Consider the following 144,179-nt stretch of genomic DNA (forward strand, 5'->3'; position numbering starts at 1 on the left):
TCTTGCGTTTTTAGACCGTGTGATCTAGCTCTTTAGAGGTTTCGTCGAGAAACCATTTCCTTGGGTTACTTGTCTGTTCAAGGTACATCCACGACCGTCTTATTGATTTGCTTGAGGCTTTTTCGTTGCTTTTTTTCTTGCTGGTTGATTTTTAGTGTCGATTATTGAACCGATTTTTGATATTGGTTTGATCTCTTCACTACCAAACATATATCACAATTGTTTGGATCGATCAGTTCACACTTTCTTATTTGTCTCTTTAAATTCAAAACAAAAAAATTAAGGGATTGCATTCATTTGATATACGAAAGTGAAAGTATATGTGCATTTCAAATTTTCATGTTTGAGAAATTGAAAAGCGAACTCTAAATCTTTCATTAGTAGTATCGATGCATCATGAGATTAGTGTATTGATGCATTGTGTTTCTTAGTGTTTGCATTCACTTGTGTTTTCTTGGGAATGAACTTTCTACCCTCCTTTAAGTAGGTGTTCATCGAAATGAAATATGCTTTACTCATTCTAGTTGCATCCTAGGGTTTTTGATATACATACGGTAGGGCCTAAAAACTAAAACCTAATTCAAGATCAACTCTAAAATTAATTGAATGAACTTAACAACGCATTGGAACTTAACGCACATTATTTAGAGGTCTAGGCTAGAGACGTGCTCTGGCGTCGTTAAACCTAGTCACTATTGCTTTCGCTTAAGGTTGGGTGATTCCTCCTTCTGTGACTCAATAGCTGCTAGTATAGACTTGTGCTCCCCATACCGTTGAGTATATATCGAGAGACCCCACTAGGTTATCATCCTACATCCATAGGAAGCTGTGTCTACCGCCTTACAAACCATAACGCACCGAACATAGCATTTGGGAAGATTGACTACCGTACGGAAAGTCCTTGGTCATTTCTCTTTCATTTGATCACCAAGGTGTATATGCAGTTTTACGGTTTGTCTGGTTAACCTTTTGCCTAGTTCTCCAGAGTAGTCACTTTCGTTCCTTTTCGACTCCTTAAAAGAAAAGGTCCATCTGAGCACTTGTCCTTTCAGGCTCATTAAACCTCGAAAGAGATAGAGTCACCTTTTCGTCCTTTTCTCGACTCTTGAAACATGAAAAGGTCAAGTTTTGTTCCTGTGTCATAAAATTTACTGCCCACAAAATATTCCTGGTAACAGTTCGAGTTCTTGATTATAGTGCAAGTTTTTTTTCAGGCTCGTTCCTGATGGAAACCTTCCTCAAGTCTACCGGCAAAGTTTTTCCCCCAGATGGAACTCCTGGTCCATTTCCTCCATTTGGAAATGCTGGTGCTCCATATATGGCAACATTGTCTTTGCCTTGGTTAGCCATCGGTTTTCCCGTGTGGTTGTTTTCAACCTCTGTGGTCCAGAGCATCATGATCCCTATTCCTCTGTCTCCTTTGTTTGAATCATGACATGATGATTCCAATGTTGAGCCTGCGCCTTCTTCCCCTATTTCTTTGTCTTCATCTCCTACTTCGCCTGGTGAAAGTTCCACATCTAGTAGCCAGGAGACTAAGAAGAAGAAGAGGAGGAAGAAGAAGAAGAAGAAGAAGAAGAAGAATTCCGATAAGCGCGAGGCCTCCCGTGCAACTATTTCCTTGAGTACATCTTGGGTCGGAGCACCTTCTGCTCCTCCGCGGAAGGTTAAGTTTCCTTGTAAATTGTGTAAGGGTGACCATCTTCTTCATGATTGTCCTAGCATTCCTAGGATCTTAGAAGTATGGTCTCATGATCTAGCTCATGCCTCATCATCCTCTGAAGCTCATATCAATGTTCAATCCTCAATTGGCAGTGGTAAGAAGAAAGGTAAGATTCGATTCCCCTATAGGCTATGTGAAGGCACCCATCCCCTTCACCTTTGTTCGCTCATGGATAAAGCTTCCGCTATTTTGGAAAGTCTTACAACTTCTTCGTCTCCACTTCCTATTGGTTATCAAAGGCTCTCTTTAGACCCTCTCCTAGTTGACAAAGAGATTATAGATTCTTCTCTTGTCCACCCTTCTCTTCCCGAACCTGGCTGTGCTCAGCCTATTCCTAAACAACCATTGGTTGGAAAGAGTGTCGACTTGAGTTCACTGCCAGTGGTCCACTCTGTTCCCAAAGAACATCATGATTATATTGCTCATGTTCTTCTCATCTCGTCAAATTCTCCTGAGTCCGAGAATGACCCTCCTATCCCAGCTGATTCAAAGAGTCCTTCTTCGGTTCCTGTAGAGCATGGGGGAAATCATATGATACCCCCACCAAGTAGTTTGGTCATTTCTTTTGACTGGAGTCACTTGACTGCTTTCCACCTTCCATCCTATGTGCCTTTCCAGATTACAGTACATGCCTATGATAAGGCAGTACCTGGCACTATCTTGGATGAGGGTGCGTCGGTTAGCCTCATGCCTTTCACTACTTGGCAAGCTTTGGGCTCCCCACAGCTTGTGCCAGTCACGCAGAATCTGTTGGCATTTGGAGGAACCAGTCAACCTTTAGGGATCCTTCCAAAGTTCCTTGTTACTTTGGGAGGCAAAACCATCTATATCGATGTGATGGTTGTCCAAGGTGCTTTAGATTTCAGTCTTCTCCTTAGCCGGGACTATATTTAAGCCATTGGGGCTCTTGTTTCTTCACTTTTCTGTGTGGGTTTTTTTCCGCATGATGGAAGAATGGTGACTATTGATCAATTGTCATTCTTTAGTCCCCCGGTGCCTCCTGTACAACCGTCGTCCCCTATCGGTTCTTGCTCGCAAGCAATACCATCCTAGCCACAGGAGAATTATGTGGCTACCCATTTCGTCTCCACATCTGCTGATGATTATGCAGATGGTCTCGTACATCATGTACTAGGGACATTGGAACCTGATCTGTCATTGGTGTCTAATGACATGTGTTCCTCCCAGAGCATGATTCTTCCATCTAGTGAAGATCTCTTGGGAGCCATGTTTGCGTATGACCCATGAACAGGATCTGAGGAGAGTTCTTTTCTTGTGTCGATCTTGTTAAAAAATGAAACAAGGAGGCCCAAGGTGTTACAGGGAAAAGTGTCTATATAGAACTGCTCTATCCCACTAAGGTGTGACAGCTGCCTTAGAAACAAATAGAGAAAAGCTACTTTCGTTTTTCCTTTATGAATTATAGATAGAGAGGAATAGAAAGACCAACCTCTATCTTACGCTAATCTCCTGATTTGATCCCTCTCTTCTTTGATAGTCTTCAGCTACCTGCTCCCTTGCATGCCTAGCTTCACAAAGTACCTGTAAGATCACATAAGCATAACACTATACAAAGACATGGATCTATAATCATAAACAATCTAGGATCAGATGTAAATTGACCATACAAATGTAGCAAGCATCAATGACACAAAAGCATGGAGGAAAACTTGAATAGCTTTTATTGATAAACAAGAAAAGAGACAAGAGGAGTTACAACCAGTTGTTCTGACCCAGCCTCAACCTCCTAGCAAAGAAGCCCCTCTTCACCTCAAACAAAGCTTAGATCACCCAACAATATGATGTTTGTCTCAAGAAACCAACAACAATTCCTTACAATATGCAAAATTCCAGCCTCTGGATCTCTGGGATTAGGGATCCATATATAGATATCTGTAAGGGGGATGAGTCAGCTTGTGATTTGATTAGTGTCCTCCCTCTGATAGTTCTTGCTTCCACTTGGAGATTGATGGTCTCTTACTCATCCTTGGTCGAATTCAGTGAGGCAAGTGTCACAGGAGAAGATTCTGGAAGCTTCCACTGCCTCTCCACCTCGCGAAATGACACTGCCATTTGTCATTTCTCACCCATCGCACCCCACAGAAGGTATTTTTGAAATGCAACGCACCCACACAGTGTATTTAGGTGAGATGCAACGCACTTAGCCAGTGGAGCAGCTGAAATGATCCTGTTTTGACCAATTCTGAGCAGTTTTTCATGGAGAACTTCTGGGAGAAGCTGTAATATGTTGACCTTGTTCCTTTAGGGGTTAGAACAACACTTTTAGGGACTTAGGAGCCCTTGGTTTATGTACATTTCATGCTTGGGGTTGTAGGGCCCAAAAATGTCTATAACAGTTGCCTCCTAAAGCATGAGGTCGTTAATCTTTTGGTGTCAGGTGAAATGCTTTATTATGAGGATCCGAAGTTCTTTTAATGCTGGGAGGAGACCTGTAATAAGGTACAATACAATACATTATCTTCATAATATTTTCATGATCTAGTTGAGGCGGGCATTCCCATGCTCAGCTTTATAAATTCATTTTCATGTACATAGGACAGACAATCGTCTGAGTGTAGACTGATGATTCTGATAGAGCCATCATCCTTTTGATTGGATGATTATCTGTGCAGCAATGATGTACATTTGATATCTTTATTTTCCCTGAATATATATCGTAGCCCGGATGGATGAAACTAGATCCGGGGTATTCAATCTCGTTCGATCTTCACTCGGAGTACAAGTCGATCCATGTGAGAAATGTTCTGAAGTCGAACATGGAAAGACATCGCTTGATTACCAGTCAATGATGTAAAATGTTAACAAGCGTGAGAGGAATCACCGATAATGATAATGACCCTCAAGGTACTGTAGTACAATTCACGTGGTGTGAATAAAGGACTTGGCGTCGAACATCACGCAAAATCTTTCGGTCGAAGGCCATTGATGTAAACCTGTCGCTGGAAGTGAGAAACTTGCCATTGAGGCATGCAAGCTTCAAAGTACTGAATGGGGTTTTCCTAGATCAACTTCTTGGATAATGAGCTGATGTCGACAAGAAGTGATCCGTCATAGGAGGGCCTTAATGAATCCCACATCAATGACACGGAATGGAGCAAATGATTTTAATGCAGGTGAAAACGATCTGGTGATATAAGGTTCAGGGTGGCGGTCATGAAGGAATGGAGTATAAATGTATGGTAGTGGGTGAGACACAGGTGAATTCTCTGAATGACTTCTCTTGAACATATCGACGACACTGATGTGATGGATTGGTAGCATTAACCCCAAATGTGGATGGTATGATGGGACCATGGTGATGTGACCGGTGAATGAAACAACCCAACCCGACTCGGACACGGAGTGGAAGTGTCATGTTCAAGAGCGACTTGCTACCAACAAAGTTTCTTCAAGTTTTCTTCCCAATTTTCCCCAGTCATTGCTGACCAGTACCTCTTTATTTTTGTCAAGCTTGAGGAGGATAACATATGCTTGTTCTATAATTTGCCCTTCGGGCAAACCCATCGCTATGTTTTAATGAGCTTAGCGATAGTGAAACTTGTTCTCATCTATAGAAAAGTTTGTCGCTATTAAACTTTTAACGAGTTTAACGACAAAGATAACTCGGTCCTTTTCAATTTTAGAGAGTCTGAAAAGGAATGTAAAGGTAACTCCAAAATTCCTTTTTCGTCATCTAATCCCTTAAGTCCGAAAAAGTATAAAACAATACAGAAGGGATGAATTTTCGATACTTTTAACGAGCTGAACAAAACAAGCGCTCGATCATTTTGTGTAATAATCCCTCAGGTCCAAAAAGATTAAAATCTAGAGGAGGGATAGCACTTCCTGTCCCTTTAACGAGCTAGAGAGGCCAATGGCTCGGCAATCTTTTCATATTTTATGAGTCAGTTGAAAAGAGCTTAAAGGAGACTCGTCTTTTAAGGAACGAGTGATAAAATGGGTAGCAGCTGATTCCAGGTAAGGTTTGGAATTTTCCAATCACGACAGTGTCACAAGGATGGCTAGTGAGATCACTCTTCGCAGCTGTTCCTCAAAATGGGTAAACAATCAAATGGGGGTGAATGATCGGCCAATGAAAAAGTGGAGGTGATGGTGCAAACACGACCAAGGCTTTAATGGCTGAAGTACTACATTCACGATGGTTATTTACCGGGGGAATAGTTCATTTTTTAATGAGCTTAAACGCGGGGGGAAACATTTGCTCATGGCTTATGTTTATTTTTTAACGAGCTTGAACTATGTGCTAAAACTGCTCGATGCGGGTTTATTTTTTAACGAGCTTGAACCTTGTGGTAACACTGCTCGATTAATCCAGTCGTGTGATAAGAATGTCTCATATAAAATGGAAATTTTTAGATTTTTGCCCCACATCCTTTCTTTATGCAAGTTAGGAAACGACCAATCCAAAAAACAGATAAATGATCACTCTTTGCTTGCACTCCAAAAGGTTTGCATTCCCCCAGGCATAAAACAGAGTTTCAAGGTTACCCCTTCTTTAGTCCATTAAAACATTTGTTTTACCGAGAGAGGCCTACCTCTTACAGGTTACCCAAAGATCGTTTTATTCACAGCGCAAACAAAACACTTCTTCGGCGATGTCTACCGAAATAGACAAAGGTGAGTGAAGGAGGCTGCTCCACTCACATAACTTTGACAAGAGAATCTTGTTCTAGAATAACCCCCTCTTCCAATCACGGACGGGAGTACAGACTAGTCATATTCTCTTGCGGAAACCTACCCTATACCCGAAGTTTTCTTACCGAAGCAGACCATGGTGCATGCCCCCTGGGTTTCAGTCATGTCCCCCCGAATCACTCGTGCTCATCGGGTGGAAGGACTGGAGATTGAGACATTTCTTGCGTGAAAAGACCATTCAGGGATGGTATATGACTATTTGCTCTGTATGATCCAGGAAATGAAAGCTAGTCTACGAGCTTGACCACTCTTCCTTCATGCGGAAAACACATTACTCTAAAGAGTGAGGAGACAATTGCTCCCATGCAATAAATATAATCTTGTCCAAGGAGTAGATTGTAATCTAGGGGTACTTGGACTACCATTACATTCATGTGAACAGTTTTCCCTCTCAATGTTATGGGCACATCGGGAAGGATCCCTAATGGTCGACTGGTTCCTTTATCAAAACCTGTTAGATTTCTCATCTCATGCAAAAGCGATGGTGAACCAAGCGCTTTCCAAGCAGTTGAGGAAAGGATACTCATAGAAGCCCCCTCATCTATGATGGTACCAGCCATAACCATTCTATATATTTGAATAATAATTCGGAATGGTACACTAGCTGGTAAACGGGGTCTGCCTAGTTGATTCCAGTCAAAGGAGACAACTAGGTTGCTTGGAGGTGGGACCGAATAGACGGCCGGGTACGACTATGAAGAACTTCCTTCCTGCGGTAAAGGAACAGGTAAATTGCCCCCATGTTCGTTGGAGTCTGTGCTTATGAAAAGAATTTGGACGGTGTCATCCTTGTTCTCTTTAGTGACTGTATCATCTGAAGATGGAACCTCTTAAGGCAAGACTGGGTCAACTGTCGCCTCGACCTTTTGACTTTCGTCTGGTATGGGTTTAGATGGTTTATCTTCAATGATAGATGCTTCGGCCGACCACCTGAGCGGGCCAGCCAGATTTTCAACTAGTGACGGACTCGGCAAGAGTTTTTTATATCCAGGAGGAAGTCGTAACGGTGAAACCGAACGATTGTCCAAAACTCTTTTAGCTTCATCTAAGAAGGGACAACGGTGGATGGCATGATCGCCTTCGCACAGTTTACAAGGAAATCTATATTTTCCTTTTTGTCCTGGAGCTTCACTTTCACTAGTTGACGGTGCGTTTTCATCATGACCCTCAGAGGTTGACGACACCAGGTTGTGCAAACGAGGAGACCAGTCCCTTAAGATCCTAGGGATGCAAGGACAATCTCTGTGATAGTGGTCTCCTTTGCAAATGACACATGGCGATTTAGGCCTGGTCGGTGCAGTGTGTGGATTTTCACTAGACGACACTCGTTTGCCCCCATTCGCTTTTGGCTCCTTCTTATTCTTCTCTTTCTTCTTCTTTTCCTTCTTCTCCTTAGGTACTTGACTTTTGGCTTTACCAGCCCCATCAAGCGAAGAGGAAGGAGGAGAGGAAGAATTAGAGGAAGTAGAAGGTTGGTGGGTAACTATGGACTCGTCTAGTTGCTGATTCGATTATTCAGGAATTGCAGTGTTCTGAACGACAGAGGTTGAGAAGAGCCATACAGGCAAACCAATTGTCAGTCCTAGAAGCGACAATGTGGCCATATGGGGTGCACCAACATCTCCCCAAGAGGAGAAGGGACTAGGATTTCCTCCAAGGGGAATTCCTTGGTTGGTGGATTCCATTTTCTCAACCCAAGATCAACGTAGGAAAGGGTAATGAATATTCCATTTAAAATAAATTTTAGACGCTTTGACACAACTTGTTTTTTCAATTTTTAAGAGTCGAGAAAAAACAAAAGATGACTCTAGTCTCCTTCGATTTTTAATGAGCCTGAAGTGAAAAGTGCTCAGATGGACCTTTTCCATTAAGGAGTCTGAAAAGGAACGAAAGGGACTGCTCTGGAAATCTAGGTAGAGGGATTACCAAACCAATCGCAAAACTGTAGAATACTTTTTACGGTATGGCAGTCAATCTTCCCGAATGTTGTGTTCAGTGCATTGCGATCGATAGGGCGGCAGACACGGCTTCCTATGGATAAAGGATTAAGCCTATTGGGGTCTCCCAAAATATACTCGACGGTACGTGGGAGCACAAGTCCGTACTGGCACTTATTGTCTCAAAGTGGAGGAATCACCCAACCATCAGTGAGGACAACAGTTACCAGGCTTTACGATGCCAGAATACGTCTCTAGCCTAGACTTATAAATGTTGTGCGTTAAGTTCCAAAGCGTTGTTAGATTCATTGAATTTATTTTAAGTTGATCTTGTTTATGAAGTTTTCCTTTTAGGTTCACCACGAGATGTAGATGTAATTCCTAAAATGCAATCTAAGATGATAAACAAACTTTTTATCTTCTTTGTGCAATGAAAATCCTAGCTACTAGGGAAAAGAAAGACAGAATCTTTTCACAAAGAGCAAAGAGCACACTCTAAATGCACTTTCCTAAATCAAGCCAATCGGATTGTCTATATGCAAATGCACATGCATGTATTTGTTTTCGACTTTCTTAGTATATGAATGCTAAAAATAAAGTTGATGTACAAATCTGAATTTCTTTTCAAGCGACAAATATCAACAAGTTTCTTTTCGAAATCAAAAATGGAGACGATCACAACACCTTACGATTTTGAAACGAACACTTGTTCTTGACACTAGAAAATTACAAATTCAGACCAAAAGAAATAGTAACAGGATAATCGACCATCAACAACAATGAGACTCTTTCCTACGATAGAAATCGACACTTGCGACAGTTTCAAATCAAAGGACGACAGTACGATTATGCTACTTTTGCAAAGGAGAACTGTAAATGACTCAACAAACACACAAAAACATCTGCAGTTATTTTCTACAAAGGAGGTGGAATAACAGCAAGGAAAAGGGGTTTAAAACAGACATATACTGATCACAGGCAGCAAAATTCAGGAATAGAACTGGAAAGAATGAATCACAGAAGCCACAACTGCACAGAGCTAGTTTGATCAGCGCACCTGTAACATAGAGAATCTGAAATGCAGCGCAACTTGTCCACTCGAGAAGTGCACTGAAGTTCAGAATCTCTGAATAGTACCTGCGCTGGGCCAAAAATGAGACTCTTTTCGGGTTCCGGGTCGCAGTTTGCAGTTGAGTTCTTGGGTTTTGGCCAAGCAAAAAGCAATCAGTAATGCAACAATCAGGGGTAGATCTAAGGAGGATCTAAGAGCTATCACAAGGGCAATCAGATAGTTTGTGAATCAGTTGTTTAAATCATAAACAGATCCAGTGGATGGATTGAAGTAGCAGTTATCTACTTTGCATTTGTTATGGAAAATGCAGTTCGAATGCTACTTGTAAGTTTATGAAATAGACAACAAAGAATGATAAACAAACAAACTAATTATCTCCCCAGCGGAGTTGCCATTTTGTTACAGGGAAAAGTGTCTATATAGAACTTCTCTATCCCACTAAGGTGTGACAGCTGCCTTAGAAACAAACAGAGAAAAAGCTACTTTCGTTTTTCCTTTATGAATTATAGATAGAGAGGAACAGAAAGACCAACCTCTGTCTTGCGCTAATCTCCTGATTTGGTCCCTCTCTTCTTTGATAATCTTCAACTACCTGCTCCCTTGCACGCCTAGCTTCACAAAGTACCTGTAAGATCACAGAAGCATAACACTATACAAAGACATGGATCTATAATCATAAACAATCTAGGATCATATGTAAATTGACCATACAAATGTAGCAAGCATCAATGACACAAAAGCATGGAGGAAAACTTGAATAGCTTTTATTGATAAACAAGAAAAGAGCCAAGAGGAGTTACAACCAGTTGTTCTAACCCAGCATCAACCTCCCAGCAAAGAAGCCCCTCTTCACCTCAAACAAAGCTTAGATCACCCAACAATCTGATGTTTGTCTCAAGAAACCAACAACAATTCCTTACAATATGCAAAATTCCAGCCTCTGGATCTCTGGGATGAGGGATCCATATATAGATATCTGTAAGGGGGATGAGTCAGCTTGTGATTTGATTAGTGTCCTCCCTCTGATAGTTCTTGCTTCCACTTGGAGATTGATGGTCTCTTACTCATCCTTGGTCGAATTCAGTGAGGCAAGTGTCACAGGAGAAGATTCTGGAAGCTTCCACTGCCTCTCCACCTCGTTGAATGACACTTCCATTTGTCATTTCTCGCCCATTGCACCCCACAGAAGGGATTTTTGAAATGCAACGCACCCACACAGTGTATTTAGGTGAGATGCAACGCACTTAGCCAGTGGAGCAGCTGAAATGATCCTGTTTTGACCAATTCTGAGCAGTTTTTCATGGAGAACTTCTGGGAGAAGCTGTAATCTGTTGACCTTGTTCCTTTAGGGGTTAGAACAACACTTTTAGGGACTTAGGAGCCCTTGGTTTATGGACATTTCATGCTTGGGGTTGTAGGGCCCAAAAATCTCTATAACACAAGGATAGTTCTTTTCTTGCGCGAACCTCGTTAAAAAATGAAGCAAGGGCCCGAGGATATTTTGATCTTGTGTCAACCTCATTAAAAAATGAAACAAGGATCATGGAGCACAGTTCCTTGTCTTGTGTTAAGCTCGTTAAAAATTGACACAAGGAGTCTTGAGGAAAGTTCTTGATCTTATGTCAACCTCGTTAAAAAATGAAACAAGGGTTATGAGAATAGTTCTTTTACCGTGTCAACCTCATTAAAAAATGAAACCACTCCCTTTGACAATCAGGTCTTTGATTAAGATCTCATAAAATCCGAGTCGGGTCTTTCCAAGATCTCGAAAGTGAACCTTCATTCCATCCACCTCATTGAATGCAATGAAGCTTGGGGTGCATGTACCTCGATTTATGTCATTATGCTAGGGGCATTCAAACTTATAACAAGAATAGTTTTTCGTTTCAAGCTTGTGTAAAGATGAAACCAAATCCAGGCAGAGTTCTCCATGGTTCAAGCTTGTGTAAAAATGAACCCATACCCGATTTACATCTCGTGATTGTCATTTTTATCCACTAAATTTTGCTAGATGAGCCTTGGTTGTTTCATTCCATCATCGCCATCTCTTTGCCTGATCATATGCTTTCACTTGGTTGCTTTTCCTTTCCTAAGGTACCGCAGCGATGAGTGGTTTTGTTAGCCAGCCTCTTGACCATTACATGTTTTGAGCAGTTCCACCATTGCCGGAACCAATTGCTACCCTTTATACCACCCGTTCCTCTAGGACAAGTCAACTTTAAGCTCTTTTATGACTCGTAAAATATGAAAATATTGCCAAGTGTTTTTTCCCTTTTTGACTCGTTAAAGAGAATAAAAATGGCGGTCTACTTTCAGCTCTTTTCTAACCATATAAATGCAAAAAGATGGTTGGGATTTTGTTGTTTCAAGTTTGATTTTGGTTATGAAACGTCGTGTCTCCGATCGCTTTTTTACTTTTTTGGATTGGGAAAACTAATTATGAAAAGTACTCCTTGGTCGTAATAGGTCAAGCGGTTCTCTTGGGTATTGTTTTCTACTTTTTCGGGCTCGAGAGACACAAATTTATGAAAAAGGACCCCCTTGGAGTTTTCTTTCTTGGTTCTTTTTCAAACTCTCTAAACATGAAAAAGACTCCGAGTTTTACCTATGTCAGACTCATTAAACCCTAACGACATTGGACTCATCACCATGATGAGACTCGAGCCTCTCCTCCCTAGGGTTTCTTAAACTATTACTAGGTTGGATTCCTCCGAAGGTCAAACTTATATCACAAGCATATGCTATCCCCTTCAAGCTTGTTTTTCAAAAATAATTGGGACTCAACAGCAATGGTGGGGGAAAATTGGGAAGTCGTCATTGGTTACCTATGGCAACTAGTCACTCTTGAACATCAACACTTTTGCTTCTCGTCGGGTTGGGATATCCTCACATCATCATTGACCTTCCGGGGTTTTGAGTTGCCATTTTGCCTCATTCCATCTGATCCATGTTGTCTCCATCAGACCTCTAATCCCTTGGTACTAAAATGCTACCACATTCTGGAGTCATGTCACCGATATGTTCAAGAGTATAATCCTTCTGCAGTTCACACCCTTACCTCCTCCTCTGATGCTCTGTTTCACCATCTACCATTTGTTCCTTATCTCACATCGTTGATGGGGGAAACATTACTCTCCTGTGATAGATTGTCTCCTTTCGAAACCAGCTCATTATCCAAGAGGTTGATCTAGAGATCCCTTTCGGTACCTTGGATATTGCATGCCTTAATGGCAAGTTCTTCAAACCTGACGACGGACTTTCATTATCGGTCTTCGATTGGGTGATTCCATGAGTTTTCTACTTTAGCTCATTCTTCACACTTAGTGGATTGTACTGGCAGTACCTTGAGAGCCATTGGCATTATTGATGGTTTCTCTCGTGCTTGTTAAGGGTTTTCATTATTGACCGGTAATCAAGAGACTTTCTATCATGCTTGACTTCAGCACATCCGTTCACATGCTAGAATTTGTACTAAGATCGGTTAGGGTTTCAAGACCCCGGACTAAGATTACATTTATTCGGGCTGTGTGGATTGGTTCATGATTACATACATGACTCTTTGATTGGATGGCTGTGACCATACCTGAGTCTTCATGGATGTCTGCGACCATACATTTATCATTATATATGGTCTTATCAACTGGGTGGCTTCATCCATACCATAGACCAAGTTTTATATGCCTTTCGGATGGCTACATCCATGCCTAGACTACATGTATTTCACTATCAGAGATATCAGTTGTACTTGCGCCTGCAGGTTCTTCAAGGCGGTGTTCCATTACAGTCATGGTTTCGTAAAGCATTTCACCCCTCCCACTCTCTCAGGCTTCATGCTTTTGGGGGCATCTGTTACACAGTAATTTGTCACTGTCCTCATCTCAGTCTCTCTGTTGTGTGATGTATCAAATAAACATGTTCATATCTTCCCACTCATGTAAGAAGATTAAGCAAATTCTCTCTGATGCTGAAAGTTGACCCTTATTCCCTAAGTTTATGCCTCGTCACGAGTAAGCCATTAATATACGTGATGATCCCTTGTCATGAACAGTCTCATCGCGACACTGTCGCAGGTGTACACATGTTTCCCACGATGGTAGGATTTTAGGGATTGGCACAGGGCCTCCAACTATTTTTTGCAACGATTGGTCTGAATGCATTTCCTCCTTGCGATGCCATCGTTGAGACTTAGTTCATGACTTGCGACGATCCAGAATTGGCAAATTTGTTTAAACAGTCGGCCTTCTGGGTGTTTCTAGAGCTAGTTGTTGGGTCAATTTGGGTCACTTTTCCTCCTCTGGGATGGTGGTTCCGCCTCTTATGCAACCTCCCTTGAGGATAAGCTCCCTCTCCCTCATTTCATGGAGACTCCTTCTCCTATAAAATCACTCACCATTGCTATGATCTGCTAGTTCTTTAGTTGGGTAGTGCTGGTTAGTTCTTTTGAGTTTGCTTTGAAACTAAATAGATAGCTTTGGTGTGAGTGTGACAAGTGTGGGATTCCTAATAGTTTTATAAGAGGTTGTGGAGTGCCTTAACCTTGCATTAGAGCTTGTGAGTGAGAGAGAGATATCATCTATTTGGGAGACCCATTCTTGAGAGTGAATGCTTGAAGAAACATACTGGCTGGACCCTCCGAGAAGGCTTGCGACGTCAAGACTTGGTTGTAAGCTTTGCTCTTGATTCATTTTAATACAATCAATGATGATTTCCTATATCTTGTGTAAAATTTACTTGATAGCTTATGATTTCTTGACTTTATAAGTAAATAGATCATTGTTGTTCTCAGTTACATGCTCTATTGTTTTCTTGTGGTGTTTCAGGTTGATTGCTCATTGAGGAGAAAGAAACGAAAGCTAGAGCAGCGCAACGAAACTTCATCAACCACCGGTTTGAGGTAGGCCTCCAACCATGACTATTTAAGGGAATCGATTGTTGTTTTGTCTTTGGTGTGACTAGACCCACTCTAGGGGTAGAGGGGTTGCCTCTGTCTATAGAGGGAACACTTTCCTTTATCACAATCACTGTGTCGCCAAATGTTGTAGCAGCTATAACCACCCTCCAAAAATTTTCCTTAGCTTCGTTTTGGAGCCTCCCTACCAACCTTTCACAACGACATGTCTTACTTCGTCAAGTAGATAAGTTCCAGTGATTTTCTTGCAGAAAGACATCCCATCGATCAAACCTTGATGCATTCCCCTCACAGGTTGTTCATCCGGACTTGGTCCAACAGTAGGCTGAGTAGCTCCTTCAAGAATTTGCACAAATCTGGAGGGAAACTAGCCTTCCCTCCAGAAATTGCACAATCCTAACTAGCAGCCTGCTGGGCCCCATAATTGTGTAATTCTGTTGAGCAAGCTTCACCCAGAAAATTTCTCAATCCTTCCCAGCTGGGTTGTTCAGCCTAGAATTTGTGCAAATCTGGACAACAGTCAGCTGCTCTACCCAGAAATTGCGCAAATCTTCTGAGTAACCATCCCAGCTCCCAGCCAGAAATGTGCATTTCCTCCCAGCAGTTGAGTAGTCTCTTGCATGTGTAGCTGAGTTGACTGGTTCCCTCCGAGAATGAGAAAAACAGACTTGCATGCATGAGCTGCTTCTCCCAAGGTGACATGCAAAGGCATCCCTTTTTTGAGGGATCTATTTTTGGCAGTTGGAGGTTGCATGCAAGGATCATTTCAGAAACCTCCCACCAAGTGTCGCTTTCCCTATATTTGTGGCATGCGCATCACAACCTCAATTTTATCAAAACTCATCAACCGGATGCTACAAATCTCATTCCTCACATCAATCTTGTAGCTCTGACATCCCACATCGCATCTAGGAGCTATCGGCACATTTAGCTCAACTATTTTGGGGTAAGCCCACTTTCCATGTATTGTGTTGAATTTCTAGTGCTTTTTGTGTTTCACTTTGTGTCAACACTATCTTCTTGATTTCACCAAGCATTTGATGTCTTTTTGATACATACTAGCTTTGTACTAGCACCATTTCATTTTTCATTGTTATCTCACTGTTGTCGAATGCATGAAACTGTTTTGCATGAATCGTCGCCGATTCGGTGACTCGCTTCACCAACATGCATGTTAATCTATTTACTAAATCTTTCATTCAATGTTTGCATCCATTGTTAATCACTTCTGCTTTCACTTAGTGTCGTCATGCATTCATTGTCATATTTGCTTTCAGTTGCCCGTCAGCGAGTCTGGCCAACCTTGGCTTGGACTCTGCCTTCACTGAGATAGCATTGCGCAATCTGGGGAAGGAAGGTTTTGTCTTCCTCTCTAGAAATGCACATTTCTTCCCAGGCGCTGTCCTCCATGACTATTTTGCGCATTTCTGAGGGATAGTGACTATTGGCCCAGAAAATTGCACAATGCAGTCACTAAGCCTGAACCATTGCCAGTTGAGATTGTGCATTGCACAATTCTAGCAGTCAACAGCCAGACTAGACTGCGGATTGTGTAGTTCCAACAGTCAGTTAGCCTTCTAGCAGCCCAAACTGTGCCTTGTGCAGTCTTGGCAGTCAATCTCCCAACATCCTGGCAGAAATTGAGCAACCTTCATGATTAGTCACACCGGTATGTTGCAAGTCAGTTCTCAAATTCATTTTGGTTTTTGACTGACATATTGCTTGCCATGAGTGTTTCCATGTCTCTAGGTATAGCAAGTGTTCATTTTCCTCTCAGCAATATAGGTACAATGGTTTCAGGAGAGCAGAGTTGAAGACACCATTTACAGCACACTTGGGGATGCAATCGATCAAGTGTCTATGAGCTTGCCTACTCACAAAGATATCAAGTTGTTCATAGGAAAGGACATCAAGATGTGATGGTCGTAGCATCACAACAAGTAGCATCATGAACGACAACACAAGGAAGCATACTAGATGCAACGAACACAAGAGGAAGGTTGTTGACAACACAGAGGTGGAAAAAAGTTGCAAGCTCAAGCAAATCCACTGATGATGAAAGAAAATTTAGAGACTCAGGCTATGAGGCGATGACGTGAAATGAAGATCATGCAAAGATAGAGAATGGAACAAAGAAGGAGTTGAATGTGCTGAAGCAGCAACTCAACGAAGAACATGAGCTGCACAGACAATAGAATGAGTTGCAATAGGAATAGGAACAACAGGGGGTGCAACATGCACTCACAGATGAAACTGTGCCCATACAAGTTATAAATCCATCCCAGCATGATCTGGCACATAGCGGACATGGTGAGAAGTGTTGTTGATCGCATGCAAGGGATTCAACAACATGCATGTCATTGTGCACACACATGTGATCCAACCCATTCAGCACACTCACCAAGGTGAAGATAAGAATAAATTCTGACTCAAACTGAGCATGTAGTTGACAGTTGATGCACATGACCACCAGTACACACTGGAAGATCAGCATGGACACTTTGCATCAGTGTGTTGTCAGCTTGGTTGCACCAAGAATACCATGTGCATGCTAGCAGATGGGTTGGATGAAGGAGCCACACCAATGCACCTTGATGTAACAGAGGCAATAGTTCGCTTTAGCAATATGTCACCATGGGGTGCATGCACACCATCATAGACAACCAAGCTTGGCATTAGCTCACCGACTTCACCATCATAAGCATGTCAAAGAGTTGGTCTCACCACAACGGACCGAGTGTCAGTGATATCTTGCATGGCTTGCTCAAGCCATTTTGTCTTACATGAGCATATGTGCATTGTAATGTAACGTCTTGTCAAGTCAAAGTTCAAGTGTCGATAGTTGGATGTAACAGTAATAGAGTAGATGAAGAGTCATGAGGGTAGATGAAGTATAAGAAATGGGAATGTCAAGGGTCACCCCACCCTTTGCTATAATTAGAACCTCATAACTCATTTTAAAGGCTTTTGGTCAGCCAAGCTTTAATAGGAGTATCTTAGAGAAATCTTGGGCAGTATTGTAACGAGCCTTGGCTTCTCCACTGCACAAAGCTAGTACATCTCTTTGGAGGAGTAGGAGGTTGTGGTTGTAACGTTCCACTATTGGAACTAGTGGTTGGACATGGATGTATTGTATGATTGGAACTTACACTTAATATAACAAAGATAGCATGTTTCATGCATATGTTGTATTGTATTCTATGCTATCTAGTTTACTCTAAATGATATATGTATTTGTTTGCTTACGCATGCATGTATGGGCTATTCTGTATAAGTATGTATGAATCTTTTTGAAATGTGATGTTGGTTTAACCATCACTTTGGACTGCTCCCTAACTTGCTTTCCAGCTTGTGATGCATCTTCACTCATGTGTTCCCTTCCAAGCTGTGTACTATTATAGGTTTCCAAGGGGTGCACTCACCTCACCCTCAGTGTGTTAGAACCTCTCATGCACCTTCCTTGGCTTGCTGCAGCTGTCACACCCTTGCTACCAATAGATACATCTTACTTGCCTCTATGTGAAATCGCGGTCAAGGCATTACCGACAACCCACTGCTCGGACTCCTACACCAAATGGTCTGAGGTCTAATTGGTACTTCTTACTGGGGAGATCCCCTTACATGTTGGTGGGTCCAGCGCTGTCAACAAGATTGTAGACATCAATTGACTAGGAAAAAATCAACAACCTAAGAAATAACAACATGACACGACATATGTGCCCTTTCAAGCTAAATATTTTGAATCATCATGGTATGAAGACAATGTCTCTTTTATTTTAAACATAAGATTCCGTGATGAAATAGGTAAGTCATATAGAAGGTTCCTTATGCTAAATGACATCAAAGATAGCATACCATATTTAAAATAACCACGTGGATTATTACTAACATGCATTACCAAAAAAAGAAAAAGAGAGGGAGAAAAAAATATTATTAATATCATGCTTAACTGAATGTATGGTGGGAATTACATTACCAAGGAAAAAACTCATAAAATATTAAGGTTTGGTTATTTCTAGCCCACCTTGTTTTTTGGAGTTATTATAATGGTAAAGATTTGCATCAAGTGTCATTGGTTTTTTGGGAAACAAAAGGTTATAAATCTAATGTTGAGAACAACTAGAGTGGATGCTCTATTTCAAGAATAGGGATTAGACTTCACTAAGGATATTCAACCCCACTCTATTAGGTAGCACTAATGAATTTTAACTACTACCAACTACTTCACCAAGTGGTTGGAATCTATTCCTACTAGACCTACTAGTGCCTCAATGATAATCAAATTTATGGAAGAGAATATTTTTTTCTAGGTTTAACTTCCCCTTGAAGATCATTGTTGATAGTTCACACGCTTTCATAGCATTGGAATTCATAGCTTTCTTCTAAAAACACACCATTATATTGGAGCATTCAAATAACTACTACCATTAAGGGAGAAAGTTTGTTTGATTCTCCCAACAAAAATATTATGAATACCATTAGAAAATAAGGAAGCTTGGGACTATCATTTAAAGTATGTTGTGTGTGTTAATATGAGTAGCATGAAGAGATCCAAAAGGACTTATCCCTTCCAATCTGTTTATGGAGTGGACACAATGCTAGCCTTTAATTGGAAATCCTAGTGGCAAAGTTACTATATGATATGGTAAAATATCTTAGTGACTTACAAAGGAGGATATTTTAGCTAATTGAAGTGTAAGAGTAGAGGGAGTTGGTGTATGACAAGACCAAACAATATCAATAAAATATGAAGTATACGTTTGAGAAGAAGGTGAAAGATACAATATTTAGAGAAGAGATTTTTTTTTGTGAGATAAGAAAGAGATATATCTAAGAAGGCATGGAAAATTCAACCACATGTCGTTAGGCCTCTATGTTATTTACTCAACTACAAATATCAATTTCTTTCAAGGATTTCAGCCTTCGTGGAGGACTTCTACATGTTCTTGATAATGGGCAAATAAATAATTTTATCAATTAAGATGAGGTCATGTAGTGACCAATGTAAATAGTATATTATTTCCATTTCCCATTTACGTTGGTTTTCCCTAATTTTGCTTCAGAAACATGTTTGTTATCTTTAAAAAATGTGAGTAATGACTCCAATGTCTAATGGATAAGACACGGTTTGTATATAAGAAGCAATGTATGTTTTTCTATTAGAGATGTTTAGGTTCTAATTTACCTCACATGTTAGATGGAGTTGATTTTTTAGCTCAAAGAGGCACCCTTATTCACTTACACAATGCCAACAAGTCTATCATCCTTCTTAATGATCCACTATTTTTAAAACTAGTGAGGGGTCCAATGATAGAGTATTTATGAACTCTAGGACATCCTTATCTTATCTTAATTTTTTCCTAAGGCCCATTAAAATTTTCACTTTAATCTAAAGCCTCAGTCAAAATTATTATTAAAATTCATAATCTTCCTAAGTCTGTATTTTTTTCGTATTCACCTTTGCCCCACATTTTCCTTTTTTTCTTCTCCTCCACTTCATCATTATTATTGATTTACATAATGTAAAGTACAAATATTTGTGATCCTTCTCCTTTTATTTTAACTTTTCCATGCCCTTTTCCCCATTTCTCTTTGTCTTCTTCCTTTCCTTTTCCTTTCATTCACCATTCCCTTCTTTCCACACTTTCCTTTATGTCAAGGTGAAAGGAAAACACAGGTGGAGGTTTTGATTAATTCATCCTCAATTTTAGTGAACCATACACACTTCAAAAACATCTGCTTTTATTCTCCATCTCCTTGCCTATTAATCCAAACACTCCTTTCCCATCACCACCTAACTTCACTTCATTTTCCCCACGTTTTTTACCTTGACCTCCTCCTTCCATCACCTCCATTCCATTTGAGGAAAAAGGTAGAGTAATTTTATCCTTCCATTCATGTTTTATCCTCCTCCTTCCCAAACCTCCATCCTTCAATCATCTTCATTTACCTTAATTTTGGGTGGAATGTAAAGGGTGGAGTTATTTGAAATCAATTTACATTCAAAACTCCTCATTCAAATATCTCCACATTATACGTTGGAATTAGATAGGTTAGTAAAGTAGAAGAAGTGAGATAGATAAATGCCACATGGGATGGAAAATGAAAAACACATAGTGACTAGGAAAGCAATTGAGGTATTCATATAAGACATGATTGAGATAGATATATGCCACTTGGAATGACAAATGAAAAACACATGGTGACAAATGACAAACATCACCACTTTCTATGTTGGACTTAGATAGCTTCCTGAAATAGAAGACATAAGATAGATATATGCCACATGGGATGACAAATGAAAAACACATCGTTGTGAATGACAAACAAATGGTGGCTAGGAAATAAATTGACCTATGACATAGTGCCACATGTTCCACCTTCTACGTTGAACTTGTTGAAAATAATACTGAGAGGGGGGGGTGAATCAATATTAGTCAAGTCAATAGTATTTTTCTTTTCATACCTAAGTTTATATACGCTACTTCCATGTGGGCAACCCGCATGTACACGCAACTGTGTTTAAGGAAACGAGCATATATTCAGCAAAATAATGATTCAGTTAATTCATCATATGTTGATCTTTAGTCTGTGCATCAATACTTTATTAGGCAGTAAATAGTAACCATATGTAGTTAATAATAGAGAGAACCATCACACATAAGCAACACACATGAACACCAAGATTTAAGGTGGAAACCCAATGTGGGTGAAAACCACGTACTGTTGTCATCTCTGTCTTCTTTTAATAATAAGAAAATTTGTTTACAACATTGTACTAGTGCAGACTCATACTAGTATGTAGGCTTCTACCTGCAGAAGGCTACAACCTTTTCTCATTCTCCAGCTTCTACTGGAAGGGAGCTATAACCCCCTAGCTCTTGCACTAGCCGATATGTTTTCTAGCACGTAGGTGCCGACCTATAGAAGGCTACAACCTTCTCTCTTCCTCCTGGTACCATGTTTCATAAATTTTCATACTGGATACTTCTGTAACACAACATCATAATCTGAAGGCCACGTTTCATCCAATTTTCATACTAGACCCATCAACAACATTGAAGCTCAAAATCAATCACCACTGCAATCACTGAAACTAAATCATTACTTTCTGAATCAACCAAACTCAATCAATCACTGACACCCCATGAATCTCTGACACAACTGAATCAATACTTACTGAAACTCTATCACAACTGAATCAAATACTTACTGAACCTTTATCACAATTGAATCAACCATTCATTCAAACTTAATAAAATTCAATCAATCAGCTGGAACAGACAGATCACTGTAACCAGTACATAGATCTGAACTCGAGACAGTGTATCATCATTTAGAATCAGTTGTAACCTTAAAACCATGCATCAAAATGTATACGCAACTTGGAAGTGCCAAACCAGTGTGTATACACAGCTTCCCTGAAGCAAACCAGTGTATAGATCTGCAAACACTTTGCTACACTTCCAGACTTCAGACATAATCATACATAGAGGATAAAACATGTGTTAGTGATCAGATCTACCCCAATCCATTATCAGATCACATAATGATAAGTCATTATGATCCAGATCCATTATATTTCATCCATCAAAACTAAAGCTAATCACAATCAACTAATCTGAATATGCAGAATACTATCACCAGAACATAAATCAAAAACCCAGAACTCTGCATCAACAACTAGAACCAACTGTAACTTCAAACATCATAGTTCATAAGGTATACACTACTTTGATGTGTCAAACCTGAGTGTATACGCGCTTTTACCAAATTCAACCAGCGTATACATTTGTAAATATTCATTCATAATTTTGTAGCTATTCCAGACTTTAGTTATACCGAGATCATAATATTTATAGAACAACACATGCATCAGTATACAGTTCTAGAATAAACATGATCAAACCATATAAAGATAATTCATTCCAGGCCTTAAGATCGTGATCCGTCGTTATATCTTGTCCTCCATCAACCGCTAAGGTTCATCCTTAGTTCAGATCAAGCAGAGCATCATAAACCACTATACTAGATCTCACACTTCATTAGATATTCAATGCTTGTGTATTTTGGCCTAATGATCTTCTCCTCCTTTTATAGTTTTAGGCCTTCTCAATACCATGGACCAAAACCACTTAAGACCAATACCTTGGATCAAATACCTAGGGTCAATACCTCAGATCAAATACCATGGACCAAATACTTCAGACCAAAACTTAGTTTTCCAAGGTATACGTGCTTTCCTTTTTGTGAAAGTACATGTGTACATTATACGCTCTTTTTATTCTGTTAACCTACATGTATACACGGCTTGGTTAATGGTGAACCTACGTATACCTCTTTTTCTTCATTCTGTGAAGACTAATCTGTCATTATTTGATGTTTACCCGGTATATTGTGATCTTTCATCTGAGTGAGTTTCCTTCTGAACTGATTCCTTGAAGCTACCCTGTATTTCATCACATCTGTAAACACTAATATCATGCATTCTATCACATTTGATATCTCTTCTGTAGATTCATCTAGTTACCATATACAAGAGAGTTGTTCTGCTACAAGTGGGTTGCCATCAAGTACAATACATACATCATAATGCCAACAGAACTTGGATGCATTTTGATAGAGTTTGTAACAACCTCTGGGGTAAATGCGCATATAAACAACATAATAGGAACAAAAATACAATAAACAGATCATCCATCAAAATCCATATATACATCAGTACTTTTTCAAATGAAAATCAAGGGAATGATTTTTTTCATTAATAAATGCAATGAACCAACTAGAGATGGGACTACCACGTTCCACCTGACCATAGATTGGTTGAGCCAAGTCTCTCTTCAGCCAAACACCCCATGCCATATTCCAAGCATGAATGTGGGATCTCATAGAACACATCAATCAAAACTCATCCAGGGCTTCCAGACTGTTTGCCCAACCAAGGCTTCCAGAACTAGGAACTCAACCCAAGCTAAGGAAACATGAGAACCAACAAAAACAAAGAAATGAAGTTAAACCCACAATCACCATGGCTATCCAAGAAATGGCAAGGCTAGGCAATCCACTATCGATCTAGGCAATCCTCCATGCCAATGATAGATCACAACCAATAAACCACATGCATGTGCCATGCATGCCAAAACTAGTGAATAAATCATACATGCAACTCGATACCTGCAAGCAAATCTAATGTAGTTGTTGATGTTGATGCCTTCTTGCTCTTTCATGTTCTTCCTTTTCCTTCTTGCTCCAAGAATCCAAGTATGCCACACCCTCCAAGAGTGTTCCAAGAAAACTCTAAGTCTCCAAGAGTATGAGAGAGAGAGAGAGAGAGAGAGAGAGAGAGAGAATAATGAGAGAGCTCCAAAGCTAAACTAACCAAGTCTTTCCCACTGATCCTCATAAGAATTTTTATTAATGAGGCCTCTATTTTCTTCATTTTCCATTATTTTCCTTCAATTTCCTCCTCACATGCAACCTGTGACCTTTCACCTACTTTTTCTCCTAATTTTCATTATTTTCCTTCATTTTCCTCCTCACATGCAACCTGTGACCTTTCACCTACTTTTTCTCCTAATTTCCATTATTTTCATAAATAAATGTGCCAAAATACCTTTTTTCCTCTTTAATGCCTTATCCATTTCCTTTGCTAATTTCCTTAGCCATAAACAACCAAATGAACACCCCCTAGGATGTCCTGTCCACCATTCATCTTGGAATACATGTCCCAGTCATCTGTGGTTATTGTTTTTAACATTTATTACACGGCATTTTCACCAGGGATGTTATAGAATCCCCCCCCCCCTTGGGGGATACCATCCTCAGTGTTCAATCACACATATACCTCAACAACCTACTGAGAGAAGACGTACTACTCATGGAGCTTTATAATCTAGCTCGATACAGTATTTACAATGAAAGATCTGCTCAAGACATAACATCATAATGACATGACAACATACCGCATAGTGGAGATTTATAACACAGCTCATTACGATAATTACAATGATCATTCTACTTAAGAAAACTCATATGACATCATAACATCATGATAACATAACCACATGATAGCATAATAGCATTACACCCATACCGCATAGTGGAGCCTTATAACACAGCTCATTACGGTATTTACATCCATACACAAGTGTACATATAACAACATCATCAAAATATATATACCAAAGCATATGCCAATTCATATACCAAACATATATCAATCATAAACTAATCATCATATAGCATCTATCAAAACATCATAAGGCATATATCAAAACATCATATAGCATGTATCAACCAACATAAAGCATATATCAACCATCATAAAGTATATATCAATCACCATAAATCATATGCTAAACCAACATAAATCAAATACTAAACCATCATAAAGTAACTACCAAACCACCATAAGCAACCACCAAACCACCATATCAAGCTACTAATTATTGTAGTTGATTTCAAATACCCATCGAGCATGTTCATGATTCCTGTACTATGCACATAACTTCCATCAGTTTTAAAATAAATTAAAATAAATTCACATCATACCTCATTGGTAGCTTGTCAATAAGGTACATTTGCAATCATGTTCGCTTCCTGTCACAATAAGTCAAACTAGCATATTTGACCAAATCAACATGTATAAAAATATCACATTAGGTTAGCTCAAAACATAACCATCAAAATCATAATGAAATATGACCATCATAAATCAAAATAATAGATCACATGTAATCATCATAGACCATAATCATAAATCACATGCATACTAAAACCAAAATACAATACCAATACTTATCCTTTCATCAATCGTTATCTTCTACCTTTGTCTTTATTCACTACGCACTCTGGATTAGTTGCTACACCCGAAAAACGCCTAGTGCCTTCTCCTCAACCATGTGCATAGACACATAGTGTGCATCACACACATACAACCACATATGACATGCAACTCCATGCAACACATGCATCTACACCTGACATACAACACATACACCTACACCTAGTGTACAACACAGTGCATCATCTATACCCGATGTGAAATACCACCTAATACATGTAACTACATAGAGCACAACACAACGAGTACGCACGCCATAATACCATGACTACATGATGCACATACATAATACCACATGCCCATAACACAACATCGATGACATGCACACAATACCACATGTACACCAGTACCATATGTACAACATGTACATAGTACCACCGGTACACTGCACCACCTGCACAACGTGTGCACAACATCACATGTACATGGCACCACCTGCTCAATGTGTACACAACGCCACATGTACACTACACCACTATACAATGCATACACAATACCACATGTACATAGTACCACATGCATGACATGTACGCGACACCACATGTACACAATGCCATATGTATGACATGTACATAGCACCACATGCACATAATGCCACTTGTACAATGTGTACACAACACCACACACACATGGAACCACTTGTACAATCATGCACACCACACCACTTGTACATAGCATTGCATATCCAACACGTACATATCATCATCTGCACACAACACTACATATCCAACATGTGCATAGCACCATATGCACACAACACCACATATCCATCATGCACACAGTACAATATGTACACAATACCACATATTCAACATGTACATAGCACCATTTATACCCAGTATTGAATATGTATCATTCATGCAACACTATATGTACCATCTTGTACATAACATTGCATAAATAACATGTACACATGCTATGTATACACAACACGACAAGTTCACACATCATAGATGCAACATGTAGAACATATCAAACATATGAATAATAGTAGTACCACACATCCAAAACCATATTGTCCTTACCAAGAAACCTTGCTTCCGGTATCTCATCCATGCTTATCCTAGCATGTTGCAGACCACACTACTTTCACTTTGTTGATGTATCCTTAAACTTTACCTGTTATAACATAGATATAGGCATAATACAAGCATACAATATCAAATCATATCCACATGATACTAACCTCGTATATTTGTCGTGACTATTCTTCCCAATTGATTTGTTGTAAGACCATGAACCTCTTCATGTTTTTCTCCTTCATAAGCAATCATTCCTCCACAATAATTATCCCTAACAACCCTGTTAGATAGTAACATATATACATGGATACATACATACATATATAAACGTTAGCATAAAACAATCATGATCATGTCAGACAACGACATACATACATACATGTATACATATATATAAACTTCAACATAATCATGATCATAAAATAATTACCAGATAACATAAGGTCTAGGTTAAGAGAACTTCCTTATTTATGCACAAGCATTGAGAGAAATAGTTCCCAACATATCCAAAGCATATGACACCGCTGATCCATTTACTTTACCTTTTCTGGTTACATTTCTTTTGTTCGCGCTGCTACTGTCCATTTAGCACAATGGACCCAACCAGTCCAACCATTTGTCATAATCTTACCTCTGTTGCGCTTACTCATGCACAAAGCTTCATCTGGGTCTTATATCATCGATTGGGTTCCACACATCTCTCCCAATTTCCATCAACTTTCCTCTTTCCCAACCAATTCCCCAGACTCAAAACATAAAAGGAAAGAACAAAAATAACAACAATAAGAAAATCATGAAAACCAATAACAAAACGACTCCGCAAACAAAGTGGTATGGCCATACTCTAGACATAAACAAAGCCACAAATCAAGTTCAAAAATTAATAAAAGACCAAAAGCACAAGACTAACAACAAACACCATGACTCGATCCCCATGGTTCCCGAGGAAAGCTCAACCTGAGCCTTCTTCAAGATTTCATGGCAAACCCCTCGTGCCATGCAACTCCCTGCATCATGCTCACACATGTCAACCACATGTTCCAAATATCAATACAATCATATTTGTCAATTTGAAATCAACTTTTACAAACAATCATGTCATAATCCATAGTCATTAGACATAATGCTACAACTATCAACTACATTCAAGTACATATCAACTATCTCAACACATACATGTTAGTACAATCATCTTAAAACAAATCATTTGAACACATACTCATATTAATAAATTCATCAATCATTCAACCACTTGCAAACATACCATGTTAAATAAATCAATTAGATGACAAAATAGGCACCAAACACTCAAATACCAAATAGACGACGTAATCAACTATGAAACACCAAGTATAATACATAAGCAAACTCATACCTTAGTGTACCTCAGGGGAGGCTATCTTGTTTGCATAATCAATCTAGTTAGAGAGATATAACTTCACAAAATGTCAACATAATCATGATATCCATAATAGTAACTAATTAAAAAGTTCATATTACAAGCTCATAAGCATATGTCGTTCATGCATAATAATCACATATGTATGATCAGTCTAAATTAGCATGACACCACATCACAATTATGTCATCCCATGCCTCAGTATTGCAACCATAACCATCTGTATAGGTCAAACTAGGTTAACACAATACATATAACATCAAGATCTTCAATGCAATGAATATAACCATCACACATATGACCAATCCAAATTATAACATTAATATCTCAATAAAATGAACCTAATCATCAAGTTAATAGCATATAATAACAATAATCTATATATCATGCTCATCAACAACATATAACCTAATCATCAAGTTATCTAATATAAAGCAACAAGAGAAATGCATACAACTACAAGTTACTATCATTCTTGACTATCTTACTCATGTGCATATAACTACACTAATCAACTAACATCTATCATGAATGTAACCATAACATCAAAAGGCATGTACATAACCTAATGTATATAATCCTAATGCATATAACAATCCTTAACCTACATACCTTCATGTCGACCATATAATACATGTATGACAATCTGCTCTTACCCCAAAGTTCAATGTTGCAACCTCATTATGATGATCTGCATCTCCTGCTCTATCTCGGCCAACACATTAGCATCATAACAACCAATATAATCATGGTGACCTAAGTTGCATACAATGACTTCACAAGGCATGTTTGACCTACTATACATGCATAATCATAACCAAGACCATACATGCATAACAAAAACCATTACTCCATTATGCACATTGCCACATGCAGCCAACAATATGCATAAGAAATGCCAGATCAAATACACCTATGCATAAATGCATGTAGTCAAACATAAGCGATCAATTCTTATAATCAACCTACAAGACTGATACATGTAATCAAAATATTCAATAATGTAACCTAACATACAAGGATGTAAGTAGGTATCATGAAATCAACATGTAAGCGACATATAATTTATACACAATCAGTCACATGTTCTAAAAATGAAGACATCGTTCTATTAATTTGACATCAGCATTCACCAATACTAACAACCTATAAGCATACCCCCTTACTATCCATGGTCCACACTAAGGTAGAAGGAGGAAGCTACTATAATGGTCCAATCTCCAATGTCCAATTATGGAAATGGGATCTCCAAATCTCTATTAAATTTAACCATACTTGAAAAGAAATTGATTTTTATTTCTCATACATTTGTATGAGACTAAGTCAAAAATATTGCACTTATTCCACTTGTAACATCATAACTAAAAACATGCCACATTTCCATTTCCTTACATGCAACTTTTCAAATTCCTTGCATGCAACCTTTCAAATTCCCTACATGCAACTCTTCAAATTCTTTGCATGAAAATAGGAATTGATCAGCTACATCCATATTATCATACTATAATACTATCCCATCTAAAAAATAAATGAAAAATAACATTTCTTCAAACAATTACCACACTTTTACATTTTCTTCAAACAACTATTATACTATTACATTTGCATGTAAGCATTTATTCAAACACTTTACATGCAAACTAATATAGAAAACTATTTGCATACAAGTAAGAATATATCAACTACAGAAATACTATTACACATCAATACTATCCCCAACCACAAACAACATACTCATTGGGGCATTTTATCAAACAGTTTGTATGCAATTAATCATTGAACCATTTAAGCATTTCATCAAACACTTTGCATGCAAACTAATATAGCGAATGATTCAATGCATATATCCTAAAATGTAGTAGTACAAGTTATGGAAACTGAACCATATGATTAGTGGTATTATCCCTCACTATGGTTCAAGTTTCAGCTTCTAATATTTCATAGATGAAAAGTTATAACAAAAATACCAACACAATCATATTTGGTGCACAATTCTAGGAGTATCCAGAAAGCTCGATTTACACTAGTCATATATCCTAAAATATAGCAAATAAATGTCTGAAATTTTTACCACAATATAAGGGGGATTTCCTCTCATTGTGGAAAAGCTTTTAGCTCCTGAGAGTTCCCCGAATAAAAGTTATAACAAAAATGTCAGCTTGACCTATTTGAGACCTGATTTTAGCAACATTCAGAAGGCTCGACTCCCTCTGCTCATATATCCTAAACTATTGTGACCCAATATCTGAAATTCATACCACATAATCATTGGTATTTCCCCTCAATGTAGACGATTTTTCAGCTTCTGAAAGCTTACATAAGAAAAGTTATTGCAGAAATGCCAACGTGACCTGTTTAAAGTTGCATTCAGGAAGGCCATCTTCCTTAGATCATAATTCCTAAAGTATTGTGAACCAATATCTGAAATTTTTACCACATTATCACTGGGATTTACCTTCAGTATGGAAAAATTTTAGACTTCTAATATTCCACAGAAGAAAAGTTATAACAGATATGAAAGAAAGGTCTAAAATTTAACCTGTGTTCTTCATTTTACCTATGATAGAGCCCATCTAGTCCAAGTGTTTGAACTATGCTCTGATACCTCTCTGTAACAACCTCCGGGTTAAATGTGCATACAAACAACATAATAGGAATAGAAATACAATAAACAGGTCAGCCATCAAAATCCATATATACATCAGTACTTTTGCACATGAAAATCAAGGGAATGAATTTTTTTGTTAATAAATGCAATGAACCAACTGGAGATGGGACTACCATGTTCCACCCAACCATAGATTGGCTGAGCCAAGTCTCTCTTTAGCCAATCACCCCCATGCCATATTCCAAGCATTTTATGAAACCAGCTCACAAAAAGATAAAAAAGATAGATCAATGCCTTAGAATTTATCCTCTTCGAGGGGGCAACCTCCTTTACATTACACAAATGAACAATTCTTGGATGATACAAATGACATGACCTCCTTTCTATATATAGGAGTCTAAGTGGGCATAATATAATCAAAGCCGACATAACAATAATAATGTAAGGGCACAATAATAATAATATTGGGCTTCTATGGGGCACAATAATAATAATATGGGGACTACATGGGCACAACAATATAATAAGGGGGTTGTACTAATAACAATAAGGGGTTACACTAGTAGTATAGGGACCTAACATTCCCCTCTCCTTCAAAAAGTGTTGTCCTCAACGCTTGAGTAGTTCTTGATGCTTTTGTATAAAATTCTTGTCCTCCCATGTGGAATATTCAGCGGGTAAGTTCTTCCACTTGATGAGATACTCTGAAATTGATCGATTTCGTAGTTGTAGGGCTCTTATTTCTGTGACTGCTCCAGGCTCCAATATGATTTTTCCTTCCTCGTCATGTTCTGGAAATATTGTTTGAACTGAGATCTTCTGCAACTTTTGAATGAGTTTCCACACTTCTTCGTCCTTCTTCCATTCATATCTTGCTTCGTTTATCCAATCTAGTTGGATAATAGAAATGGCGCACAACAACGCTTCCACATCCTCATCCTTTCTTCAGAGTGCATCTTCCACAACATTTTGCTTCCCTTTTTTGTAGATGATTTCAAAGTCATAACCCAAAATCTTTGTGACCCATTTTTGTTGCTCTTTAGAAGATAATATTTTTTCTAAAAAGTATTTAAGACTATCATGATTCATTTTACCTTGAGGTGTCTTCCCATTAGGTAGGGTCACCATTTCTTAAGTGCATGTATGTTTTGGAGAATTTGGAATCTACGGATAAATATTAATTCCCTAGATAAGTAGCTATATCTAGAACAACAGTTTAATGCACTTTAGCCTTTTCCTATAAGCAATAGATAAGACAAAGAAGATGAGAAGACCTACTTGTAGTTCTGCTTTCCTCTTGTCTCCTTTGTATCGATCCTATCGCTCCTTCCCATACTTAACAGGCTTGAGAAATACCTATAAACATCAACAGAAGACAAAGAACCGATCAAAGAAAAAGATCTATTGATTACAAGTAAATGGAATCAGATACATTCACATGTATAAGCATCATATAACAAGATAAGAATATGGGAACAAGGTTCAAATACTTTGTTGAATAGAAGAAGTAATTACAACCATCAAGTCTGATTCGAAGTCATTCCTCCAGCTTGGATCCTATCCACATCACATCAAAATCATGACAAACTTGTAGCATAATAATAATTGTCTCAAAGTCAATTCTCATAGCAACATTATCTCCTTAAAATTCAACATAGTCTAGCCCCCTGATCACTTAGATGAGTGTTCAATTTATAGGAGGATGAAGGAGGTTATGTCATAAATGGAGGTATTGAATGGCCTTCCATACTTAGAATTAGCTCCATGGAGGAAGGGATGAAAAGATAGGATGCATCTTAACTCATTCCTCATCAATTTTCGAACTCATAGGAGTTGATAAGTGAGGGAAACTTCTAGATGACTCCAAGAGATAAGAATATTCCCTAAACCCTATGTGAATTTCACTCAATCTCACCCAATGCAGGTGAAAGAGGGCCTAAGTGCTTTGTAGAGAACCGTAGCATGGATTCAATTGCTCTGCAGTGCACCCTTACATGAGCCTACCTGTGTTGGTCCCTTTAGAGGTCATTTCAGGATGTCTTCAAGTCATGAAACTATCTGGGAAGGAGGAATTCAAAAGGGTGACTTGTTTAGGGCGTGTAGCAACTGAAATTAGGGTTTGATGAGCCCTAAAACACTAACTTGGATGATGGGAGTGATGTGCCCAAACGGATCTATAAAAACTTCCCCCTAAAGCATAAAGTCGAAAAAATGTTAATGTCGAATGAAATGCTTTACTATGTGATGAGGAAGTTTCAAAGTGGAAGGTGACCTGCATCAATTACAATACATATATCATGATATTTTGACTTTTTTTCATGAATTAATGAGGGAAGGCATACCCACGCTCAACATATAAACTTTCATTACATTTACAGAGACAGTCGTCTATAGATATAGACCCATGATCATAATGACCATCAATGTAAAGCCATTGTACATATGATTTAGTACTCCTGAAATCGCAGCCCAGATGGATGAAACTATATTTGGGGTCTTCTATCTTGTTCAATCGTTCGCTCAAGTACGAGTCTAACCATGTGAATATGTGATCTGAAGTCGAACATGGGAAGACACTGTCTAATTACTAGCCAATGATGTAAGCTATTAACAGACGCGAGAGAAATTACCAATAATGATAATGATCCTCAAGGTACTGCAGTACATTCTGCATGGTGTTAATGGATGATTTGATGTCAAACACCATACACTTTTGGTCGAAGGCCAGTGATGTCAACCTATCGTCAGAAGCGAGAAACTTTCCATTGATGTATGCAAGCCTCATGGTACTGAAAGGGTGTTTCTAAGTCAACTTCTTGGATAATGTGTTGATGTCGATAAGAAGCGACTCATTGTAGGAGGGTCTTAATGTATCCCACATCAACAACACGAAATGAGTGTAATGATTTTGGAGACATAATTTGACTAACGACACAAGGTTCAAGAATGGCTGTCATGAAAATGAAGGTTTATGGTATTGCAAAAGATGAATTTTAACTGGATGACTTCTCTTGAACATGTTGGTGACACTGAAATGAATTGGTAGCATTGACCTAAAACAAAGTGATGGATGGTATGATAGACCAACAATATGATAACCATCAAACTGATAACCCAACCCAAGTAGGCACAATGATGAAGTGAAAGTGTCATGTTCAAGAGCGACCTGCTACCATAAAGTGGTTTCCCCTTTTTCCCATTTTCTCCAATCATTGCTGACCAGTACCTCTTTATTTTTATCAAGCTTGAGGAGGACAACATATGCTTGTTGTATAATTCCACCCTTCGGGTGAATCCATCACTATGTGATGTTTTAACAAGTCTAGCAAAGGTGAAACTCAGTCTTGTCTAGATGGACAAGTTTGTCACTATTTGATGTTTTAACGAGTTTAACGACAAAGATAACTCGGTCCTTTTCATGTTTAGAGAGTTTGAAAAGGGAAAAAAAGAAAACTCCATAAGTTCTTTTTCGTAGATTTGTCTCTCAAGCCCGAAAAATCATAAAACAATATGAGAGAGAACCTATTGACCATGTTTGGTCAACATATTCCTTTTTCGTAGTTAATCTATCTCAGCCCGAAAAAGGGTTAAACTTATACTGAGTAGATGTCATTTCCAATCTGTTAACGAGCTGAAAAGGACAAGCGCTCGGAAATATTTTCATGTTTAGAGAGTCTGAAAAGAGCTTAAAGAGGACTCCAAGGGGGTTCTTTTTTCGTTATTTAACAGAGCTTGAAAAAGAGATAAAAGTATGCTCTATGGTCAAAGGTACAATTTACAATTGAGCACGTAAAATTCTATAAGTCAGCTGCAAAACCTACTGAAAACACCACCAAATGGATTAAAAATACCTGTTTCATAGGTAAAAATAGGCAAATACTAATGTTTACTCGATTAATGAACATGAAATAAACATAAAACAAGTTTTTACCATGAAATTTTTACCATTTGATACTTACCATTCAGTTTTGTGCTCTGGGATAGTTTTTTACCTCGAACTTCATTAGCTGATTATCAGAGATTTTGTCGACCATTTATTGTGCCGTCTGGACCAGGTAGGAGATCTACCCCTCCTCTTTCTATTTAGGTGATGCTTTTACTATTTCATGAAAGTTTTAGGGTTTTTTTGGGCCTCTGGGGTTTGATTTTTTCGCCCTGAGATCAGCGTAGGGTTTCACATTGAAAACTGCACTAAAGAGCACCCTAATAGAAAGCTACCTACTCTTCAATGCACTATCTCTGTGCCTGGACTGCACTAGGCAATTTTCCCAAACTATATTTAGTTGTTTGTTGTTGGGTGCTAAAAGGTGTCTTTTAAAACTCCTAATTGCCTCACATTAATTATTAACCTGGGTAAGTCTTTTTATTCCAAAAGTGTACACAATATGTGAAAGCTATAAATCGAGAGAGTAATGCTTTAAAATAAGTTATTAAATTCAATACAAGAGTAAACGGATGCAATCATAAATCTCAAGCATGTAACTTTAAGGGGAGTAATTCATCTAAGCATCACGACTCAATCTCAAACAAAACCATAATTCAATCTTAATCAACCAATTCGTATGATAATCAACCGAGAGCACCATAGCATTAACTGAGCTCTTTTAGTTGGACTTAAACTACTAGATAGAAGGAAAGCATTTAATCTAATTAATAACACTCTATCCTTTAATTAACCAGAAATGATTCTTTAACTGATGACTAATTCAATCCACGACATGAATAAATAAAACCAATTAGAATTGCACATTAATGAAATGAATACCAGAAATCCGAATTAACGAAAGTAAATCAACTGCAAAGATGTAAAGCAAAATAAACTCGCAGGAAATCCAAAGATACAAAATAGAATAAACTCGCAGGAAATGGAAAAGTATAAAATAGAGAACAACGGTAAGATCCACCAGTGACCGAGCCCTAGCCACCAGCAGATACTGCTTAGCTACTTCAAAATATCCAAATGAACAGCAACGCAAGTTATGTATTAATCATCAGAGTCACTTGTCATTACAATGCGATCTTGTTCTTCAGAATCACACTTCTGTAAATTAAAATTACAATCCAAGTAAAAGACGAGAAATTTCTCTCCCCATATTATCCTTCATACTCCCCTCCTCTCTTTGATCTATGTTTTCATTTAAATACATAGAGAGAAAAGAGAAGTTACAACAGAGATGATTACAAAATTATCTCCATTACAAAATTGGATTGTTCCAAACAAATTGATCAACAAGATCATATCTAAAATATCTCTCCATCAACATTCATCAAGAACAGGTCAAATTTGGTATTGCAACTAAAATAATTTGGAAAACAGTCGCAACAGCAAATCTAAGAAAATAATCTCCCGAGAACCTTTCATTTCTCTTAATGCAAACCAATTTTTAAAAACTGCTCATTATGAAACTAATTCAGTCCATTTTGGACAAAACCCATGTTTCAGATTTTCCAGATTCTTCTTCATTTGCCCAAAACGTTTAATGCAAAATTGTCACTTCTTATTACAACGAGTTTCTGAGTTGGAATATTTAATAATGAGTTGGAGATCAAATTTGCAATCTGGAAAATATTTTGGACACTAAAATGGTGAATGATGTTTCAACAAATTCATTAAACCATCATTGGTAAAATCATGCATAATAATCATTAATTTATTAAAAATAAAGGAGAAGAAATAATATTTATCCATAAGAGCATAAATAATTATAAAATGGAATTATATGATAAAGTATGATAAATGACGTGATAAAGAATGGTATAAATGGATGAAATATGCATTAAAGAGTGATAATAATAATGACAAACTAGTGGTCTAACATACCCCCAAACTAAAGATATTGCATGTCCTTATGCAACCCAAAGCCTCTGTATTAACCAAGCAATAATACAAAAATTGTTCATCCCAACTCATGAAATGGATGGAACAAATGACTTCTTCCTCAAATAATGAATATTCAATTTTAGCAATGTTGATGAAGGCGTAACAATTTTTACTTATGAAGTTGCAGCAAAATATGATATAAGTAACAACAAACTTCATTAACCATTTTCTCATAAACTACAAACCAGATTTTGCCGAAATTTTGCAAGTAGATTTCTACTATATTAATACTTCTCTAATCCAAAAATCAAATCTTTTTGATGCGGGGATCATGAGATATAAGCAAAATGGTTGTAGGTGATAGTGCATGATATCTGAAATTTGACAAACTAATTTAACTTGAAATTTTCTGGGTTTGTGTATTTTAATGGTACCTCTTTGCCATCCAAAAATCACAAGAATTCAGTTCATAGTTTTAAAGATATACGCGAATCAATTTCTGCACTGTATAAAAATGAAATTGTATGCCTTAAATGAGAAAGAAAGTAAAAAACATTCATCATGTGTAGCAATTCCTCCCCCAAACGAGAGAGTTAGCATGCCCTCATGCAATGCTAGAAAACAAGTTGAGGTGGTTGCTACAATCTGTTGAAATCTATGTTTGTTGTAAAACAACATGGAATAAAGGAGGTGTTGAGAATGAATAACAATATCAATGGATGATAAATAATATTAATGGCATGGTCATAATAAATAAATAAATAAAAGAAACACTCCCCCAAATTGAAAGATTCTATCTCTGAAGAATGAGAAGTGATAAAGATGTGGAATGAATGATAATAAATAATGCTCAATGGATTTTGCATGAATTTCTCCTAAATTCGTAATAAATTAGAAAAGTATGTTATTTTACTTCAAGTTTTACCTCCGAAAAAAAATGTGGAATGACATGTATGGACCGGCATTTGTTGAAATTGATATAAGCTAAGTTGATGTTGAAAGTGATGCAAAAGGTGGAATCCAGGCAACCACATCATAACTGAACAATTGTTCGCATTCACGAGTTTCTCGAGCCTCTTTTGTTAGTTGCAATAGTGTGGCCTTGCTACGAATAGAGTTTCCCCCCATACTTGTTGTTCTCCTGTAAACAAGTCACTATTTTGCATGCAAATTTCTTGAATCGACAGTGTTAGTTTTGAACAGCAACATATAAGCTGTATGCAAAAATTTCAATCAATAAAAACTTTTGTATAAATGCAATACTAATATTTTGTCAAATCAACAAGTTATGGCAAAGTGCAGTAATTATATCACATGTTATCCCATAATGCATACCTTCCCCCTCTAATTGGAAAAGGGCATTCATGACCATAAAGCATAGGAAAAGTGTTGTTCTGATGGCAAGGCAAGGGAATGAACAGTACGATAGTGAATGAAGCAGAGTACACATATCAATGATAGGATGACAAGAGGTATGGTTATAATGAGAGCAGAGTGTGTGAAGATAGTTATGAATAAGAGATAGGATGCTTTGGATTGATGATAAGTTATGTGAAAAAAAAGGACAGCAAGATGCCAAAAAGATGATTTGCTGATGGTATTCGAACCGAGAATGATGCGATTAATCAGAAAACAATTTCTTATGCGAAAAGGTTCAAAACAGGGTAAAACTAAGGAAATAACTTCTCTAATAAAAAGAGAGAATAAGAAGAGAGTATTATATTAATAATTGATGATAAGATATAAATTCAATACCATAAGCAAAACCTCTGCTGCCAGCAGGCGTCCATAGTCTCGCCAGGGTTGCTTTTTAACCCATATGAGTTAGGATCCTCAATTTATAAATGGAGAGTTCTAGTGTTGTTCTATAAAAGAGATATGTGTGCTGGCGTGGCAACTAGATAATCACACTGCCATTCACTGGGATGTAGCAAAAATAATCAGGTCAGCTCGTGATGAGACCTCCTGTTCCAAAGATATTTTGGTTATCCAATAGATCATAACTTTGGTGTGGTGGCCATAGTGGGAATGTCACTTCGTTACATCCTTATGAACATGGTAGGTTGGCTCTTAATGAGACCCCCTATACTCTATCTGTAGGAAAAATTTTGTTGTTATTATACATTTTTATGATAAATAGAGGGAGGCTCAGTACTCCTTAAGAGTAGGGATGGTGGAAGAAGTTGAACATGTCAATAGAAACAAAATATACCCATAATCTCATTTATTATAGACAGAGAAGATTATAACCAGGAAGGGTGGAACCAACATAGTATTAAGATGATCAATCAACATCATGTACAACAAAAAACGATACAGTAAAGTAGTATATAAATAACTATCCATTTTATTAAAAATAATCTCTCATCCAGAAGTTGTCCTGTTAAAGATCATAACGTTAAGTGTATTCACCTGCCTCAATAGACTTCCATAATTTTTGTCCTCATAAAAGTATTGTACTTCATGCCATGAAAGGGAATCAGAAAAATGGGGCTGAGATGAGCTAGGAATAATCCCACAAGTGGAAGGAAGTGTTATTTACAAAACACAAAACTTCAGAAGAGGCAAAAATGTTGTTTCAAAGATGGAACAGCAACTGTTCAAAAGTGGGAACAATAAGATACGCTAAGAAAAAAGGTGTTATTCAAAAGTTTGAACAGTAAACAACAAAAAGTGTTGTTCCAAAGTTGGAACAGTAAACACACAAAAAGTATTGTTCCAAAGTTGGAATAGCAAAAACACAAAAAAGTGTTGTTCTCAAAAGGGAACAACAAAAACATAGAAAAGTGTTGTTCCCAAGAGGGAACAACAAAAACACACAAAAGTGTTGTTCTCAAAAGAGAATAGCAAAAACGCAAAAAAGTGTTGTTCCGAAAAGGGAACAGCAAAAATGCAGAAAAGTGTTGTTCCCAAAAGGGAACAGCAAAAACACACAAAAGCGATGTTCCCAAAAGAGAACAACAAAAACACAGAAAATTGTTGTTCCCAAAAGGGAACAGCAAAAACGCAGAAAAGTGATGTTCCCAAAAGGGAACAACAATAACACAAAAAGTGTTGTTCCGAAGTGGGAATAGCAAAAACAAAGAGTGTTGTTCCGAAGTGGGAACAACAAAAACGAAAAGCGTTGTTCCGAAATAGGAACAAAAAAAACAAAAAATGTTGTTCTAAAATGGGAACAACAAAAATAAAAAGTGTTGTTCCGAAGTGGGAACAATAAAAACAAAAAGTGTTGTTCCGAAGTGGGAACAACAAAAAACGAAAATTGCTCTTCTGAAGTGGGAACAACAAAAACAAAAAGTGTTGTTCCTAAGTGGGAACAACAAAAACCAAGAGTGTTGTTCTAAAGTGGGAACAACAAAAATGAAAAGTGTTGTTTCGAAGTGGGAACAACAAAAACGAAAAGTGTTGTTCTGAAGTGGGAACAACAAAACCAAAAGTGTTGTTCCGAAGTGGAAACAGAAAAAATGAAAAGTGTTGTTCTGAAGTGGGAACAGTAAAAACCAAAAGCGATGTTCCGAAATGGGAACAACAAAAACCAAGAGTTTTTTTCCGAAGTGGGAACAACAAAAATAAAAAGTGTTATTCCGAAGTGGGAATAGCAAAAACGAAAATTTTTGTTCCGAAGTGGGAACAACAAAAACAAAAAGTGATGTTCCAATGTGGGAACAACAAAAACCAAGAGTGTTGTTCCGAAGTGGGAACAACAAAAACCAAAACTGTTGTTCCGAAGTGGGAACAACAAAAATGAAAAGTGTGTTGTTCCGAAGTGGGATTAGCAAAAACGAAAAAGTGTTGTTCCGAAGTGGGAACAACAAAAACCAAAAGTGTTGTTCTGAAGTGGAAACAAAAAAAACAAAAAAACGCAAAAAATCAAATCAGCAATCATATTTACAATTTTTACAAAAAAATTTAATTTTTTACAATAATAAAGCTGCCGAAGGATTTCCTTCTGCAACTAAAACTTGCACGGTGGGGTCATCATTGTTTAACCGCCAATGGAGCGGAAACTACAATTTGAAGGAAGCAACACCTAAAACACAAAACTTAAGATAAATAAGAAAAGAAACAACACTTTATTTAAAAAAAATAGTATATAAATAAATAAATTAAGTTACAACAACTATGATGTTATTTCCTAAGGGAATATCAATCTGTCAAGGGAAAAAAACGATTTCTTAGAAAAATGTTTTGGCAGCAGTGACATGAATATTCAAATGGAAATCAATTCTTCATTTCTTCTGTTATGAATCTGTTAGGTAATGAATTGGATGCGATGTCCTTGTTTCATTAAAATTCTTTCAAGAATCACTCGTTCATAAATTAACCTTCTTTATTCTTTTAGGACTTGCAAAAAATGAGTGTCTACCTGTAATAAAAAATCAAATCATTGAGAAAGAGAGGTGTCCGGGCTCCCATAATCCAAGAATTATGCAAAAAAATAACAAGTAGTTACTCTGTAAAACAAATCCACAGATAAAATAACAAAGTAAAATTAATTTATTACCTACGGGAGAGCAGTGACCAATCATGCTAACCTGCAATGTTTTAATCATAAGTTCTTTGTTTTTCGTCTAATTTGAGTGATTACAGCACCAAATGAAAGTGAATTAAGAGGGATATCTCTAATAGAAGCATGTTTTAAAAATTTCATGATATAATATGTCAATTTTACTTAGAACGACCTGCATAACATAGTCATTTTCGATTTCCCATCTTAGACCAACAAAGGATATTTTAAGCACATCTTTTTCGTTTGATGACAGATTGAGCTGATTCAAATTGGAAATGAAAGCGGATTCATTTATTTATCTCCAATAGAAACATGTTTTGAAGAGAAGAAGAATTGATGGGTCATATACTTTAATGAACAGCTGGAAAAATAGAGTTTTAAGAGTGCTGATTTAGGATAGAGAGTCAGTATTTAGGTCATAACTTTCTCATGTGATATCGAAACCAAGTGATTCAAATTTCCTTGTAAACTAAATTCATAGGGTAATATACCGTAGAAATATGTTTTCAAAATATAATCATTTAGGCCTCCAAAAACTGACTGTCCCAACTTTGTTCCTGAGCTGCCTGCTAGACACCCTGTCAATGTTTTGGTTATAACTTTTTTGTTTCAAATCCAAATTGAGTGATTAAAATTGGGTTGGAAAGTAGACATCAAGGGATACTTAGAATAGAAACAGGTTTTAAAAATATTCCCTTTTGGTCCCTCAAAACATGACTGTCCCGACTGTGTTTTAAGAAATTTCGTTAAGCCCACAAGCCAAAAAATAATGATATTCAAGCATTTTTTCAAATCGGTGATAAAAATGAATATGAGTGTTTGTAGAAATTTTAATTCCATTATAATTCATATATATACACAAATTAATTAAAACATTTATCACCGATGTTGATTTCCACAGCGTGTTGCAACAAAAACAACTATTTTTACATAAAAACAAAATGTATTTATTTATGTCCTTATTTATTTTATTTTTTATTTACATTAGCCTACTCTGATTTTAAAAATGAATATGATTACATATAAGAGTACTTCCAGTGGAGCCATTTTCGAAATAAGGATTCAAGTATGCACATACCCAAATTTGAAAAATGCATGTTAATAAATATTAGGGTATGAGAAGCCAACTTCCCTTGAAAAGATGGTATCAAAAATTGTTGAAATATGGAGTGAGGCTGCAAACAAATGATGGAGTGAAACCAATCTTCAATATATCCCTTAATTTCTTGATTTCCCATAACCATCATATCATGAAGTTCTTGAGTTTTTAAAACGGCTTGTTGATGCAAGGTAGAAGAAACTTCATTTTCTTCCATAACTTCTACAATTTTTGGAATTGAAACATTCTGAATCTCATTGTAAGTTTTCTTCAATGACACATGTGAGATAAAATGGGTGGGAAGGGTAGGTAAGTTTTGCAGTTCAACACTGTAAGCATGTTGCACTTGTTTATTATGGTGAGCGTGTGGAATGAGTTGAGCAGGAAATTGTGTAGGGAATGGAGCATTTTGATGATGTAGTTGACTGGGTTGAGTGGATGATTTTGATAGGCAAGCAAGATGTTATGGAAGAGCTGGAAAAGAATATGGATGATGTGTTTGTGCTACAAGATGCGAGAGAGTATTCATATAATCATAAGATGAACCATTCCAAACTTGTAGACAAGATTGGTGGGGGTTATATTGAGATTGACATGGCTGCCCTAACACATGAGTATTCCATAACGGATTATGCAAGTAATAACATGGAGAGGAAGTGTTTTGAAACATACATGTACGCCATAATTTCCATGGTTGTGAAATTGTTGGAGCTTCCCCATCTCTTTGATATGCTACTTCCATCCTAGATAAGGAAGAGTGAGTATCTATGGGATGCTCCTTTCGGTAATGAGAGAAAAACAATTCTTCAATTTCTTCATTTTTCTGAACCTGCAAAACATCCAATTTTGAATTTAGAGAGCTAATAAAATCAATTTTTAAATGTTCAAATAAATCATTGATTTCAACTCTTATGTCTCTTGTTCTTGTAGTAGATTTGGAAAAGAAAGAAGAAAATTCTCTAGAATTCTTACCAGCCTTAGAGATTCCTCTTGAATACGTTATGCACAATTCATAAACATCATCATATGATAACAGAAAAACATCAAATTTTCCCATTAGATTTAAGAGTTCTAAAAATTCATCTTTGATTCCTTTAAGAATGAGTGTTTTTAAAATCTGTTTTTTCAAATGCTTATGCTTTTATTTTTGAAGGTTGTAATGAAATCTCTCTACATAGTCCTCCAAGATTTCATCTTCCCCTTATATCATATTTAAAATATCTTCATCGGCCTTGCAATAGTCTTGGAACTACTTCAAGAATACATTCTTCATGTCCTCCCATGTTTGGATGCAGTGCCCACGAAGGCTCATGAACCATCGGAGTGCTACTCCTTTTAGAGTAAGAGGAAACACTTTCAACCTTTGATCATTAATACAATAATCGTATCCTCTACAAAGTACTTCAAACTCAAATAAAAATTTATCTGGGTCTTCATTTGCTAAACCATGAAAATTTGGTAGAGAAGATGGGGGAATTGTGTGCATTTGTGTCACTCCTCCTAAATCTTTGATAGGGAATTCAAAAGTAGAAATGTGAGCCATTTCTTACCATAATAGAAGATGTTATTCATGTGTTTCTTTGAGGCTCCTCCTTCAAATGTTCCTGTCAATTGGATAGTGAAATGGGTGGTGCTTACATCACCATTTAAGTGAAATCATGAGATTTGTTTTTCAAAATTTCTACCTTTTCTTTTTTTTTTTTTAGTCATTCACACAGATATTCAAACATTTATTTCTACTTTAATTCCTACGCAATTTGTTGAAAAGCGGGCAGAGGAACAAGCAATTTACTTGCTCGTTACACAAGTTCTTACCTTCCATTTTTAATACCCAATTCTTTCACAGCAGACAAACATCAAACACCTACTTCAACTTCTATGCAATTGTGTTGAAAAGCGGGCGGAGGAGTAAGCACTTTACTTGCTCATTACGTAGGTTCTTACCTTCCATTTTTAATACCCAATTCTTTCCCAACAACAAATATCAAACATACATCACTCTCTGTAAAATGGCAACACTCTCCTCGGCAACAGCGCCAAAATGTTGGGCCCTAAAAGATGTCTTGTAAAACTCCTAATTGCCTCACATTAATTATCAACTTGGGTAAGTCTTTTTATTCCAAGAGTGTACACAATATGTGCAAGCTATAAATCTAGAGAGTAATGCTTTAAAATAAGTTATTAAATTCAATACAAGAATAAATGGATGCAATCATAAATCACAAGCCTATAACTTTAAGGGAATTAATTCATCTAAGCATCACGACTCAATCTCAAACAAAACCATAATTCAATCTTAATCAACCAATTCGAATGATAATCAACTGAGAGCACCGTAGCATTAATTGAGCTCTTCCAGCTAGACTTAAACTACTAGATAAAAGGAAAGCATTTAATATAATTAATAACACTCTATCCTTTAATTAACCATAAATGATTATTTAATTGATGATTAATTCAATCCACGACATGAATAAATAAAAGCAAATAGAATTGCGCATTAATGAAATGAATACCAGAAATCCCAATTAACAAAAGTAAATCATCTGCAAAGTTGTAAAGAAGAATAAACTCACAGGAACTGCAAAGATACAATGAGACTCCAGGGCCTTTTTTGTTGGGTCCCTATAATACTAGTGATTACCCCATTACTATGGTAGTTATACCCCTTATTTATATTGTTGTGCCCCTATTACCCCCATATTGTTATTTCTGTGCCCCATAGAATCCCTCTATTATTATTTTTGTGGCTTTATATTATTATTGTTAGGTCGGCTGGATTATATTGTGACTCCTTAGACTCCTATATATAGAAAGGAGGTTTTGTCATTTGTATCATCCAAGAATTGTTCATTTATGTAATGTAAAGGAGGTTGCCCCCTCGAAGAGGCTGAATTCTAAGGCGTTGATCTTTCTTTTCTATCTTTTCTTGAGCTGGTTTCATAACATTTGGTATCAGAGCTTTGGATTCTAGGGTTTCGCTGCTCCAAACAGGTCATCGTGGCATTTTCGCCATAACTTTTTTTTTGTGACATTTAAGAAGTCGCAAAAAAAACCCATTTGAGAAAAAATCGCGCTGAACCTTGGGTCCAAATTTCAGAGCTTTTCGCGCGAAATTTGCGGAGATATGATCTGAGGAAGTTGGTCTTTTTGCAGACTCCTGAATTACATTCAAAATAGGTGACCTAGGGAAAATCGTCATAACTTTCTCTCTGGGGATCGGATTGAAGTTTTGTCAGAAGGTACAGAAAGAGGACGGACTATAGTTTCTTGTGGGTGTTTTTCATATCCAAAGGTCAAAACAGTGACTCGCGGCACGTCGTACAAGTTAGCTCTACTGAACTAGTCTATAATCAAGTCACTGTGGGAGATTTCGCATAACTCTTCCTTGGAGAATCCAATTTGGGTCAGACTTGTGGAATTGGAAAGAGGACACAGAGAGCTACTACAGGTCACAAGTTCAGAACTAGATGATTGGAAAGTACAGAGATACATCAGAGGCAATATCGAGATCCTACAAAGTGAAAAAAGGTGTGTAGATTTTTTAAATTTTTGCTTAAGCTTGGTTTGAAAATTTATTTTGAAGGAATTCAAAGGGCATAGTAGAGCATTATTATCGGTAACTGATGCTCTGAGGAAAGAAAATGCAAACACCTAGTAAGGAACCTGAATGCTCTAGCATGACTCATGAAGAAGAGGAAGAAATGTTACATGATATATCAAAATTACAAGAACAAGTGCAACAAATGTCACGCTCACAAAAGTTAACAGATGCTAAGATAAATGGCGTGGAAGCTAAGATGAATGGCGTGGAAGCTAAGATAAATGGCGTGGAAGCTAAGATGGACAATTTGAAGATAGATTTGAACACAAATTTGAAGACAGGCATGGCAGATTTGAAGACAGATTTGACTAATTTTCTACAAGAAATACTTACTAATGGTGAAAAGGTAGTAAAGGAAACTCATGATGAGAACAAAAGAAATGTTAATCATGATTCCATAGATGCTAATGTTGGATCGAAGAATCACCACATTCCAAAAATCGATATGAGGAAGTTTGATGGCAAGGATCCCGCCACATGGATATTACAGATGGAGCAATTCTTTGATCTCAATAATGTGCAAAACACATAAAAGGTACGTATGGCAACTTTATATTTGGAACCAAATCAGTTTGTATGGTATCAATGGCTTTGTTCTCGTAAACAATTTATCACTTGGGCAATTTTTACGGAAGAATTGATAGCACATTATGAGGATACAAAAAGCAACACTTTTTTTAGCCAATTGATAAGTCTCAAACAAAAGGGTTCAATAATGGAGCACATTGAGGAGTTCCAAAAATTGAACATAAGGGTAAAAGATATTCCAGAGGAGCATAGGATTGATGTGTTCATAGGGTCTTTAAAGGATAATATCCAACATGATGTGCGCCTTTGGGAACCTGATTCATTAGAGAAGGCATTCAGGTTAGCAAGAAAAATGGAAAGAAAAATTATGGCAACTAGGAAGCATACCATTCACAACTATAAAGACGGAAGTGTTGTTGCCCATAGTCTTCCACAACCTACAAGGTTGACACCACAACAATTGGAAGAAAAAAGAGCAAAAGGGCTTTGTTACAATTGTGATAGCAAATACACAAAAGGTCATAAGTGTGCTGAGAAGAAATTATTCTACATAGATTGTGAAGAGGAAGAAGAAAAGGAGCAAGAAAGGTCAAAAGAAGAGGATATATTCCAGGAACAAAGCCTAGATGAAGAAAAAATAAATCCGACCATATCTTGTAATGCATTGGCGGGAATTACCACTCCTCAAACCATCAAGATAGAAGGACAAATCAAGAAGAAAAAGGTAATAGTGTTGATTGATTCAGGAAGCACCCACAATTTTATTCATTGTAGGGTAGCAAAAGAATTGAATTGCTTCCTATATCCAGCACCAGAGTGTCAAGTGATGATTGCAAATGGAGGAACAATAAATTGTTCTGGAAAGTGCCATAATATCAAGCTATCCATGGGAGAATATGTATTGACTAGCCCAATGCTTTCCATTCCAATGGGAGGTGCTGATGTTGTACTAGGAGTCCAATGGCTACAATCCTTGGGTACAATAGCTTTTAATTTTCAAGAACTTTTCATGAAATTTTTTGTGGAAGGAAAGGAAGTTGAATTAAGGGGTATTGCAGGGAAACCAGGAAAGATAATCAGCTCTAATGGCATGACAAAGCTTCTAAAAAAGGAGCAAAGAGGTGTAATTGCACAATTATGTTCGCTAGATGTTTCCACATTGGAATCATCTATTTCTCCAGATCTCCAAAAAGTCCTGGACAATCATTCCAAGGTATTTGAGACTCCAAAAGGTCTCCCACCTATGCGTGATCATGATCATGCTATTCATCTGATTCCAGGAAGTGTTCCTCCAAACATCAGGCCGTACAGATATCCATATGTCCAAAAAAGTGAAATTGAACGTATGGTTGCAGAAATGCTAGAGGCTGGTATAATTCAACCGAGTCAAAGTTCTTTCTCAGCTCCAGTAGTATTGGTGCACAAGAAGGATGGATCATGGCGCATGTGTCCAGATTATAGGGAGCTCAACAAGCTCACTATTAAAGATAAGTTCCCCATTCCTGTCATTGATGAATTACTGGATGAATTGCATGGATCAATTTACTTCACCAAGTTGGATCTTCGTTCGGGATATCATCAAATCAGAATGAAGATTGAAGACATTCTGAAAACGGCATTTAGAACTCATGAGGGTCATTATGAATTTTTGGTCATGCCTTTTGGCCTTACCAATGCACCTTCAACATTTCAAGGTTTGATGAATTCAATTTTCAAACCATTCCTTAGAAAATTTGTGTTAGTATTTTTTGATGATATACTAATCTACAGCAAGTCTTGGAAGGATCATGTTGAACATGTTGACAAGGTGCTACAACTATTGGAGGAGAAACAATTATATGCAAAAAGATCCAAATGTTTCTTTGGAGTCCAGGAGGTGGAATATTTGGGTCATATTGTATCTCATGAAGGAGTTAAGGTAGACCCTAGCAAAATTAAAGCCATTAAGGAATGGAAAATCCCCACATCCATAAAGCATCTGCGAGGATTTCTTGGGTTGACAGGGTATTATCGCAAGTTTGTTAAGAATTATGGGAGAATAGCAGCACCTCTAACAACATTATTGAAGAAAGATTCATTTTCATGGACTCCGGAAGCAACAAAGGCCTTTAAACATCTTAAAGAGGCAATGTGCCAAGCACCGGTCTTAGCTACACCGGACTTCACAAAAACCTTTATTGTGGAATGTGATGCTTCAGGAAATGGAATTGGTGTTGTTCTAATGCAAGATGAAAGACCCATTGCTTTTGAAAGTCGTCCAATCAAGGGAAAGTTTTTAAGCAAAGCTATTTATGAGAAGGAAATGTTGGCAATACTCCATGCACTTAAGAAATGGCGACCCTACCTAATGGGAAGACACTTCAAGGTAAAAACGGATCATGATAGCCTTAAATACTTTTTAGAACAAAGATTATCCTCTGAAGAGCAACAAAAGTGGGTCACAAAGATGTTGGGTTATGACTTTGAAATCATCTACAAAAAAGGGAAGCAAAATGTGGTGGCAGATGCACTCTCAAGAAAGGATGAGGATATGGAAGCATTGTTGTGTGCCATTTCTATTATCCAACCAGATTGGATAAATGAAGCAAAGGAGGAATGGAAGAATGACGAAGAAGTGTGGGCACTTATTCGAAAGCTACAACAAGATTCCAGTACTTCTGATACATTTAGCTGGAAAAATGATTCGTTATGGTACAAAGATCGCTTATACCTCTGTAAGAATTCCCAGCTAAAACAAAAGATTCTTATGGAATTGCACACTTCTCCCTTAGGAGGGCACTCAGGATTTTTAAAAACTTACCACAGGGTTAAGAAGGAATTTTTTTGGGATGGCCTTAAATCAGATATTCAAAAGTTTGTGGCAGAATGTTTGGTTTGCCAACAAAATAAAGTTGAAACAATTAAGACACCGGGTCTATTACAACCTTTATCCATTCCAAGCCAACGTTGGGAGGAGGTTTCAATGGATTTTATCACAGGTTTACCCAAGTCTGAGGGAAAGAGTGTCATCATGGTGGTAGTTGACAGACTTACCAAGTATGCACACTTTTGTGCATTATCACATCCATTTAAAGCCAGTACAGTTTCTACTGCATTTATGGAAACAGTTCAAAAGCTACATGGAAACCCAAAGATTATTGTAAGTGACAGAGATCCCATTTTCACTGGAAATTTTTGGACAGAATTATTTTCTTGTCTTGGTACTCAGTTAGCTCATAGCTCATCTTATCATCCTCAATCTGATGGGCAAACTGAGATAGTAAACAAATGTTTGGAAGGATATCTTCGTTGCTTTGTATCTGATAAACAGACACAATGGGTCAAATGGTTGCCTCTGGCTGAATGGTGGTATAACACTTCCTTCCATACAGCAACAAAAATGACCCCATTTATGGCACTTTATGGGTATCAACCACCATCAATCACATCATATTTAAGAGAAAATTCTAAGGTTCAGGCAGTGGAACATCACATCGAACATCAACAACAAGTCCTCCAACTCTTAAAGGATAACCTCGTGTTGGCACAAAATAGAATGAAACAACAGGCAGATCAACATCGCAGTGAAAGAAGTTTTGATGTAGGTGATTGGGTATTCCTACGGCTACAACCATATAAGCAAATGTCCCTAAAGCAAGCTAAGAAGGATAATAAATTATCACCAAAGTATTATGGTCCGTACAAGGTGTTGGAAAAGATTGGTACTATGGCATACAAATTGGAGCTTCCTGCAGCTTCTCGATTGCACCCAGTTTTCCATGTTTCATGTTTAAAGAAGGTTATAGGCGACAAGCTCCCAGTTCAAACAATATTGCCAGAACTTGACGAGGAAGGAAAAATTATATTGGAACCGGAAGCAGTCACAGAAACAAGAACTCGACAGCTACGAAATCGATCAATTTCAGAGTATCTTATCAAGTGGAAGAACTTATCCGCTGAAGATTCCACATGGGAGGATGAGAATTTTATGCAGAAGTATCCAGAACTGCTCAAGTGTTGAGGACAACACTTTTTTGAAGGAGAGGGGCATGTTGGGTCCCTATAATACTAGTGATTACCCCATTACTATTGTAGTTATACCCCTTATTTATATTGTTGTGCCCCTATTACCCCCATATTGTTATTTCTGTGCCCCATAGAATCCCTCTATTGTTATTTTTGTGGCTTTATATTATTATTGTTAGGTCGGCTGGATTATATTGTGACTCCTTAGACTCCTATATATAGAAAGGAGGTTTTTTCATTTGTATCATCCAAGAATTGTTCATTTATGTAATGTAAAGGAGGTTGCCCCCTCGAAGAGGCTGAATTCTAAGGCATTGATCTTTCTTTTCTATATTTTCTTGAGTTGGTTTCATAACATTTTTATTATTGAACAATAAGAAAAAATCCTAAACAACCAAAACGCTGACCCAATGAGATGTAGCACCAAGAGTTTATGGGCCCCGTTGGGGTTAGTTGGGCAGCCAACTTCCTGGGGTCGTAACTTGGTCATATTATCTCCATTTGATGCGCATGATATCTCGTTGAAAGATATCTTTGAAAAATAAAACTAAATACATGATTTTAACAAAATCTCTTGGAGGAATATTGCCAAAAAAATGTCGTTTAGGGCCTCAAAACGAAGTTCAGGACCCGAAAAACAGCAAAAAATAGTAAATTGTGCTACAATTAAGGAAACTGAAAAACTGAAAGAAACAATGGTGGGGGTCCACGTGGAATAGGCAAGTGACCACCAATATCAACCTGGACCATTTTATAACCTAGGGAGTAGATCATTATGCTTGCCTTGTTGATATTTGAGGTTGTGTTGGTTATCTCAAAGAAGTAGTGAATCTTATTAACACAATTCCATTTAAACCTAATGATGTCATGTGGGGGGTATTGCTTAGTGCTTGTAGACTCTATTATGGGCTATTTTGTCACATATGGTCAATAGGCTAGCAAACCAAATCAATCCACAATCGTGAACATGGTGTCATCATCCCTACACAAAGCCCTAAGCATGACCTTTCCAGAAACTATAAGTTTCTTAGATTAATTACTCAAAATCAATTCTTTTAAGCCCCAATGCACCATGCCCCTTTAAAAACCTTCATTTAGTGCTAGTTTCTCCTTTCTACACCAGCATTGGTCAGCACTAGTTGCTCCTTGCTAAGGGTGCACTGATTCTAGAAATTAGGAAAAATTTTAAAAAAATCTGAAGCTTCCCCTTCCATAAGTTTTCAGGGGTTGTTTTCACCATTTACCCTGGTTAAGAAGCTCGAGTCTTATCTAATCCTACCTTAGATACTTCACCTCTTATCCCTTGAGCTCATCCTCCTATCATAAGTCGATCTCAAACTCAATATGGTAAATCCTAAACTACCATCCCTCTCCCATAAATTTATTGTCATCCACAACATCAGGGTTGGCTTTTGGATACTGATCATGCCCTCATGCTACTGCCTTGAATCTAAGAGAGTCATCATCTTCATGCATTAGGGTGACATTGAGGTGTGCTTTGTGACAAAGAAGGAAAAGTCAACTCAGTGATATCTCTACAAGATTAGCTACTATTCTTGGTTGTAAACTCTCTCCTATTTCTATTAATACAAAGAGTATCATGTTTTTTATATGTGTTATGTTATATTTACATTCATGTATTTCAATGCCTCGCTGATTCATTGAATAGAGTAATTGAATCATGCTATGTAGATGTTGTCAATCCTTGTCTTATTTTTGTTGTATGTGCAGGTTCTAATTATAGCATTTGGAGCTACAATTAGAGCTTACAAGCAAGGCGGAAAGTAAAACTTGCAATAGATTCCAAGTAAGCCTATTTCCCATTATTCAATTTCTCTAAGGGAAACTCTATATTCTTTGTTTTATTTTGTTCTAAACCAGTCCACTAGGTGTAGGGAAGATACTTTTCTCTACAATCATAAATTCTACATAATAAATTGGCGGCTCCACTAAGGATCATTTCTTTCCCTTAGTGGTTTCCTTGACCTTAGCCCTTGTTTCACCTTTTCAACCAACCTTCATTACCTCACTTGGACCTTGATTGACCTTAGGATAACAATTCTCTGAGCTTGATTTGATTTTTTGTGTCGTAATTTGGTCGGATTTGCATAAGCACTCCCCCTAGTCTAGAGACAGAACACCCCAGCGCACCTTCTCCTTTGCACCTGCACTGTAGAGCACTAGTGCCCTTTCTTCACCTGCGTTGATCCCTATAAGATGAAAAAAATACCTCTTGTGCTTTTCTCTCTGTTTTGCTTTGTTCCAGCTAGTTTTCCTTTTGTTTCTAAGTGTGTCTTGGTCTCTAAAAAGCCTTCACTTTGTTTTCTTTTGGTTTTAATAGCCTTTGATAAGAATTTTCTTTGATTTTACTTTGTTCTTGTCAATTAGGTCATTAACAAACTTTTGTTTGATCATTGATTGCTTGAAAGAATTGATATTACAATCATCATTCTGTATAGTTTCCTTTATCAGTGATTTAGTACGTATCTTAGTTTTCATTTCGTTTAGAAATTAAGTGGGTTGAAAAGAAAAGTCTCATCATTTTGCTTTCTGCATTGCATTTAAGGTTTTGTGCGTGAAATAGGAAATTAGAACAATTGCATTAAGGGAATTGATTTAACAAATTTTGTTTGTTGCATCTTGTATGTTGCATTACTCTTTATTATATTCCCTCCCATACATAGATTTTGATTGAAAAGAAAATTTTCATTTTGTCATGCTAGATTGCATCTTTAGGATATTGAGGTGAAATCCATAGTGAGCCTTGAAAATTGAAACATGGTTCAAGTTAAATTTAAAATTTATTGAATCAATATTAAGGAACATTTGAAACATTAATGCAAACATCTATAGGTCTACGTTAAATACGTGTTCTGATGTCTATAAACATAGGAGTTGTCATTTTTTCTAGTGTTGCATTACAGGGGTGAAATCTCGTTCCATATATGTAAGAGTATCGGACCATTCTCCACATAGCCTCAAGTATATCAGATGGTGATCCATGCATGAAAAGTATATGGGAACGTTCTCATTATACAATTATTCATTAGACTGCACTAACACAGATTGCACTTCCATGTATCGTCGAGTATATTTTGGAAGTCCACAGCAAGTTTCTATCCTCACCTTAGGTAACTAAGTCAGTCACCTTGTATACTGTGATACATTGAACACAACATTCAGGGAGATTTCTTTCCCATATGTAAATCCTTGGTTCTCCAAGGTGGTATTGCAATTCATAGTTGCCTTGTAAACCCTTTTGCCTAGATTACCCTTATTTATTTATTTTTTGTTGTTAATTTTTAAAATGTATTAAACCAACGTGGAAGAAAAACCCCCTCAACCTCGTTGTTTGTGTAGGATGAAAATATTGCCTCCTCTTCCACTTGAGGAAACTCCTGGACATTGTCAGAAGAATAAAAAGATGCAGAATACCAAATCTAGTACCTTGGGAGCTACTTCTTTTGATCCTCCACCTGAAATAGATCCACCAAATCATCCCTTCCTGAGAGTACTGAACTCAAGATTACTTCATTTGCTGGTAAATCTGACACAGTCAAAATAGAAGCACCTAAGATTTCATTACCCGAGGTTATTGAACCTGACTACATTGAATCAGAAACAACACACCTTGAGGTTATACAACCTCATGCACCTCAGTTATCTACACCTGTTACTTCAGGACCTTCTTCTTCTCTTCCTTAGACCCAAACTCAACCATAACCTATATATCTTGGACCTAACGATGAACCACTTCCACTTGATCTTGTTAGTATCAAAGACATTCATCAAGAAGAGCCTCAACCCTCCTCTCTTTTCCATTTGAGAGGGACTCATATTTACCAGGCCCATCCTTTCTCTTCTCTTCCTACTCCATCACAAGCTCTTTTGTTTGTTTCATTTCCTTTCCACTCAACCTTGAGTTTCCCTAGAAAATCCTTTTTGGGATAGTTAACCATGACTAAATCTGCTATGGTTTCTCAGCTTGTACCTATTACTATGACTGAGACAATCCATGTTGTAAATTTATCCATGTTTGTAACATCTCCAGAGACACATTTGTATGGTGGCCCATCCGTCCCACCTGGTTACCACCCATTATCTGGTACCTTTTCTGATGCATCATCCATTTCATGGACTTTTCCCATGTCATCCTCTTCTAGAATCATGTCTGGCACTTCTTTGATGAGTGCTACACACTCTGTGCTTTCTCCTCCATCTACACCTACAATTGAGCAGCAGCCTGGTCCTTATGTTAGTGGGTGGGGATACCTACAATAGCCTAGTCCACTTCATGTTGGGAACCCTCATCTTGTGGGGAAGTTGCCTCCATATTCCCCTCCTCTTTCAGCAGGGGGAAAAATTATCATCGAAATGTTTCCATCCCCTCATCAAATATCACAAGTTAGTGCTCAGCCTCATTCGAATCCTCCACATTCAAGAATGGCTATCCATGTTTGAAAACTTATGTTTCCCATACAACCTGGTTTGGTTGTGGCTCCATCTCTAATCTCTCAACTTGTTCCATTTGCATCTCAAATTCCTACTCATAAGCCTATACCCCAACCTATTCAAGCTCGATTTAATGTAAACCAACCTTTAGAGGTTGTATCTTTAACTCAACCTATTCTATTGGTATCTAGCACTTCCCAAGCCCCATTTACCCAGCCTCTTCAAGGTTATATTACAACCTTCATCGCTTGGTCAGGTTATTCCACAAATTCAAGTGGGTCAAAATGTATATGGGATGGCACAGGCAAAACCTAACCAACCATATGTTGGGATGATGAAAAATCCCACAGGGCAACAATATCAACCGTATCAAAGTATACGTCAAATGCTTTACCAAGTTCAGCAAATCCAAACTCTGCCATTCCAACCTTTACAAGGTTATCTTAGAGCTGGGAAACAAGATTATGTGCATCTCAGTTATCAGAATCCTCCCTATCCCGGAGCGCAGATACATGTTGCTCAAGCCATCCCATCAAATTGAGGGTATCCTCCACCGGAATTCAATAGACATATGCCATTTGTAGCAACTCTTGAAAGTCCAAATCTAACCCAACTTACCAATGATCACATTTCCCATTCTCCTTGGTAATCATTATTCCCACAAAATTTCTCAGTGATATCCCTAAATTCAATGGAAATCCTAAAGAAGACCCATCTACACACATTATGACTTATCATTTGTGGTGTTCTTCAAAGTCTCTCAATGATGACTCTATCTAATTATGTCTTTTCCAATGCACACTTATCAGTATGGCAGCAAAATGGTATATTTAATTACCACGAGCTTCATTTCAATAATTTCAGCACCTTAGCTACCACATTCTTAACGTATTTCCAGTTATCCATTTGATATGAGAATGAAACTGAACTTTTAACCAATATCAAACAATATGATTCCACTCACATCTCTAATTACATTCATGAGTGGTGATGTGTTTGTCGTTTGGTTAAAAAATTTGTTCTTATTCAACTCTTAGCCGAATGGTTTATTAAGTCTCGGTTACCATCCATAACAGAAGACGTTGCTAACAACAGAGTTGTGGCCAAAGAGCAGGTAATTGTTCCTGCCCAATATCTTCATCTTATTTATACCAAATCTGACACACTCTATGATAAAATACCAAATGCTCTGCGACCTTCCAATATTGCTTCTCAACCTCTCGATAAAGAATCACATGTCACTGATGGCGTTATAGGTTCTATTAGCCAACAGTCAGTGAGTAAACCATATGGATTGACTCTTGTTGCAGCTACTCAAAACCCTCCTTCCACTACTCCTACGACTTCTACTTTTGAGATCAATGTCGCTCAATCCACCAAAGGCAAATATCGGCAACTAGGAAGTAAGAAGAAAGGAAAAGGTAAAAATAAGAAAGATAATCCTCTGCAGGATAAACAAAATAATCAGTTTTCTAAAGAAAATCGGAAACCTCGTTATCCATGCTTAATTTGTAATGAGGATCATTTCACTTGTGACTATCCACATTGAGCGGAAGTAAATCAATTCCTTAAATCATCCATTGCACCCGCTGCGTTGACATATATGTGTCTCTTCCCACATGAGTTACAAAACTACTATATGATATTATTATTGATTGAGGTGTTGTTATAATTATAACAATGATGTTATTCATTTTAGTTCTAGCCAAATGTGCTTAGCTTAGATGACCAAACATATATCGTTTTGTGTGTGCTAGTGCTTCTCATTAATCTTTATTTTTAGCTTTGGGCATACTTCATGTTTCTCTCTGCATTATGAGAATGCAAAAATCACAGTATCTACTACTTTAATAGATAAAGAAATATTAATATTGGCATAGTCAACTATAACAACGTCAATGTTGCTAGTTGTTGTTCTCACACTAAAGGGTTAACAATCGCTCTAATTTTTCTCTTTTAAAAAATGCTAAAATTCACCTTTTCATTCATGTTATTTCATTATTTTTTCTATTTCCTCCTTCAACGGTGGACTGTGATGGTACATATATACTAGTATTTGCACATTAGGGCGCAAAGGAATGTCGATGATGTTAAACGGAGGGCGGAAGGCGACAATGTTAAACGGAGGGGGAGGGTGATGTTGTTAAATGGAGGGTTGACTTTTAAAAATTCCAAGTGGAAAATATCTACAGTTTCGGCCTATGAATATCTATAGTGTCAGCTCATAGAACCTCACAATAAAAAATGCCTTCGGTGTAATTAATGTGAGAAGTTACTCTCAATTTCCATTTTTACAATTATTTCTGGGTAATTTTGCATTTATTTGTATTTCTTACCCGTGGTATCTTTATGATCAATGACTACAATGTGTAATTATCATCTCTTTACAACTCATTGAATTTTAATGAAATTTCATTATTTTGTCTATAAGTTGTTCATTTATGGTTTTGAGTATCATGGTCACACAAATTAACTATAGAACTTAGTGAATGATGACTTAATATGTTTCATATTATTGTTTAAATCAATTTATTATTGTTTAAAAAATCAATAGCGCTTAATGTCATCATTATTGACTACAATGACATCGACATTATTAATAATACTCTTTCCATAATAAGATTGTCATAGATTGCTAAACAATCTATTGAATATATTGGAATGTATTTAATATGACAAATGATGGTTCTAGTGTGCTTCATGTTTACTAATTAAACCATATGGTTTAAATGTTAATGTTATTGATTTTAATGATGTCAATGTTATTACCTATGTATGTTCCCTATGATACTTGTGTTAAATGAAATAAGTTAGGAAGTTTATTTACTATTTTGTAGCATGATATATTAGAAAAATTATTTATTAAGTAATTCTTGGCATGTTTCATTACTAATTCATAATATGGTAGGTTAACAAGTTTCTTTCTTAAGTAATTCCCAACATAATATGTAAGTAAGTTAGATCATTTTGTTGCAAACTTAGCCTCTTTTGGTCATTGTAAGCAAGCAAGATTGACTTGATCATTTCGATGCAAGGTTGATTTGATGATTTGCTAGCCCTAAGAGTTAGCTCAATCAGTTAGTGCCATTGTGGTCAAGATGTTATGGATATTTTAATGTGCTACACAAGTCCACAATTATATTATTAGGGTTATGCATGCCATAACTCTATGCCACTCGCTTTACACTAGATACCATCCTTAGAAAGAAGGGAAGTTCCTAAGAATTTCCCAATGAGTTATTTCCAAGGAAAAATATTGATTCAATCATCTGTCACAAACTTCTTCTCTCTAAGCTCTAGAAGATTTTACTTTTCAAAATTCTTACTAATATTTTTTAGAATTTATCATATTCATTATTCATGTAATCCCACCAAGGATAAATGTAATTATTGAATAATTAATGTCATTATTGAATAGTTATTTTTACATTAGGATAATTAATGTAATCTAAACATTCATTAGATGATAACATTCCTATTTTGAACATCTATTTTCATACTTTTAGTTACCTTGTCATGTTATTGTTATATCATTGTAGACAACATATGAGATGAACTATAAATTTACAACATTGATCAAAAGGCTTTATATATTTTATTTACAAACATAAAAGTATATAAAGTAATGGAAAATGTACTTTGTAGAGGGAATGTATGTCGACATTACCATTGGTTAGGTCCAGGGGAGATAATATGGTCTCCCAAATGTCTTTTGCAATTTGTTTTAGGGCACGTTGTTTAATTAGGTGCAAGAAAATCATGATCCATACACTACAAGGAAAATACCTTCTAGCAGGGGCTTTTGCAGAAGCCCCTATAAAAATAGCCCAAAACTTTGTTTGTAGCAGAGGTCACTATTGGAGGTGGGCAAGCGAATGGTATAGCATATGTTTCTTAGATGGCGCATTTACAATAAATGAACTCACCAGTGCTTTACTATCCATACAACCACCGATTCTGCATAGAACATGGTGCACTTTGGAAAATTTATTTTTATAAAATAAAAAAACACGTTGCGCCAAAAAACAGAACACACCAGTGCTTGAATAATCGATAACATCATAAAAAGTTTAGCTTTTAAAATTATCGGTGCTATATACACCATCAACACCAGTTCCATTCATGTAGTAAAATGACTTGGTGCATCCCAAGAAGGAGCACCTCATATTTTTTAAATTTAAAAAAAAATGTGTTGTTATTCTCCAAAGACGCACTCGTGCGGTAAATGTACTAAAATTCCCTGCAATGTCTTCTAAAGAGAACCAAAACTAAAGAGTGGTGTTATAATCAAACAAAGCACCGGTGTAGTACCTATATTAGAATGCCATGGGGTGTCTTACCAAAAGCACCGCTATAAACTTTTTTGATTTTAAAAAAATGCGGCTTTTGGATATCTTCCGCACCAGTGTGGTTATCGTAACGCATCGGATGAGGGTTTAATTAAAAAAAAAACCCAGCCATAAATTTAATATTTACTACCTATAGAAATGGAGAGCTTTAAAGCATCGATGCCACTCTTTCTTCATGCAAGCGCCCTGAAGTCAGTGCTTCTCTTTCTCACCATCCTTTCGTACCATGCTCACTATCTAACTTTCCATTTTTTTCAAACTACGGTAAAAAAACATTATCCATTACGTGCCAACAATGCCTCCCCAATGACCAAATATCTAGGTAATGTCTATGTTTCTCTCTAATTTAACTTTTTAGTGGATTAAAATTGCAAATTAGCTTAAAATTTCCATTATTTTTGAAAAAAAAATTTCTATGTGATGCGCTCGATATGTTCGACTCGCACTAATATTGATGCACCCTGTAAATTTATACGGTGCACAACAGTTCAGTGTGTGAACATAATGCACTGTTATTGTTGCAGTGTGTTTTGTAAATGAAAACGCACCAGAAAATATATAAATTGTGCATCGGGGAGTTACGCATGTTGCATTTATATTTATCAAATGCGCTGCAAAAATAATACTTAAAAATATAGCTATAACTTGATGCGTTTGATAACCTAAACATTTTGTACCAGTGTGAAAAGGTTATATGTGTGCACTGGTGAATTTGTGTGACACATCATGATGAAAATTTAAATTTGTGAACCAACAAAGATTCGCCATACGTATGTGCGCGTTGTTACTGATGTGGTTCTGTTTGAAGCACATCAAAGTTGGTGCATGACTCTTTTTTGGGTGCATCGATGTTTTTTTTTAATTGAAAGTTATGTTTCCATATTTATAAATACATTTTTCATTTAATAAAAAAAATTGTATTTTATGTATGAGGTTGATGTATTTTATATATCAATCATGTAGCAAAGATGTCAACAAAGGGAGTTGCAATAGGTGCAGGAGAAAATGGTGTCCACCCATACAATATGGTCTGAATTTGGGAGGCCAAAGAGAGGGAGAGGGATTTATACCCTCACCTTATTACTACAGTGACCCGCACGCTCTTAAGGAATGCAGACCTCCTCAAGTACTATGAGGAGGCTACATTACTGAAGGCGCACTCTGTCTTATTGGTGCATTTGACCTACAGATGGAGTGGCTAGGAGCAGGCTTTCTGTGTCAATCCTAGGGCATGGTATAGGCCCTATGAGTAGGACATATACTTTATCACTGACCTATCTAGGAGAAGGGAGGATTCTCCCCATTTCTCTTATGTGCTCCATAGGGTTGCAACTAAGACTCATCTTTCCTACACTCAGAGATATGTAGGGCCTCATGCAGTACATCCAGTAGATTTTCAGGTGCATGGTGGAAAACTATGTATTTCTTCTTTTGCTGCATAGAAGGTTAGGTGCCTCTCGTTATTAGTCACCACCATTACACACTCTAGTAGTGATGGGCAATGCATTAGTTTACCTCCTTTTTATTATGTCGATTCTTTGATTCAAGTGCCACATTTTATCAGATGGTCTACCATTCTTTTAAGGCATGTTTGTATGGAATTAAATAGATGTCATGCAATGGGACATGGGAGGGTGACCTTCCCTTTCTCTTCAGAGTTTTTTTGTTTATTTTATGAGATGTTTCCATAGACAAACCATACATTTGATCGTTGCCCTCCTAGGCCAATCACTGAGGTTCGGATGCACATGTGGGGGTAGATGATGCCCAAGAGGAGCCTATCGGAGTATCTGGTCAGGATTTCCGCCGAAGCATTGGTGTTACTAGTCAGTGAGGATGACCATGTGTTTGTCATGTTGGTGTTTCCGTATGCGGGGATTGATTGGAGACAGTGTCCCAACATCTTCTTCACACCATTCGAGCCTCCAAATAATAGAGGTAATATTAGTGCTTTCTTTAGATTAAACTAGTTTCATTTTATTTTTTTAATTAATTAGAATAAAATTTATTCTAGCACATTCTTTAACTTGTTTTATTAAATTGTTTAATGAAATTGTCTAATTATTGATGTGTACTATATATTTTGTAGACATCAACACATTTGATGGGGACATACCTCCTCCCCCACTGGATGGAGGAGATGAGGAGATGGTTGAGGCCCAAGAGGGTGAGTCACATCCTTAGGGGGGCATGGGCATCTAGGGCCATAGGGATGGTCCCTGATTTTGGATGGACTACAGTGACAGATTGGCCAGATTTTTGGTTAAAGAGGGAGTCTGCCCTGCGAGGGCTCGAGAAATCAGGGTAGATCCTAGGTTCATGGATCTGTACAGGGACTGTCCACGTGAGATGATGTCTCTTATGCATCATATCAATGAAGCTAGTAGGCTATTGGCATCGATGAGGATTGCAGGGCATGAAATGAAAGATACATCAGATGAGGGTGGTGATGATGATGATGAGGGTGTTGATCCTGATCATTATGATGAGAGTCATGATCATGATCATGATGATGAGGGTGGTGATCATTATGCTTCTAGTAGTACCACCCCATTGAATCATGGCTGCTAGGGTGTCGATGATCCTTCTAGTAGTACACCTCCTCGTCAGTTTCCTAATGATGAGATGCCAGAGCTAGAGGATGTGCCTTATGTTTCTCCTAACAGAGCATACCAGCCACCTCCTCCTCCACCATAGAGTTCGATGTTAGACCTTGTTGAGGCAGTAGTTGACTATTCATTGTGTTATGTTGCAGACCAACCACCTCCTCCTCTACCTCAACTAAGTTCAACAGGCATTGAGGTAGTATTTGACCATCCATCAAATTCTATTGCAAACCAGGTTGACACTGCTATGTCTATTGTATTAGATATTTAATTGCAGTTATTTGATTTGTGTGTGTGTGTGTGTGATGCACTTTTTTTCATGTTTATGTACTTTATTTATATATTGTTGTTGATGTGTATATTGTTAGTCATGTTAGATATGTTCATTTAATGTGTTTGCAGATAGATGTGTATGTGATAACAATTATTTGACATGATATTTATATTAATTTGAGGATGTGTGTGGTGATGATGCTAGATTACAATGTTTGTGTTTTGTTAGATGTAATCATGATGATGATGCCCTGTTAAATTATTAGATTTGTGTGCTATCTAATGACGTTTATATGTGTTAGAGGTGTATATAATTAGATGATGATAGTGAATTCGAATGTGTACCTTAGATGGTGTTTATGTTTGTTAGATGGTTATCATCATGGTGTTTTTTTTTATGAAATAATATTTATTATATTTTATGTATTGGTGAACTTATATCAAAATTTTGTATATGAAATTGCATGCAAAATATTTACTTTAAAAAATATGCAAAGATATTTTTATATATTACAAATTTTAGTATGGTTGAAACTATCATTGTAAAATTATGATAAATATTTTCTATTGCTTAGATAGTTCATTGATATTCAATCTAATTTAATTAATAAAATATTTCAATTCTCACAAGAAAAAAATAATTAAATGTAAAATAATTTAGTTAGTTCTCAATAAAATGAAAATGCTTAACTCATTCAATTTTTAATATAAAATATTAATAATAATAAATTATTCAAAAATACAATTTAACTAATTCAATATTGGTATAAAGTTCAATCTATTGTTAAATATAAAAAACTTAAGTTAGAAGTTTTTATAATTAATTTAGAATTAATATAACTTAAAAAAATTATTTTTATAACATTTAATTTATTACTAGAGTTATGGGATTTCAAGCAATTTAAATTTATATTTATAGCCACTCTTACCAATTTAGATTATAAATTTCTCTCTCTAAAGATGAGGATCAAAAAACGTAGAATAATGCTTGTGAAGTTACTTGTAGTTGGGGATTTTCTCTATTGAAAGTTCTCCCTTAAAGAGGAAAGTAAAATTTTTTCTAGTAATAAAGATATAACATTTTGGTGTTATTTTGGTTCTTTATTTTCTATTGTACTAGTTTAAATTTAACTCTTTTTAATAATAGATATGAGTTAAATAACAAAAAAATGATACTATATTAGATTTAAACTTTTGACAAAAAATATATTTGATTATTTCTTAATGAACAACTCAAAAAATATTTTCTTTTCCACATATTTATCACGAGATAGTCACTCAGAATTCATGTTTCCATATATCTCCTAGATAATATTATATCATGTTCAGAATGATAAAGACATGTCTACTTTAAATAATTTACTTATAAATACATAAAAATAGATATTTATTTTACATGATCTAAATAAGAAAGAAAAATGCATCACCAAGTCTATTTGAAAGTCAAACAAATGCATCTTAATCACCATTATATTATTTATCATTTAATTCTTAGCCATAAAATATTTATTAATTCAACTTCTATTTATAATTACCATTGAAAAGAAAAGTAAAAATTGTTTCATTATCCAAGAAGAAAAAATTAAATCCTTTCATGCATCCATGTAAGCCTATTTGTTCCTCTTATGGTCCATAAAAAGATGTAATAAAAAAAATTATACATGCATAAGACCTCCTTTGAGTTTACATAATGTTGCAAGAACTGTAATTTAAATATAGTAAACATGACTTTGCCTCTCATGTCAAGAATTTAATCTTACATATTAATACACAATTTTTTCATTGTTAGAGTCCTCATAGATTTATAACTACATGATGATTTATGTTGATTTTAAACTAAACAAGAAGAAAAAACATGTGAATTGATTAATAAACCAATACGTATCTAAATCGAGACTAAATCTTCAATGTTATTTCTAAATTCACAATTTTCTTCTTATTTCCTATTTGAGAAGGATTGTGACCTTGAATCCTTATTATCATAGCTATTGTACACAATTGGAAATACTTAGTTTTAAGTGTAAAAATGTTTCAACAACAGAAAAACATGTAAAAACATTTGTGAATCTTACCAATTATATTATAACATGCCAACAAGATGAATAAAAAAATAATATAGTTAACGAAATAAAGAAAATAAAAACATACAACAATAGTATAAATGATGAAATAACACAAGTACATATCACTCTCCATTGTCATCACCCTGATTATCTTCCTCGCTTGGCATGATAACATTTTTGTTCTCAAAACTATTTTTTGATCTAGGGTCATGTCTTAATACAAACCACCAATCTCTATCCAACACATTTGGGTAAAAAACACCTAGTTGCAGTGTTTCGGGGAAACAAAAGGCTCCCTAGCTTCATGCCACATCTTTCTAGAGTTAATAGATATCAGCCCACTTTCGTAATCTTCCTTTACATTGTTCTAATCAAAGGTGTCCCACCACTTTCACTTAAAAACAAAACATTGGAATGAAGAGAAGTCTGCTTGAATGATCTCTTATATCTTTCCAATGTAACCTAACATCCCCGCATTAGGTTTTGATCGCAGTGGCTAGCACAACTAGATTGGTCGAACTCGACTTCCACTCCATAGTCTTGTATCATGCATCCATCATCATCATCCTCTGTGTGAAAATAATGTCCATATGCCCACATATATGGGAACAAATGCACCTATAAAAAAGTGAAAAATATCACGGTTTCATGTGTATAATAACCTGAACATAATTAAGAATATAAAATGTGTATAAATGTTACAATTCAAAGGTGCGGTATGAAGTTAAAATTGTACAGAAAGATATTATAATTACTAGTTGTTGCACCCAATCCCTATGTTTAGTGCATCCTCTTTAGCACATGGGTAATGACCAGATGCATCGTATTTCTCTCTTACTTGATCAGCAACCCAACTGTTAGGGCATGTCATTGACATATTTTCTTTTAAATGATTAGGATAATGCACACCATTCAACCGTTTGAATTCTTTCTTGTCACTATCCCATTTCCTCCTCTTTTGTTCATACAATGCAACCCACAGTTGTGTTTCTTCCATATTTAAAGAATGAATTTGTTGATGGCTTCAATTTCTCTAATCACTGATGAAATCAAACCAATGTGTGTGTGTGTGTGTGTGTGTGTGTGTGTGTAGAGTACGCATGAGATCAAAATATTCATTAATATGAAATTCAGTGTGAATAGTTATTGTGTAGTAATTTTACAAATGATAATCCTGCACTTACTCTTTATCATGTGCTTCTTTCCATTCGTTTCAAGGAGTTCCCCTTTTATTTTTTCTTCATCCCTTTCGCCATCCCAAATCTCTGCACCTAGTGCTTTCTTGATCTGCTTGATGTACTCATTGGCATAATAGAAAGACTCATATGATATATATCCCTTTTCCATAGACCCCTCGGGTTTTTCCCTTTGTTAAACAAAACATTTCAATTTATTCATGTACCTCTCTAAGAAGAACATACAATGACAAGAAACCACCCCAACTAATTCAACCTCATCTACTAGGTGAATTAGAAAATGAACCTGCAAGTCCATGAAACTTTTCAGCATTTCCTTCTCAAACATACAAATAATCTCAAATATCTCTTGACATCATCGTGGAATGCTAGCCATGTGAATCTCCTTTGATGTGATACAATGTACAAATGCAAATAATTTAGATATGGCATGTCATAGGTCTTAGGGGAAGTCATGGTTCACACACCCATGCACAAGCAGAGGATAATGACACTACAGAGTAAATAGTACATTATATAAAAATTAATGATAAAATATCCCATCACATAAAATAAAATAAAATCATGTTGTTGACATACGTACTTTTAGAAGGTTCAAATGGTCATGCAATTTCAAACTCAACAAATGGTCTTCCACAGTGAAGCAGCACCGTAGTGAAGACCCATATAAAGAAGGCACCCTCACAATCATTATAGCTTCCTTTGCCAAATAAATATAATCTTTCTTTAAAATCCATGGGACATCACCTTCTTTGAAAGTCCAAGAGGGACCAACCTCTCCTCTAGTTTCTTGTCTTGGCCAATGTTTCATTTTAGCTTTTGAAGAAACAAGATCTCTCCTAGAGGGACCAGTGTGCCCTCTAGTTTCTTGTCTTGGCCAATTTTTCTTTTTAGCTTTTGAAGAAAAAATATATCTCCTAACAGCCAATGTGTCACTTTATTTCAATTATATGTGCCTCCATAATAAGATGAAACATTTTTAAATATATGCATGGGATCTAGTGAGTGGGAAATCATAAGATGCTCCCAATATGAGATCTCATAAAAGATAAAGCTCATTTTCATCCCAATGGGAAATTTCTCAGTATAGGTGTTGAAGAGTTATGGATCATCGAGCAGAGGCTCCCCATTTGAATTGAACATTTCTGCAAAGTCCTTCTCCTTCTCTCTGAGTCTCATATGCTCTAATCCATTCAGTTGGTATCATTATTGCAGGCCTTTGGGTTCTCTTTAGTTTACCATTGAAAGTGGATGATGTTCTTCTGAAAGGGTGTTCTTCTGGGAGGAATGCCCTGGAGCAGTCATACACTGGCTTTCGTAGGTCTAGGTAGTCGGACCACCTAGCCTTCAGAGAAGGTCCACAACATTTACATCCATGATACCCTTTAGTTACAAGACCTGCGAAATTATTGTATACAGGACAACATGTTAACGACCATCAAGATCAGAACAATTGTAGTGAATTAAATTAATATGTGAAACAATATTATTACATATATAAGAAAATCAATAAAAATGTAATTTACCATAGCAAACTCCTAAGTTTGGAAAATCATGTATGGTTTAAGCACATATGTCATACAATGTAAAACTCCTCTCTATTACAATGGGTCTTAATACATCATACATATGTATCCCTTCCCATAATTCCTTCAATTCATCTATTAATGGTTGTAAGTAGACATCCATGTTCTTCACTTGTCTTCCACCAAGGACTATGAGAGCCAACATAAGATGTTCATTCTTCATGGACAACCATGGGGGATATTGTTATTGATCACTACTATAGGCCAAATAGAATAGTTGGTGTTTTGGAGGGAATATGGGTTGACGTCATCCATGGCTATGCTGAGTTGTATACTTTGTACTTCATCCTTGAATTTATTTGGCATGTATCCTCTATATGCGTCATGGCTATTGAATCTGTTGGGATTCACATAACTCCTGACTCACTTTTGTGTGAGGCATGCCATCCCTGTAACATAGCTAATTCTTTGCAACAAAAGAGTATTTGAATCCTTGGGATTATAGGCATTTGCATCAATATCTTATGAGGAAGACCATATGATTTACCCCTTTTTTTAATTACAGTACCTCTCATGCCCCACATTTCAACCATATATCTTTGTTTGCGTATTCTCCTCTATATAAAATACAATCATTCGGACATGCATGATATGATATGTGCTCAACACCCAACATTTTCAACAACTGCTTTACCTCTTCGTAGCTACCCATCAATTCATTATCACTAAAAATAACCTTATTGTTGAATAGCGTGTAGTTGGTGGGGAATATAATTGTACAATGTCAATATTTAACATTCGTAAAATCGATTATTTGTAATGTTGATTGTGTGACAATATTTCTCAAAATATAAGGACTTGATCGATCATGTAGGTGAATTACATCAATATTTTTTAGAAACATACATTCGACATGCCAAAATTTTCTTTCAAGTTGTACATCAACATCATTGTCCCTAGCTGTGTATACTTTTACTTGTTTTCGGGTCTAAAGAGAGGGGTGGTGGAAGCAGATTTCAGACTTTCGAATAAGATATTAGTGATATGAGCATCGTCCCCTAGATCATTGTTCTAGAATGCATAGAACAACATTTCCTCTGTTAGACACCTAATTTGCTAAGGGTTGGTGTGGAATCTAAACAGTCAATGGAGTCTAAGGGACCACTTAGGATATGGAAACCAAGGATCACTAGAATGCATTATAAATGTATATCATTTGTGAATAAATGGATCTCACGTTCTATCTTATTTGTTGTGTATCATTTTGTTGGCTTAAGGAGTCCTGACCCAGGTTCAAAGTTAGTTGCGCCAAACAAATCCCTACACTACTAGCCCTTTCGGCATCGATCCATGTAGTGTGGACTGATGTCTCACCCAAAGCAGTATGGGGGGATGTTGGAACCAAGTTTCCACATCCAGTGATAAATGTGGTGTCTTTCTATGACGTAGATATGCCTTCACGCAAATTTCTAAGCCCTTAAGGCTTAGCGCTGTAACTCCCCTCAATCGGCCTCTAGACCTCTGCGAAGGTCTACGACTGGCTTTTTCAGACCCTGTATACGCAAGTTAGCTACTTATGTGCACCATAGATTACCCTTAGATCAACATTTACTCAGAGCTGCCTAAGTGTTTGATAAATTTAACAGAAAGTGTTATGATCTTTGCATAATCACTTAACATTAATTGTGTTTAGATAATAAGACAGATCCAGTAAATTCGTGCATCAATACATCATTATTTTATAAAGACATCATTTCATCACAGCGTATATCGCAATCATACATAACAAAAGTAAAGAGATAAAACATAGGAATTTCTGCAACAGTCTTCTTTATTGATCTTCAGTATGGGTTTATAGACTCAATACTTCCTTGCACACTCAGTTGCAGGCGTCTGCACACTCAGTTGCGGACACTACTCTAGGCCTTTGCGCACTCAGCTGCAGAACCTTTCCTCTTACTTCCCTACTGTTGTAGGGAAAAGTATCCGACTCGGATGACCCTATCCCACTCTAAGGGTGATAGTTCCTTAGCAACAACTGTAAAACAAACTACTTAAGGTTTACTTCTTTATGAAAGCAAAAGAGAATGGAGAAATGCACTAACCGTTGCCTTGCGCTTAATGTCGAATCCAAACTCTTCTCTTTGGCCGCTTGCTCCTAGCTCCTTGTTCTTTTGCTTGCCCAGCTACAATGAGATCCTGCAAAATAACAAAGAAGGAAACTACAAGAGGCATGCAATCATAACTGGTTCATGGATTAGTGTAAACCAAACATGCAATCATCACAATATATTATTGAAACAAGAGCACATAGAAGAACCTCAATAGCTTTTATTAATGAAGAAGTAAAGGTTCTGAGAGTATTACAACCATTGAAGGCTCCAACCCAGCAACACCTCCCAGCAGAAAGAATTTCTCCTCTTCACCTCTCTCAAACAATCACCCAATAGCTCAATAGTGAAACCAACAACATATCATTACTTTGCACAAAATTCCAGCCCCCTGAGCTCATAGGAGAGAGCTCAATATATAGATGAATTGAGAAAGGATGAGTCAGCTTGCAACTGATGTGTAGCTGCCTTGTGTCCTTTCTCTCTTCAGTTAATCTTTAGTTGATCTTCAATTCTTGAGTCCACTTGGAGAACTTTGCTTCCACTTGGAGAAACAGAGCCTTTGACTCATCACAAGGTGAAATCCCTGATCCAAGTGTCATTTTTGGAAGATTCCAGAGCAATGACTCAGTGTGCCACATGTCCAAACTCGCTCAACGCAGGTGGCCTTTGTTCTACCTGCTTTGCAACGCAGGTACACCATGGAGGAGTTGTGTTTCAGCGCAGAAGCCTAGTGGAGCACCTGCTTTGATTTCAGGATTGCTTGTTTTTGAGTATTTTCAGGTGGAGAACTGATCTCAGAGCTGTTGGTTTGCTGACCTTGTTCCTCTAGGGGTAGGAACATCATGTTTAGGGAACTTTGGATCCCTTGGATTATTGACAACTCATACCTGTTGCTGTAAGGCACAAAATTGTCTATAACAGATGCCCCCTAAAGTATGAGGTCGTTTATCGGGTGAAATGCTTTATTGAGAGGATCCAAAGTTCATTCGATCTGCTGAGAAGTGTCCTGTAATAAGATACAATACAATACATTATTTTTCATACATTTTCATGATCTAACTGAGGCGGGCATTCCCATGCTCAGCTTTATAAATACATTTTGGTACATAGAACAGACGATCGTCTGATTGTAGACTGATAATTCTCTGCTGAAATTATCATCCTTTGAGAAGGATGATCATCTGCTGCAATGATGTACATATCAAATGTCTTTATATCCTAAATATATATCGCAGCCCGGATGGATGAAACTAGATCCGGGGTCTTCAATCTCTTCCGATCTTCACTCGATGTACAAGTCGATCCACGTGAGAATTTCTTGACGTCGAACATGGAAAGACATCGCTTGATTACCGGTCAATGATTTAAACCGTTAACAAGCGCGAGAGGAATCACCGATAAGGATGATGACCCTCAAGGTACGGCAGTACAATTCACATGGTGGGAATAAAGGACTTGGCGTCGACCACCATGCAAAATCTTCTGGTCAAAGGTCATTGATGTATACCTGTCGCCGGAAGTGAGAAACTTGCCATTGAGGCATGCAAGCTTCAAAGTACTGGAGGGGGTGTTCCTAGATCAACTCCTTGGATAATGAGCTGATGTCGACAAGGAGCGATCCGTCAAAGGAGGGCCTTAATGAATCCCACATCAGTGACACGGAACGGAGCTAGTGATTGTGATGAGGTGAAAACAAACTGTGATGTATGATTCAGGGTGGCGGTCATGAAGTGGACGAAGGATAATGTATGGCAGTGGATGGGACACGGTTGACTCTTTGCAGAACCACATCTCTTGAACATATAACGACACTGATGTGATGGATTGGTAGCATTACCCCAATTGTGGATGGTGTGGCGAGGACCATGGTTATGAGACCGGTGAATGAAACAACCCAACCCGCTGTGATACGGAGGACAAAGTGTCATGTTCAAGAGCGACTTGCTACCATTAATGCTGTGAGGTTCTCCCAATTTTTCCCCAGTCATTGCTGACCAGTACCTCTTTATTTTTGTCAAGCTTGAGGAGGATAACATATGCTTGTTCTATAACCTGCCCTTCGGGCAAGGCCATCGCTATGTTTTAACGAGCCTAGCGATAGGGAAACTCGTTCTCGTCTAAAGACAAGTTTGTCGCTATTTAATGAATTTAACGAGTCTAATGACAAGGATAACTCGGTCCTTTTCATTTTTAGAGAGTCTGAAAAGGTACGTAAAGTCAACTCCAAAATTCCTTTTTCGTCATCTAATCCCTTCAGTCCGGAAAAGTATAAAACAATACAGAAGGGATGAATTTTCGATTGCTTTAACGAGCCGAACAAAACAAGCGCTCGATCTTTTTGTGCAACAATCCCTCGGGTCCAAAAAGATTAAAATCTAGAGGAGGGATAGCTTTCCGGTCGCTTTAACGAGCTGGAAGGCCAAAACTCGGCAAACTTTTCATATTTTACGAGTCAGTGAAAAGAGCTTAAAGACGACTCGTCTTTCGAGGAACGAGTGATGAACAGGGCAGCAGCAGATTCCAGGTACAGGTTGGAATATTCCAATCACGGCAGTGTCACAAGGATGGCTTAGTGAAATCACTCTTCGCAGTTGTTCCTCGAAACGGGTAAACAAACATATGGAGATGAACGATTGGCCAAATGAACGGATGGAGGTGAGACTGCAAGAACACGACCAAGGGCTTTAATATGGCTGTCAAAGGTTACATTTACCAAGGTTATTTACCGGTTCATTTTTTCTGGGTGAGCTTGAACTCTAGGGGAAGATTGCTCACAACTTATGTTTATTTTTTAACGAGCATGAACTATGTGCTAAAACTGCTCGGTTCTTGCGTTTATTTTTTAACGAGCATGAACTGTGTGCTAAAACTGCTCGAATATATGGTTTACTTTTGATTTTTACCATAACTAGCTTCTCTTTTTCACTGATAGCACTGCATTTTCAAATTGCTGCAACAAACTAGTTAGAAATGAGTAATATTTACTTGAAAATGAGATTAACACATTAATATTTACCTTGAACTACGTAAAAAGCAAATAAAAAGGGTTTTTACCTCTCACTTTACCATTTCATTTGCATTTTGCTTGTTGGAGCTTTGGAGGAGCCTCTTTCCCCTTGATTTTCACCAGCTGATTCCGGGAGATTCTGCGGACGATTTTCGGCGCCGTTTGGACCAGGTAGGAGCTAAACCTTAGCTCTTCATTTTCATGGTTTCATTTTCCTGTTTTATGCCTGTTTTGTTGTTCTATTGAGCCTCTGGGGTTTTGCCAGGGCGCCCTCTGATCAGCGCAGGTTCCCCATTCGAAAACTGCGTTGGGATTCAAGCTGTTTGAAGGCAGCTTGTCCCCCAACGCAGATAGTACACTGGGCACCTGCGTTGGGGCATAAAAACAACACTTTTTCACAGATTTTGATGAAATTTTTGCCAGTTTTTCATCAATTTCAGGAGCTGACTCATTCTCTTGTTTGTTTTGCAGGGATTCTTGATCAAGATGGCCCTCACATGGCGAGAATGAGAACATGAAGAAGAAGATATGATTGCCCTTCATGATCCTGTTACGGTGGGCGCGCTACGAGACTGTGGTATGCTGAAGTTTTTCCGTATCTCAAGCATGAGAGCACAGATTTCACTACTGCAGTATATGCTTGATGCTTGGGATCCTGTTAACCAAGTATTCCAGATCAGGAACAAACCTATTCCATTGACCGTGACAGACATTTACTTCTTGACTGGTTTGTCAAGGCGGGGTGCTCCCATTTCTTTATCTGGTACAGTTCGGGGGAATGATTCCGTGAGAGACTATGTCCGCCAGTATTGCAGGGAGGGGTCCCAGCCGAGCAGAGACGGCAAGGTAGTCATCCGTGATGTTACCAGCAGGCCTCTCAGGTCTATTCTGTATACTCTTGGTAGGATGGCCAGTAGCGCATCTTTACATGTTGCCAACAGGTCTCATATGCAGCACGCCTTGGAGTGTCTCCAACCGAAAATTTTCAACTGGAGTGATGCAGTGCTTACTCAGATGAAAAATCAACTGAACAAGGTGAAGGACGGGAAGCTGAAGAACTTTGGTTTTGGTTCGATTCTGACTGCCTTTGCCTTGGAGAAGATCCCTTTGATGCAACCTCAGTATATTGATCTCGGAGTGCCTTCTCCTACCGAGCCACGTATGTAGCGATGGGTCGATCACATGTCCAGACATGCAGGTCAATCCCAGATTTCTTTCAATGTTGCTTTCTTCAGGTGGTTCGATCGCCAGGAGATGGCTTTTTCCGAGTATCCATATGTTGGTATGGATTTTCGGGGTGATCCGGATATGGTACTGCCAGACGGTGCTCAGTGGGATGCTACTGGTAAGAACTTCAACCATATTACTGTTCATTGTTTTCATTTATAATGTTCTTGTGCTTTATTCTATCAAGACTTTAATTTGAACTCATGTGTGCTTGCAGATGTTGGTCCTGTTCGTCCTGCGGTTCGTCTGAGACCACCTGTTGCTGCTCCGGCAGAGGAACCTGCTCGGAGAGTTATTATCCGTGATCTTAGCGATACTGAGACCCTTACAGCTGTGCAGGGGCAGGTTGAGAACCTTACCCGTGGTCTTCCGGATGTACAGATTGACGAGTTACCTTTACCGATGCAGCAGCATACTATTGGTGTACCTAGACGATGGACCCGTCTTCTGCGCATGATAGCACAGACCGTGGCTTACTATCAGGAGCATCACTAGGCTAGGGTGCCCCCTAGCACTTTTGGAGTTTTTAGGTCATATGACCAATTTTGTCTCGGTTACAGAACATTATGTATGAACTTTATGAACAGCTTACATATATTTTGATTTTCGATTTTCATTCTGGTTGATTTGGATGATTCATATGTACACTTTTTATGATGTGTCCTTTTTATAAATGTTGCAAATGTCTATTTAACACATAGTTTGCCAATGAGTCGGTTAATGTGTTTAGATTTCTTGAAATATGTTGATATTGAATTGAATCAAATCGTCTTTCCAAGATCTTTACTCTTAGGAACATGCGATAAATAGCTGGATTGCGAACAGAATATATACCATTGAGTTGCCGTATTACGAGCTGTGAGTCTAGCCTGACAATTAGTCGGCATATGCCACGTCTGATGGCATCAGAGAGTAGTTCTATCAACGCGCTATACTCAGCGATGTTATTCGTTGATTGCCCAATACATACACCTCTGAAACTTACTAACTCGCCGCTTGGATCAAAAATGGCCCAGGCTGCGGAGGAGAGGTTCCGCGAACTACGACTCGCTCCGTCGGCATATCCAACACATGTCTCCATAAGGTTTGACATCTGCAACGGAAAAAAGGGAATCACTCAACCAGAACAAGAACTTTGGCGAAAACAAAATACAACAAAAGCATGCAGGTTACTATTTAAGCATAGTAACGCTTGAGGTACAGCCCGTTCCGGGGCTGCGCCAGTGGAATTCCGTCGTAATCTATTAACTCGTAGGCTCCTTTTGCTAACACTCTTTTAACAATATAGGGGCCCATCCATAAGGGATTGAATTTACCTGCTCCTAATTTATCGGATTCTTGGTCATAAAGCAAGACCAAATCACCTTCTGAGAAGACACGGGGTTTGACATTTTTGTCGAACTGAGCCTTGACTCGTTTCTTATGGGCTTCGTTAGCCAAAGCGGCATCATGACGGGTTTCATCCAAGTGGATTAATTCCAAGAAACGAGCCTCTTCTTCTGAAGTTCCGGGGAGGAGATCAATTGCGAGTTTAAGCGACGAAATTTCACACTGGATCGGTAAGACTGCTTCTAGACCGTACACCAATTGGAAAGGTGTGAATCTGGTTGCATTTCTTACCGAGGTTTGGTAGGCCCACAAGGCTGCATACAGGATTAGGTGCCATCTTCTTTTATGAACTCCGATCATCCTCTGCAACATACGCTTCAGGACCTTGTTGATTGCTTCAACTTGTCCGTTGGCTTGTGGATAATACGGAGTAGAGCTGTCGTGAGATAGCCCTAGTTTGGCAGCTAATTCGACCATCATGTGATTGCGGAAATGCGATCCATGATCTGTAACTATAGCCTGGGGTACGCTGAACCTGGCGACTACATGATTGAAAAAGAATAGGGCAGCTGTTTCACTAGTATTGTCCAATGTAGGCATCGCCTCGACCCATTTGGTAAAATAGTCAACTGCGACTATAATATACCCATGCCCCCCAGTCGAGGTGGGGTTACATTGCATGAAGTCGATGCCCCATTTGGTAAAAGGCCCAACTGCAACTATTGGTTGCAGTGGTGCGGGTGGTCCTCTGGTTTTGCTATCAAAGATTTTGGCAGGAATGACAACTTCGGACTGCGATTATGCAATCTTTGAACATGGTTGGCCAAAAATATCCTGCTCTTAATATCCTTTGAGCTGTAGCGAAACTGGATTGATGCCCTCCACACGCGCCTGAATGACACTCATTCAGGGCTTTTTCGGCTTCTTCATGGGTGAGACACCTCCTCAGAACTGTATCGATACCACGACGGTAAAGGGTATCACCGACGATCACGTAGTCTTTTGCTTGGTATCGTATACGTTTCTGTTCGGAGTGTGAGGTGTCTGGCCGAAACTTTTGGGTTTGGAGATAGATAATTATATCTCCATACCATTCATCGCTCGCAGATATCAAAAATAAAGTCTCGTCCACGATTGATTCCTTGGAAGTTTCATCGTTGGACGATGATGGGAGATCGCATAATAATTCTGCAAATACCAGAGCTTTCTTTGACTTGGATTTCACAAATTCCAGATCAAACTCTTGAAGGATCGCTATCCATTTGGAATACTTGCCCCCCAGTAACTGTCGCGACAGTATATAAGTCATGGGGTTGCAATCTGACAGAATGGTAGTTTTCCTAAAGAGGATATAATGTCGAAATCTCTGTACCGCTTGAACAGCAGCAAGCGCTAGCTTTTCAACGTAAGAATATTTACTTTCTGTATCATTTAAGTTTTTACTTAAATAATATACAGGATGTTCAACTCCATCGATTTCTTGAACTAAAACCATCGCAATGGTTGTATCCGCTGCAGCTAGATACAGGTTGAAATCCCTAAGATAATCTGGGGCGTACATTAATGATGCTTTTACTAGAGACTCTTTCAAAGCGTCAAAGGAAGCTTGCACAACCTGGTCCCAGTGGAAGGGTACGTCTTTTTTCAAAAGACGTGTGTAACCTTTAGCAAGTTCTGCGTAATTAGGAATGAACCTCCTCAGAAAGTTTGCTTTCCCTTGGAGTTTCTGAATCTGAAGCAAATTAGAAGGTGGAGGCAAGTTGATGATTTCCTGAACCTTACAGGGGTCGAGACGAATCCCATCTTTGGAGACTACAAAGCCAAGTAAACGACCAGAACCGACGCAAAATACACATTTGTGTGGATTGAGTCTTATCTTGTAGTGTCGGCAACGTAGAAATATCGCTCTTAGATGCTGCGGATGATCAGTCCGCTTTCGCGAATGAGCCGGAAGATCGTCGAGATATGGTTGAACAATGCTCTTGATGTCATGGAAGGCATAATTCATAGCCCTCTGAAATGTCGCCCCTGCATTCTTTAAACCAAAGGGTAACTTTCGATAAGCAAATGTGCCCCACGGACATATAAAAGCAGTCTTTGACTGGTCCTGTGGGCGGATATTAATTTGATTGTACCCGGAGAATCCATCCATAAAGGAAAAGATTTCACATCCGGCGCATTCATCAATTATCTGGTCGATGAAGGGCGTAGGGTAGTTGTCCTTTGGACAAGCTTGATTTACATCCCTATAATCGACGCACACTCGTATTGTTCCTTGTTTTTTCATAACAGGTACAATATTCGATACCCAATCAGTTAGCGGAACCGGGTAGATGAATCCAGCATGGAGAAGTTTCTCAACTTCTGCCTTGATGGCAGCGGCTTTCTTAGGGTGAACCTGTCGAAGCCGTTGCCTTACTGGTTTGACATCAGGATACATTTTAATTTCATGTTCAATGATACTCGAGTCGATGCCTGGCATTTCATCATATGACCAAGCAAAGACATCTCTAAATTCGCGAAAAAGAGCGTTATATATTTCCAGTTCTGAAGGGGAACAACCTTTGCCAACATGAATATTCTCTACAACACCTGTTTTGGTCGAGATATTTATGGCCATAGTCTCTTCAATATTGGATAAGTTTCACTCGGAATCCATCGTGTTTACAGTATTTGTTAGGAATTCAAAGACTGAAGGGTGGTAAAGATCTTTTTGAGTATCTTCTTCGTATTCCGGAAGAAGGGAACGATGGTGGTGGTCATTCCATGGTGCCCCCTCAATCATCATTGATTGTAAGATTCCTTTGTCAGTCCCATGTACTTTTGACCAAGGATCTAATGGGGTACCATATTCTCTAGATCTATCTACCCAAACGCTCGATGAGCGCTGATTGGGGTTCGCCTCCCAGGCCTGAAACATTGATTGCTACAATATTTCAATGGGGCTTGGTGGCAAAACCATTGCATGATCCATAGCGACCTTGCCTTCTGTTTCCTTCAAGGTGGATACCATATTGCATGTTGCTACAAATGGTACATTTCCTATGCAAATAGGAGGTGGTAGCGCGAATGTTCCCATCATAGTGGGATCTTTCAACAGACCTACTCCAATATCTTGAATCGACCGGTCGCTGCCATGGATCATGGGAACGCTTCCTGTAACTTGTGAACCATTAGGGAGGAAGTTTTGTTGATCGACGACCGTAATCCCTCCTTCAAAGGGGAATGCGATCTTCCTAAAATAAGTCGACACAACAGCTTGCATGGCATAAATCCATGGTCTTCCCAGTAGGATGTTATAGTCAAGATTGCCATCAATGACTTCAACATCTATTTCTACTGTTTTTCCCCCTAGTTCAACTTTCAGGTTACTAAGGATACCGTAAGGGGTATATATCCTTCCGTCGAATGCTTTTAATGTTGTCGATGATCGCGACAATGTTGGAGATCCTAAAGTTTTCCAGCAACTCATCGACATAATACATGTTGATGCCCCCTCATCAATAATCGTTCTATGAACTGTTTTGTTGAGGGCTTTCACTTGGACGAGGAAAGCTAGTTGAGCTGGTAACTGAGGATCATACCCTTTGTGATCAAAGGACACTAGATTGGAATCTTTAGGATCCACCCCACCAATTGCTGATAACAATGCCTGCCTTTGGGATGGGCAATGCTGTAGTACCTCAAGAGTCGACATAGCAGATGGCGATTGTGCCAAATCTTCCACTATGTTATAATGCTGTGCTGCTCTGGCACGAGGATTAAAGGTCGACTTGTGCACTACTCCCTTTGGCGGTTTTATCGTTAATTCATGCGTGATGGGGGGTACAACTTCTGCCGAGGTTGTTGTCGAACTGCTAGGTTGATCTTTACCTTTATCGTTCGACACCTGTGGATTCCCGTAATCTTTGTTTCTTGTCGAAATCAAAGCATCATTTTGCTGTTTTGAAACTGACAACATAAGCACTTGAGATGGGGAAGCGTTTCCACTATCAACCAGATTTTGACCTGGGTTAGGAAATGGATCACTTGACACGGTTGAGGTATGAGGACTCTTAAAGAACCTCTTTAGCTCAGCTTTGAATGGGCAATTCCTAGTGTTGTGATCTTTGTCATCGCATATTTGACATGGACTCGGTTTCCTATTTCCAGGAGGGTTCGAAGAATTTTTCTTAGGGGATGACTTACCTTGTTTATTCTTCTTCCCTTTGTTTTGTTTCTTCTTGCTTCCTGGTTGATTGGTTTCTTTTCCCTTATCTGTCGATATGGCATTTACTTCCGAAGCAAGAACTTCTTCATGCGCATTTTGGTTCGAATCCTTACGGGCCTTCTTTTGATGGGTCCTTTTCGAATTCGTGTTTGCCGTGCCAATCACGCCATCGCCGGCATGAGAGTCACTATTTGATTTAGGAGGAGGAGGGATTGAAAACTCTGGTCTAAGGGCGTCTGGTATTTTGTCATAGAGCGTGCCGGACTGAGTATATACTAAGTCCAAATATTGTGCACGAGCAATAACCTGCTCTTCTGTTACGACTCCCCCCTTCGCCACATCTTCCGTTATGGCTGGAAGTAATGACTTTATAAACCACTCAGCTAAAAGCTGATCAGGAACGTATGTTTTAACCATTCTTCGTCGACATCGCCACTCATGTATATGATCTGATATATGAGTTGCGGTTGTCTGTTTGAAGTTAGTCAATATTTCTGTTCCCGTTTCATACCTTATTGGTAATTGAAAGTGGGTTAAGAATGTCGTGGCAAGGGAGCTAAAATTGTCGAACGAAGCTCTTGGCAATTCTATATACCATTTTGCTGCTGGACCTGTCAATGTCCTCTGAAAGAGGCGAAGCCTTATCGAATCATCATTTAGAGTGTTCGATGAACACCACAGATGAAATGTCATCACATGATTTGACGGGTCTTCACCTGGATTTCCATTGAATTTAGGAATGTCGGATGGAAGTTTGTGTGGGATCACTGGCCACCATGGGGCGTAAGCAATTGGATCATTGGTTAACCGATGTAAATCAGGCAACTCTAAAGTCGCCACGAATGGTAACTGTTGATTCAAGTTAGGTGAAGCGTAACCAGGGTACGATGGAATCGCCTGAACAGTTGGTCTTTGCATACCAGCATAATGGAGTTGATGTTGGTATGACTGATACGGTTGATGGACTTGACCACTATAAAGTGGTTGATTTTGACCATTTTGGATATATGGTTGTCCAATATTCGCAAAGATTTGCTGTTCAGAACCTTGGTACACTTGCTGGAATTGTGGCTGTTGGTATTGCACTATCCATGGTTGCGATACCATGGGTTGTTGTGCTACACTAACCATTGGACCAAGATGTGGGGTACTTGTACCCGATTGTACTTGTGTTGCCCCACCAGTAGGCGATTGTGGTTGGGTCGCAGGGTCAAGGGGCTGTTGCATGAGAACCTGAGAAATCTGAGGTTGACATACAACAGGCATCGTTTGAACTTGCGACACGGTTACAATAGCCGGTGTAGTTGGGATGTTCGTCACAGGTACACACTATTGCATAGAATATACAACTCTTGGTGGCTGGGATAGCATAGGTACCCAACTACTCATTGCAATTCCACCATAACTTGAGTAAGGTTGAGAACTCCCGTATGGGTACCCTCCCGGAGGGGGTAATGAAAAGGCATACTGCCCCCCATACGGTGGTAATCCAGAACTCAAGGCAATTGATTGTCCTGGAGGACTGGATGGCCTAAATTGATTCCCAAAAGGGTCAATTTGATGAGTCTCACCATAAGAGTTACCAGACATTACTCCGGAACAGACAGGAACAGACCATACTGTCGAGATAGTCCCTTGGTGGACTCCTTCTAGCGATTGAGAGCTAGTTGGGACAGATGGTATGCCGGCGAACATTGTTGGATTTGCAGCAGGTAATTCTGTTGTCGCCGTGTCATTTGACACAGTCCTCGATGTCGATGGTTGTTCAGACATTTTGAGTCTATCCAATTGATTGCCTAGTGATTCTACAGGAACTTCCACTGGTGATGGACAAACTTCTGTTGTAGCAGGAAATAGAGTGACCTCTACTCCAAAATGAATTGGAGTGGATACTTGCGGTTCCTCTATAATTTCCTCTATCGCAATCAGACCAGGTGGAAGAGGAAGACCGTCAGGTCCGTAAAAGATTTCCGGTGCCGAAGAAGGGGTTGTATCAACAGCGACAGATGTTTGAGGAACAAAACTCTCTGGACCAGTTACAGGTGGAACTGGTTCAGTTATACAAGTATTTGCCCCCAGACTAGGATCAGTATTACTGTCCTTCTGTGGCGGTTGAACTTCTTCTATAGAGGCAGGATTTCCGGAAATGTTTGGAGTAACCAGAATCTCAGATGTTGTCGGAACACTTGTTCTAACTTTTAAAGGAGATTTTGAACTGGTTCGACGAGCTCGCTTTGTCCGGATTGTTTTCGATTCCGGAGACAAAGATGGTTGACTCGCAAGCCTCCGAGAACGACGGATATTCAATTGACTTTCTTCCACGATTGCGGATTACTCGATCAACTAAAATATAAAGGGGGAAATTTGTGTTTCCGATTTGAATGAATTTTATTAGACGCTTTTAAACATAACTTTGCTTTTTCATGTTTTAAGAGTCGAGAAAAAGCTAAAGATGACTCTAGTCTCCTTCGATGTATTAACGAGCCCGAAGTGACAAATGCTCGGTTGGACCTTTTCAGTTATAGAGTTTGAAAAAGGCCAAAAGAAACTGCTCTGGAGATCTAGGCAGAGGGTGTGCCAAACCTTTCGCGAAACCACAGAATACGTTTTACGATACGGGTGGTCGATCTTCGTGAATGCTGTGTTCACTGCATCGCGATCAGTAGGGCGGTCGACACGGCTTCCTAAGGATAAAGGATAAATGCCTATAGGGGTCTCCCAATATATACGCGACGGTACGTGGGAGCACAAGTCCGTATTAGTGCCACCGACTCTCAGGAGGAATCACCCACCTTCGTAGAGATCGACAGTCACTATGTTTAACGACGCCGGAACACGTCGCTACCTAGACCTCTATGTGTTTGCGTTATGTTTCAAATGCGTTGTTAGGTTCATTCAGTATATTTTAAGTTGATCTTTTTAAAGTTTGCCTTTCGAGGTTCACCACGAGATGTATATGAACAATTCCTAAATGCAGCCTAAGATGAGAAGCAAGCTTTTTCAAATCTTTTTGACTGATGAAAATCTTAACTACTGAGGGAGAAGAAAGGAAAATCTTTTCACACAGTTCATACAGCACAAACTAATGCACTTTCTCCTAAATCATCATGCAGACTTTTTCAAATGCAAAATGCACAATGCATGTATTTTCTTTTCCCTTTCTTAATGTGGATGGGTTACAAAAAGAAAGTTGTTATATAACTTTGATTTCGATTTAAAGCGAAAGTAAACAAGCTTGTCCAAAATCAAAAGACACCTTAAGATTTACTTGCTTAATCACTGGAAATGCATGAAATCAAACCATAATGACGAAAGTAAATGACTAATCAACTATGGACAGCAAACAAGCTAACTCTTTAGACCAGCAAAATGCCTAACACAGGTTCAGATCTAAGAGGCCAAAAGCAAGACTAGTTTACTCTTCGTTATGGGAAATTGTAAATGAGTAAGAAATACAAAGAACAAGTACAATTTCGTTATATAACAGAGGCAGAATGATGGCAAGTAATATTGGTTTCAGAACAGGTGCAAGACTGGTAACTGGCAGCCAAATCTATAGTGAAAACAGGCAAGAAAAAAGGAGGAAACCCCAACTGCACTAGGCAAAATTGGGCCAACGCAAGTGCTGCACAGCCAGTCTGGCTCTCAGCGCAGGTAGCCCCTTCGAGACCTGCGTTGCAAAGCAGGTAGCCTGTGTACTACCTGCTTTGGAAAACGAAAGTTGCGTTTTCACAGTTTCCGGGTCACAATTTTCTCAAAAATACACAGTTTTTGCTCAAATCAGAAGCAATCAGTCAAGCACACTCAAAGGGATGATTAGGAAGGTGAAAAGCTATCACTAAGAGCTTACAAGGATCCTTGTAGATCAGCTCTTCAAATCATGAACTTGCTCAGAAATGAGCTAGAGTAGCTGCCCTCTACTTCGCTTTTGATATAGTCAAAAGCTTTTCGATTTGGTACTCTTTTGTTCAGGAAATGAATAGCAAAATACTACAAACACAATCAAATGGATACGATCCCCAGCGGAGTCGCCAGTTTGTTGTAGGGAAAAGTATCCGACTCGGATGACCCTATCCCACTCTAAGGGTGATAGTTCCTTAGCAACAACTGTAAAACAAACTACTTAAGGTTTACTTCTTTATGAAAGCAAAAGAGAATGGAGAAATGCACTAACCGTTGCCTTGCGCTTAATGTCGAATCCAAACTCTTCTCTTTGGCCGCTTGCTCCTAGCTCCTTGTTCTTTTGCTTGCCCAGCTACAATGAGATCCTGCAAAATAACAAAGAAGGAAACTACAAGAGGCATGCAATCATAACTGGTTCATGGATTAGTGTAAACCAAACATGCAATCATCACAATATATTATTGAAACAAGAGCACATAGAAGAACCTCAATAGCTTTTATTAATGAAGAAGTAAAGGTTCTGAGAGTATTACAACCATTGAAGGCTCCAACCCAGCAACACCTCCCAGCAGAAAGAATTTCTCCTCTTCACCTCTCTCAAACAATCACCCAATAGCTCAATAGTGAAACCAACAGCATATCATTACTTTGCACAAAATTCCAGCCCCCTGAGCTCATAGGAGAGAGCTCAATATATAGATGAATTGAGAAAGGATGAGTCAGCTTGCAACTGATGTGTAGCTGCCTTGTGTCCTTTCTCTCTTCAGTTAATCTTTAGTTGATCTTCAGTTCTTGAGTCCACTTGGAGAACTTTGCTTCCACTTGGAGAAACAGAGCCTTTGACTCATCACAAGGCGAAATCCCTGATCCAAGTGTCATTTTTGGAAGATTCCAGAGCAATGACTCAGTGTGCCACATGTCCAAACTCGCTCAACGCAGGTGGCCTTTGTTCTACCTGCTTTGCAACGCAGGTACACCATGGAGGAGTTGTGTTTCAGCGCAGAAGCCTAGTGGAGCACCTGCTTTGATTTCAGGATTGCTTTTTTTTGAGTATTTTCAGGTGGAGAACTGATCTGAGAGCTGTTGGTTTGCTGACCTTGTTCCTCTAGGGGTAGGAACATCATGTTTAGGGAACTTTGGATCCCTTGGATTATTGACAACTCATACCTGTTGCTGTAAGGCACAAAATTGTCTAGAACACCTACGCTAACTCCCTAGACTATTTCTGGCATACCCATAGACAAAAGACTCTATCTCTATCTATTTTTTCTTAGACTCTCTAAGACACACCTATTTATATAATCCCATGGTCTGCGAACCATGGGTAGATCTTCAAAACTGACTCAAGTTTACATGAATGAGGGTAAAATCCATTTTTGAATCTTAACTAACTTCGCGCTCCACGTCCACAATTTGAGGAGACTTTACATATTTTTACATCAAAACTTGAGCTTTTGCCTCAAAACTAACCCAGCAGACCCCATCCCAACAAGCCTTCAACACAAAGGTCATGACTCACCCTCGAGTCACTCGGCTGGCACGGTGATCTTGCTACGAAGAACCCCCAGCTCCACCTACAAAACTTCTACTTTAGCCATGCTCCGTGTGGTTTCTTTCTTCACCTGCTCGACCAACTGCTCTGTAGATGGTCCTTCGCTGACTTGCTTGATCTTCTGCTGTGTGAGATGCAAGTTCATCAACTTTCACTGGATGTTGGCTAAGACTTGGTAGGCTTCATCCAACCAAGGACCCAACCATGTCTTAAGCACTACCTCCTTTTTCTACATTGCTTCCACTTGTGCAAGGAACTGCTTTTCCTCCTGCAACTTGGCGAGGCACTGCACTGTAGCAATGGAGCACGTCATCGCCCTTACTTCATCGTACTTCTACTAGAGCTCGTAGATCTCTGTACTTAATATTTGCAAGGTGGGATCTTCCTGCAGGGTCGTCATCACTTGCATGGCTTATTCAAACAAAGTTTTACAGTCAGCAACCACAAAATCCACAACAGTTATCCCTTCCTTGATGGCAGTGCCGTGCTGTTCCCTGACTTTGGGCGGAGTCGCTGGTTGGGACTTAGGCTCCAGTTCCTTGATTTTCATGTTGAGTTCAAATTTAACTCTTGCAAGCTCTGCCTTTGCCTCACGGATGCTCATAGCTAGCTTTCAGATCTTGGCCTCGAGTGATGCCTCCTTAGGTATGTGCAACTCCAACACTATCCTACATGCCTTTGCAACCGTGACTGCTAGCTAGGCGCTCTACGCCTGGATTGTATCCCTCTCCTTTAGGGCCTCCATTTTCTTGCAAACATTTGTTCATTGTTCACCCTATACTCACTGATTAAATTGATAGCATGCTTCTCCCGCACTCTCAATTCCGCTATCACACGTGTCTGCAGCGCATGAAGATATTCATTGGGGAGCGCTACAATGTTGAGGTCAATGTTCTTTAAGGTGCTAATGATCATATTATCATCAACCGACTCTATACTTAGGGACCCTTATAGCAGTGAGACTTTCTTGAGATCCATTGTCCAGACTAGCTCTGTAGCTTGACTTGTCCCTGGTGTCAGGCTTGTCTATGTGGCACTGAATTGTCCTAAACCCACCTGAATTCTGTTGGTCTAGATCTACAGTTCGCGCAGATCCTTCTGAATATTTCCTAAGAACTGCAAGTGTTGTTGCTCAAACTACTGCAATAGTTCGACTGTAGTGTCACTCTCTTCGTCCACTATCTTGTCGAGATCGCCCTCCGTTAGCGTAATGGGATCCAGTGGTGGCTTAGTCGCCTTTGTCTTCTTCTGCGACCCCTCCTTCTGCTGGTCTCTATACCTATTTACCCAAAATGGAGTGGTTTGTCCCTCATCGCCTCCACTGCCCTGTGCTGACTGCTCTTCCTCTTTGGTCTCAGGTGAAAGAGATTTACTGCTTTGCTCAGAGTCGTGCTACTCCTGTTCAGCCTGCTATTTTGCAGCGTGCTCCTTTTCCAATCGAGCCTTCTCCTCGGCTTCCTTCCTTCGTTGTGTGGCCAACTTCTATGCCACCTGCTTCGCTGCATCCTTCTTATTTTTCTCTGTTGAACTCTTTACGCTTTTGCTTGTACTGCAGCTAAGTCAGACGGAGAGTGCCAGTCTGCTGGCCAGTGCTTAATTACTTCCTGAATCACATCATCTGTGGCGAGATATGGCAGATCAAACCACTTCTTCTACGGATCCTTCCGCACTCGGATATAAATGCAGTGGAAGTTTGCCTTGAATTCCACATACTCTAACAATTTTTCATACATAGTTGGGGACAACCGTGGGTGCTGGTTGATAGCCATGTGGATTCTTGCTTCCATAAAATCCCAGAAAATCTTCGTTTCTGTGACCCTCGCGAGGTCCTTTGTGGCCCAAAGGGAGGAAAATTGTGTAGCCTCTGACAAACCTGCCTCCAATGGAGGAAACTAACTATCCTCTAGCAGCTCTCAAGAAAATAGCACAATAGAGAGAAGAAACCACACATAGGGGAAGGTATTTCTCTCATCTTGAGCCTCGTGACAATTCGCAAGAAACTAGCTACATAAATAGCACGACCAGTTAAACTACAAACCCTCCATGCATTGTGCAGCTAACGAGATCACGGGCGTCAAAACCTCATCCACGCGACACTTCCTCATCACCTTTCCAGCTAGTATCTGGGTGGAAATTTTCACCCGCGCGACTTCTTGAGAAGCTTAAATTTCTTCTTCATCTTCTCTACCAAGTCTTGCTCGCTTGTCTTTCCACCAAACTCCTTGGCCAGATTCAAGCCTTCATGTGGTAGGAGCATGATCCTGTGGATGAGCATGTCCATGATGGGGATAGGCGCGCCAAGCCATAAGCACCCATCGTGCACCAGAGTTAGTAGCTATCATATACAGGTGGTATTTATGTTAGAGCAGTGGTAGTGGGGCACCCACAATAGGTTCAATAACCTAGACTGCTCGACTCCACAGATCCACTGAACTGTCTCCAACGCAGTGACACCAGAGTCTTTGTAATATACCCGCTTCATGTAATTCTCTGTCATGAGGTGGGGGAACCTCTCATGGTCAGCCAAGTCCCAATCCTCCATCTTTAAGAGGGGAACCCGCGCTAGGCGTGGACCTTCGAAGGTTATCTTTTCTAGCAACAGGGGCATGTGGATGACGAATTTTTCTGAGTCTGGGTCCTTGGTGACCTTCGCCTTCCCTTTACATGGAGGGATATACTCTGGCAACTTGGAGATGGGCTCCATGCCCTCAACATCTATATCTTTAGTACTCTCTTCAGCCTCCAAGTCTACAACCTTCTCAAGTTGCTTTTCCTTCTTTTGTGTCTGGGTAGCAGAATGCTTTCTAGGCGACTCATGCACTGGCACCGACCTTTTCTTCTTGTCTTTCTTTGGCTTGTGGGTCTCACGCACTAGTGTAGGCTTCAGCCTAGGTGACCTCGGCACCGTAGGCACAGGATTCGAAGCCTCCATGCTCACAACTTCTGGAGCCGCTCCTTCGGAGGCAATAGTTCCTCCAGTGCTTGTAGTCTCACCTGGTCCAGACATAGTGATGTAAATGAATTGTCGGGTTTCCTCGGGTAGATTATCAAACACAAAGCTTGCGACCAAATCTTCAAAAAACTTACGATTCATAAGCGACGGACATCACAGCTCAAAAACTCTAAGGGTGCAAAGTGTTCTCTTTCGGACTGGTATGTGTAATTTATAGGAGAATTTGAATTCAAATCTGACCGTTCCCCCCAAAATCTATTCATAAATGCTGATTTGGCGGCAGATCTCCAAAGATTTCAACCTTAAATTCCACCCACCTACTCCTCTTAACTATCTCCTAGTTGTCAAATCATGAACAGTGACTCTAACAATCATTTTTTGGATGTTTTGTGCAGTATCTCCCTCCATAGCAGAACTCCCTTTGTGTGGATTCTGGTACTGTGACATCATCCTGTTTCATGCAGCCCCCCTATTGCATAGTCCCCAAAACCGGGCAATGTATTTTATAGTCCCACACTCCCTTACAGCTGCCTGGAGCATTAAGTCTGTTCGACTACCATATAATCATTGAGTTGGATCTCCTGCATACGGCTTCAATTGGCTCCCATTCACCCTTCCCAGGAAAGGTTCTCCATTCAGCTTTGCGAGCTGAACCGTGCCCCCATCTGTGATTTCTTTGATGACATATGGCCCCAACCAGTGCATCTGAAACTTTCCTAGAAACTTATCGAACTTACTATCATATAATAATACCAAATCATTTACCTTGAATGTGTGCAACTTGATGTGTCGATTGTGCCATGCTTTTTCACATTCCTTCTATACTTGTTGATGAAATCCAACTAAGAATCTATCCTCTTCGAGATCCATCAACTGCACAAGCCATTCTTCCAAGGCTCCACAGTCCACCATCCCTGTGAAAGCTGCTATGCATAGACTAGGCATGATATATTCCATAGGCATCATAGCTTCTATGCCATAGACCAACTGGAAAGGTGTCTGACCTATTAGTTTTTTGCAAGTAGTCTTGTACGCCCATAATACTACCGGTACGCGCACGTCCCAATCATTCTGCTGCACGTTGCAAATATTTGTCAGTGCATTCTCCAATATTTTATTGAAGGCCTCAACTGTTCCATTAGCCTGAGGATGATATGGTGTACTCTTATGATGGTAAACCTGGAACTCTTCGGTCAGCGTGCTAATCGTTTCATTGAGAAAGTGCATAACACAATCACTCATCAACACTCTCAGAAAACCAAACCTAGTTACCACGTACTCAAATAATAATTTATCTACTGTAGCCCCTATATAATCCTTCACAAGCTGTGCCTCTGCCCATCTAGTCAGATACTCTGTTGCGGTGATGATATAGCATGCACTTGTTTTCTTGCCTAGGGGATGAATCGGTCCTACAAAATCGATTGCCCATTTCTTAAATGGCTACAATGACACCTGAGGATTCAAAGGAAGCTCATCCCTTCGCGATGGTCTTCTTGTTCTTTGACATGCACCACACACCCTACAATATGCTTTGGTATCCTTATGTAATGTAGGCCACCACAAACCCACACACAAAATCTTCTGCATTGTTTCTTTTCCTGCATAGTGTCCTCCTACATCTCCCCCATGAGCTTCAGTCGGGATGCTATTTTGTTCAAAATCGAGCACATACTGTCAGAGTATCTTATCCGATCCCATCTTATATAAATGTCCTACAATTACCAAGAATCTGTCGCGCATACTACTAATTCTTTCTTCTGCTGGCTGGTGTACCCTTCTGGAGCCGTCCATGTAGTTAAAAAGTGGATAATATCTACAAAATGATTATGTGCTACGTGCACCGTGAAGAGCTTCACATCGGGCAGCCCTTCCTCCAAGTTAGTAGGCTCCTCCCCCATTTCAATTCGCGACAAATGGTCAGGTCCTGCATTCAACCTTCCTAGCTTCACAATTACCTCAAAGTCATATTCTTGAAACAATAGCGGCCATCTACATATCTTCCCCCCCAACACAGGCTTATTGACTAGGTAGTTCAAGGCGAACTGGTCTGTGTACATCTTGAAGTGTCCACCCAACAGATAGTGTCTGAATTTTTGGAGCGCATATACCATAGCCAATCCCTCGCGCTCTATTGTTGAGTAGTTCTTCTCAGCCTTTGATAATTTCCTGCTCACAAAAGCTATAGGGTGATCCATCTCTCCTTCACTAGCCTATGTCAGCACTGCTCCCAACGCAATACACGAGGCATCAATGTGCACATGGAATTCCTTCTTCCAATCTGGGAAGACCAAGATTGGCGCGATGACCATCTTTTCTTTCAATACATCCAGACTACGCTGACATTCTTCATCCCAACAGAATGTAGTTCCCTTCTTCAGTGGCTTCTCCATAGGCACAGTAATCTAAGCATAAGCCTTAATGAACTTTCGATAATACCTAGTATGGTCCAGCATTGCACGCAGTTGTTTAACACTCCTTGGGGCCTCCAAATTGACTATTACCACGATCTTGGCAGGATCTACCATTAGTCCTTGCTTGCACACCACATGACCCAACAAAATTCCAAAGCAGACATAGAATAAGCATTTCTTCAAGTTCAATGTGATTTGATATCTTTGGCACGTATCCAACATTAAGCGTAAACTGACTACATGGAACTTTACTAACTCAAACATTGTCCAATCATCAAAATATACCTCTAAGAATTTTTGAATAAACTCTTTGAATGCCATGATGACTACGCGAGAGAATATCATCAATGCATTCCTAATTCTGAATGGCATCACTGTGTACTGAAAACATTCCATCGTGAAGGTTTTTTTACTCCTGTCTTCTGGTGCGATCTTAATCTAATGGTATCCAGAGAACCCATCAGTGAATGAATATGCCTCTTGTCCTCCAACATCATCCAATACCTCATCAATAAATAGTGTCAAGAAAGGGTCATGGACGCAGACATCGTTAAGCTTTCTTAGATCTACGCAAATCCTTATCTCTCCCTTCTACTTCTTTCCCTGAACTACCATTGGGCTCACCCAATCAGATTCCTCCACTAGTTCAATAATTCCTGCCTCAAGCATCTCGTCCAATTCCAAGCAAACCTTTTCCTTGTATTTGGGATTAAGGCGATATAGCCTTTCCTTGATGGGCTTCATGTCCAGTTTCAAAGTTATTTTCATCACACCCAAATCGCATATGATGCCTTTCAAGTCCAAAAATTTTGTACGAAAAAGATCTTGTTTCTCGCAGAGTAACTCAACAACTTTATCCACTGTGGCATCATCCCAGTAATATCTAATCTTCGTAGATTTTGGCTCTGCTTCAGTACCAATTTTTACTTGCCTGGTCTTCAATGGTGCAGTGATATCTGAGTTCTCTATCTGCGGACCTTCGACCTCACGGTGGCCTTCCATTTCTGGGATATTGATATTCCTTGGATCCTCATCCTCCCCTTCAGCAGTCACATTATAGCATTCCAGCGCATGGTGCAGTTGTGGGCTCCAATCTGGTTGAATCAATTCCAAGGGATCCTATAGAATTATGAAGATCATTGCCTTAACCTCCTGCAGTGCCTCATTAATGCTTTCGAATCCATCTTCAAAACTGAAGGTCATCACAAATCCTTCCCTTAAGATATCCCACTCCGCGGTGCCGTGGCAAAGCTCTATTTCCAGGTACCAATTCATAGGGATTATATCCAAAGTGTGATAGAATAAGTGCACCCACTCTGGCTGCGACTCTGTTCCGTAGACTTTAGTCCACTTTTCTAAATGATCATGCATATCATTCCTCCCATCATATTTCTCAGTTAACCGAACTTTAGGACAACCAAATCACATCCTAATCATCCTCCTGTAATCACGCCATTCATAAAAGTTGTCCTTGTGCATACCCCACCATCGAGTGGGCGTAGCGCGTAGTGCCAAATCCAGTGCCGGAGAACAATGATCCTCCGGGACTTCTCTTTCAAAAGCATCCAAAAACTTATCTACATCGGTTAGGCCATCATAATAAGGTAAATTTCTTACCTCTGATGACACACAATGCAGTGATTTAGTCATCATATTGCAGCAAAATGTAGATACTTCATGTAGCCTATTATGCCAATGATCCAATTCTTCATCTGAGTTTGAGGCACAGGAGCTTTCACAGTCCCATGCAATCCGTCCATCAACTGTTGGATTAACCCAATCTTGGTCTTGCACCATAATTTTGTAGATTTGATCCAAATCATCAACACTTTCCTCATAGTTGCGGATTGGTTTAGTATATTGCGGTCCTTTTGCAGGGTCCAATGGTACTACAATGCAGAGTGATTTCCTTTCGAATGACATTGTCCACTTCTTCAAATTGATTACCCCATTCATATCAATATCCTAGTCAATTCCAAGGAGCGTCGGGTATGGATTGCTGTCATCAATGATTTCTATTACTTCAAAATTAGCAGTGCACTCGCACCTTCTATATCTACGGTCACTCCATGCAATCGTCCCATAGGGATAATCTTCTACTGGTTCCCCATCCTCAACTGATCGGAGACCACTGCAGTGCAGGCCTCCCCATTCTCTCCCTTGTCTATTTAGGAAAAACGATTGCATCAGATCCCAGATCCAAAATAACCTGGTCCATCTCATAGTCTCCTATTCGCACGGTGAGCCTCAACTCACGCCATGTCCTTGTCTTATGTTTGCCAATATTTCTAACTATGGGGTGTCCTTCTAGAGCATCTTCCTTACCAGCACACTTGTTTATCAATTCTTGTAGCCGTTTCACAGCCTTGCTATCATGCAACAGTTTCATACAAGTCTCCAAGAAGGTAGTAAGCATAGAGGGGTTAACCTTTGTAGGCAAGTTGGTTTCCGACTATTTTCCCTGTCTTCCTGAGGTAGATGCCTTAGTGAAGCTTTTCTTCACCTCCATAAACATTTCCTTCACACACTCCAGATCAAACCCAACCTCCATTTCTAGGGCCTTGCAGACCCACCCGCTTTCTTCATGTTGTTTTCCTTTATCATCACCAGTCATTATTCCTCTTCACAGTGCGATATTCACATTTGGATCTTCCTCGCAGGGCTCGGACCTCATCATTTGTAAGTTTTGGGTAGGATGTTGAGGTTGCGCCTTCTTCTACTACATATTAGATATCAACATAGGGCATTCTTCTATTGTGTGGTCAAACTGAGTGCAGTATTGACATGATGGGCATGTCTAATCATATAGTCCCATGCGTAGTTCCCTGGAATTCTACAATTATAACAAATGACCTGTCCATGGCCTCTACCAGGTCCTCCTCCTCCTCGGCCTCAGCCTTGCCCCTGATATCCTCTGTGCGCCCCCCTAGCGCCTTGATTCGGAGGCCGAGTTTCTGCGTGCATTCGATTCGTAGGAATCCTCTCCATCATTACTCCATGGATACAACAGTAGCGCTCATCGTGGCCCATTGATTTGTAGAAATCACAAAACAATTGTTGTGGTGTATGCACAAATTTTTGCAGAAAATGATAGCTATCTCTTACATTTTTTCCAGCCACCTAACAAATAACGCACCATAGCGCGGGCCCTATACTTGGTCCTACTAAATCTTCCTGCCTCAGGGGCAACAGCCCCCCCTTATGATATAATTCATGAAGATAGGGCAATGATCCTTATCATTCCCTTGACTCTTACACTTGAAGCGCCAGACTTCTTCGCAGACCTCTATCCTGGCCTCCTTTTCTTTTTTCAAGCTCTGTAATTCCAAACAAAGGTTTTTCAACTACGAGTGAATTTGTTAGAATCCCAAAGATGCGCCCTGAACAGGTGTTTCATGCAATCTCATCATGATTTCCAGAGCTTCTACCTGAGTTCCTATCTTTTACTATGATAAAGCAATCCTTAGGTGGGGCAAGAGCGAGGCTATAAACCATTCGTAGTGCTAACTATCTTTGAGATGCATATTAGCTTCGTGGATACCGCACTTCAGTCTTTGATCTAGCTCCCAGGGCATTTCACTGGGCCTCATCATGATTTCCTTAAATCCAATTACCGATTACAAGTTAGAATTATGCTTACCAAATTCTTTTTCAAAGCAGTCTAAGTGTCTGCTAATGGCGCCAACAGATTATCAGTGCAGTACTTAACGTACCATGTCAACACGCGATCCTGCAGAGTGGTAACCAACTGTGCCTTCTTTGTATTATCATCCATAATCTGTTGTGTTGTCCACCAAAACTGATCCAAATCCTCACTTCCTAAGCCCTTGAAAACTAGAAACTTCATGTTATTTGACATGTCGAACAATGGTGGTGGTGGTGGTGGAGTGGGTGAAGGTGTAGATTGTGGAGGTGAAGGTGGAGGTGGTGTGGATGGATGATGTATCTGTGGAAAACCCTACCTTATCAGCTGGACAACGCTTCACAACGAGGCTTGCACCGCTCCTTCATCGTCAGTTGAAGGAGGTAATAACCAACGGGCTATATTCAGGACCTGCTTTTTCTTGGTTTCTAAAGCTTCGTCCACTTCATGTAGATCCAAACATCAAGGAAATGACATAACATCTTTTTCACACAAGAGCATCTTAATCCAGGTATTCAAATACCTCAAATACTTACCTCGCGGTCCCTTGAAGAAGCATTGCTCTGCTTCGTTGTAACTGACTAAGGTGTCAACCGCGAACTCTATAACAAATCCTCATATAGCCTAATCAAGCCAATGGTCAAAAGTTCACGTGATATTATCTTCAAAGGCTTCCAACCTCTGCACTAGCTCCGAAGTCCACACTATTGGATTGTCAAGCCTCCACCTTTTCCTTGGTCATCTACCAATTTAGCTATCCACTCATATAGTTCGATCAAGAAGGTAGAAAATAAAATTTCATGTATTTCTGTGTACAAATATATATCCAACCACTGTTCTTTTATGAGGCGTGGATTCCTGTTTTTTTTGCTGTAAATTCGTGGATCTTTCTATCCAACCACTTCTCAATTTCCTTCTTGTTCGGATTTCAGTGATGCGACATCACACATCTCTTTATGCAGATACCGGTCCCAGCAACTAAATCATTTGCTGGCTTAGGGGGTCCTGACCTAGGTTTAGAGTTAGTTGCAATAAACAAATCCCTACACTATTGTCCCTTTCAGCATCGATCCACATAGCGCGGACTAAAGTCTCACCCGAAGCAGTATGGGGGGATTCTGGAACCACGTTTCTGCATCCAGAGATTAGTCTGATGTCATTCTATGACCTAGATCTGCCTTCGTGCAGATTTCTAAGCCCTTAAGGCTTAGCGCTGTAACTCCCCTCAATCAGCCTCTAGACCTCCGCGAAGGTCTATGACTGGCTTTTGAAAACCGTGTAGAGGAAAATTAGCTACTTACGCACACCATAGATTACCCTTAGATCAACATTTACTCAGATCTACCTAAGTGTTTGATAACTTTAACAGAAAGTGTTATGATCTTCACGTAATCACTTAACATTAATTGTGTTCAAATAATAAGATGGATGTAGTAAATTCGTGCATCAATACATCATTTCATCACAGCATATATCGCAATCATACATAACAAAAGTAAAGAGATAAAACATAGTAATTTCTGCAACAATCTTCTTTATTGATCTTTAGTATGGGTTTAAAGACTCAATACTTCCCTGCACACTCAGCTGTAGGGGTTCATGCACTCAGCTACAGACACTAATCTAGGCCTCTGCGCACTTAGTTGCAAAGCCTTTCCTCTTAATTCCTTGTGCTAACTCCCTAGACTCCTTCTGTCGTACCCATAGACAAAAAACTCTATCTCTATCTATCTTTTCTTAGATTCTCTAAGACACAATTATTTATACAATCCCATGGTCTGCAGACCATGGGTAGATCTTCAAAAACTGACTCAAGTTTACATGAATGAGGGTAAAAACTCTTTTTGACTCTTAACTAACTTCGTGCTCCACGTCCACAATTTGTGGAGACTTTACATCTTTTTACATCAAAACTTGGGCTTTTTCCCCAAAAATGACCCAGGGGACCCCATCCCAACACATTTCTTTTGTGTTTAACATGGTATTAGAGCTATAGGTGTATTCCTACCTTTCCCAAATTTGAGCCACTTGTTTTGTGGCCTCTCTATGCATGTCATTTCTGCCATTAGTTCCGCATTTCATGAATGTCTTCTCAGCTAAATTATAGCCATGATATATGCCATGCAAATCCTATCTACTGCCATTTTCTCTGCTCCTACAAACTAATGTAAGTTATGAACTCTTTCTCCATTATTCATTCAAACGTTACCTCTACATTTTATTTGTGGCTTAATTAAAATTCTGTGCTCCTAGTGTATATTCTGCGACTTTATTTGAAGTCTCGAGAAATGTGTTGCAACAATTCTTGTGACATTCATTGAAGCAAAACATTAAATCTCTGGGTGTGTCACTGGAATATATTAATCATTGATCGTGTAATTTAATTGCGTTGGAATGGAGCTTTCGATGAGAAAGGGAGCGTCATTGACTGGAAATGGAGTATTGAGTCTTTGAAGAAAAATATTGAATTTTATTTCAAATATCTACATTGAATAGCTAGAATTTGGTAACAAATATCTCTAGGTGCGTTGGGTATATGTATTCATCTTTGTGCATTGAATTTGTGATGGATATGGATTACAGTTGATGTTGTGAGTCTTGCTGGTTTGAAACCTGTATTAATGCTATGAGGTGGTTTTTTTTATGTTGAATGTTATTGACTGTTTTTGTTGTTAGTAATTACGGTGGTGCTACAATAGGTTATCACACATTATTATATGATTTTATTCCCGCATCCAAATCTCTCCATGAGAGACTAGCTGCATGGGATGATTTAGTGATTTCGTTTCTTTCTTCATCTAAGGTAGCTTTAGCTGGTGCAGAGTCCACTAAAAATATGCAAGCTTAGGTTGGTTGTTCATCATATGTATCAGCTGATAATCTTTCTCTAGCTCCAGAACACTGAGCTATAGTTGTAGTAGTTGTTTATGATTAGCAGCCGGATCAACAATGGAATACCAAAGAGTCACTATTTCTTAACCAAAGAAATTCCCGAGTTATATGCTCAAATTGGAGCTAGGATTGAATCGACTCCCTTGATTCACAATCTAGTTCTATTGGGTGGCACATAAGTTCTTGTGTATCTTATATGGGAAATGTCAATGTCCCATGCTACGTTGGATGCATAGTTAAATAGTTGAATGAAAACTATTTGTTATATGGTGTGAATACCTATGTTAAATGGTCAAACCTTCTCTTTTAATCTATGTGCATTGGGTGATGAGTATTGTATCTATGCTGGTTTGGCATAAGCACTGGTTGGAGTGGACATGCGTGCATTAAATCTTCATATGTGTGTTTAAAACAATCTTTAACTTCAAAGTTTACAAAGACAACGAAATTCTCAATTTATTACTGCTATTACGAGACAAAATATGGTCTTTGAATGGTGAAATGGAATTTAAATGGAATTGAAATTCTGAATTGAAAATGGCATGAACTTGATTGAATGAAGTCAACCTCTCCCACCAAAGGCACTAGATAGAGAAACAATTTAAAATGGCATTGGAAACAAGTGAACACACAAGGTAGTGAGGAGAACTTACATGTATGGCTCGGTCATCGAGGAATCTTGAATGTAAATTCTTAGTTTCATGGTATGAAGAGTTCACTTTTTCTATGGAAAAGGCCATGGCAATCAACACCATTTTTTGAAGGGAATTAGCATGTTAGGTGTGAGGCAATGCAAAATACCTCTAAAATACCAAAGGAAGTACTTTATTCATACAACAATTGGTACTAGTGAAAAATCATCTAATATTACTTACTAGTAATTTTGTTTTTTCTCGAAAAATAAAATTCCCTCTATTCTCCTTACAAGTCAAGTCACTTATCAAGTATGTGGCAAGGGCATATGTATTATCATTAGAGGTCTAGAATGTATAGATTCTTTTCTTCTTGATTTGTTGAGAACCCAGGTTGGTATTTATTTTCCCCTCACTATTTTCCAATTTCTAAAGGGAAAAGTTGCAAGAAACCCTTAAGGTATTTAAATGGCTCCAATTAGTGGAATAATAGACAATCTAATACACTCTACTATGGATAATATAGTCAAAATCAATAAGGATTTCTCATTGATATTTGGAGTTGTTTACAAGATGCATATGAAAAGATTGAATTTTTACAACTTAAATCTCAATTCCAACAAGAAGAGCTACAACAAAATAGACATCATTTTGAACCTATTTTTTTCAGAACATTGAGACAGACTCACATCAACAACAAGAAATTGTATATTTTGTACCCATTTCAGGAGAAAATGTGCAAAAAAAAAGCATAAATTCAGCATGTACTTCCTAAGTCCATCATTAGACCTTAGGAAGAGCTTGTCAGCAACAAGCACAGAACAAGTCTTGTATATGATAAGGAGGTGTCCTTTCATACTCTAGATTATTCAAATCCCATCAAGTTTTAAAGTGTTGGGTTTCTTTATGGCAGTTCTTCACCTGTTTCTACTCCTCCTCCACATTCACAACATATTTTCAAATGCCAACACTATAATCGAGTTGACCATGTGAAGGATCGTTGTTTTTATCTTCACCCATGCAAGCATTGTGGTCAGCACACTCATTCTTCAAACAGATGCTTCAAAAACAAGCCTCATACAAGAACAAATATTCACCTTGGATGGATCACTTCTTGGCAATGGGCTTCAATAGCCAAGAAGATATTTCAGTCATATGTCAGAATTTCTTCTAGAGTATTGAAAAGTCTTGCAGTTGAGTTATCTTTGTCTTCTCACCTTGTATATGATAGGGGGAAGTGATGGTCATATACAATTTTCAAAGATGCATCAAGCGAGCTTGAGCCACAGCTTGAACATGTTGCCTGAGCCTACAACCAAAGTCAACGATACCCAGATTCAAAGTTGTAGCTAGAGATAGAGAAACCCCTAAGCATTTCTTTGGTTGGAGGCCTTCCTTAAAGCACCATAGGTTGTAGACCTCCCTTCTTCTAGTTTGTAGGTCTCACTCTCCAAATAATTAAGGAGAACTTCCTCTAGTAGAAGACTTTAGCTTCTTGGCAGATTTGGAAGAGTTTTGGGAATCACACTAAGTGTTCCTTTGGTTGGTGTCCTTCCTCAAACCATCGCATGTTGTAGTCCTCCCTTTTCACAGGTTGAAGGTCTCCCTCTTCAAATCATTAATGGGCACTTCCTCTAGCCTAAGACTTGAACTTCTTGCTAGATTTGGAAGAGTTATGGGGACTGTATCAAGCATTCCAGTGTTGGTGGTCATCCTTAAACCACTTCCAATAGAGACCTTGAGTTCTCCCACCTTATTTCATCATTTCAGAGAGCACATTCAGCTTATTATTGTCATGCATAGTTGTATTTTTGTATTAGATCTCTCTTTCTGGACTCGTATATATCCCTTTGAGTTAAGGGGGGAATGTTGGACACCTAATCCACTGAGGGTTGGTGTGGAATGTGAATAGTCAATGGAGTCCAAGAGACCGCTAGGGATATGGAAACCAAGGATCATTATAGTGTATTATAAATGTATATCATTTGTGAATAAATGGATCTCGGGTTTTATCTTATCTGTTGTGTATAATTTCCTTTGTGTTTAATAGCCTCCATGTCAGTCGTATCTTGTAAGTAATCATTAATACCAGCCTCTATTTGATTGCCTCCATTGCCAACTTGTGATGATGAACTACTATTGTTGTAGCCATTCTTAATTGGTGAATATGGACATAGTGGGAATTGAATAGGTGGTTGATTCAACCATTATTTGTATGCTTCCTCTCTGAGTCTTACTTTTAATGCATCATTCTCTCAAGTTGACGTTGCAATGGGGTGCACTGGAAGAAGGTATGTGGGTCGCTCATCTTCACTAGAATTCTAATTTCAAAATATATTGAATGTCATTAGTACAATTTCAATGATATTAGTAAGTACACCAATGTAATTGGTTTTTTGAAATTACATTATACCAAACAATTATTACCATCGTTGATCCAAGATTGCAATTGGGAGATATCATGTTCCAATTGGTAGGGTGAAGATGTTGTCCGTTTTCATCTACCAATTGTTTGTGATATGCTGCTCCTAATAAGAGCTTCTGACCGTTTTTGAAATGGAAGAATATTTTCTACATTTGAAATCAATTCTAAATCAGGATCCTCCAAATTTGGATACATTTTTATTCAAATTAACATTGATTAAAAAAAAATTAGATAATCGAAATATAAATAAATTTTGAACTTACTAGATATGGAAATGGAAAACTCCATAAAGGAATTTGATCACCAATATGGAATGAACTAGAATTTGATGAATTGGCCATTTGATATTATTGAGATTCTTTCCCTGCATTTAAGAAAAAACGGAAATAAAATTTTGTGTGCATATCTAAAATTAATATCAAAAACCATATAACCACAATCTAAATTTCAATATAGTTTTCAAACCATTTTTCAATAATAAGGCGTTTTTAAGTGAAAAAGTATACCATGAACTATTGTAATTCATGTGGATGCATCCTAAAGGATCATTGAAGATTAATATGTCATTTTATGTGAAAATAAAAATTCGAGATAGATTTTAAGAATGACTGGTGTTCTTATCAAAACAAAATGCATTGATTCTTTTAAATAACACGAGCACCAGTGCATTCAAATAATACCTACATCAGTTCCCTGCATTCCGAAAAAAAATGTTATCATATCAGTGCTCTTGTACAAAAATGCACCAATGTATTTCAAAGAAAAATAGCACTGGTATGCACCTGTTTCCGTATTTTAGAAAATAAAAATGAATTCAAGCATCTCAATGCTTTATACCAATTACAATATTGATGCTTTTTAAATACAAACTGTATTGTTCCATTAAAAAAATTAATCACGCTTTTCAGGATTTCAAAAATAAAAAACAATAGTATCATGTCGTTGTGTTGAAAGAGTTTGGTGCCCTGACAATGTTGGTGCACTTTTATTATAAATGCATCAGAGTGCTTGACTATCGAATGCACCAATGTTTAGATAAATTTAAAAAAAGCGCAAATTTTTCTTTTTCTTTTTTAAAATTAAAAACCGTGCAGCAATTGATTTTTAGAAATCTAATTTCATAAAGTTTTTTAAATAGTAAAAACTTATTCACTATTTCATTATTTTTCCCAAAATTTCAAGGAAGTGTTTTGCAAGGGAGACATTCCAGGAGCATTGTGCAACAACATAATACTTTGGAGCAGTAGAACTATTCAAAAGATCAGAAGTTGAAAGGTATGGTGATTCACTCAAAACCTTGCATAGTAAAAATTTAAATTTTAATGTTTATTTTACTAATAATAAATTTTACAATTTCTGTTAGGTTTTAATTAAAGAGAGATCACTTGCAAGAGAGACATATTGGGAGAACTGTGGAGTAGAAAAATATTTTGGAACTGCAAAAGGATTGGATTTTGAAAGGTATGGTGATTCACTAAAATCTATGGATAGCAAAAAAATTTAATTTTACTATTAAACATTTTTACAATTTCTATTAGATTTAATCACAATTCAGGAAAAAAAATTAAAAACCTGTATAATAAAAAATGTACTACTGATTTTACAAGTAAGCAAAATTATTATCTCATTTCCTACTTAAATTTAATTAAAATTCAGAAAAATAAGAAAAAAATTCAATATTTACCTTAAACCCTTCCTTCTTCCTACAAAATTTCACCTCAGGGTTTAACTTCCTCTACCATGTCACAATTAAGGTTTTTGAATTTAAGTATTTTAGATTTAATGGGTTTGTGTACTTACTATGTATAAGGCATTTGACATGTAAAGTAGGGGAATCACTTAATGAATTAGATCCAAACCATATCGGCCCTAACCATTTTTTAAATGGATATATGTTTCGTGGTGCACCCTGTGTAATATGATGCATTGGTATGCCCTGTGTAATACAACACACCAGAATATTATAGCATTGCCAGCTTTATCTAGTTTGTTCATTGTTTCTCCCAGTGTAATATAAAGCATCGGCGTGCCTCTCCCAAGTAGCATCGTTAAATCATTTCAGTGCATTTAGCATTACAAATCGCACCGCAATAATTTAAAATTATTTAAAAATAATAATTTTCCTTGATGGTGTTGAACAATTAAATGCCCACTGCATTTAATAGGATAAATACACCAATGTGTTTATTAATATAAATGCACCAGTTACCAGAGCTCTTTTTGGCTTAAAAATATTTTATTTATTTATAAAATATATTTATTGGCTTTTGTATTGAATGATACAGGTTATATATTGATAAAAAATGTCTGAGAAGGTGTCAAGTAACAAAAATACTAATCAACACAATGATAACACATTGAAAAAAGCAGAGAAGACAAGTTTTTTGTAAATTCTTTACAAAATTAATATGTTTGAATTATATGTAAGTTAACTAATATGTATTGGTTAGTGCATTTCATGGAGAGCCACAAAATGAAGAAGGTCAATAAGATTATTTCTAATCTAAGTGCAAAAGAGCATAAAATCCTGATAGAAAAATTACAGAAGGATGAATCAGGTGAATGAAAAAATACTATTCAATATGAGGTTTTTTTTTTAATTTTCATTAATAATATACTTAAAAATATTAGATAACATGTTTCAAGCAATCTATTAATTCATATATGTTTAATGTAACCTACAGGGAACAACGAATAAGTAAAAGATCAATGTCGTTCTAAGAAAAGAAAAATTATAAAACATGCAAATGGTGATGAATTGGTCCTTAGCTCATTTGGAATGGTGCTAGAGGTTAATGAAAGGGAGAATTTTTTTTACAAAACTATGAGGGATCTAGTGGAACGAATGTATAAATGTACTTTCTACTTACAATGCAAAAATCAATCCAATGATTTTAAGAACCATATTATATCTAAATTACAAGAAGCATTTCCAGAGCAATGGTCAATTACACATGTCAAAGTTGCAATAGGAAAAACATGCAACAATAAAAATGAATTATTCAAAAGGTAATATTTCTAATTAAAATGATTTTCTAGAATTATATGTATATATTACTACAAACCATTCATTTATTAATATCAATTTTGTTATATTTAGTTTTCAAATATCAATATAAAAATAGTTTATTATTTTTTTTCAGGAAGATTATGAAAATCTCAAATGATCAACGAGCTGATATGTGAAACATGCTAGCAGGAATGTCCAAAAACATGTACAAGGATATGGTCAAAGAAATGGACATAATTGCATCACAAGAAGAGCCATTATCAGCAACAACGTACTTCAAATGTATGTAATCATGATTGAATTTGTAGATATAAAAAAATAATTTAGCATTAAATATTATTTTTCAAGTATTTTCTTGCAAAAAAGAAAACAAAATGGAACTCATTCAACACATAAAACAGGACGACAAGGAAGAAAAAGGGTTGATTTTAAATTTTGTGAGTAATTCTTAATATTTCCTTATAACAGCTCAAGGTTTCATTTTTGTATATTTTAAGTTGTTTTACAACAACCATCCTTGAATATCTTCAAATAGGTGCTAACATATAAAGAAGAGCCATCAGAAGAATTGATTGAGATTGGGTTAAATATGGGTTGTGAGTATATTTTGGCATATCAAAAATCAATTCTGGAATTCATAAGCATTTATGTTGTTTTGCTTCTCTGAGTTTATAATTAATAGAACAAAAAAATCATTTATATTAAATCTATGATTTATATTGAGGTTTAAAACATGCAGGAAACAAAGTATGGAACTACACCAGCAGAAGACTTTTTCAACAAGGCATAGGACTTGGTTTTGAAACCATGTTCACAATTTATGAGTCACTTCTTACTATGGTACATTTATATTCGATTTACATTGATATATATTATTTATTTCAATTTTCAATATTGTTACCAATGTGGATACACTAATTACACCTTATTTTTATGTTTGCAGATGGAACAAAATCTAGAAGATAAAAACAATTGATGCAATCAAAAAAACATTCCTCCAAATAACCCAAGTCATGGAAGTAGCTTGAGCACTTATAGCAATTCCAGCAAAGAATCATGATTTATTTTGATATTAATCCAACATGTTGTATTTTTTGAAATAATTGTCTATGAAAATTAGTCATTTTATTTAATGTAATGGATATAGTGTCTCAATTGAAAGACAAGGGGTTACTAATAACAATCTCATTTTGTATGACAAAGAGCTTTTTATTGATATATAATAAAATATATTTTAATTTATTTTATTTTGCTATCCAATGTCGCTGTGAAATGTTACACCACTCATTAAATATATGGATGATTAAATATTATAATGAATAGATGTGAAATATGATAATATAACAAATTAATCCAAACATCATATACAAATGCATTAATCAAATTTTAATTTATATGAATATTCTTATAAGATATATGTCAATTTTCTATTGAAAAATGGATTTAAAACATTACAATAATTGCACTGTCACAAGACGATGTTTCTAAAAAAGAGAAAATGTCATACAAAAAACGGGTGCGTCCATAACATAAAAATGCACCAATGTGTTATGTTATATAAAAGCATTATGATGACATATTTTTGCATGGCAGGTGCCTTTTCGGAAAGTGATAGTACCGGGGTGTTTATTTCTTCAAGCATCGATATTGTTTGTAATTAACGCTCCGGTGCATTGTAATTCTTAACACACAAGTGCTTTCATAGAAATAACACTCTAGTCCTGCAAAATATTGCTTCCAACCCCGGTGCATTATTAAAAGTAAGAACATCGATCCTTTTATATGCCTAACACACCAATGTGTTTATACAAATAATATGCATCAGTGCTTTTGAGTTTAAACAAAAGCACCAAGACTGCAATTATTTTTTGCATGGCCCCGTGTTGTTCCTTAAAAGAACACCACAGGGTGTTTTTTGATAGATAGACACTAGGACAGTATACATTTCAGGCTCTGGTGCTCTTTGCATTCAACGCATCGATGCTTTTGGTTATATATGTTGTTTGGTGCTTTTAGTTATGTAGTGCATTAGTGCTATTTGTTCCATGAAGTGAATCGCAAAAAAAACATCCACTAAAACCTCTGCCTGCATGTTTTTTCAGTTGTGATGAAGTTCCATTATGATGTCCACTAAAACATATGCTAGCACAAACAGATGTTTTAGCGGATGTTTTTCTGACAATTTTTCCAATTTTATAACACTAAAAACATCCATTATAACCTCCACTAGAAAGTATTTTCCTTTTAGCGATAATTATCTTATAGTATATAAACATTAGTTAATCTTACTAACACTTAGAATTTAAACTATAAAATGTTAGACAAGATTTTATTAAAATATACAAATTTCTATTTTAGAAAATTTTGGTTATTTTCAGAGGAAAATAATTGTATCCCACAAAAGTTATGCAAATAAGTTCAGATAAAAATGAAAAATGGTAAATCAATTTTTTCGAAAAGAACATGTTGTATAGTTGCAAAACATACAAAAGGCAAAGGAAATCTAGTGTGTACTATAACAAATCCTATTTACAAGCTAGGAATCCTCCATTGTTAAATGAGGTATGAGCAAGAAGTGAGTGAGCATATGTATTTTTATTTTCTAATTAGATAAGGCTGCTAATACTTCCCTTAGTTTTTCGCATTATTGGGGTTTCCATGTAAATCTAGTGTGTTATTGACAAATTTTATCATTTACTTTGTTTTATTTTAATTTTATTTTGTTATCTATTATTTTAATTTTTAACAACTAGTATCATAGTTGTAGATTCCTGTTGTTATTGGTGTAAGCTAGGTCTATTAAGTAGTATGGAGAAGTTGAATAGTGTTGATATCATGTTATGTAAATCATAGATGGGGATATATTGATTTTAAGGGATCAACATTTATTGATTGAGGGAGTGGAAAAGAAACCCTAATCGATGACAAATGAATGCTAGAAATTATTGGATAGGAAGGCTATTACAACAATCTGGCAATACTTAGCAAAGAATGTCTACTTCTATGTGGTTAGTGAGAAGACAATGGAATGACTATGGAAAACATTGCATGACTTGTATGAGAAAACATAATTTCCAAAAATGTTTATTGCTAAAGAAGTCATATAATATCAAGTTGAAGGGGGGTAATTTAGTTGCACAACATTTAAATGAATTTAATATAATTACCAGTTAACTTGCCTCTACCAGAAGTTTTTTGGAAGATGAAATTGGAGCCATTCTACTCATGTGTTCAATTCTAGACAACTAGGAGAATTTGATAGTAGTTATGAGCACTTCAACACTTGCAGGGACCCTAACATTTGATGACATTAGCGCTAGTTTAATGAATGAGGTTTTTTTGTGAAAATAAACTATAGAAACCCATGGAACAGAAGCCCTAGACTTAGTTGGTTGTGGAAGGAAAAATGAATGTAATAGACAAGGGTGTTCGAGATCAATACGTAGATTGAAATCAAGAACATGTATACTTACTTATTTTCATTGTGGAAAACAAAGAAACAAGAAAATATACTATTGGTCATAATATAAAGAATAAAAGAAACAAAAATTGACAAGCATAAATAAAAAAATCAAGAAGCACAAATGAAGGTCAGACTACTATTTTAGTTTTAGAAGGTGATGTTTTATTTATTGTTTCAGCATAAGAGGCATGCTTATATACTTATAGTAGTAGCATTGATTGGGTACTTGGCTTTGTAGCATATCACCATGTAACCATATGAAGAAACAATTTTCATGCATATGAAGTTGGTGATTACGATAGAGTACATTTGGGAAAAAATCACTTATGTAATATTATTAGAGTGGGAGATGTCTGAATCTACACAAAGTATGGACATGACATCTTGCTAAAATAGGTTAGATATATCCTAGAGATGTGTATGAGCTTAATCTTTGTAACATGATTAGATGATGATGGATACTCCACAACATTTGGTAAAGGTGTTTGGAAAATTAATAAAGTGTCATTGGTCATTGTTAAAGGATTCAAGATAGGAAACTTGTACACGTTGCAGGAAATGGAAAAAATATTATATGTGGTTATTGTTGAAAATGAAGGAAACTTAATAGATTTATAGCATAAGCGCTTAGGTCATAGGAGTTAAAATGACCTAAAAATCCTTGTTGGAAACAATCTGCTTCCAAGATTGAAATCCTTTGAATTTGACCTTTGTGAGCATTATATATATGGTAGGAAATGAAGAGTTTCATTTATGAGAGATGGCCATGAAAGGAAAAAAATATATATCTATTCTATATTTATGTAGGAATGAAATGAAATATAGAATTAAATAAAACACGAAGCTATAATGAAAAATAAACTTCAATTCATTAATAACAAAATACTCAAATAGTTTACATGCAGGATGGAAATAAACTAGCTCATTCGATAGTAGCTTATCTCTGAGAAGAAATGTGATGGCTACATGCCTTCTAAACTATGCTACAATGAGGCTTGGAGGCCCTTTTATTATTGAGAAGCAATGGGAAAACCCCAAACATCCAAAATCCTAATCCTAGGAGATGAAGTGCCAAAATTTTGTAAGCCCCATTGGGATTAGTTGTATAGCCAACTTCCTAGGGTCGTAATTCGGCTATACGATCTCCATTTGGCATGTACGATACCTCGTTAGAAAGATATGTCCAATGACAAAAAGAAAATGGGAAATCTCTTGCCAATGGGTTACAAGATTAGCGCATTTAAAAAAAACATCGTTTAGGGCCTCAAAATGGCTCCATAAGTTTAGGACCCAAAAAACTGCCAAAAATAGTAAATTGTGATACAATTAAGGAAAATGAAAGAAACAATGTTGGGGGTCCAAGTGGAATAGGAAGGTGGCCACCAATACCCACCTAGATTCAATGGTTTCCTTTGCATTGAATGCCTCCATGAGATGGGGATACTTCCACTGAATTTGGTCCCTAGTGAGCCACTTGTCTTAGTGCGGAAGTTGGCCAACTTTAATAACCTGGTATAGTTGGATCCTCTGTTGGCAAGCGTTCTTTATCTGTGTGTCCATGATTTAATCAGTTGTGGCCTATTCCATGCAATATTGGCTGAGATTTTTTGGTTTCGGCTGCTCAACAATATCTAATGTGTCAAACAATGGTGGAAAGTATGGCCGAAGGTGGTCCACATTGAACAAATGGGTGCAGGCCAAGGAATGGGGGAATGTTGAGCTCTAAAGTGTTATCTCTGATATCCTGGTGATGGTGTAAGGCATGTATCGGAGTGGTAGAACTTTCTAATGGGTTGTTAGGGAATTATTTCTACACATGCAACAAAACTTTTTGCCCACCTGAAACTTATGTGGCACCTAATGTTGATCATGTTGTTGTTTGTACTTGGAATTGGCTTTATCCAAGATGTCATGAACATGTTGGTAGATGTGATGGATGCATTCAATAAACTTGATTACTTTATTAGGCTCAGACTATACATAAGTATAATCTTCTTGTTTAGTCGCATGAGGCATGGCAACATCAATTGGACACTATGGTTGAAATCCCATACCCACTTGAAAAGGATTGCAACCAATCAAACTGTGGAGAGATCTATTATAGTTTTTATGCACATATGGAAGTATCTCATCCTAGGTTCATGGATGCTTGAAGTTTTACTTGCGTAGTATGTGCACTATCATCCTGCTGACAACCTCTATCTAGCCATCGGCCTGGGGATGGAATGTAGTCGACTTGTTGATCTTGGTGTCCGTAATGACTATAGGATTGACTAGAATGTTCTCAGTAACCTACTATCCTGATCTTATATAATGGTTTGCAGGATCCCAAAATGTACCCACACTCGTTTGAAGAAGAGTTTGCAGTGTCCTTTGTTGTGATACTCCTCTTGCAAGCTGCCAATATAGCCATCTTACAAAATCTATCCATAACCACAAATACACATTCATTATCATGATTGGTGGAAGGGAGGCCAGATAGATAGTCCATGAAGATGGATTCCTAGGGTTGGTTGGGAATAAGAAGAGGAGTGTACAAGCCATGCCTCTTTATGGTTGGCTTGGCGATGACATAAGCAGTGCATGGTCTGATATATTTTCCAGCAACCTATCAAAGTTTTGGCCAATAAAAATACTTCTATATTAATGCCACATTTTTCTCCATACCAAAGTAACATGCAACTCAACTATAGTGTGCCTCCAAAATCAACTTGGCACACTTTCTTGAAGGAACACAAAGGTGGCCCAAGTAGCATAATAATGTGTTCTCGAGGTGGAATTCTGGTACTTGCTTTCCATCCACCAGCGTATGGTATGTGGTGGAAAAATATGGATCATTTTTGTATAGTTGTGGTCGTTTAGAGTTCTTGTGGACATAAGAGTTGAGAACAGTGGTCAGTGCTACAACCGAGGGCCGACTAAGGCAATCTACAACATGATTGGTGCTTGCATTTTTCTATTTAATTCTCAAATGGAATCGTTTCAAGTATGTGGACCACTTCTAATAGTGATTGTTTTGCAACTTCCCTTATGTATGTATAAACTGAAGGGGTTGATGATCTGTATGGATGATCATCTCCTTCTCCAAAATGTAATGTTAACATTGTCAGCAAGATTTCACAATGGAATACATATTTTTATCATAGGTGGGGTATTTCTTAATTGTATCAAAAAGTGTCTCACTATGACAAGCCATCAGATGCCCTTGCTGGGTGAGAACTGCACCAATAGCATAGTTGGAGGTGTTTGTGTCAATTTCAAATGGTTGTTATAGGTCTAGAAATGTGAGTACTGGTGTAGAGAAAAGGAAGTGCTTCAAATCAACGAATGCCTTCTATTGGGACTCGTACAAGGAAAAATTTTCTTTCGCTCTAGCCTTGGTAACTTGACTCAAAGACCAAGTGATATGAGAAAATCCCAACATGAAACTCTAATAAAAATTGGCAAGGCCCAAAAGGTTGCGAAGCACTATTAGAGTGATCGGATTTAGCCAATCTCAAATGACTTAGATCTTAGCCAGATCCACATGCACACCTTTCTCTTTAATTTTGTAACCCAAATGTTAGACCTACCTCATGCTAAAGGTGTATTTCTCTAAGTTGGCTCAAACTTTGTGTTGTCGCAAGGTTTGAAGGACTTATCGAATGTGTTGCAAGTCTACTTCCCAACTCTTGTTGAATATGAGGATGTAATATAGATATACAACTATGAACAAGTTGGTAAAGGATTACAAGATGTCATCCATTTCCCTCATATAATTTTCAGGAGAATTTTTCTACTCGAAAGGCATGACCAACCACTCAAAAATTCCCTCCTTGGATTTGAAGGTGGTCTTCCATACATTTGTGGGTTCTATTAGAACTTGGTGATAGTCAGACTTTAAATCAATCTTGTTGAAGTACTTGGCCCCCTTGAGCTAGTTAGGAAGGTCATAAATCCATGGGATTGGATACCTATTCCTGACAATGATTTTGTTTAGTGCCTGATAATCAATGCAGAGTCTTTAAGTGCCATCCTTCTTCTGTACAAGTATAATCGGGCTACCACAAGGTGAGGAACTTGGTCATATGTGCCCTTTTTGTAGCATCTCCTAGATCTGCCACTTGATTTCTTTATTTTCGTAAATAGAGCGATGGAATATCGACCCATTGGGTAGAGGTGTTATGAAATTCATATTGATCAAATGCTTGACTTGACAATGCAAAAAGTACCCTTGTGGGTGAGGAGAAGATGTCTCTGTATTCTTCCATGGCCTTATCCACTTGACTTTGCTACGTGGAGGAACCCTTCCCAGGGGCTATGGATGTGGCCACGATCTTCACCCTATTTTCAGAACGAATTAGAAAGAAAACATATTTCCTAGTCTAGGAGATGATCTTATTGCATTTCTTAGCAGAGATCAAAGAGATGGTGGTAGGCAGGGATACCTTCGGTATCATGTATCATTTATTTCCAAAAGTAATCATAACAGTGTGAGGCCTAACTCATAAAAAGCATGACGCTTCCACAAGTATGGTTTTCATAATAACACATCACAGACTTTAAGAGGTGCAACATCACACAATACCTCATCTATGAAGTATTTGATGATGCAGGGTAGGCAAAAATGCTTGCTAACACAAAGATCCAATCCTTAGTGGAGCCATCTAATGGGGTATCATTGTAGGTGTGATATGTTTGATAGTCCTAATCACTTAATGACCTCTATTGATATGAGTTTATTTTGGCTCCCTTAACCCACATCTGTGAGTGGAAGAGACACTCCCCTTCCTCTAGATCTTTGGGTTCAATCTTCTCGACCTTGGTGGTGGAAATGATGGCACTAGGCTCTGCATTGATAATATTCTTCCCCTTGTCATTCCCCTTATTAGGTTTTGACTCAGAGACAGAACATGCATCTTACTCTGAAGTCTTTAGCTCAGTCATGAGTGACTACTCGGCACGATACTCACTTGTGTTGTGAGTGGTGCTCTTGTGGAACTCACACCACTATCTTGTGTCCTTCTTCATCTTCGGGATGTTATTCTTTGCTTGAGGATTCGATGGGTTGTCTTGGGCCACCCTGCCTTGGATTTCTCCTTTGATTTGCAGTTTGCGGGTGCATTTTCCCTATTTCAGATTCACAGATCCAAAGTCTCACTTCTTCTATTTAATTTTTTTCTCAATATTAATAGGATATCAGTATCCAGTGCCAAGTGAGGAGATGTCCAGGAAATCCATCTCATCCTAAATGTATTTTTGTAGACAATCGCGGTACTTGAGTACCATATTCCACTCAAAATCCTTGACACCCAACTTTTTGTGAAGGGTATTAAAAAAATTTGTGCACTCTAGCACGTCTTATTCCCTTACCTATTGCAGTGTGGTTCATTTTATCTACCTATCTTCATAGCTCTCGGAAGGGTAATATTGTTCCTTGACGACATCTCAGAAATAATTCCAAGTGGGTGCGACTAAAAACAGTGAAGATTCCTCCTTGTCCCTCAGCTCACAATAGGTTTCCCATGTGTCCTTAGTGTGGTGGGTGGCTTTGAGGAGGGAAAAAGTAATATTTCCCCTATTGGAAAAATCATGAGCCAAAAAAAATCCTTCCAACAGATTTAACCATTTATCTATAACATATGCATCTATTTGGCCTTAAAATATAGGAATGTCAAAATTAACGTGTACCTTAATATGGGTGGTGCCTTCAAGGTGGCTATTGAATGAAGATGCTTTGCACACTAATACCCACCAAAGGATCTGGGAAAATTTATCCATCATCTCATTCCTTTTTTGGTCAAGGGATTCTCCGAAAAATATTTTTAAAGGGTCTCCTTCTCCCTCGTCTTTCTTTTCTTCCTCCATGGGAGGTCATTAGGTTCAACAAGGTCAGTATTGCAATGGTTCAGCCATTTCAAGTCCTAACTCTTTGTACCATGACCTTGTTGGGGACATGCATCGAAAAACAGAAAAAGAGTATACTACTCTGATACCATTGATCTAGATTTATGTAGGAATGAAATGAAAAACAGACAAACAAAAACACAGAACTACAGTGAAAATTGAACTTTGTAGAAATATGGTGATAAAATTGGAAATGCTCAAGAAATTTAATCTAAATCAAGAGACACAGTTCTACTCTACTTCTCTGTGGAAATTAACTCAAAATTTATGACAACATTAGAAAACATGCATCAATCACATACACAACTACATAGATTTGTCTAGGGGAACCAACTAGTAAAAACCCCTTAATCATGCTTCCATTAATGAGATGAATATAGAATGTATTACAATTGCTTGCTCTCTCTAATCTCAACCTACAAATGAATAACTATTCTCTCTACTCAATGAAAAGCTCTGACCCAGGCTTAGTCAATTTATGCCTTCACTTGAGCTCTTATTTCCTTGTGCAAATCCTAAGGAAATTGGCCCATATTCTTTAGTAATTTCCTCCAAAATGATTGCGCAATCCCCAAGTATTGATCATTGATTGCATGCAACACGTGTACACTCAACACTAGTTTACAATTGATGTTACACTATCTTGGAATCTCCACCACAACTAAGAAATTAGAATTCCTTGCATGCATGTGCTATTTTTGGTTGATTGATCAGTTAACTCAATGATATCTAAGTTAAACTATTGTCCCACTTCACAACTGACCTCCAACTGTTCTATTAACTATTAGAATTATTTTAACTGAGTACAACTAGAAATAACTAAACTGGATTGCTATAAATTAGGAATCACGCATGCATAACTAAACTCCAAGCCCTCTAAATTGAATTTATTGAGCTGACTGAGTGACAAGAGCCATGTCACCTTAGTTAATTGCCTCCAAGTTGTCTGTTGATGTGGAAATTTTGAATTTTCTCAATTTGGCCAAGGCTAAGCCAAATTGATCCTTTCTTGCTACACTTATCAACACTCCCTCTTAGCAAGAAATGGATTATCAACCACCCCTATCCTGTACATATGGAATTCAAACTTCCATCTTGACAAATCCTTTGTCAAGATGTCAGCATCATGTTCCTTTGTTGGAATGTACTGTAGCAACATTATCCTCCTCTGCACACAATCTCGTAAATGATGATATTAGATATCTATATGCTTGGATTGATAATGGAATAATGAATTCTCATATATCTTATTGAAACTGATTATCACAATAGATCACAGTTGGATCTATCTCCTAACCAAACAATCCCACAAGTATCTTTCTCATCCAAATCGCCTTACATGTTGCTTGACTTGTAGCCATGTATTAAGCTTCTACTGAGCTGAGCGCCACACAGCTCTACTTCCTATTGTACCAAGAAATGGTCTCAAACTCAGCACTTAAAATTCCACCTGATGTACTCTTTCGGTCGGATGGACTCCCTACCCAATTTGCATCTGTGAATCCATGCAACTTCACTCACTTTGTTCGTTTATACCATAATCCATAATGGATAGTGCCTTTGAGCTACCAAGGAAAATTTTAAGGATGGAAGTTTATCTTAAAGTTTAGAAACCTTGGCGAATCTTACTAGTCCCTAATATGCAAATTGTAAAATGTTTGGCAATATTTTTGTAAAAATATTTATATTTCTAATGATTTTATATTATTCTATATAATTTTTTGGCAATTTTTAAGGTAAAATAATTTTATACTATAAAATGTGGGTGAATTATTTTTAGAAAAAATGGAAATTGGCTAATCGTTTTTTTGGAAAAAAACATGGAAGCTAAGCCCACCTGTAAATATTAGCCCCTAAAATTTTCTCTGTGAGGTACTGTAAAACATGCTTTTCTTCCTTCCAATACAATTTGTTCAACCTACTCATAGCTTGGCTCAATTTGTTGACTTCATAGCACATATATGGTCATGTGTTCACAAGATACATCCGTGAACCCACTAGCTGTCGGTAAATGGTAGAATCAACCTCTTCACCTGAAGTGGCATTCTCCTCCATCCAGTTGGATGTTAGGGGTGTCTCCATGGGATTACAACTCTCCATGTGAAATATTTGTGGTATCTTAGTGGTATAATTTCCTTGACACACAAACAATTCCCCATAACTTGCCATACTTCCAGCCCGAGGAAGTAGTACATGAAACCCATGTCTTTCATCTCAAATTCCCTTGCAAGGTCCTCCTTGCAAGAGTTGATTGGTTTCTCATCACCTATCAATATTAAATCATTAACATATAAAACAATGATAAGAAATTTACCTTCTACCAAAATATGATAGAGGTTCGCATCTGCTTCACTTTTGGTGAAGCCCAATCCAGTGAGATAACTATCAATCCGAGTGTACCAAGCTCGGGGTGCCTATTTGAGACTGTACCATGCTTGTCTAATTATGCACACATGAGACCCCCGAATAAATGTCTCAAAACCTTTTGGTCTATTTATGTACACTTCCACCTTAATAATACCATTAAGAAATGTTATTTCTACATCCATCTAGTGGATCTTCCCTGCAATCTGCGCAACTAGTGCAAGAATTGATCTAATGAATGAATACCTTTCTATGGGAGAAATTTTTTCCTCATAGTTAACTCCCTCAACTTGAGATAATACTTTGGCCACAAATGTGGCCTTATACTTCTCTATGCTTCTGTTTGCTGCATGCTTAACCTTGAATATCCTTCTCGAACCCACAACTAATTTATCTTTTGGTCTTGGGACCACTTCCCAAACGTTTTTCTTCATGATGGATTCATATTCTTACAACATTGCATCAACCCAAACTAGTTTCTCAACTAATTCCTCAAAAGAGGATGGCTCACCTCTCAATTGACCTCCTTTACCTACACAAATTTGAAGGAGCTCCCACATTCTCCCTCCCTCCCTGTACTTGTATTTCATCTTCCCTGGTTCATTTTCTACCTTCTCTAGATACCTTCTCTAGATGGTTCTACATGAGTAGATGTCTCCACTCTGCATCCTCTCTACTCCTCCATGTGTGTGTGCTCCACAACTTCCTGAGGCTCCTCCTTTGGAGCTAAAATATCCCCTTTTAGTGGGATTTGAAGCTCCATCTCAAAAGAACATCGCATTTTTTCTCCTCATCAAAATTTACATCCCTTCACGCAGCTATCATTCTGAGGGAAGGTAAGTACACCTGGTAATTGTGTGGAGTTTCAGTGTAACCCACAAAAACTACCAACTTTGTTGTCGGCTCAAGTTTCTTCCTCGAATCTTTTGAGACATAGTAGTAACTAGAGGCTCCAAAAATTATAAATGAGACACATTCGGCTTTCTCCACAAGAAAGCCTCCTCCAGTGTAATCATACCAAGAATCTGATGAGGACTCTGGTTCTACAAGTATACCATTGTGTTACATGCCTCTGCCCACAAATGCAGTGGTAGGACTTGGTCATGCAGCATAGCTTTCGCAGCTCCAAAATGCTCTGGTTCTTTCTCTCAACTACACCATTCTATTGTGGGTAGTGGGGAGTTTTCAGTTCTCTTTGAATTCCTTATTTGGAACAAAATTCCTTGAAGTCATTTGAAACATACTCACCTCCATTGTCACTCTAAAATCCTTCAACTTCTTGTTAGCCTTTTTCTCAACTAGTTCCCTTAATTCTACAAATTTTGAGAATGTCTCATCCTTCTCTGCATGAAGAAGATCCAACACTTTCTTGAGAAATCATAAATAAAAATAACATAATACTTATGTATGGTAGTGGAGGTTGTCAAGAAAGGTCCACAAACATCAGAGTGGACTCTCTCCAAGATTACATTTGCCTTGTTGTCTCGATCGTGGAATGTGGATTTTACATACTTCCCTAAGGTACAACCCTTGCATACATTCTTCTACTCAAATGATCCTTTAGGGAGGCTAGTGGTAAATTGTTGCATAATTTTTAAGGCACCATAATGCAAATGGCCCAATCTCTTGTGCCAGATTTCACCGACATCGCAACTCTGCACTTCCTCTGCCTTACTGCTTAATCCAACGTAATCTTCCATATCAAGTTTATATAGCTTCTTCACTTGAACCTCAATCTTCTTAACCTGCCCAGTAGTTATGTGTCTTAAAAAAGCTTTCTCTTTACTGAAGATCACACCATAGCCACATTCTTCCAAAACCGCTATAGAGATGAAATTCTTCTTCAGGCCTGGTACAAACATGACATCTTTAAGGCAAAGAGGGGATCTTGACTCCCTCTTAAAGGTTACTATACCAATCTCAGTAACATTTTACCTTTCTTCACCCTCAAGCTCAATATGCATCTTGAGGTTTTTATCCTCCGAGTCATTGAAAAACTCTCTACAAGCTGTCATATGGAATGAGGCACCTAATTCCAAGTACCACACACTCCCCATCACAGTGTTGGACATGCATGCGATCAGGGTGAAGTCTAAATCAAACTGTGAAGCAAATGCTTCACTTGTTGGTCCTCCTTATTTCTTCTTTCTAGAATTTATGTGTGCACACTTTGTAGCATACTGCCTGAATTCATGACAACTGAAGCATTTTAATTTGGACAAGTCTTTCTTCTTGACCCCTTTGTTGGATTCAGGTTTGGTTTGAGATTTCTTCCCTTTTCCATTCTTTTACTTTCCAACCATTGCAACAACAAAAAATATTTTCTCCCTTGTATGAACCTCCATCCTTGATATTTCTCCTGATTTCTTCTTGTACCAAATCAGACCATAAGTGTTCCCAATTCAGTAACTTCTCCCTCCCATTCATTGAGTCCTTATAGCTATGCGAGCTTTTGGGAAGGCCTAAAAGGGTTAGACCCACCAGGTCATCTTCTGCAACATTCACACTAACCCCTCCAAGCTCATCCTGAACTTGTGTAAATATGGTGAGATACTACAGAATAGTATCATTCTTCTGCATTTTTTTGTTTCAATTTTTGTCTTTGAGGGCCAGTTTTCTATGGTCACTTCTATTCTCAAATATCTCAGTTAGTTCCTTCCACATTTTGAAATGAGTTTCTTTTCCATGTATATTTGAGACAATGTGGTCTCTCACTCCCTCCAATATTATTCTCCTTGCCTTAACTACATATTTCTTCCATTGGGCTAGGTTATGGGCATCAACTGATCCTGGTTTTGAAATGTCTACATTGACATATTCTAACAATCCATTTTCATCAAGCACTGCCTCCATGTGATCCTTCCAGACAATGAAAATTGAGTCCATTGAAGGCCATTCTCCCAACTCTGAGGAACAACTTTGAAATTATTATTCTAATTTGAATCCTTCTCTAATATCATGTAGAAATATGGTGATATAATTGCAACTACTCAAGAAATTAATTCACAATTTAGGACAACATTCGCAAACATGTATCTATCACATACACAAGTACACAGATTTATCTAGGGGAAACTAACAAGTAAAAACCCCTTAATCCTTCTTGCATTAATTAGATTAATAGAGAATGTATTACAATTGCTTTCTCACTATGATCTCAACCTGCAAGTTAATAAATGTTCTCTCTACTGAATGAAAAGCTCTAACCCAAACTTAGTCAATTTCTGCACCCACATGAGCTCCTATTTCCTTGAGAAAATTCTAAGGAAATTGGCCCCTATTCTATAAGAATTCCCTCCAAAATAATTATGCAATTCCCAAGGATTGATCTTTGATTTCATGCAACACTTGTACACTCAACACTAGATTAAAATTGACGTTACATTGCCTTGGAATATCCACCACAACTAAGAAATTTGAATTCCTTGCATGATATCATTCAGTTAATTGGATGATATATGAGTTAGACTGTTGTCCCACTTCACAATTGACCTCCAACTAGTTCTATTAACTGTTAGAACTAGTTTAAATGAGTACAATTGGAAATAACTGAACTCGATTGCTATAAATTAGAAGTTCACACATGAATAATTGAAATCCAATCCCTCTAACTCAAATGTACAGAGATAACTAAGTGACAAGAGCCATGTCACCTCAGTTAACTACCTCCAAGTTTTCTGCTAATGTGGAAATTTTGATTTTTTTCAATTTGACCAAGCCTAAGCCAAATTGAGCCTTTTTTGCTACATTTCTCAACAGCTTCAATTCATTAATAACAAAATACTAAAACAAATTACATGCAGAATGGAAATAAACTTGCTTGGGTGATGGTAGCTTATCTCTAAGAAGAGATGTGATGGCTACATGCATTCTAAATTGTGTTACAATGAAGCTCGGAGGCCCTTTTATTATTGAGAAGCAATGGGAGAATCATAAACATCCAAAAGCCTAACCCTAGGAGATGAAGTGGAAAAATTTTGTAGGCCCCATTAGGAATAGTTGGAACACCAACTTCTCAGGGTCATAATTCGGTCATATGATCTTCATTTTTGTGCACAATACCTAGTTAGAAATTTCTATCTGAGGAGAACAAATCTCCCAAGAAATCCCTTACTAATGAGCTACAAGCTCAATTCGTTTAAAAAAAAAGCATCGTTTAGGGCCTCAAAATGGGTCTGGAATTTTACGACCTGGAAAACAAGAAAAAATAGTAAATTGTGCTATAATTAAGGAAACTTAAAGAAATAGTGTTTGGTGTCCAGGTGGAATAGGTGGGTGGCTGCCAATATCCACCTAGATCACTATTAGAGTTGATACGCTCTCATGTGTCTGAGCTAGTCAATATTAAGCCCTTAGGAGGATCCTCATATTTTTTTGCATTCATAAATGATACATATAGGAAGTTTTGGGCCTATCCCATGAAAATAAAAGGTGTTGTGTTTGAGATATTTCAAAAATTTCATGTTGTTGTTGAAAGAGACTAACAAAATACTCAAGTGTTTGAGGACAAATAATGGTAAAGAGTATTGTTCTAAGCCCTATATAAGCCCCATGTTAACCCTAGAACCCCTTATTAAACCCTAGATATTGAGTGCTTACATTTCTATCGTTATATAAGCTAGAACCTATCATAGTTCCATTTCATTATAATTGTACCCTTTGTCTCCTATATACATACACTAGAGAGACCTAGTCTTAGGATCGTCAAATCATATCTTATACATTGTACTAATTGTAAAAGGTGGTTTCCCCCTTCAAATAAGATTATAATCATTGGTTACTTATCATTTTTAAGTGCAAGGTTCATAACAATTGGTATAAGAGCTCATGATCATAGGGTTTTGTTACTTCAAATTGGTCATCTTGGAATTTTTCTGTAACCTTTACTATGGGATATTTAGATGATAAAACTTGAACCATTTTTAAAGGAGATATAGGGTAACATCTAGTTCAAATTTCAGATCCTATGGCACTAAAGTTTTGGAGATATGATCTAAGTTAGGGTTCCTCCTAAAATAAGTTTCAAACAATTTAGTTTGGAATTTTCACTATAATTATTTTTATGAGAGGTTTCAGACTATGAAACGTTGACCATATTGAGGATAAATCTAATATAATGTCTAGTTAAAATTTTAGTTCTTGGTTTGTTATATTTTTGGAGATATACTCTAAGGAAGTTGGCTTCCTGAATTCTCCTGAAATATGTTTTAAACATGTTAATTTGAAGTTTAAGCTATAATTGTTTTTGGAGGTTTTAGATAGTGAAACTTGGATAATATTGATGAGAAATCTTGAGGAATATCTAGTTCAAATTTCATAGTTTGGTTTGTTATACTTTTAGAGATATACTTTGTGGAAGTTATGTTTTGTTAAGGATCCTAAAATCAATTTCAAACAAAATTATATTTGAATAATTGGACATGTGGCATGCTATACAATTTTTCTCATGGGAAGAGGCCAAAAATCAACAAGTTTTGGGAAAATTACCATAACTTTCACTTGGCACATCAAATTTTGGTCAAACCTATGGAATTGTAGATAAGACATATCAAAGTATTACAAACCAAATGTTCATATTTGGAATGGCTCAAATCTATTAGATATACCAAGAACAAAGTCAGTCGTTCATATATCCTCCAAACTAAGGTTTCAAAGGATGATAACTTACAAGTGACATAAATTTTTATTAGAATATCCATTTTTTTGGTGATTGGAATTTGTGATAAATATTAATACTATTATTATTTTCCAACATGCCTCTATAGAAATCTACTACACCAATTAAACCTACTAAAATATCATTCATAACCAATGAAGAAGCAAAAGACATCAAATATTGGTTATCCATGTTGAAAAGTCAATTTAAGAAATTAATTGATATTGTAAAGTGTTGAATTGTCACTGATGAGAGTACCATTTGGAAATATGGAACAAAATATGATAGATGAAATGGACACAAAATGGAAAATAAGATGAATGAAAACAAGGAAGAAAATATATATATATATATATATATATATATATATATATATATATATATATATATATATATATATAGATATATATATATATATATATATATATATATAGATATAGATATATAGATAGATAGATATATGTATATATATATATATATATATATATATATATATATATATATATATATATATATATATATATATATATATATATATATCTATATATATATATATATATATATATATATATATATATATATATACACGAATGAAAATATGGAAGAATTAGAAAACATTCTATTACAAAATCTCCAAGGAAATCATGAAAATAATGAGAAGAGTGATGTTGAGACTCAATCATAGGAGAGGCATATTTTATCACAATTGGAGAGCACATATATTGAATCACAAACCATAATCACAACTTTGCAATCCAAGAAACACTACATTTTGAATATCAATATGAGGAAGTTTGATGGTAATGATTCTATAACATGGATATTTTAGATGGAGCAATGCTTTTATCTACACCAAGATGAAACATTATAGAAGTTAAATATTGCATCTGTGTTTCTAAAACAAGACCAACATGTATGGTATAAAAGGATTTGTGAAGGGAAAAAATATTCTTTAGTCAATTGGTAAATATTCAGCAAAAGGGTCCAATTACATAACACATTCAACAGTGCCAAAAGTTGAGTATCGAGGTAAATATTATTTCAAAGGATAATTTGCTAGGCCTATTTACAGGAAATTTAAAAGAAATCATTCAACATGAGGCATGTCTCTTTGAACCTAAATATCTATAACATGATTTTATTCTAGTGAGAAAGGTTTAAAGTTAAAATATGGCCACTAATAACTATAGAAAAAATCATGTTCCCTCTAAACTGACAAATTTGACTGCTTAGAAAATGGATGAAATAAGAACAAAGGGTCTATTTTTCAACTATGACAAAAAGTACAACAAGGAGCATAAATGCAATGAGAAGAAATTATTCTACATAGAGAGTTAAGACAAAGAAGATTAATAAGTGGAATCACCATAAGATCTAGAGCTAGAAGAGATTATACCAACAATCTCTTTTCATGCATTATTCGACATCAGTACTCCAGAAAAACTGAATATAAAAGGATATATCAAAAATAAAAAGGTAACAATATTGATTGATTCAAGTAGTATCCATAACTTCATAAATTACAAATTCAAAAAAAAAATTGGTTTCTTTGTATACCTAGCACTAGAATTTCAAGTAATGATTGTAGATGGAGGTAGCATAAATTTTTTAGGTAAGTGCCATAGTATTAAGTTGAATATGGGGGAGTATTTTTTGGATAGTCCCATGATTGCAATCCAAATGGGTGGTGCTAATGTTGTATGAGGGTTTCAATGGTTACAATCATTGGGAATAGTGAACCTTAATTTTCAACATATTTTCATAAGATTTTTCTTAGAAGGAAAGTAAATTGATCTTAGAGGTATCCAAGGGAAACCTAGTAGTGATAATCTCTAATAGCATGACAAAATTTCTAAAAGGGAAACCAAGGTATAATTTCACAATTGTGTTCATTATATGTTCAAACATATATATCCCCTACTCTAGTGGATCTCCTAAAAGTTATCAACAATCATTCTAAGGTATTTGGAGAGATACCTAAGGGTCTTCCACCTACTTGAGATAATTATTGAGCTATTCATTTGCAATTTCAAGTGTACCACCTAAAATTATTCTTTACAAACATCCACATGCACAAAAGAGTGAGATTAAGCGTATGGTTCTAGAAATGTTAGAGGTTGACATTATTCAACCTAGATAGAGTGCTTTCTCTTCACCAATGGAAATCGTTATAAAAAAGGATGGTTCATGGTATATGTGTCCAAATTACAAAAAACTTAAGAATATGACAAAAATATGTTTCCTATTCCTATCATTGATTGATTATTAGATGAATTCCACGGAGCAATTTTCTTTACAAAGTTGGATCTCTATTTTAGATATCATCAAATCAAAATGAGGTAAAAAGACATTCCCAAAATAACCTTTAGAACACATGAAGGTAATTATGAGTTTTTGGTTATGCCATTTGAACTTACAAATGGACCTTAGACATTTTAAAGCTTGATGAATTATATTTTCAAAATTTCCTTGGAAAAATTATACTAGTTTTTTTATGACATATTAATCAACTATAAATATTGGGAAGAGAATACACAACATATTAACAACATTTTAACACCATTAGAAGAGCAACAACTATATTCAAATCCTTCCAAGTGTGCCTTTGTGGTTTAAGAAGTGGAATATTTGGGACATAAGTATCACATGAGGGTGTCAAGGTAGATCCTAACAAAATTAAAGTTGTGAGGGGATGGAAAATCCCTAATACCTTGAATAAACAAAAAGGATTCTTAGGATTGATAGGATATTCCTACAATTTTTTCAAGAAATATGGTTAGATAGTATCATATCTAACAAAATTATTGAATAAGGAAGCATTTTCTTGGACTAAAGAAGCAACAAAGCTTTTGAAGAACTTAAAGAGGATATGTGTACAACTCTTGTCTTAGTTACAACTAAATTAAGAAAAGCCTTAATTATAGAGTGTGATTCCTCATGCCATGGAATTGGTTCATTTTAATGTAAGAAGGAAGGCCACTTTCATTTCAAAGTAATGAACTTAAAGGAAATAAATTACTCAAACCCATCTATGAAAAACAAATTTTGTCCATTTTCCATGTTGTTAAGAAATTGCATCCATACCTAATAGGAATACACTTCAAAGTAAAAAAGGGTCGTGATAGTTTGAAGTACTTGGAGAAAATATTATGTTCAGAAGAGTGACAAAAATGGGTCCCAAAGATGTTCTTTTATGACTTTGAAATTATCTAAAAAAAGGGGAAAAAATATTGTGGCAAATGCACTCTAAAGGAAAGAGCAAGACACAAAGGGATTACTATGTGTTATTTCCATTTCACAATTTGACTAGGTGGAAGAAGAAAGGATAGAATGGAAGAAGTATGAGAAGGTAAGAAATATCATTCAAAAAATATATTAGGACCTTTTTGCAGTAGGAAAATTTATGTGGAAAAATGATTTGTTATGGTATCAAGGCAACTTATACTTATGTAAGAATTTGAGCTCAAGCAAAAGGTCATTTTGGAATTACACACTTCTCCAGTAGGAGGACATGCAGGGTTCTTGAAGACATAACATGAGATAAAGAATGGATTTTTTTGGAAATTTCTTAAAGTAGATGTGAAAAAAATTGTAATGGAATGTGTAATATGCCAACAAAATAAGGGAGAGACAATCAAGACCCTAGGGATCATTTAGCCACTAGCCATACCAAGCCAACATTGGGAAGAAGTTTCAAAGGATTTTATTATAGGTTTACCCAAATCTTAAGGAAAGGGTGTCATTGTGGTAATGGGAAATTGAGTGAAAAAGTATACCCATTTTGGCTCTCTTTCTCATATTTTTAAAGAAAGTATAGTGAGAGAATCATTTATGGAAACAATTCAAAAGCTACATGGAATACCAAAGATTATTGTAAATGAAAAAGATCCAATTTTCATTGGAAATTTCTGGACTAAATTATTTTCTTTTTTGGGTACTTAGTTGGCTTACAACTTATATTACCATCCTCAAAATGATGGTATAACTAAGATTGTGAATAAATGTTTTCAAGAACATCTACATTGCTTTGCATTTGATAAAAAAAAAGTAATGGGTCAAATGGTTGCACTTGGAAGAATAGTGTCACAACACATCCTTCCATAATTCAAAAAAAATGTCACCATTTATGGCATTTTATGCATATCATCCTCTATCCATCACATAATCCTTGAAATAATCTATAAAGGGACCATGCACAACACCAACAAGAGGTTCTCAAACTATTTAAGAACAACTTTCTTATGGTACAAAATAGTATGAAACAAAAATAAAATTAATATTACAGTGAAAGATAATTTGGAGTGGCGGATTGTGTATTTTTTATATCACAACCATATAGATAGATGTCCCTCAAGCAACAAAAGAACGACAATAAATTAGTACCAAGGTATTATGGCCCTTATAAGGTGTTGTAGAGGATTGGAGATATGGATTACAAACTGGAGTCGCCTCCATCTTCATATGTACATCTAGTCTTCCATGTTTCTTACTTAAAGAAGGTAATCCAGGTGACAAGATCCCAATTGAAACTATTTTACCACAGATTAATTAAAAAGGGGAAATAATGTTAAAACTAGAAACAATGTTGAAACAAGGACTAAGCAGTTGATAAATCGATTAAGCATTGAGTACATCGTAAAATGGAAGAACCTAATAGTGGAAGAAGCGACATTGTAGGATGGGATTTTCATGCATAAACTCACGTGACTGAACCAAATAAACCAATTAGATCTCTATCCCTTAAAAAAAATAGTCTTTATAGAGTGGCAAAAAGAACACAAATATTCTAGTTCCTCAGAAAATATGGACAACATTCAAAATGGCCTGTCAATATTTGATAACAATATGAACACTAGAAGAACCATTTAAGCCTCTAGAAAATATATTTGTATGTTTTCATTACACAAATCTTAAAAAAAAAAAAAACTTTCTAGGTAGGAGAAAAATAATATACTCATGGGTCAAATCTCCATTCTATGTCATTGAAACAATTTTCTACAGATGGAAAGATAAAACTAGAGTTTATTATTCATAGATCATTGAATCTAATAGATTATGTGTCAAAAGAGTGTAAACTTTTCAACTATTTAAATTTGCAAGTGCAACTCACTTCCAACATATTCATGATCTACATAAGTAGATTCTCATACCCATATATGAGAAACTAAAATAAATGAATAGTTGGATGTTGTAGTTACAAAGATGTATCTTCTAAAACATGCACTATCAGATACATAGGCCTTACAACATGCTTTCAAAAAGTATCAGAGATCGAATAGTTGTCCTAGACAAACTAGTAGGAATTCTTTAGGAAATTCATTGTTCAATGGTAAAGCCTGCAAAAAATATTGAAGCATATAAGGAATTATTGAAAGAACTTAGTTTTATGTAGTTTGAAGAGTCCTTGTTTCTAGATTTTTGGTATAGTTTATAGGATCTCATAATACTTATCTACCTTTTCTTTTAACCTTCCTTTACTGCATAGTGATACCTATTTTACTCTATTTTTTCCTCAAATGTATTTTTGGTCAAAAGGTAACTATTTTAGCTAAGTGTTGCATTCTCTTTGTTTAATGAACAATACATATGCAAACTACTTAAGTTGATGAAGCTACTCGGATTTCCTATAACATGCAAAATAGGTCATGTAACCACCTTGACGATTAGAGTATTCGCCAAGTCTTTGAACCAAATTAAGGACATATATTTTGTAGAGAAAAGTGTACATATGGATAAACACTATCCAATTTTGTCAAGGTTTGAGAAATAAGGACGTTGTTCCTAGTAAACTCTTCATTCATTCCTGTAGCATGCAAGGGCATTACAAGTTGAAGCCTTTGGTCATGAAATTGCAACCAATGCCTAAATTGGAACTGTGTTTCATTTGTTTCTTCATCTAAGATTTGAAAATGTATTTTCTTGTTCATCTTTAGAAAATTCAAAATGGACCAATTTGTCTGTACCATAAGGTTTTCATGCCAGGAGAAAGGGAAGTCCATATAGTGAAAGGTTGATAGCTTTGATACTCTGATACTTTGATACTTTGTACCTTGTTTTATTATGAAATACAATATCAGTTTTTGCGCATTTGTTTCCTGAGTTTTTGAATTTGTGAGTGAGATACAAGCATAATTCTGAGAGATTTTGTTTGTGTAGTCACAAGAGGCATTGCAACATCAATGAGATATAATGGATCGAAATCCCATGCCCACTTACAAGGGGTTATGTCCAGTTGAGCTATGGAGAGCTCTCTTATAGTTTTGTTTCACATAGGGAAGAATCTCATCCCATATTCGCAGATGCTTGGAGTTGTACATGCATAGTATGTGCACTATCATGTTGTTGACAACCTCTATCTACCCATCAATCTAAGGATAGTCGACTTGGTGAGCTTAGTGTCCAAAAATTACCAAAGGCTTGACCAGAATGCATTCAAGAACCTTCTATCCTAATCTGATATAATGGTATGCGGTATCCCAAAATGTACCCACACTCGTTCGAAGAAGAGTTTGCAGCATCTTATGTTGTGTTGCTCTTCTTGCAATCCATCAATACAACCATCTTAGAAAACCGATCAACAATCACAAATACATAGTCATTACCATGCTTGGTAGAAGGAAGGCCAAACATATAGTCTATGGAGATGGATTCCCAATGCCAGCTAGGTGTAGGAAGAGGACTATACAGGCCTTGCTTCTCTTAATGATTGGCTTGGCAATGGCACAAGTAGTGCAGGATCTAATATATTTTCCAACTTCTTGTCAGAGATTAGGACAATAAAAATACTTTTGTAGTATTGCCACTATATTCTCTACGCTAAAGTATCTTATGACCGGAATGTATTATGCCTCCCAAATAATATTGGCTCGCTCTCTTGAAGGAACACAAGGCCCTCCCAAGTGGCATAATAGTATGTCCTAGAGGTGGAATTCTAGAACTTTCTTGCCATCCATCAACATCTAGTATGTAGTGGAAAATTCTGGATCATTTTTGTAAATTTTTGGCCATCCAAAAGTCTCGTGCCCAAAATAGTTGAGAACAGTGGTCAATGACACAATTGGTCGCTAACTGAGGTAATCTACAACATTATTGGTGTTTCCCTTCTTGTACTTAATTTTCATATGAAATTTTTGCATGTGTACCATTTTTTATGGTGATCGTTCTGCAACTTCCTTTGTGTTTGTAAAAAACTAAGGGGTTGAAGATCTTTGTGGATGATCATCTCCTTCCCATAATGTATTGTTTTCACTATCGGTAATCTTGCACGATGTAATACATCTATTTATCATAAGTTGGGTAATTACGAATTATATTGAAGAGTGTTTCATTGTGATAGGCCAATGGATGCCCTTGTGAGGTGAGAATTGCAGCAATGGCATAATCAAAGGCATTTGTGTCAATTTCAAATGGTTGTTGCAGGTCTAGCAAGGTGAGTACTGGTACAGAGAAAAGGTAGTCCTTCAACTCAACGAATTCCTTCTATTGGGATTTGGACCAAAAAAGCTTTTATTTCACTTTTCCCTTAGTAACTTTTCTTAAAGGCCAAGTGATATGAGAGAATCCCAACATGAGCCTTCGATAGAAATTGGAAAGCCCCAAAAAGTTGCAAACCTCTGTTAGAGTGGTTGATGTTGGCCAATCCCAAATGCCTTGGATCTTATCTGGATCCATATGCACACCTTGCTCATCAGTGACGTAACCCACATATTGGACCTGGTTCATGCGAAAGGTGCATTTATCCAACTTAGCACATAGTTTGTGTTGTCGTAGGGTTTGAAGGACTTGCCAAATATGTTATAAGCACTCTTCCAAACTCTTATTGAAGATGATGATGTCGTCCAAATATACAACCAAAAAAGAGTTGGTGAAGAGCCATAATATGTCATCCATTAGACCCATAAAAGTTTCAGGATCATTTTTCAACCCAAAGGACATGACCAACCACTCAAAAATTCCCTCCTTGGATTTGAAGGTGATCTTCCATACATCTATGGGTTCTATTGGAACCTGGTGATAGTCGGGATACAAATCAATCTTGTTGGAGTACTTGCCCCCTTGAGATATTCAAGAAGGTCATCAATAAATGAGATTGGATACCTATTCTTGACAATGATTTTATTCAATGCCCGATAATCAATGTAGAGTCTCTATGTCCCATCCTTCTTATGTACAAGTATAATTGGGATCCCACAATGTGAGGAACTTGGTCATATGTTCTTTTTCTATAGCAACTCTTAGATACATCACTTGATTTCTTTGTTTTCAATAAGAGAGTGATGGTATATTGTCCCATTGGGTAGAGGTGCTCCTGGAGTTAGATCGATCGAATGCTTGACCTGACAATGAAAAGGTACCCTTGTGGGTGAAGAGAAGATGTCCCTGTATTCTTCCATGACCTTATCCACCTACTTCTGCTGCATGGAGGAACCCTTCCCGGTGGCTATGGATGTGGCCATGATTTTCCCCTAACTTTAAGAGCAAATAAAAAAGAAAATAAATTTCCCTGTCTGAGAGATAATCTTACTACATTGCTTAGTAAAGATCAAAGAAATGGAGGTACGTAGGGCTACCTCCAATATCCTGTATAAATTATTGCCCAAAGTAATAAAAACAGTGTAAGTCCTAGATTCATACACAACATGATGCTTCAACAAGTACAGTTGGACTAATAATACATCACAAACTTCAAGGGGAGAAACATCACACAATACCTCATCCATGATATTGTAGGGTAGGAAACACTATTGGATGACACAGAGATCTCACCCTTGGTGGAGCCACTCGATGGTGCACGGTTGCGGGTGTGGTGTTGTCAATAGGCGTAACCACTTCAAGGCCTCAATTAAGATGAGGTTCTTTTGACTTTTGTTGTTGACAATGAACTGCCGTGGTGAGCCCTTCACCCACATTTGTTGGTGGAAGAGATGTTAACCCTCCTCTAGGTCTTCGAGCTCAATATTCTTGACCTTACTGGTGGAAATGGTGCCACTAGGTTCTGCATCAATGATCTACTCCCCCTTATTGTCCCCCTTGTCAGTCTTTGACTCAGAGCTGAAACATACATTTGAATTTGAATATTTTAGCTCGTCCACCAGTGACTACTTAGCGCGACACTCATTTTTGTTGTGGGTGGGGCTCTTGTGGAACTCACACCACTTTTTGGTGTCCTTTGCCTTCATGGCATTATTCTTTGCTTGTGGATTTGATGGGTTTTCATGGACTACTCCACTTTGTCTCTATCATTATTTTTTTCAATTTAGAGGTGTCTTTCCCCTACTTCGGATTCACAAATCCAAGGTCCCACTTCTTCTGTTTAAATTTTTGCTTAATACTCATAGTGTATCGGTATGTTTCACTAAGTGAGGAGATGTCCAAGAACTCCATTTATTCTTGGATTTATTTGTGTCAATAGCCACGATACTTTAGTATCATATGTCACTCAAAATATTCAATACCCAACTTCGTACATAGGGTATGGAAAATGTTTGTGAACTTTGACACATCTTGGTCCATTCCCTATCGTAGTGAGGTGTTATAGATCTGACCTGATAATATATGATAATAGAAATAAACCCAAGAAATAACAAGATCCAAATATAGATAGAAATACTTCTTTATTGATCAAACCCTTAAGGTAGGGCAACACCATACATTCACTCCTTAAGGAAGGAGAACACTCCATAAGCCATATGTCTGTTCATACAATAATCCTTAACATCTCTCAATGGGGAATCTCTAGCCTCCATATAGGCTTCATACATACAATATCATGGGTCATTACCATGGTTCCCTCAATACCATCTATCTAATACCATGGGCTTATTATATTATTGCTAACTACATGTGGTCCCTTACATGATACGGGTTAGCCACTTTATTTATTACTATGGCCCATCCCATTATTACATTATTCCCTTGCGTACCTCCCTCTGTACCCCATATTATCCCCCCTAGGTATACTACATTCCACCCCCCTTAAACATGTTTCATCCTCAAAACATAAGAAGAACACAAATAATAAGATCTACTCAAAAGAGTAGTCCACTGGTACCATGCACGTGCATCTAGCCATCCAAGAGAAAGGTGAACCCTCGATCCAGTTGGTGCCTCGCTCACTTGAGATGGAAGTTGACCCTGACGGCTCTTCTATGTTGCTGTGTTGTGGGTGGATCGTCGCCCTCTCTATCTGTCATGCGGGGTTGTTGTCCTTGTTGTTGATTCATTGCCATCTTGTTGGTTGTTTTCTTGCAGGATGATGTGGGTGGTGATATCCTAATGTTTTAACCAATGGCATATCTTTCTTTAATTCACCACCTAATGGAGACTGATTGGTATCTGGTACATATTGTGGAGCCTTTTGTTGTTGTTTATCTTCCAATATTACTTCAACCATGGATTCCTCATCTGATGTATCAATACGTGTAACATTTTCTGCTTTAGCCTCCTTAGACTCTACCTGTTTTTCTGGTACCTGGTTTGATGTTTGTGTTTGGTTGTCGACCATCAAGGGCTCATCATCTGATGTGTTAGTCCCTGGAACATCTTCTGCTTCAGCCTCCTTGGACTCTACCTGTTTATTGATGGAAATATCTTGTAATGTAATTTTCTTCTTTTTGTACCAGAGCTTCAGGAATTTCTTTTGCACATTAATATTGAAAGTACCCACTAATTCCATCCAAGGGTATCCCAAAACAACATCCACATTAGCCATATCTGAAGCATAAAAATCAGAATGCAATACATACTTGTTCATAGAAATCTTCAAATCTTTATAAACTTGAACCTCCTCATTATTAACCTGTGTGTGCTCCATTTATTTTGTTGGAACTTGCAATTTTTTTGCCAAATTGACATTTATAATATTTTGCTTGCAACTAGGATTTATATACATAATGATCTTCTCCTTTTGAATATATCCATGAACCTGTAATAAGCAGATAGCAATAGAAAATAAACCCACATGTTTTTCATTATCTTGTTTTCTAGCATGAGACCATCTGTCTAAAATGAATTTTTGAAATTCTTCATCGGGTAGGTTGGAACACTTCTTTTTGTTAAGTAATTCCCACCATGTGGCTGCCTCATCTTTAAATTTAGCCACTACCCAAAATTTTCAATGTTTTTCCCATAATGAATTTTGTTCTTTTATGTGTTCTTCAATAGTAGGACCATTATCTTTTCCTGTAAAATATATAACCGCCATAAAGAGGGTTTTGAAAAAAAATTCACTTACTTGGTGGAAATTTGAAATGGCCACAATTTAGTCAATATTGCTCTGAATCCCTATTATGATCTGTTTTCGGAAATTAAACAACCATTCTGGATCTTCCCATCTGATATAAATCTTGATCTAGGCACTGGAATTTTAGATTCGCGCTGCAACTGTCCTGCCATCACAAAAATTTCTGAAAGAAAGAGCTGATTTTAAATTAGCACTATCTCCCTTATCTGGACTCCGATTCGACTGAATGTTTTTTTGAAATTGGGTATTTTTTTGCAAAGAACCCAGATCTGCAATTAGGTTCTGCAAATGTTGCCCATAACATACAGATCTGATCTGCAAAATTGTCACCCCGAAAAATGTCTGCAACACAGCCAATTTTTAAATCAGCAATATCTCCCTCTTCTAGACTTCGATTCGACCGTTTTTTTTTCAAATTGGGTATTTTTTTCACAAAAAACCCATATTTTCAATTAGATTCTGCAAATATTGTCCCAAAACATACAGATCTGATCTGTAAACTCACCGCCCCGAAAAATGTCTGCAACACATCTAATTTTTTAAATCAGCAATATCTCCCTCATCCGGACTCCGATTCGGATAATTTTTTTTTCAAATTGGGTATTTTTCACAAAAAACCCATATCTGCAATTAGATTCTACAAATATTGCCCCGGCACATACAAATCTGATATGCAAACTCGCCACCCCAAAAATTTCCTGCAAAAATAAAATAAAAAATTCTCTGCTTTTCCCAAGAAAGTGCTCCGATACCACTTCTTATAGGTCTAACATGATAATATATGATAATAGAAATAAACCAAAGAAATAACAAGATCTAAATATAGATAGAAATTCTTCTTTATTGATCAAACCCTTAAAGTAGGGCAACACCATACATTCACCCCTTAAGGAAGGAGAACACTCCACAAGCCATATGCATGTTCATACAATAATCCTTGACATCTCTCAATGGGGAGTCTCTAGCCTTTATATAGGCCTCATACATATAATACCATGGGTCATTACCATGGTTCCCTCAATACCATCTATCTAATACCATGGGCTTATTACATTATTGCTAACTATTTGTGGTTCCTTACATGATATGGGTTAACCACTTTATTTATTACTATGGCACATCCCATTATTGCATTACTCCCTTGGGTACCTCCCTCTGTACCCCATACTATCCCCCCTAGGTATACTACATGAGGTCCCTTGTGCTTATCTTCAAAGCTTCTGGAAAGGTAATATTGTTCTTTGATGGCGTCTTAAAAATAATTCCAAGAGGGTGCGGCTAAAAATAGTGAGGGTTTCTCATCGTCTTGCTACTCAACGTAAGTTTCCCACCAGTCCTTGGCATGGGGGGTGGCTTTGAGGAGTGAAAAATTGTTTTTTTCCCTATTGGAAAAATTATGGATAGAAAAATATCCTTCCAACATATTTAATCATCTATCTCGGGCATATGTGTCTATTTGGCCTTCAAATATAGGGATGTCAAAGTTAACTTGTACCTTGAAGGGGGTACCACCTGCAAAGTGACTGTTGGATGAAGATGTTTCACCCGCTGATACCCACCAAAGGATCTGGGAAAAAATGTCCATCATCTCATTCCTTTGTCCCTCAAGGGATTCTTTAAGAAACATTTTGAAAGGATCTCCTACTCCCTAATATTTCTTTTCTTCCACCATGGGAGGTTGTTAGGGTTGGTGAGGTCATTCTTGCAAGGGTTCAACCAATTCAAGTCCCAACTCCTTATACCCTGACCTTGTTGGGGACATGCACAAAAAAATAGATAAAGAGAAGACCAATCTAATGCCATTGATCTAGATTTATGCAAGAAAAAAATGAAATACATATTCAAACCAAAACACAGAGATAAAATGAAACAAAATTCCAATTAATAAAATAGCAAATGTTGAAAACTGTTTACATACATAAGAGAAACAAACTAGCTTGGGTAATGCTAGCTTATCTCTAAGAAGAGGTGTGATGACTAAATGCCTTATTAATTGTGTTACAATGAAGCTCAAATGCCTTTTTATTACTTAGAAATACTAGAAAACCCTAAACATCCAAAAAACTAACCCTAGAAGATGAAGCACCAAAATTTTGTGGGACCTCGTTGGGGTTAGTTGGTACGTCAACTTCCCGAGGTCATACATTTAGTGTATGATCTCCATTTGATGTGTGTGACACCTCATTCGAAATATCTATCTGATGACAATAACTTTCGGCTACAAACCCCTGCCACATATTATGGGTTTTCCCGTTTTCCAAAAAAAATGTCCCTTAGAGCCTTAAAATGGCTCTAGAAGTTCAAGATCCAAAAAAATTCCAAAAACAATAAATTATGCTAGAAATTAGGAAATTCAAAGGAAATAGTGTTGGGGATCCAAGTGGAATAGGCAGGTGGCCACAAATATCCACCTAGATCATCAGAATAAAGTAAAACTTGTCACCCCATCCAATGATGTGATGAGCACCATCCATCCTACTAGCCCACTGCCAAGAAAATATATAGGAGGAACTTCAATGGAAAAGGTCGAGAGAGTAAAATATCCTCTAGAAAAATATGTAGAACAACCTCTTCTTTAGTGGCAAAAAACGGTATAGAAGGAAGTAACATGCTCTAACTATGAAGGAATGATAACCTTTGATTTCCCTATCAAATATCCTAGTGGAGTAGCACTAATAAAGAACATTCCCCCATCTACTGATCTGAATTTAAACAGGAACACAACAAATTACAGAGATAACCATAAATACAGAAATGCAACAGAAATAATGCTTCACTTCATTAATGTAAAATATTGAAATATGCTTACAAATAGAAATGGAAATAAATTAGCTCAGGCGATGGTAGCTTATCTCTAAGGAGAGTTGTGTCGGCTACATGCCTCTAAACTCCATTACAATGAGGCTCAAGGGCCTTTTTATTATTGAACAATAAGAGAAAACCATAAGCAACCAAAACCCTAACCCAAGGAGATGTAACACCAAGAGTTTATGGGCCCCATTGGCATTAGTTGGGCAGCCAACTTCCTGGGGTCATGACTTGGTCATATTATCTCTGTTTGATGCACATGATACCCCATTGGAAAGATCTCTCCAAGGACTACGACAAAAAAAATGAACTTCTGGAAGTCACTGGCAGTAGATTGCCAAACAAATGTCATTTAGGGCCTCAAAATGGCTCCGAAAGTTTAGGACCTGAAAAACTGCTAAAAATAGTAAATTGTGCTACAATTAAGGAAACTAAAAAACTAAAAGAAACAATGGTGGGGATCCAAGTGGAATTGTTGGGTGGCCACCAATATCCACCTGGATCACTCCTCACCCTTAGGAAGCAATGGTCCCCATTGCATCGAGTGCCTCCATGAGATGGGGAAACTTTTGTTGAACTTGGTCTACGGTGAGCTATTCTGCAATCTCTGATGTGTTCAGTAATGGTGGGAAGCATGGTCAAGGGCAGTCCACATTGAACACTCGGTGAAAGCCAAGGAATGGGGGAATTCTGTGCTCCAAAAAATTGTTTCCCACATTTTTGTTAATGGTGTAAGGACCATATCAGAGTGGTTTTAGCTTCTGATGGGCTCTCGTAAGGCATTATTTCTCCAAATGCAACCAAACTTTATCGCCCACTTGAAACTTGTGTGACACCTGATGTTGATCATGTCATTGCTTGTACTTGGAATTTTCTAGAATGGAGCGGTGATATATCATCCCATTGGGTAGAGGTGCTCTAAGAGTCAGATCGAACGAATGCTTGACCTGGCAGTGTAACGGTACCCCTGTCGGTGAGGAGAAGATGTCCCTATATCCTTTCATGATTGTATCCACCTACTTCTGTTGCGTGGAGGAACCCTTCTCGAGGGCCATGGATGTGGCTACAATCTTCCCCTTACTTTGAGAGCGAACCAGAAAGAAAATAAATTTCCTAGTCTAGGAGATGATCTTAATACCTTTCTTAGCACAAATCAAAGAAGTGGTGGTAGTTGGGGCTACCTCCGGTATCCTGTATAATGTATTACAAAAAGACATAAAAATAGCGCGAGGCCTTGACTCGTACACAGCATGTCGCTTCCACAAGTATGGTTAGCCTAATAATACGTCACAAACATAAAAAGGTGCAACATCACACAATACCTCATCTGTGAAGGGCTTGATGCTGTAAGGAAGGCAACACTGCCGACAAACTTGGAGTTCTCGTCCTTGGTGAAGCCACCCGATGTTGTCCGATTGCAGGTGTGTTATGGTTGGTAGTCCCAGCCGCTTCACAACCTCTGCTAAAATGAGGTTCTTTTGGCTCCCACTCTCAACAATGAATTGCAACAGCGAACCCTTCACCCACATCTGTGAGTGGGAAAGATGCTTCCACTCCTCTGTATCTTCGGGATCATTCTTCTGGATATTAGCAGCAGCAATAGTGGCACTGTGCTCTGCATCAATGATCTTCTTCCCTTTTTCATTCCTCTTGTCGGGTTTTGACTCAGGGTCAGAACATGCATCTAATTCTGAAGCCTTCAACTCGGCCACCAGTGACTTCTTGTCTGGACACTCACTTGTGCTATGAGTGGGGCTCTTGTGGAAATCACACCACTTTCTTATGTCCTTATTTGACTTCGTGGTGTTTTTATTTTCTTGCGACTTTGACGAGTTGTCTTGGGTCACCCCGCCTTAGCTTTTTCCTTTGTTCTTCGGATTCACAGATCCAAAGTCTCACTTCTTTTGTTTAAAATTTTGCTCAATCTTGATAGTGTATCGGTATTTCGTGCCAAGCGAGGAGATGTCCAAGAACTCCATCTCATTCTAGATGTATCTATGTAGGCAGTCACAGTACTTGAGTACTAAATGTTTCTCAGAATCCTTGATACCCAACTTCGTGCGAAGCGTATGAAAAGCATTGGTAAACTCTAGCACATGTTCATCCCTTCCCTACCACAGCGTTCTCCACTTTGTGTATTTGACCTCGTAGCTCTCGACAATGTAGTACTACTCCTTGATGGTGTCCTAGAATGAATTCAAAGTGGGAGCAACTGAAAACAGTGAGTTTGTACTTTCATCCTTCTACTCGCAGTATTTTTCACACCAGTCCTTGACGTGGGGGGCTGCTTTGAGAAGAGTGAAAGTAATCTTTTCCCAGTTGGAAAAATCATGAATAGAAAAATACCCTTCTAGCATATCTAACCATTTATCTACTACATCTGCATCTATCTAACCCTCGAATATGGGGATTTCAAATTTAACTTGTAATTTAATGGGTGTGGCATTTCCAGAGTAGTTATTAGATGTGTCTCTCTTGGGTAGCCATTGAAGGATCTGGGAAAAGTTGTCAATCATCACGTTCCTTTATCACTCGAGGGCTTCTTCGACTAATATTTTGATAGGATCTCCTACCCCCTCATCATTATTTTCATCCGCCATGGGAGGTCGTCGAGATTTGCGAGGGTGGTCTTGCAAAGGTTCAACCAGTTCAGGCCCTAACTCCTTATTTCTCGACCTCGTTGGGGAAATGCAAAGAAAAACAGAGAAAGAGCATACCGTCCTTATACCACTGATCCAAATTTAAACAGGAACGCAACAAATTATAGAGATAACCATAGATACAAAGATGCAGTAGGAATAATACTTCATTTCATTAATATAAAATACTGAAATATTCTTACAAATAAAAATGGAAATAAACTAGCTCGGGTGATGGTAGCTTATCTCTAACGAGAGATGTCTTAGATACATGCCTCTGAACTGTGTTACAATGAGGCTCAAGGGCCTTTTTATTATTGACAAATAAGAGAAAACCCTAAACAACCAAAACCCTAACCCGAGGAGATGTAACACTAAGGGTTTATGGGCCTCGTTGGGGTTAGTTGGGTAGCCAACTTCTCAGGGTTGTGTCTTGGTCATATTATCTCTGTTTGATGCACATGATGCCCCGTTGGAAAGATCTCTCCTAGGACTATGACGAAAAATGTCGTTTAGGGCCTCAAAATGGCTCCGGAAGTTTAGGACCCAAAAAACTACTAAAAATAGTAAATTGTGCTACAATTAAGGAAATTGAAAAACTAAAAGAAACAATGGTGGGGGTCCAAGTGGAATTGGCGGGTGTCCACCAATACCCAATTAGATCACTCCTCCACCCTTAGGAAGCAATGGTTCCCATTGCATCGAGTGCCTCCATGAGATGGGGAAACTTCTACTGAACTTGGTCCCTGGTGAGTTGTTCTGTAATCTCTGACATGTCCAGTAATGGTGGGAAGCATGGTCGAGGGTGGTCCACATTGAACACTCAATGAAAGCCAAGGAATGGGGGAATTTTGTGCTCCAATTTTTTTTTTCCCACATCTTTGTTAATGGTGTAAGGACCATATCGGAGTGGTTTGAGCTTCCAATGGGCTCTGGTAAGGCATTCTTTCTGCAAATGCAACCAAACTTTGTCACCCACCTGAAACTTGTGTGACACCTGATGTTGATCATGTCGCTGCTTGTACTTGGCATTTTCTATAATGGAGCAGTGATATATCGACTCGTTGGGTAGAGGTGCTCCGAGAGATAGATCGAACGAATGCTTGACCTGGCAGTGTAACGGTACTCGTGTCAGTGAGGAGAAGATATCCCTATATCCTTTCATGATCGTATCCTCCTGCTTCTACTATGTGGAGGAACCCTTCCTGAGGGCCATGGATGTGGCTACGATCTTCCCCTTACTTTGAGAGTGAACCAGAAAGAAAATAAATTTCCTAGTCTAGGAGATGGTCTTATTACCTTTCTTAGCACAAATCAAAGAAGTGGCGGTAGTTGGGGCTACCTCTGGTATCTTGTATAATGTATTACAAAAAGAAATAATAATAGCACAAGGCCTTGACTCGTCCATAGCATGTCACTTCCACAAGTATGGTTGGCCTAATAATACATCACAAACATAAAGCGGTGCAACATCACATAATACCTCATCTGTGAAGGGCTTGACGTTGTAGGGAAGGTGGCACTGCTGACATACTCGGATATCTCGTCCTTGGTGAAGCCACCCGATGTTGTACGGTTGTGGGTGTGTTATGGTCGGTAGTCCCAGCCACTTCACGACCTCTACTGAAATGAGGTCCTTTTGGCTCCCACTGTCAACAATGAATTGCAGCGGCGAACCCTTCACCCACATTTGTGAGTGGGAAAGACACTCCCCCTCCTCTGGATCTTCGGGCTCATTCTTTTGGATCTTAGTAGTGGAAAAATGGCACTGGGCTCTGCATCAATGATCTGCTTCCCTTTTTCATTCCTCTTGTCAGGTTTTGACACAAGATTAGAACATGCATCTGATTCTGAAGCCTTTAACTCAGCCACCAGCGACTGCTTGGCCCGACACTCACTTGTGCTGTGAGTGGGGCTCTTGTGGAACTCAAACCACTTTCCTGTGTCCTTCTTTGACTTCATGGCATTGTTCTTTTCTTGTGGCTTCGACAGGTTGTCTTGGGTCACCCCGCCTTGGCTTTGTCCTTTATTCTTCAGATTTGCAGATCCAAAGTCTCACTTCTTTTGTTTAAAATTATGCTCAATCTTGACAGCGTATCAGTATTCTGTGCCGAGCGAGGAGATTTTCAAGAACCCCATCTCATCCTGGATGTATCCATGTAGGCAATCGCGGTACTTGAGTACCAAATGTTTCTCAGATCCTTGATACCCAACTTCGTGTGAAGCATATGCAAAACATTGGTAAACACCAACACATCTTGGTCCCTTCCTTGCTGCAGCATGGTCCACTTTGTGTATTTGTCCTCGTAGCGCCCGACAGGGTAGTACTGTTCCTTGATGGCATCCCAGAATGAATTCCAAGTGGGAGCAACTGAAAATAGTGAGTTCGTACTTTCATCCTTTTTCTCACAGTATGTTTCCCACTAGTCCTTGACGTGGGGGGCTGCTTTGAGAAGAGCGAAAGTAATCTTTTCCTAGCTGGAAAAATCATGAACAAAAAATACCCTTCTAGCATATTTAACCATTTATCTATGACATCTGCATCTATTTGACCCTCGAATATGCGGATTTCAAAGTTGACTTGTAACTTAAAGGGTGTGGTGTTTCCAAAGTAGCTATTAGATGCGTCGCCCCTAGGTAGCCGCTGAAGGATCTGGGCAAAGTTGTCAATCATCACGTTCCTTTGTCACTCAAGGGCTTCTTCAAGCAATATTTTGATAGGATCTCCTGCCCCGTCATCTTTCTTTTCATCCGCCATGGGAGGTCATTGAGATTTGCGAGGTTGGTCTTGCAAAGGTTCGACTAGTGCAAGCCCTAACTCCTTATATCTTGACCTTGTTGGGGACATGCAAAGAAAAACAGAGAAAGAGCAGACCATCCTTATACCACTGATCCGAATTTAAACAGGAACGCAACAAATTACAGAGATAACCATAAATATAGAGATACAGCAAAAATAATACTTCATTTCATTAATATAAAATACTGAAATATTCTTACAAATAGAAATGGAAATAAACTAGCTCGAGCAATGGTAGCTTATCTCTGAGGAGAGATGTCTCAGCTACATGCCTCTGAGTTGTGCTACAATGAGGCTCAAGGGCCTTTTTATTATTGAACAATAAGAGAAAACCATAAACAACCAAAACCCTAACCCGAGGAGATGTAACACCAAGAGTTTATGGGCCTCGTTGGGGTTAGTTGGGCAGCGAACTTCCCGGGGTCGTGACTTGGTCATATTATCTCCGTTTGACGCACATGATACCCCGTTGGAAATATATCTCCTAGGACTACGAGGAAAAAATGACTTACCAAAAGTTGCTACTGGTATATTGCCAAAAAATTTCGTTTAGGGCCTCAAAACTGCTCCGGAAGTTTAGGACCCATAAAACTGCTAAAAATAGTAAATTATGCTACAATTAAGGAAACTGAAAAAATGAAAGAAACAATGGTGGGGGTCCGAGTGGAATTGGAGGGTGGCCACCAATATCCACCTGGATCATCTACTCTACTAAAATTTCATGGTTTGACAAGTGAGTATCTTGATGCATTCGTATGTGAGTTCAATATACTCTACATGACTTATGATTATTGAACAAATGCTCAAAATTTGAAATTGTTCGTTGCCACTTTGAAAGAGGCAGCCCTCTGTTAGTTCATGGACCTTAAGGGAAGTAGTATTCAAACTTGGGATGGAATGCAAAGAGAGTTCTTGAAGAAATATCAATACTATTGTAACGGTAGGAAATAAAATAGATCTTCAAGATGATGTAAAAAGAGGATGAGCACTTGGAGGACTATGTAGAATGCTTCCAGTAAAACCTGCAAAGGTTGAATTAGAATTAACTTAGGGATGAAGCAAAGATAACGATCTTACTGAAAGGAATAAGGGATGAATGCATAAAGGTATTAAATTTAATGGGATCATGGGACATTTTCCATCAAAAGTATGAAGATATATGTGAATTGTGCAAATGATACTCGAGAGGCAACTAAAAAAGTAGTGAAAGCTTCAGAGACGCCTCTTCTAGATTTGCAAGATTTATTGTAGGGGTAAGAACAAGTGCCACGAAGGCTAAAATTGGTAATTTGTTTGAGGATTTTAAAACTATAATTATTAACACTTTGGGTTCTATTGTAGGCTCAAAATGTCTACCTCAACATTGGGGGAAAACCACCCAGTCGGGACCTTAGAGTAGATCCTTTTCCATTGGGAATGGTGGTTCCAACTAGTTAAATCGGGTCTAGTTACCCTCTCTCTATCTCTTCTGGCTGATGGTGTGTCTATTAGTTTCCAATAGAGAAGAGATATCAGATCAACTGTCTTGCTAAGCTCAGGAAAGAAAGTGATCCTTAAGATGATTTAGGGCTCAGTGAAACTGCAACTAAGTTCTGCCTTAAAGTTAACCTAACCTACTCTAACCTAACTAACCTCTATGATATTAAGTTAATATTAATCGTTAATCCTATATAATACTATGATAATTAGGTGTTAATACTTCTTCTAATACTAATGTTAATATAAGCCCTATATTATGTTAGGTTAATATTAGTTGTTAATCCTAAAGTAAAACTATGTTAATGTTATCCTAATACTAAAGTTATATTAGTCATTAATCTAATTTAATATAAATTATGTATGTGTTAATGTAAGGTTATGTTAATTTATAAATCTAATGTAATCTATAATATCATACTAGTTATATTAGATCTATATTATTATGCTAATATAAATCCTATATTAAATCTAAGAAACAATATTAAACAAATGTAATACTAAACTATTCTATCATTAAACTACTTAATTATCTAAGATATAATTTAATGACACTAAATACCTACTTTAATTCTATAAAGTAAATACAACAATCTACCTATTCTATTTTTTTTTACATAAATGTATTTAATAATACAACTAATTTTAATTTTAACACTACTATATACTAATAATTTTATTATAATTAAATTGCAATATCAATCATGTGAAAAGAAGATCAAAGAGATATAGAACAGTTGGTGAAGGAGCGTGTTGTTAAGGCTCTCCATAAGCAAAGGTCACCGGTTCTAGTCTCACTGATACCAAAAATCCAGCATGGTTTCCGCTGATGCGGCTCAGGCCAGGTGCGATCCCCGATTGACTCTGACGGCTGAGATGCCCCTGAGTCGTTGCCTCTCAGCCATTAGGTAAGCGTGATTTTCAGGATTTACCCACTTATCAACCAAAAGAAAAATCTATGTGAAAAGAAGATTAGTAATTCTAATTCTACTTTGAAGATTAAAATTAATCCTATAAATTAATGTTACAAAATGTCGATGTTAATAGTGTTAGTTTATATATGAATGTTTTTACAATATAAGGGAGTTCCTTTTTATTGGTTTTTTAGTGATTCGAATAAAGATTGGGATCAATCAAAGGTTGATTGATATAAGGGCTCAATCCAGCCACGAAGAATTAAGAAATCAAGATGTTCACCTCTATTGAAAGAGGACTTGATGCAAAGTTGTGATGTAGATACAAAACTAATCTAAAAAGCAAAAAATCCTATCTCGAATTGGAAAGGGATAGCCCTCTCCCAATCTAAAAACAAATAAAGTAAAATAGGGGAAAATTGTTGTAATTGAATCCAAAGTTAATATTGAATTATGAATTCCAAAATAGTTTGTAAATTAAAAATGGTTAAAACAACTACGTAAGTGAATTTTCTTTAATAAATAGTTATTAAAGCCTTTTCACTCACAAACCTAGATTCATATTAAGCAAAATTCATCATATAATTTGTATTAATTAAAAGAAATAGTTCACTTTAACTAATACAAGTAAAAGCAAAAATACACCTGCAAACGAATAGTAAAAAAATATCAATCATCACATGTATACTTCAATGAATTAATGATAGTTTCAATCTTGCTCAACCTCTTATAGATAAACCTTGGAAGGCTTCAACAGCATATTACAACTTGATCCAACAACAATGTTAGATATCAAAGTAAAATAAACTATTTAAAAATAGAAATTAAAACCAATAATAAAAATATAACAATGATAATAATTTCATATTCATGGCAATAATACACTAAATGAAAATTTAGTGAACAATGCGAAAACAAATTATTACAAATGCCAGTCTTAGGAGCAGCTTTGACTTTTAATAAAATCGCTTGCAAAAGTGCAAAGCCATTTCCCAAATTAATTGCATTTCAAAATCTGTGCAAACATTGATTAATTAAACCAATTATGATATAAATCTAAAATCTGGAAAGGATTTGAGCGATTTGGGTGTAACGTTTTTGTCATAAGTCGATTGGGTTGCTTAGCGCTTGGTGAGGAAAACATGATAATCTTTCATAAATTAATGCTTTGTGTCGCTGTCATCTTAAATTTCCTAATCGATGTTGGATGTGCATTCACCGTATGTGTTATGTTGAGACTTGGTAGGCGAATTTTGTGGTAGAATATATATCGGTTATCCCATATTAATAAATGAACAAATCCTTTTAATGCTTAGTGATGTGTTTGATTTGAATTCACGTCTTAAGGAAAAAAAATAATTCCACGTGGTCAGACCTTCGATCTCATCGCATGGTTTTCGGTGACATATTGGAGTTTTGGCTAAGGGTTCTGGCTGCATGTTCAATGACGGTAGATGACACATTTAATTTCATTTTTAATTTTAGAGTTCTTTTTTATTAATTATTATGTAATTTGTGGTGAAAAAAAATAAAATTTTTCGAACCAACAAATGTGATTTATCATTACTCTTAAATAAATTATCTCATAAAAATAGCATGTTATAATTTCTCAGTGTTTATAAATATTTTAGCTTGATATTTTGGCAAGAAGCCATGATTATGTGGTTGTTGTTGTAAAGGCATCGTCATGTGTGTTGAGTGAAATTAGTTGGCCTAACTTGACATATCCAGTGATTGCCACCATACAATTTCGACCAAAAACAAAGCATGACATGTTCATCGAAACTCTGATGCTTTTAACGTTTGAATTTTAAAATTTAAGTGATGTGTCCCTTTAAAATATCATATTTGTTTGCGAAGGTCAAGTTGTTGATCATTAAATTTTTCATAGTTTACCACAAGGTGACATGAACCACGCTTTTGCCATGAATATGATAGGTCAAAATTCTTTACATTTATAAACCAAATATTTACATTTGTTTAATACGTATGTTTATTTTTGTTGTTGTTGATAACATGTGAGTTTAAATGATTTTATGATATAATATGTTCACATGCTTTATGTTTTGTTATATACATATTTGGTATATTAATAGTATTTACAATTAAGAAGTGAATATTTTATTTAATAAAATATAAATATATTAATTAATGATAAAAATAAAATTAAAAATTAAAAGAATAATATAGAAAATGTATTTACAATAAATGTGAAATTTAGTATAGTTTATGTATTATTTACAATTAGTAGGGAAGTAGCTAATATCTTTAATGCAAGTATGCATCAAGCAGTGGAGGAGAATCAAGGAAAAAAGAACCAGTATGACCAAATATGGAATATGAAGTAATGTGCCAAATTATCTAGAGGGAAAGTCAGCTAGTGAAATCAAATGTCAAAAATAAGTTGATGTGACAACTACAGGTGTCACATCGCCTTTTCATGACCAATACAAAAAAAAAAATCATGAACACGAAAGATAGTGAAAATGTGTGAATAATCTAAAAGTGTCAACCGAAGGGTGTACATGATCAAAACCAACGTGATCGAAAGTCCCAAAGCCAAGCGATATAGATCAAAAAAGCCATAAAAATGCTATTAAAGAAGGGAATTTTTCAAAAACTAAAATATAGGGTCCCCATATTTTGTGTGACAAAACATGAGGGGGTTGTGGCCAACAACAGGGTCACAATTATATGCCTTGCAAGATAGAAAGAACTAGGAATAATAAAACGATTTCGCCATATTTTGTCCTAGATATCAAGATAAGCATCCCCAAAGGAGTTGCCCTCTAGATAGTGTTGAAATCTATGCCATATGTGAATAATGTCATGCTACAAAAGGCTACCCTTCCTTACCATGAATCAAAGTAGTATATCGAGGAGATCATGACACTTCAAGTTCAAGATATGCAATGGCACCTCAGAAACCATGGCAACATCGACATTGAGGGATGGCTCAAAGCCCCACACCTCAGTTTCCTTATTTTCATAATTATATGTGGAACACTTCTACACCATATGGCATGGTGGCCTTGGTTTCCTCAACCCCAACAAGTTTAGTAGTAAAGTTGGTGTGGTCCACCTTATGATGGCATGACTACCTCCATTTATCCTGCTTACAATCTACAAGCTCTTTAACAAAATTTTAACCAACCACAACAACTCCAATTTACCTGATCTTCAGAACCCTCCACAACCAACCCAAATTCCTACACAACCCATTATGAATCCTAACAACAATAAGACAGTTTAGGATGTTTATGGAAATGATCCACAAACTTTCCCTACATATGTTATCACACAAGTTCCATTGTAAGAAATTCACCTAAGGTTAGGGAGGGTTCTTCGCCCAAAATCCT

The sequence above is a fragment of the Pinus tabuliformis genome, chromosome 5_2 (genome assembly GCF_031772625.1).
Source record: "Pinus tabuliformis cultivar Carrire ecotype Pingquan chromosome 5_2, CPIR1, whole genome shotgun sequence".
Taxonomy (NCBI): domain Eukaryota; kingdom Viridiplantae; phylum Streptophyta; class Pinopsida; order Pinales; family Pinaceae; genus Pinus; species Pinus tabuliformis.